This window comes from Atractosteus spatula, chromosome 2 (assembly GCF_055471065.1).
Source record: "Atractosteus spatula isolate fAtrSpa1 chromosome 2, fAtrSpa1.hap1, whole genome shotgun sequence".
Lineage (NCBI taxonomy): Eukaryota > Metazoa > Chordata > Actinopteri > Semionotiformes > Lepisosteidae > Atractosteus > Atractosteus spatula.
Window position 1 is genome coordinate 42,644,512 of NC_142707.1, and position 144,179 is coordinate 42,788,690.

The window sequence follows — 144,179 nt, forward strand, 5'->3', positions numbered from 1 at the left end:
CTCCACAGCTGAAACATTTACCTGAATAACACCTGAAGAAGGCTCCACAGCCCAAACTTTCTCTTTTTAACTTGTTCCAAAATAAATGAATGCCTTGTTGATAATTATCTATTCACACTAATTCTCGATTACCTGTCAGGTCTGTTCTTCATCACTGTCAGTAAACCCTTTATCACATTCATCACTTCAAATTGTATCAGCTTTGTCTCCTTTTTCCATGAAGTGTACCTGTGTAATGGTCTCAGTGCTGGAGTATTAGACAGCATGTAATTATTACAGGTGTAATGCAATGTGTTACACCTGCATCAATTAATATATCCTTGAACGTGACCTTTGTTGAATTTTATGGTAAAAAAATTGGTATCAGAAATAAAATATAGATTTTTTAAATTTTATTCAGTTTGCATTAGACAAGTCTCAGAAAACCATTTTAGGAAGCATTATCTGTAACTCCCCCAGAAAATTCAGATTAAGAAAAGACCGCAAGTATAAAGCCTAAAAACTGATAGAAGCATTTTCTTTTTATTTTTTAATTACTAAAATCAGAAAGATTTCTAAATGACCTGCCCCTCAAACTGCATCTTCTTTTTACTATCATTATGAGCAATGTTTAATGTTGACAGGTATTATAATGGATTATGATGCATACTCTGTACAAGATGTATAAAACATGATTTTTCAGCACAAACCTGTTTGTAAAACAAATACTTGTTTAAATGCAAATATAATTATTTTATAAATGTTTTTGAGGATTGAAGTAGTTGTACAAAATCATACCCATTCACACAATGCATATCCTCATACCACATACTGTAGAACTATAATATTACAAAGTAAAGTTTCTGGAGTGGATCTTTGTAGAAAGCTTAATGAAATTCATGGTTACAATGGCAGTTATTGTGGTTACTATTGAGAATTGTGCTTAAATATAACATAAAAGGGCAGAATTAGGACACATTTCTAAATTTAAGGAATATATATATATAAGAAATGTAACTAATGAAAAGAGCTAAATTCAACACTTTAGCTAAATTTGTTCCTAGCAGCCAAATGAAACACCCTAAGAAACCTATGAATCAGTTTGCAAGGCACTGTAAATCAGGTCCCCTCTTAGTCTTGTCAGTTAAAGTCTAAAAATAGTCCGTTGTCTTTGTCCTGGAAAGTACCTAGTCATTCTATTCTGGACTTCTATCTTGGATCAATTAGTTCTTAACCACCAAGCAGGCTAGATAATGGAACGGTCCCTTCTTCATGTTTTTAATTTCTTAAATGTTTCTACATTTTTTCTTATGGAAAGTAGCACAGCTAGGTTACGTTTAGTTAGCGCAATACAGAATTAAAATGTTAAAGAAGTGCAGTTATTTCAGATAATTCTCTTCATCTATCCATTTGAATCCGTTTTATCCAATACAGGATAGCGGAGGAGTCGGAATCTATCCCGTCAAGCTTGAAATAATTCCTCGTCTACAAATCCCCATAAAACTACAAGACCCAGGTGTCTTTGCGGTTCAAAGCAAACAGGAAGAAAGGAAAACAAATAGAAGGAAATAATGTGCAATGAATCACAGATGGGTGTATCTGCAATTTGAATACTTCTGGTTGTTTTTTTTGTAATTTAGAATGATTGAATATGTCTAGTGATGTTACTTTGAAATAATAAGCTTACAAAGTGCTTATTTTTCCCAACTTACATTTCATACCTATGATGGAACGAGCGATGGAGCAGTTAAATGTACAGCTGAATAGGCTGACACGGTCACTGAGACGAGCAAGGACTGTGGAACTCCCTGAAGGTAACAGAACTGGAAAAAAAGACAGAAAAACATGAAAATCAAATTAGAGTTAGCATGTGTAAATGTGTAAAGAGAATAGTGTAATACACTAATTGTTGTGTTTATAATACAACGTGGCTGTGTGGTCTTTGATAGTTGTACCATACCTAAGTTAGGCTACACGATGAGTAACGAATAAGGCTCTCTTTTTGATCCATTCTTCTTGACAACAGATTAATTACTAATGGAAAAAAATACTATCGTCGTAATATATACAACGTATCCTGATACTGATTAATTTTATAATACTTGTTTTGGCCCTGTGAGGTTTGTAATATGTTCACACTAATTAAAAATCCACACATCCAACTACTGGTCTTGTAGAAGAATTGTTTCCATAGTAAACCTACATAAGTATTGGCACCTTTTGTGTTCGGTTTTTGTTCGGTCAATTCACCCGGATCTCTCCTACTTGCCAGGGTGAATCAGTGTCCGATGGACAGGATACTGATTAATTTCTTGTTTTTAAATAAATGCGAAAGTGACATTAGTATTGTAAAACAATTGTAATTTAATAAGCCAGATTTATCACAGTAAATTAATAAATAAAACCGTTTCAATTTAAAATTGCAAATACAGTAATGAGTTGGGATTTGGTACTACTCCTTTAATGATCCGCCACCTTTGTATTGATATAATGTGTTGTTACAATTGTTTTTATTCTGCTTCAGTGAACATTAAATCGGAAACGTAAAACACAATGGATAGTTTTCAATACAACCAAAAGTAAACAAATACGTCTCTAATAGTGTTGTACAAAAAGATAAAAAAACCTAAAGCAGTGAAGGGTGCTCACTGAAAATCAGCCTCAGATTTCCTTGAATAAAGTGTTTTTGCACTGTATAGGGCTGTTTAGTGCTGTTTGAAGTTAATATCAATTTAAAGACTTGCATTGCCATTATTAAAGATATTAAATTTGTTGAGATGTGATGTATATCGAGTACATCACAACTTTAAAATAGAGTGCGGTGCGGTAGCTCTGTGACTAAGGATCTGCACCTGTGGCTGGAAGGTTGCCAGTTCGTATCCCGCGGCCGGCAGAGGAATCCTACTCCGTTGGGCCCCTGAGCAAGGCCCTTAACCCCAGCTGCTCCATGGGTGCCAGACTGACCCTGCGCTCTGACCCAAAGCTTCTCTCCTTGTCTGTGTGTTTCATGGAGAGCAAGTTGGGGTGAAAGACAAATTCCTAATACAAGAAAATTGTATATGGCCAATAAAGTGACCTTATCTATCTTATACAAGTTTATTGACCAATCTGTGAACAATACTATTGCTGACATCTAGTAATATACTGATTATCAGCATTTGAAATTAATTTGCATATAGTTCATTTTCAAAAGCTGCTTTATGATTTTGACAGAAAAAAAATGAAGACCTGTTAATGTTAAGATTGCATTTTACTGTTTGGGAAATTATTTCCATAACAAAACAGAAATGGATGCTTTGGGTGTAATATGACAGTTCTTTGCTTTATAATAATGAATTGCCATTGTCATTCTTTCCTCAGTTTAAGTTTTGGCGATCCTCTAAGGACCAGTATTTTCTGATCTTTTACTGACTTGAGCTTCCTGGTAATATTCTGTTACAGTGAAGAATACTCTACAGTATGGAATATTACAGCGTGTTTGTGATTAGGGAACTGTTCAACTAGCTAGGACAAAGCGATGGATATGAAAGCTAATGTACCGCAATGACAGTGTCTCATCCCCCTTTTTCATTGTGGTTGAAACTTATTATTCAGAGTTGTGAGCATCAGCTTGAACCTCACATGTAGCACAAAGTCATGCCAGCTTTAAATTAATAATAATTCTAATTTTACTTTAAATTGTGGTTATTTATACCTTGTGTGTGTGACAGTCATGCTATGGGCTGATAAAGGAGATGTATATATTTCTAATCAGCTTCATGTACCCAATTTGATTGTTATCTGAGATCATTGCTTTTAAGCAGTATCCTTCAGCAAGGCAGTCAAGTAGACCTGTGTAGCAGGATAGACAAACTTATTGAAGTTCAAGTAGGTAGCTGCATCAGCACACGTAGGCTCCAAAGGAACAAGTGTAAGTTTATTCCATGCTGAAAAGAAACACAGAAGGGTCCACAGCCTAAACACTCACCTGAATAACACCTGAAGAAGGCTCCACAGCCCAAACTTTCTCTTTTTTTCAGGATGGAATAAACCTTTACTTCTTCCTTTGTAGACAAAGTTATAACAGGTATTTATATAACAGTACCTGTTATTCAGCCACAGCTAAGGGCGTGTGTACACAAGTGTTGTAGCTTTCCTCAAACCAGATTTAAACACTTTTCTTCGTGGAATGCAGCTAATGCAGTTTATCCACCTACAGTATATATGAGTGATGTTCTGCTGCTTATATTGAATCTTTGTGCAACAGTAGTTTTTGTATCCAAACAAAACAGGTAGAAAAGGTTTTGGCTATGAAGCTGAAAGAAATACTTAGGAAAAAAAACAAAATCTCTAGCATCTGGGTTGAAAGAAAGTGAAGGATTTAACTCGTGGATCAGCTGTCAGGACTGTAAATAGCATGGTTTTGTAAATGTGATTAGAATCCCCCCCTTATCTAAAGCTGGGATAAGGGCATCCCACAGATGTTAAATCAACAATTGGAATAAAGTCTTAGTAAGGAATCTTAAGGTGTGAGGTATAACATTGCCACATTCATATCTTTCATGAAAGCTGTTTTTACAGGAGAAGTATGATGATGTTCATTTAAAAAAACCTTGCTGCAAGAACAGGAGATTGTACATTAATACTGAGTTATCCATGACAGCTTTTTTGAAGGCACTGTGGAATTACTTCAGCATAAGTGTATAATTCCTGCTTCCAAATTTGTCTATGTACAGTAGTTCTGGCTCTTGATATATCAGACATTTATACTATGGTAGTGAAATTTCTGGCATGAAGTTCCTTTGCATTTTAAAAGTGAACTTGGTCAAGAAGTACTGTAATACCTTTTATTGTACCCTCAGAATATACCATTCTTCTGGAATGCATAAAACTATATATTTTTTTTGCAAACATGGCATTTACCATCATTGTTTCATTTCTCTCTGTTAAATGCCTGAAATACAGATCCACATTTTATATGTCATGTCTTAGTATTTTTGTTATATTGGCAACGTGGAATAGTACCGTTGAAACAAGTGAAGTGATAAAAATTCAGGATACTTTTAAATACAAGGACAAGGATATATCTTTTTCATGTTTTCAAACAAGCTTAATAAAAGTCAAATGTGTTCTTAACATGCACAATAGTAATTTATTTCTCATGTGGTATCAGCGTTTTCTAGTTTCCTATGTGCATTACTTTTATGTTCAATTTTTCTTTTTTAATAACAATAATAATTTTTTGCATTTATATAGTGCTTTATATATAGGCAGCCATTATGCTGCACTATCCATACTATGTAGGAAATTAGGTAAATAAGTGAGCAAAAAAAAGAAGGGTGAAGTTTAGATAGGCCAGATTGTGTAAACCGAGACTGAAATTTGGTCACCATATTGGTGACATAAGTTTGGAAATTTTGGTCGAAGAGGAAAACTGCCACCTACTGGTATACCATCAAAATACAGTGGCTACCAGGCTTGCTAGCATAATACTGAACTGGCCCTGACCATCTGATACCTATGGAAGCCCGTTTCCGCCAGGGAGTAAAAACGTGCTATGGTATCTCAGAATTGCGACTTTGTATCTCAGAATTGCGACTTTATTTCTCGCAATTGCGACTTTATTTCTCACAATTGCGACTTTATATCTCAGAATTGTGACTTCGTATCTCTCAGTTGCAACTTTTTATCTCACATTTGCGACTTCGAAATAGCCCACATTTCATTGTCTGTCCTTTTGTTATTGTAACAGATTCGGGTTCTAGGGCTTGTGCCCTCGCCACTCCCACCTTAGTTCGTGCCTCACTACATGGGCTCGAACCCAGGTCTTGCCAGCTGAGCTAAAGAAGACTTTCTTTTTTAAGTAAAAAAGGAATTGTACCAAAATTGTTTTGGATAGATTTCCAAAATGTTATTATTTAACATTTAAAGGTAAATGTTAAATTTAAAGATTATGATATTTTATATTTTTATATTATTAATTTGTTAATTATGTTGGCAAAATACTTCATCCAAAAAAGTAAATGGTCTAATACTGCTCCCTTTTTACTTTTAAAGTACAATTTTACTTAAATTCTATGAGACATTTAAAGAATCAAACGGCAAGACATACAATGGAAATATGTAAAAAGTATAAGTTTCAGCTTTTATAATTGTGAATTCCTCTGGATGTGAAGTGTCCATTTCTGTATATTTTTTCATATTCTGTCTCCGTTTTTGTATTTCTGGTGTTTAAATAAAAACTTTTTTAAAAAGCCCACCATCCACTATTCCATCCGGGTACTATGGAAGCCTCACTGGCGGAAATGGAATTCCATAAAAGCTAGTGTAATTAATTTGATTTTTATCAGGGCACAGTACAAGACAAGTCTTCAGGCCTATAGATCCTATGATCCTGTACGATTTATGAATATAGTGTAACGGAGCGGCCGACATAAAGGTTGTACGATCTGGTTGCAGTGTGGTGACAGCACCACCCTCCCCTGCGCATAACAGGGATGCTGGCCACCAGTCTTCTTTAGCTCAGCTGGCAAGACCTGGGTTTGAGCCAATGCAGTGAGACACGAAGTAGGGTGGCACAAGCCCTAGAACCCGAATCCATTACAATAACAAAAGGACAGACGATGAAATGTGGGCATTTCGAAGTCGTAAATGTGAGATAAAAAGTCGCAATTGAGGATATAAAGTCATAATTCTGAGTTTTTAAGTCGCAATTCTGAGATATTGAGTCGGAATTCTGAGTCAGAATATTAAGTCACAATTCTGAGATACAAAGTCGCATTTACGAGATACCATAGCGCGGTTTTTTTTACTCTCTGGCGGAAACGGGCTTCCATAGATCAGGCTACATAATCATTTACTACTGCAGACACATGCCTATCCAGAAAATATACGTCCATGTATTTTCTACCTGCTTCTTACAATTCAGGGTTGTGGGAGAGCTGAAGCCTATCCAGACAAGCAATGGACACAATGGTACACTCTCGACAGGGTGCCAGTCCATCTCAGGGCAAGAGACTCAGACACACTTAGGGTCAAGCAATGGACACATGCTCTGGTTTTTCCAGAACCAGTTATGTTTTTGAGAAGAAACCAGAAGAAACCTTGGGAAGAAACCAGAGTACCTAGACATGAAGGGGAGAATTGTGAAACTCCAGATAGAACCCCAGCTCGGGAATTTAATTCAAGGTCCCAGTGGTTTGAGGCAACAATGATAACCATTGTGCCACCGTGCCACCCTAGAAAGGATACATGTAAATTGAAAACAGATAATGTTGTTGTAACATTCCTATTATTAATTTCTAATCTGGTTTAGTGAGACAAACAACTTATTTTTTAAATATCCGAATAATGGAAGACTAAATAATTGAAAGATTTATTTTTCCTTCCCACTTCTGAAACTACTCATATCCGAAGGCAGGGTGGCTGAGTGATATAGTTGGATAGATAAGCCATTACTTTTTTAGCAGATGTAATCTTAGTAACAAATCTTATGATCTGAATTGAAACTTACAATTTGAATTGAAACTTGACAGATTGAATCAAAAACTAAAGCTTTTTCAGCTTTGCCACATGATTATTATTATTATACCTGCAAACTGTCACATACTCTGTTCCCTGTAAACTGCACAGGAGCACGGCCAAACACAAAACATTCTAGGCCGCTCAGAACTTTAGGAAATGAAAGGTTAATTTAACCAAAGATCATGCTGGTAAATTGTGTTGTGCAGTTTGCCAATGATTTGTTCTTTTTTAGAGAATTATTTCAACATTGATTCATAAGTCTATGGATGATTCATTCACTAAGTTTTTTGCCCCAGAGAGACAAATCCCACTCTAGTAAGTCAGCACAGGAAGTGGTTTCAAAACTCAGATTGTTAAAAAAAAGTTCAAAGTTCAAAGAACCAAGGGATGAACTTGGAAACTCAAGACAAAAGTTATACAGTAAATATTAAGCAATTGAATATAAACAAACTAAAAAAAACACCCATATTACAGACAGCTCTCACATTAATGGAGTTTATGGGTTTGAGGGCTGTGCATGAAGAATGTATTTTGCTATTTCAGATGGCTGTATTGATTCAGCTTTCCAAAAACTCACAAATCACATCAAGACTATTCATCCATTCCTTAACCAGTACAAAGTCTCAGGCATGCTGGAGCCTAACCTGACAAACAGCTGGGGAAAAGCAGGAAGTGACCTTTATTGCTAAGTGTTGTTTTCCAAAAACAAGTCTAACCAGTCAACACCATTCTTCTAGTTCACTCACATTTTTAAAGTGCTAAGGACCTTGCTTGGAATCCCATGGAACTGTTTCCTGTTTTCTGTTATTTTATTTCTGTTCCAAACTATTTTAAAACCTCTAAATCTCACATAATATGTGCAAAGTATTTGGACAACAGTTAGTTAACTTGATGTGATTTACTTGCTTGTCACTGAGCGGCACACATTCAGTTTATTACTGAGGATAATGTATTGTATGAAGTGATCTTTGTGACCTATGAATGTATAGATGTATCTGCACATGTTCAGTGTTGTAATTGATTTTTCTTTTTATCTGTGAATTAAGAGTTTTAGACCAGTGCACTTGGGCCTTTTATATTGCAGAGTTATAAATCAATACATTTTCCTGTTGTAGTTTCATTTCTGTGACTGCCACTGGCTCTTTATCTTACACTTTATCAAATGGAAGTTATTTTTAAACGGCACATGCTGATTTTTCAAAGGTCATCCAGCCTTGTTTTTCATCTTTTATTTGTTGTGTTCATTGTTGCAAGGGAGATAAGAAAAAAACCTTGAGAGGGATTCACAAAGAATCAGTTTGAAAGCTGCAATAAAGCAAAAACAAAATGGTGAAAAGCGAACAGAATTTACATGTCATTTGTTTAGAGTAGATGGAGTGCAAACTGCAGTCATCTTAGTAACCTTGATATTTGGAAGAAAACTGTATTATTTGTATTGGTAGATAGTTTCTGATTTGTGCATTTAAAGAATTATTTTGTCCTTTAAGCCATTAGTTACACAGCTAGAAGAGACCCTTGGGTCAATTAGCTGTTAAAAATGAATGAGTTACATGAGCTGAAAGACTTCTTTAGTTTGTAACTGTTATTTTATTCTGTTTTTATTATTGTTAGGCTTTTTAGGCTTTCAAGTAGTGGAAACTTATATTTATTCAAAAACTATCCTCCCCTGTTCAGGGTTATTGTCTTTCATGAACCTGAAGGCACCTGACATGAGAAATACAAGAACCACATGCTCTGGCAAACTGAGCAATCTATTGAATGTGGAGATATCTCATCACGTATTGTGCAATCTGGTCATGTGAACTCTTTTTAATGCTCTTGCTCCGACACCTTTGGGTCTTATCTTGCTGGGGTCCTTTCTAGATATTCTTCTTTCAGCTAGATCGATTAAATGTCATATTCTTGCAGGAGGTGATATAAATATTACTTTTAGGTATATTTGAAACACTTCTCTGTCCTCCCCTGGTATAATTGTTTTGGCAAATTTGGCGAAAGAACAGAACCTTTTTTGGGAGCCTGGAGACTGACATCAGGATGACGTGACCAACAACTGGAAATGATGGTGGGTGATTATAGCTCCCGTGCTTGTCGTCCCACTTCATACATAAAACCATGATTGGTGATACGACTCCAGTCCTTTAAAGCATCTGCTGTGTGTTGTCCATGTTTCAACCCTGTATGATAAGGTAGAACAGATGATTTCAGTGTCACAATCCTCAAACCACTGCAAGGCTAAAGGCTGCACATCTAATATTAAGGCACATACTGCAGCATCATCAGCATGCTAGAGTCAGGGTGGTTTCAGTTATATTAGGAAGTCTATAGTGATTGGATGAATAACTATACAAATACAATCCAGTAAAATACAGTGAATGCATGCATAATTACATATTTTCCACTATTTTGTCTGGTGTGTTTGAACTTTGTAGTTAAATCTTTTGTGATGATGCAATGTCAATATTGTGATGGACTTCCTCTGTAAACAAAGATAGCTTCTTACTGCCTTCATCTTGAATACTATTGCACTGAATAAAAACTGCACTAGACCTTGCTTCAGACTTTCACCTCATGCACTTTAGCAATATCTTTTATGTCCACAGTGGATCATCAACTGCTTGGTGAAACAGCTTATAATGCAAACTTGTATGACGGGTTCTGACACAATTTTTTTACACATGGGTTTTTTTGCTCCAATGCATCAGAGTCTTGCTTAGAGGCTTGTAAAGGTGCAGTTTTCTAGGTTCTAATTATGCTGCATGATAAAGCACAGAGCTAGCTAGATAGCAGACATGTGGTTGTTGGTTAAAATGTTAACAACAGAAATGGGAGCGAGAATGAAAATCCATCAGGATAAATTGTTAATGACCTTCACTAGGCTGCAGCTATATTCAGTGGAAAATGTAACAGGCATTTTCTGTTATTCACAGCTGTGTCAACTCAGTGAAGACATACTGTCACAGCAGACAGGGTTGTCCATAAGCTCAATCACCAGCTATCCCTGTCAACCACAAGTACAGTTTATTCATGTAAAAATGAGTGGTAACATTTTCACTGTTTCTTTAATGCATTGCTAATTTGAAAAGCAAGTTATGAATCAAAAAGTGGTTTAATCTCTATCAGAAGACAGAGAAAAGACAGGAGGTGAAGAGGCCTTGGGAGATTTCAGATGATAAAAGCACACTGTTTACAGATTGAGACTGTTTTAATTCTATGATCATGATGGAAGCCTGACTGATTTTCTTTATGTGTTCATAATTGCCCAGAATAGTTTCTTTACCTAGCAAGTTTGGAATTGCTGGTTGTTAATCTTAGAAGTTGGTAACCTATGGATTCACTCCTCTGACATGTCTGCATTTCAAAGCCATTAATCATTGGATACCCTGTGAACTCTATACAGTGTCTTAAAGGAGAGTTGTCACTGATCAGTGGAGTGTTTCACATTTTGATTGAAGTTTGCAAATGTCCAACAGGTCCCAGGACACATTGTTTAATGGCAAGCCAGGCAAAATCTGTTCCACTAAAGATAACCTAACTGTGCAAACTGCAAACTGTGCACTGCAAACTGTGCTCTGCTCCTTGGGGGATCCACAATCTTAGTTACTGTAATGACATAACCAAGGCTTGTACAAATTATGTCTGGGTTATAGGGCTCCGCTGTGCTCCAGTCAAAGACCTTTACTTGGTGGACTCCAACTGATTTTTTTTTTTCATATGGTAGAATGTTTATTTTGCAACAGGTATCACTCCTTGTTTTTTAAATTGATAATGAGGAGGGGGAATTTAGCATTTAAGAGGCTGGTTGTATCAAAATAGAAGGGCCCGGAAGTTGATAAACCCTGAACTAATCCATAACAATTATCATTCACATCTGATTGTGTGCCAAGTGTTCCTCTTTATTAACATAATGTGTTCCTTTCTTCACATCCACAAAGCTACAGTTGTACTTTTTAGATTACAAAATTAAAATCTTAATAATAACTGTTATCTTAAAACAAAGGCTAAATGTTCAGTAGAAGATCACCAAAATATTGTGTTTCTGCATGAAGTTTGAAAAGTCTTGGGAAATAAGTAGATCCATTAAGACTGTGAAATTTCTTCATAGCAGTGTGTATATGTAATTTTAATTATTCAATTATTTATTTGTAATATCTTTTCTCTGAACAGATAATGAAACAGCAGTGTACACTTTAATGCCAATGGTAATGGCAGACCAGCATAGGTGAGTATAAATTTATTATTGGTACTAGTAGGTGAAAAGAGAGGTGGTAAATTACCCTCATCATGTCAAAATAATTTAAAAACACTAATATACTTAAGAAGCCTCAAGGTATAAAAGTTAAATTATACATTCATTTCAGGTTAGAATCCCTTTTCGGATATGTATGAAAGGGCTGAAATACATGTCTTTTGTGGAAGAGGTATTTCATAATTGTTCTTTTCTTTGTTCCCTAGGTCTGTTGCAGAACTACTTTTAAACTCCAAGTTTGATGTCAATTATGCTTTTGGACGTGTAAAGAGAAGCTTGCTACATATTGCAGCAAAGTAAGAAGTGATATTATTCACAACAGGAAAAAATAAGACTGCTTCACTTTTCAACATAATCCCAAAACCTATAGGCCTGACAAAGTTACAGGACAAAAATTCAGATTTACAAATTTAAATTCAAATTTATAAATGTTTGACACAAAGGACTGCCTGTTCACATCTTGAGTAGCACATAGCTGTATTTGCACGTTTCAGCGAAATAACGATGTGCCAATAGAATGAAATGTATTATAGGTCAATTTTCATGATGACAGTTTTGCATTAAAAAATAGGTTGTGTTCTTCTTTAAAATTATAAATCCATGCAATAAAATATAGGAAAAATTTTAAGTCTGTATGTTTGTTAGTGTGTGTCATTTTCTATAATTTCATACAATTTGTAAGGAGCAGGGATTGTTTGAAGAGCATATTGAGCTGCAAGCTTATTCTTTAGTTTTAAATAAAACTATTTTATTTATCCCTCATAGTTGTGGCTCCGTGGAATGCCTTATTTTACTCTTGAAGAAAGGAGCCAATCCCAACTACCAAGACATTTCAGGCTGTACACCACTTCATCTGGCAGCTAGAAATGGGTATGAACTGTAAAACAGTTTTTTTCAAATTCTTCCGAAAATACCGAAAAAAGATTTGTTCATTCAGTCTTAAGGTGCTTTGGGTCTTCCATTTGTTGTCTCCATTGTTTGTGTTGGCAAATTGTTACTTCGAGAAAATATAATAGATCCACTCAGATGCTTCAAAATGGATTTTAAAAAGCGAAGTGCATTGTATAAAAAAAAATTCACAGCATCTTAAAAGCAGTATGCTTGTGATCTCATATGGAAATTAAATGTGCTTGGGCTCTTTCAAATTACATGTAAATATTTCCAGAACATTTATTCCACTTAAATGTAATCAAATGATTAGTTTAGGTCAGTGACAAAATATCCCATATGTATATATTTCTAATTGAATTTGCAACATAACTGAAAAAATCCAAGTGTGTGAGTATACTGTATACTGAAGGTACTATATGTGGTTTCAAATAGCAGATGTCTGGAAGGCTATATTACTAGTTTGATATTTCCCTGTGATGATAGCTGCTTTATTATCAAGAAGGAAATGCTGTCTTAGCCATTTCTAGTCTGTTAGCGGGAGATAAAGAGGAAATATTTTTGAAAAATAAATAATAGGTGGGGAGAGAGTAAAAAAATAGGAACAGTACTATGCTGATTTGATAGGGACGTGTAGTCAGAAGAGGGTCAGGTGTGTGAGATTTGTAACGAATCATTGAAATGTACATAAATATGAATAATACCGACACTGTATCTTTATCTAAGATACTGACAATGTATCTTAGAAAGCATAAGCCTTTTTTGTAGCACAATTTCTGGGCTGAAGGATCTTGTGAGTCTGTGACATTGTTTTCTTTTTCCAATGGTGCTACAATTAAATAAGTATTTTTAATGTTTACATTATTGATATTCTTCAATTAGTATATTACATGCTGCACTTGCATTGGAACTCATATAGCGATCAGCTAGTACATTTGTGATGAATTAGTGCAACAAAGTCATTGCTTTGATTTTTTTTGTCATTTTTTACAGGCAAAAGAAGTGCATGGGAAAGTTATTGGAATATAATGCAGATGTTAACATTTGCAATAATGAAGGATTAACTGCAGTAAGTTTATTTTTAACATTCAGTAAGAGAAGTTATGCCTACTGTATGTTTATGAGGTTGTTCGTTATTTTTTAAAGAGCTTATAATTTACACAAAGCAGTGTATACAGTTAATAAAATGCATCAGAACAAGCTGAGCACAAGAAAAGCTGGAGCAGCTGGAGCTGGTGCTGATCAAGCTGGCATTAGGAAATGGTGTTGTTCCTCTCCATACGTATGAACAGCAAAGAATGGATCCAGATATAAATTAAGGGTACATCAGTCTGAATGCATTCCTGTAGGATTGCTTGTCAACTTATTGTATCTTGTAAAACCTCGTGATAGTTAGGAGAAAATCAAGCTGGGACAGGTCACAAAGTCATAGTTGTCATGGGTTTTGAGGAACATCAGTGATAATTGTACCTGGCAGAACATTTATTGAATGTCTCTAGATATATTTGGCTATTACACATTACACATTCCCAAAACATATGGAAATATGTGCTAGTTGGTCCCAGAGAGCATCAGTGGTAAAGAGGATCGTGTAAAATCATTACATCTTAAATTAAAATAATATAAAAGAAATGAGACATTTCTGTGAGATAAGAAACACATTTTACAGTGTTTGGGGTATTCTGTGTTCCCCAAAACTGGACCTATAAATGCCTATAATAATAATAATAATAATAATAATAATAATAAATGTAAAGTTGTGATGGGAAGGTGTTAAATCTCAGTTTTCTATTTCAGATTTTTTTTAGCCTTGGAGTGACTGGACTTTGTAATTTAAAATTTATTGTCACAGATGTTGGAGGTGATTGTGTGTTCACAGTTTTGTGTCCTTATTCCTGTCATTCTCCAGATCCATTGGTTGGCTGTCAATGGACGAACTGAACTTCTTCATGATCTGGTGCAACATGTTTCTAATGTAGATGTGGAGGATGCAATGGGACAAACTGCGCTGCACGTGGCCTGTCAAAATGGGCATAAAACAGTACAGTTTCTGTTTTTTTATGACTGTAGAGTCTGTTTGCCCTAATTTTGCCTCTGTTCCTGAGAATTATTTAAATTCTTCAAAAGTACGGTCTTTTTAATAAATTATGTATTATATAGTTTTATATGGGCCAGCAGCCATATCACCCTGCAGTTCTCAACTGGCAGCCCACTGAAGCTAAGCAGGGTTGAGCCTGGTCAGTACCTGGATTAGAGACCTCCTGGGAAGCTATGGTTGCTGCTGGAAGAGGTGTTTGTGGGACCAGCAGAGGACGCCCACCCTATGGTCTTTGTGGGTCCTAATGCCCCGGTCTAGTGGCGGGGTCACTATACTGTAGTGGGCGCCGTCTTTCGGATGAGACGTTAAACTGAGGTCCTGACTCTCAGAAGTCATTAAAGATCCCCAGGCATTTCTCACTATGAGTAGTGAGTTATCCAAGTGTCTGGGCCAAATTTCCCCCCTCAGCCTTTACCGTGGCCTCCAAATTGTCCCCATGTATGATTGGCTTGCACTTGCCCTGCGATGGACTGGTGCCCAGTCCAAGGTGTACCCTGCTTTGCGCTCGTTGCTTGCCGGGTAGGCTCTGGCTTCCCACGACACCGTATAGTATAAAGCGATTTGGCAAATGACATGACATGATGACAATTTTAAATATAATATAGAAAATATAAACTATTAAAAATAATTATTCCAAAATAAAATCTGATTGTGATTAATATGTATTAGAATCATGAGGAGATGGAAAATTTTATACTTGGACTGCATTCCACATTTTATATATCACTTTCATCTGCACGTTTAAAGAATGGAACAAATTTCTATTGATATTTAAATAGTCTGAGGGCATTTTGAGTGCAATATGTAGACAATGTTTCTATGTCTCTGTGATGTTATGAAGTGACACAAAAGCACAACGCTGTATCATCTCCCTGTGTTGGGGTAGGTCAGCTTCTCAAGCTAAAATAAGTGTAGTTGTAACTTTAATTATGGCTATCAGTTTTTCTTTGTTTTGTTTTAAAACTGTTTAAATACCTGCCTTATTGTTAAAAAAATCACATTTTTCAGGGTGTGTGCCTGAAAATGATCTCCTGAATTAAATAGAAGTAATGAAAATAAAAATAAACACCCAGTGAATTCACAAATCATATTGGCAGAATTTCATAATTAAAATGCATAATTACCAACTGGAAATACCAAAATAAGCAATTATTTGTTAATTAGCACTGGCTTTATCATTTTAAAAACCTTCCCAACTTTTTGTTGAGAGTATTTTTAAAATAAAATACAATTAGTGCATCTTGTCTTTGATCAAAATTGTGGAGTCACTAATCACTTTTTCCTATAGAGCGTCAAGTAAATTCCTGTCCTTTCTTGGTTTCTGCACCATGTTTTGGCTAGCTCCTTTAACAAGTTCTTTTAACAAGGTTCTGCAGACTGTTAGATGTAGCTGGTATTAGATGCATGAAAACCAATTAGCAGTAATGAAATCAGTGGTGACTGTTTTTCATGGATAATGAGAAAAGTTTAAGGTAAGATTATTTCAGATGCTAGATTTATCACAAAATTTATTGAATGCTGTTGGATTTAGTTTCCTCTAATGAAACGATAGCTTCCTAAAAGATAGGAAGAATTCACCCATGGATCATTAGAGGCACCTCTTTAATCTTTCTGGACTAACCATATGCTTATCTTCTGTTTAGTTTTTCCTCAAGGAAGAATTAATTTGCATTTGTTAAAAGGAGAAAACAGGAGTCTGTATTTGTTTGATTACTTTTTTGTCTTTTTGTTGTTGTTGCAGACAGTGCTTTGTCTATTGGACAGTGGTGCAGACATCAACAGACCCAATGTTTCAGGAGCTACCCCTCTGTACTTTGCATGCAGGTATATAAAATAAAAAGATCCTGAATTCTAATATGTACATGACTTTGTTAGAGAACATAGTAGATCCATGAACATATACAACATTGAATTTTGATTGCTAATTAGCACAGAAATCACTGACACAACTTGCACTCCTCTGACATGGAGTTTGTCACTTTTTTAAGGGAAGGAAGTACGTGAAGTTATCTTTCCATTTACCATAACTTCCAGAATTTTTAATTTCCATTTCCAGAAATGCTATATTTGCAATTTAATAACACTAGACCCTTAAATACATACATTATTTAAAATGAGTCATGTTGTATCTCAGGATCAGACAATTGGCACTGGTCAGTTCATTATTATTGGATGTGGGAGAGTATTGGGCACTGTCATAATTTGACTTTAGTTGGCAACACCACTTCAGAAGTGGAAGAGGTGTATTCATAATCATTTTTCAGCTCTTACATTTTCTGTTACAGTGTGTTTTCTTTTAGCTAAATGGATGCTAGATGTTAGTACATTTTAACACTAGAGCTATTATAGACTGCTCAGAATCATTATATTTCTGTTGAGTGCTTTAAAAAGATATATTGTACTAAATAACTTATTTACTGTTGAAAGTAAATAGTTCTAATCTTCTCGAAATCACTCAAATTAGTAACAGAACATTAAGTGTGCTTTTGGTTCCTCTATAAAGTAGCTTAAAACATGTTGAATTGGCTTCCGTGTTTCATGGTTAGGGCTCAGATTTGACACTGTCTCTATGGAGTTTGCATGCTCTCATTGCGTTTATAGGGGGTTTGTCTGAGTTTTCTTTCATAGTTTCAAAAGGTCTCATTATTACGCCCCCATGCATGTGGGACTGATATATGTCTGCGGGTTCCGGGTGTCTCATCGAGGATGTAGTCTTGCTTTTCATCTTGTGCCTGATGGGTATGCCAAAGTAGATCAGTTTTGAAATAGGGAGGTGAAGTGTGATTATCATAAAGTGTCATCCGTCAGCTGAGTATAATTTTGCAACCATTAGCACAGGGGAAGTTGTTTTTGTTTTAAAGACCCCTTTCATTACTTGTCAGGAATGTAGCCTCCCAGGTTGAAACGCAGATTCAAGGACAAACAAATTGGTGCTGTTGTTCACAGTGTCACTAGTCAAATCTGCCCGTCTTGACACTGCCATAGCCCTTGACAGATGGCATTGTTCTTTCAAGTATGATTCTGGTTTTTGGCCACAAATAACAATGCCGTTATGCAAATCGTCTTTATTGTCTCTCAGGACTTACCCCTAAATCATAGGTACAGATGGATCATTTCATCCAAGTGGTGGCACTGAAATACATTGCCACAGGGAGGCCTATTGTTTTTATTGTTTATACCAGCATAATTTCAGGTTTAAACAGCCCCTCTGGGAAGGTGGCACATGTTAGGTTGCCAGGGAAGAATATTTGTTTTCTGTTTCCAGGACGAATTCTTTTAATGAAAGACTATGAATTCTGTGAACCACCTGATCAAAAAGCAAAACTGAGAAGATGGGAAACACTTCATTTGGGATTTTGAGATTATTACTTTCGTTTCATTCAAACTCGTAAAGGCAGACTTCTCAATCCCTGGTAAAAAAAAATGTTGCCGAGATGCCACTGGTGTAACACTTGGGAATTTGTCAGTGGTGTTGGGTTAAGCAGACTTTTGGCTACGGAGACAAAAGTTTACACTGTTCCACCATAGCATAGTAAAACGAGCAACTATGAAGCTTTGTTTTCCTAAGGTTGCTTTCTGTTTTGTGCAGCCATGGCCAGAGAGACACAGCTCAGATTCTGCTGTCAAGGGGAGCCAAGTACCTGCCAGATAAAAATGGGATCACTCCACTGGACCTCTGTGTGCAGGTGTGAACAGGCTGCAGAGTTCAGAGTGTCTTTTCAGCTACAGGATTCTGTACTGTTCAATTAATTTCTTTAGTGTTGAAGACTCCAGTGAATGGCCTTTTCAAGGAAGGCCAGTTATTCTTATTTAGTCTGAGTGTGCCAGTATTATTGATGTATATATGTAGAGTTAAAACTAAACAAGAGAATATTAATTTGCTGCAGGTTTGCATGCATGTGTTTACAGTGTATGTATGTTTTTTAGTGTTTTTGTGTTGTTTTCAGGGTGGTTATGGGGAAACCTGTGAAATCTTAATACAGCATCATGGAAGATTATTCCAGACCCTCATCCAGATGACACAAAATGATGATATAAAGGAGAACATGGTATAGTGCTTTAATTGATTGAATCTGTTTATTTCCATCAGACAAATACTGAGCTTACTGTATACACGGTATCTGTATTTTATTTCCAGCTTCGTCAAGTCCTAGAGCATGTTTCTCAACAGAGTGAAAGCCATTATCAGAAGATTCTCACAGGCCTCGCTGAAGTTGCCACAACAAATGGACATAAACTTTTAAGGTAAAAAAACCCAGTAGTCACACCCAGTATGCATAAGAATTTATCTGTTGTAATTTTGATTTTGGTATTGAATATTAAAATCAAATGTGTCCTGCCATAGCAAAAGTAGTCCTCATCTAGAACAAATTCTTAGTTCTAGACGAGTTCGTCAGAAAGATCTTGACAAGTCATGATGCATAATAAATGTTTACTGATATTTATGTAGTGTCTTGTTAAAGTATTCACACATTTCCTGTGGTGTCCCAAATTGTGAAATTATAAAACGATGCATACAATTTTTTAACTTAACAGATTTTTAAAAACCTGGATACTCAAACTGAAGACTAAGGGTAAGATAACATGCAGTAAATGTCAGCAACAGCTAAAAAGAAAATTCTGAAATATAACTTTTCATATCTTCAACTTTTCCATTTTTCTTTCAATTTAATTAGCTTTTTACTTATTTTTTTTGCGTTGAATGTGACTAGTAAGTTGTGTATATAACATTAATTACTACTTTAAAATTCAATGACTGCAAACTTTAAAGCAACAAAATGGAAAACTGTGTGAGGATATGAATACTTTTGCAAGACACTGTACGTGCAATTGTAGCTTTATACAGATTTTAGCTATTGGCACTACATAGATGAGTTTTTGGCCTTTGCCTGTATCTCCTGGTTATTTTTAATGGTTTTTATTGGTTTATTGATAATTATTCAAATAACCCAACAACCACTAGAAAGAAAGGCTTAATGACCCTTATGTATGTGTGGTCTGGAAGTTTGGTTATTAACATGAATTTAGATTCCATTTATTGCTAAGCAACAGCACTTGAGAAATGAATTCAGAGACTGTAAACAAACTTGTCACAATAAACTCAAGATAGTGACTGCTTTCCACATTACATGTCCTGTACTTCTTTGCTAAATATAAAAGAACATTCTGCATGTCCTCTAGGAATTAATATTTTTTTGTAAATGTCAGTAAGAAAAAGTACAAGTTATACTTTTCATTTGCTTTCTCATGTTGTCCTTTCTGTAGCTTATCAAGTAATTATGAAGCTCAGATGAAGAGTCTCTTGAGAATTGTGCGGATATTCTGCCACGTCTTCCGTCTTGGCCCTTCCTCGCCTAGTAATGGAAATGACATGGGTTACAATGGCAATAAAACACCACGAAGTCAAGTGTTCAAGGTCAGAAAAGTATATGACGTTAGGAAGAATGACGTTATTGGAGTTAAAGAGACGTGTTTCAAAGAGCATGCAAACATATATCAGACTTCTCCTGAACAGGAAGTAAGTTTTGGACCACGTCCCCATGACTATCTTAGTAATTGGCAATCATTTCAACCAGCGATCTTTAATCAATAGTTTTCCCTTCTGTCTTTCATATTTTCAAATTGCCTTTTCTGATTTTCTTAAATTTTAATATACTATGTTTGAAACACATGTAGTACTCCAGTTACTTGATTTATTTATCAGCTAGAACGCTGGAACTCATAGTGGGTATTTAGTTGCAATTCCTAACATTTCTATATTGCCTTCTTGTAAAATTTCTTCCAGTTCTGTATCATATAAATACTTATCATATACATGTTTAATTGTGATATTAGCAGTAAAACGTTACAACTTTTATTTAATTGACTGTTGTTATTTAAGCCTTCCCCCTACTATTTTGTAGAATACTGCATAATCTATCAGCTGTAAAAATAGTTATATCTTTCCTCAGCATATATGATTTTGTCTCCTAGTTTAGAGGACAAATGTTTGTGTGTGTGTAACACATTTCAAAGCTTGAAATATGCAAGGAATGAAATGATTACTGAATCACATATCCTGAATAAGTTTCATCCTATGATTTTGAACAGTAAAGAGAATCTGAATTTTTAAAACTAGAAACCAACAGATCTTCAACTGTTTTTTATAGTTTTCTGTTCCTGTTTTTTTCATTTATTTTCTAGACCGTAGACCTAGTTTAAACGATTCTGTATTAAGTGCAGTGAGACATATCTTCCTGAAGAGGGCACCAATTCCTAAGCTTTAAGGCTTTTCTGTTCTGCAGGTCCTGTGCTTTGCATCTGATACTTCCCCTGTGTTATTCCTTGTGTATGAAAACCATGAAATTTTCAATTTTCACAATTAAAGTCTTAAAAGGATATTTTGAAATGCAAATGGGAGGCAAATACCCTAGTGTACAGCTAAACCTTATCTGTATAAATGGGCATTAAAGATTGAAAGCATACTCCCATGTTTTTGTTTTGGGAATAGAAGAGCATATGTGGCAGTCAGATCAAAATTGTCTCAGAAAGCAAATTTTCTTATTATCTAGTTTTGAGGGGTTTGTGACATGTCTTTTTTTTTTCCCTTAAAGCCTTTGGAGTTACTCTGGCACTCCCTTGATGAGTGGCTGGTTTTAATTGCTACAGAGCTGGAGAAAAACAAAAGGGATCCAGCTTCAGGTGCCAACATCACCTCCATTTTACTAAAGCAAAGAGAAGTTGATTCCTCTGCTGCGTCAGTGGTGGGTGACAATAAGGCACGTCCTCAAGCCATCACACCTGCAAGCCAGGCCCAGCTGGATGCAGAGGTGATCATTGAGGCTCCGGAGGCCTATGCTGACGGCGAGGATGTCATATCCATGACAGCCAATCGACTTAGTGCTGTCATCCAAGCCTTCTACTTGTGCTGCTCTTGTCAGATGCCTCAGGGGTAAGAGCGTTCGTGAACTGTGGAAGGAATCCACTTGCCTGTTGAATGTTCTTTGTTCCCTGAAATAGTACTTCTAAAAAATCTTGCTGTTGTGGTGTCCAGACTTTGTGTCATGTAACACTTCAGTCATAAGCTAGGATACAAATACAAGTGTCCGACACCAAACCAAAAGCAAAATGCAGCAGAAAGGTTGGAATCTGGTGCGTCATGCAGGGACTGACGCTGGTGCAAAAAAAAAAGCAAGATATTTTAAAGATGTTGTAAAAGTGGATAGTTTGGCTCTGTTTTGGGGTTTTCATTTCAGCATGACAGGGCTTTGCAAGTGTGCATTCGGAGAAATGATAACACCAAAACCTGTGATGTTACAAATCTCTTAAAGTTTCAGACCCTCTGTCAAATGCATTGAAAAGTAGTAGAAACTTAGAAAACAATGCCTGAAGAGAGTCAAATATAATCTGACTTATATTCATTTACAATACAAGGAAAGCTCTTTCTGGGGATTAGTCCTTTAAGATCTATCCCCTAGTTCCATGGAGCTCAAGCCGCTACACCATTCTTTCTTTAGGAAATCTCCCAGCCATCTGGTCAATAAGACAAGTAACTCCGTACAAACCTGTCAATATCTTTCACTTACACCTTATGACACCATAGCATATTAGGAACTGTGTCAGAAGAAATTCATTAAGGAGTGAAGTTGAAATAAGGCAAGGTCGTAGTGTGCTAAGAGTAGCTATATAAATATATAAATATGCTTTTATAACAGACTGCACAATATTGTATTAGTTGTTTTGGTTTCACAAACCTGAGCGTACAAGTTTGAAAAACAGTTAATTAAAATTTTATATAATAAACTTTTTTAGAAACATATTTTATGCTTGCATTTAAAAAGAAGATCATGCTAAAGTCTTTGCTGTTAACTTGAAACTTAAGATAACTGCCATATGGACTGTTTGACTGCCAGGTAATTAAGACTGAGATTCTGGCACCACATTTAGTACACAAGTGAATTCTCTAATTCTCTAAGTTAAATTTGTATGTTTATTCACATTAAAATTCAACATATTTGGTCCAACTGTTTGATAAACAATCTATTGCTACATTGACAATACAGGGCATCTTGGAGGTGATTGAATGTAGACCAGTCCTTTTTTGAATACACTTTCTTCAAAAAGGACTACCATTTCTAATACTCAAACATAATTTTCGATATCTGTAAAAGCAATCTTCACATGCGTATAAAGTCATAAGAAAGGTTACAAACAACAGGAAGCTGTTTGGCACCCGAGTTTTTCTTAATACCTAGCAGCATGCTGATTGAAGAATCCAATCAAGCCATTACCTGATGCATCCCAGAGAATTATCTTTAACACCATGGTTGTACAGTTTTGCTCCATTCAGTCTTGATTATCTGTGTAAAAAAGTAAATCTACTATCTCTGGTCTTTGGTCTTTGTTTCAATGATGAGTTTTAATTAGTAGTTGCAGGACTTTGAAATCTTTAAACTAATCTATTCATAATTTTATAGGTAAAAGACACAACATTTAATTTTATCCAGTGTTATTTTTTTAACAAATTGAAAGATCCTGCCTTATCCTATTGTTTGTTGGGTTCTGCTCGATCTTATATTGGACTTAGTGGTTATTGAATAATGTTTTTTTGAAGCATCTTTCAATGATTACACTGAATACTCTACATCTCTGAAAACAAATTCTATTGTATTTGAATTCCAGGTGTGTAGTTGTACAATACTTTTATTTCCAATTGGTCTCAATGCAATAAATAAAATATTTAAGTGTGCTGAAATATATTTTGTAGAATGTGTTGCGAAGAGTATCAGACTTTGATGCATCAGGAAAATAATTTATTTAACCTTCTAAAGGTAGTATATTTCTTTTATTTTATAATATGATCAAAAATGAATAGAATTTATTTTGCTTAATATTCAAGTATTGAAAACAATATTGCTGGTAATCAGGATGATTTTTTATTTTGATATATTAAGAGTTACAGTATACAACTTTTCTTTAAGCATACTGCATCCTTCCTGAGTTTTGCATGGGTTGCATTTGTGAAAGCTCTAGATTTTTGCATACATGCATTATTGCTAAATTGCTTTTAGCATTAGTACGTCTTGATTTTTTCAATGTAAGTGCAGTTTTTCCATGTTATTTCCATGTTTTCGCTTCCTTATACAGAATGACATCGCCTCGGTTCATAGAGTTTGTCTGCAAGCATGATGAAGTGCTGAAATGCTTTGTTACCAGGTGGGTGTGCAATGCCTCTCCAGCTAACGGTGTAGAAAAATAAAAAATGTAACCGTTTCAGAAGTCAGAAACATAATATGTGTTTTGTTTTTCAGAAACCCCAAAATAATTTTCAACCATTTTCACTTCCTCCTCGAGTGCCCTGAATTGATGTCGAGGTTCATGCATATCATAAAAGCCCAGGTAAAGCACCCTTATTTGAATTCAGTATCTGTTGTGCTGAATAAGTCATTTTTTCTCCAAGATTAAACTCCTGTAATCTAAAACATTCAATGCTTATCCTTTGAGGGTCAAAAGACAAATCTATAGACAATGTTTATCAAATTTAAAGCTTAATGTCGGCTTTTTTCCTGCAACTCAGCTCTATTTAAAGTCAGTTATAATTGAAAAAAAAACCCAATGTTTTATGGGCCAGCTAATGCTGAACAAACAGATCCCACTTTTCGCTGTAACACCTCACAGACTTGCAGGTGTAAAGTTATTAAGCTGTCATCTTGCCACCAAAAGGCTATCTATTTAAATCTCAAAAGGGCAGCTAATGCAGTTCACTTTCTGCAGGTGCTGCTGAGTTTCACCACACATTATACAGCCCTTTTACAAAGCTAGAGATAAAAACAGATGTGTTAACAGTAGTGTGTGGGCTACCCCAGTTATTTCAATTACAGAAAAAAGGGGAGTTGTTTGATGATTTTTTTAATGAAAAGCGAATGATATGAGATTATATAGTTGCAGCCAAAATGTCAGGTACTAACACTGTGTATGAGTTAATGATTGGCTCCCATGCCAGATTGTTTCAGTTTGTGCTACTGAAAAGGTACTGTAGCACATACCCTCTACAAAGTTATGAGGCTTTTCTCATAGAATTTAAACTGGAGTAATAGTATTTTAAAATGATATTGCCACATCCATAGACTTTGATTTAAAGATATAGGTGCTATATATTTTTTGTAGATGTCATGTCATGTCGACTGACTAAATGTGTCTCATTCCAAACAAATTTAAGTGAACACACCCTTAATAATAATAATAATTGCTTACACTTATTTAGGGCTTTTCTGTTCATACCACTCAATGCGCTTTACAGGTAATGGGGACCCCTCCACCACCACCAATGTGCAGCATCCACCTGGATGATATGACGGCAGCCATAGTGCGCCAGAACGCTCCCCACACATCAGCTATCAGTGGGGAGGAGAAACAGAGTGATTAACCCAATTCATAGATGGGTTTTATTAGGAGGCCATGATTGGTAAAGGTCAATGGGAAATTTGGCCAAGACGCCAGGGTAACACCACTGCTCTTTTCGAGAAACACACTGGGATTTTTAATGACCACAGAGAGTCAGGACCTCGGTTTTACGTCTCATCCGGAGGACAGCACCTGTTTACAGTATAGTGGCCCCATCACTATACTGTGGCTTAGGACCCACATGGACTGCAGGGTGAGCGCCCCCCACTGGTCCCATTAACACCACTTCCAGCAGCAACCTTAGTTTTTCCCAGGTCTCCCATCCTGGTAATGACCAGGCTCACACCTGCTTAGCTTCAGTGGGCTGCCAGGGTGATATGGCTGCTGGCAAAATTCAGATCCTTTAAATAACAAATCTTAACCTGGTGTTGCAAATTTTTGCCTCTGGTTAAAATTCTTCTGATTTTCCTAGTAGAAATGGTAATCTTGTAACTGTATGTTTTTCATTGTATTCTACTGAGGGGTAATATTTTGCCAATTTTCTTGTTCTCTCTAACCAAGTTAAAGAAATACCTTTGAAGAAACATTTTGAAGAATCACTCAACATGCAAGTTTTGTTTTGCATTATTATTCTGTACTTTTTAAATGTATTAATTACCACATTGGGTATCTCCAGAGCTCATTATTTAAAAGTGCCAGAACAGAGGCTAATTGTTTGAAATTGAAATGGTTTGCTCCCTTCGCCGAAGTTGTGGATGGGTAATTAACATTTGCTAATGAGCTGTCATTTTTCATGTCCTTGTTTCCTACAGCCATTCAAAGACAGATGCGAGTGGTTCTATGAGCATCTCCACGCCGGTCAGCCTGACTCTGATATGGTGCACAGACCCGTCAATGAGAACGACATTCTCCTTGTTCACAGAGGTACTTTAATGATATGCATCTTTATTAGCATTTTTATTGTGCTGAACCCAGGACTCAACACAACTAGGATTTCAAATCCTGTGCTGGATCATTTAAGACATGGTTCATTAGCTTATTAATCAGGGTTCATTAGCTTTTAATTTTTGTCCCCTAAAATCTTTCTTTGTCTTTTTAAATTATAGAACACATATGTGTCTTGCAGATCCCCCCTTTAGCATGATGGTATTGTTGACTTGGCCCATTATTATGTTAAAATATTACAAGCATTTAAATATATATTTACATGATGCATAAATGTGTTGCACACAATGTGTTCTGCAACTTCTTAATTGTAATTTCAATTTTTCATTTTTTTCTTTAAAATTGCAGAACTCCAATTCTAAAAAATATTCCTATATTATTGAGCATTCTTTTAAAAGTTAATCATTTCATTTGAAGGAAGGCATGTTTAATAATAGATTTTAATGTTTTTATATATTTGGTGTTTTTGTGGCCAAAACACTTTTCCCAGCACTGGTTTCATAAGAATGTTCTGAGAGCCCCTGTTGAAGTGAACAAAATGCCAGTTATACCAGAAAACTGTCCTTTCATCAACATACTGAACTGCCCTGAAAGCACAGTAAAAACATTTTTATTCCTTGATCACATGCCCCATCTATATTGAGAACCAATTGCTTGAATTTTAATGAAATATAAAGGAGAGGACAAATTAATTTGTTCTCTTATAGAAGAGACAACATTTACAGCACAATAAAAAATTAACAATTCCAACATAGATCTCAAAATTTACTCTGTATACATTGAATGCATAATGAAGACATTAAGTTTCCAAAATTTTTAAAACCGGTAGAGAATTGATTTTGATTTTTACTTAGATTGCTCCGCCAGCATCGTTGCAAAACGGGGTTGGGAAATTTTTGCTATTGACCTGTCATAGTTTAAAATTCTGCCATATTTTAGCTCCAATTATAAAATTCTGAAAATGTTCATCTTGCTGATATTTGGAAATCTGATAGATTCAGAATTATTGATCTTCAGTGGTTCTGACATTCGGTTTATGATGGATCTGAGGTCATTGCGGCCAATAAAAACACACGGTGTCCTCTTCCCTTTTCCGTGAAAACAAACGCACATATTTGGTGTGCCTGTCTGCAAACACAAATACGCGGAGAAATGGAGAAAGGCAGCTTTTGCGAGACGGGAACAAGCGAGAAAATTGTTGAAAAGAATGGTGCATCTTCGGTTGATTGGAAATGGTTCAGATTTTAAAAGTTGGACCACAATCAGAAAAAGAAGAGTCTGAGCAGCTACTTCTCAAAACGAAATGTCCCAGCGTCAGTTCTGCAAAATAAAAATGTTCTTAAAATGTTCGACTTCTACTTCAGTTCAATGTGAAATTTAAATTTTAAAATTAAAGAGACAACACGGTAGCTAACCAACAGTTAATAATAACCTAATAGTTAACTCCAGGCAATAAAAACTTACTCTCCAAGTCTTGTACTATCATTACCGTCCAAAATTAAAATTATACCGTGATAAAAATTTTAGGCCATATCGCCTAGCCCTAGAATGAACTATATGAGAAACTGTAGGAAACTTTTAAAACTGTAGCAAGATAAATTTTCAATTTGCAGTTATACATGATTCATTGAATATGAAACAGTTTTTATGCTCAAAATTGATTGAAGATATGTGGAATACCTCTTTTAGCAAACATTCATTCAGTTGTTACTCTTTGACACTTGATTGATAAACCAATTGTTGTGTCTTTAGGTTAGGGCAAAATATTCATGGTAACTTTACAGATCAGTAATTAAGTATTGGCTGGTAATTGCCTTGGATCCTTTATATCATATGATACCATTTTGAATGTGTATTAAATGAAAGCATTTGATTTTTTTTTCTTTATTAGAATTTGGTTCAAGGTATAAATTTGGTATTCCAAGATATTCAATGGCAGTAAATGTAGCTTAGCAGTGATGGTTCCAGTACAGCTTGTCTTGTTTGTTGGGGAGAATTTCAGGAAGAGCTTTGTAATATTTTCCCTCTGCTTTCAGACCATTTACCAAATAGATAGCGTTAGATTGGTAAAATAAGTATAAGTTGTAGGTGAGCACAATAGGCATTCTTTCTTGCCTTATTTTGTGTATGCCTTTTAACATAGTTTAGAGTTCCAAAGTCTGCTCCCTTACCTTGTGTAAAACCTGGACAATAAGTAACATAGACTGCCAGGTAGTGGTAGGGCTGTGGGGTCATAATTGGAAGGTTGGAGGTTCACCTTTCAGGTGCAGCACTGCTGTTGTACCCCTGACCAAGATACTCCATTTACTTTGCTTCGGTAAATTGCCCAGTCTAAATAGTCACAATTCTTAGTGGCTTTGGACAATATCATCACCAATTAAATAATACAGCATAGTAAGCAAGTGTACCTCTAGTAACCCAGTACTCAATGGCATAACAGGGAATAGAAGCTCCTAGTCATGAACTGGCACAGAGGCACTCTTGGGTTGAAGAAGAAGTGCATATCAGCAGTTGTAACTGCGACTGGGATCAGCCCGGCTCACCCTTTTTGGGGAGGGGGATAGGAAACATGCCCTAAACATAGTCTCCCTCATCACTCCCTATTGGGTAGCCTTGTGGATATCACCTTTCTGCAAGATATGGTAAGAGAAAACATGAAGAAAGGCAACATCAGTATAAACTCCAGGAAAATTATGGTTCTTAATTGAACTGGATGCAGAAGAATATCTGGAATGGAGCATAGCACTTTTAGACCCAAAAATATCAGCATGTGGAAGTACAGTGAGAATGATACTCTTATGAAAGGCTCACCATTGCTATATTGTGCTGTACGTGACCAGATATCTTCCAAGACAACACCTCAGACACTACGGATTGCATGCATAGGCTGCTGTGCCTATGATCTGGATATTCCCCAACACAGTGATGGAGTTCTGAGGGGTTCCAAAGCTTCATGTCCTACTACTGTAGGTCCTTCTAGGGGCTTGCAGTCTGACGCACTGTCTGATGGATAAGTGGGGTCCCTTTGCCTTGATAGAAGACTACAAGGAAGTTTTCTGTGCTCTCAAGGAGGTTCTCTCCCTGCCCCTAGTTCTGGCTGACAGCACCCTCACCAGACCCTGCTTGTGAGGAGCCCCTACTTCTAGACACCAGTTTCAGTGTTTTGGGCACTGGGGCAGTGCTTGGTGCAAGGGCAGTCTGATGGACAACAGGTGATAGTCTACTTCAACCAGAGTTTGAATTATCCCGAATGGAACTACTCCATCTCACACCCAGGAAACTAGATGTCTCTTCAGCAGCCTAAGGGTGTTGCTGTAGGCTGTGAGTGGAGAAGCTTTCACAACAGAATTCCTCTGGACTAAATAATTCAAACCTGCACTTGGGCTCTCGGTTTGTTGGACTTAGCCCCCAATGTAAATAGTTAAGATCATTAAGCTTTGGTTGCCCATGTTTGTGGTTATGGTTGATCAATTCACTCTACAATACTTTTTGTTTGTCCTGCAGTGCCATGTGCTTGCCTATTGATGAAGTCATGGCAAATAAAAATGTTTTGACAGGATGCATACTCCCAGCAGTAAAAAAACACAGTATTTAGATTTATTAGTAGAGATTGAGATGTTGTTTAAAAAAATACTTCTACTAATTGTCTTCCTCACAAGTATTATAAAACACTAAAGAATCTAAAGAATATCAGTTTTGCACAAAATATATATTTTGCAACTACCATAGGGGACATTGTTCAATTATTTTAATTGTGATTTAAGAAAATAATATCAAAGTCATTGCCATTCCAAATACAAATGGCCTTGGAGATTGTTTCGCAGAAGCATATTCAGAATTTCTTAAATTCTTTTCAGCTGTGCTTGACTAACTGGATTATGGAAATGAAATATGTTTAATTGGCAACAGGAGGTTCTCTCAGTGATTCTTAGGGCATCACACATGCATTCTGTAGAACTATTTTATCTTTGTGGTTCACTAAGCTAAATTACCATAATGTCAGGTTGCCCTCTGTACCATAAACACACTTAGACAAGACATAAAGCCCCTTGGAAGTAAACAAGAATGTCCTTTTCTAGGTGAGGTATTGATAGATATCCTTGTGAAGTGAGTCATTCTTTACTTACCTAAGGCACTCAATAATCTGAAAACATCACACTTACATTGTAAACCCCATGGTTGCTGTGCATGGCTGGTGCCATGGTTTTGTTTACATAGGCCTGAAGCCAAATTAGCAGAGTCGATAAACTTTTCTTAAACAATATTTCAAACCAAATCTTATATCTGACAGGGACTGAATTGGAGAAAACAGCAATGTGCTGGTTAGGGCAAGGCTCTTAATTGTATCCAGCCTTTTTCAAAAGAGTAAAATCAAACATTTTTCCCTAAATGTTTTTTTCTAACAAAATGCCTACACCCCAAAAACAGGCCCCCAAAATTCTCAGACTTACACATTCTTACACCAGTACTCATAGGGGCATATCTAAATTCTTCCTGATACTTTATGATTTTCAGTGGGACAAGATCAGGGCTTGTGTTACAGGTCCCAGCAATACAAGCATGGGATCGCTGTAACTATAAATATGGAGTATTGAGAGGGCATTAGCTTCAGTGTTTTCATTGTCACTCATTTATTCTAAACTAACAAAGTGACGTACGCAACAAAGAATAGTTATCAGCTCCACTGCTACGTAAAGAGAAACTTTGCATATATTCAGAGATAACAAACTCGAACATCACATGTAACATAAATATATTGTAACGCTTCGGGGTTCACGTGGGCGTCCTAGCCGCTGCCGCATCAGGTCAGCCCCCCACTGTCGGGGACTCGAACCCGGGCCTCAGGCGTCACTCAACAGGGGCCCGTCCTCTTGAGCAAAAGGGAAATCTCCCTTCATCCCAGTGGCTGCGGCCCCTGCTATTCACAGGGAAGGGCGGTGACGTCACCACTCTGGTAAGCTGGCTCAGCTCTCGCAAGCAATGGAGGCCGTATGCGTTACAATATTATTACTAACCTGTGAATAAGAAGTATTGAGAGGAGACAGTTAGCTTCAGTGTTGTCATCACCCCTCATTTATTTAAACTAAGAGCATGACTTAGTAACCCTTCCTATGTCTGCTCTCCTGAAGGAAAGTTTCCAGTCTCAAGATGCACTATAGTGAATTGAAGGAAGGACTGAACACATCCAGTATTACCGTACCATGAATCAAATCTTATCTACCCCTTTCACTTGCATGCAATCTCTTGTTATATGTTCAAGCATAACTTTTGTTATCTGCTTCTTAGAAATGTTCTTTGTTCTGAATGTTTCAGTTCCTGCAGTTGGTACCCTTTATTTTACAGTCTGCTGCTGTGGATTTGCTTTGCAGCTCATTTTTCCTTTTGCAAAATTTTAATGAGTGCATGCTGTTCTTGCAAGCTTTGAAAAGTCCGGTGTCACCAAAGTTTCAGTGTCACCAGAGAGAACAAACTGATATGAATTTGGTGTATATTAGCAGCTTTCAGTAGCATATATGAACCACAGTTGTTGCAAATTAAGTATGAATAGCGCATTGTTTCAGACACTTCTTATGCAGTATTATATGATATTAAAAATACGTTTCTCAAAATTGAATGTCAAGTTGAGAATATGTTTTAATTGACTTGGTTCAGGCTGCTATTACAGTACTAAATCCACTCTTCTTACTGCTTTCAGATTGTTGTTTTTCTTCAAAACATAATCACTGCACATGCAGCAGTCAGTGAAGTGATCTCATCCACTTTGTTTCTTTCTGTGCTATGGCTAATTGCTGGCAAGTTCATGGTTTTCTAAAGGGAGATATACGATTTCATGCTGACACTGTATGCATATTAAAAATGGAAAATTCAAAATCTCTAATCTCTTCAATATAATACATTTTCTTCATATATAATAATAAATGAAAATTATTAGAATACCTATTTTCCTCTGTGGTTTGATTTGTTGTGAACGATACTATTTAATAAAATATTAGTTTTCCAGATAGGCACAAAGTGTTCAGTTTGTACAATATTACTTGTGACTGTAATATGCAAATAATTTCAAATATCATAAGAAATTGTATCACTGTAAACTGGGTGAGAATTTTTTGTTTGTTTTTGGTAGCTCTTTGCATGATTTATGGAGTTATGATTCATTTGTAAATATTTCAAAATTGTTATTGTGCTATTTAACATAGAAAGATGCTATCTTGGCAGATAATTCATAATTCCAAGAAGGCAATCCAAAGACTAAAAACATTTCCAAGAACTGTTGAAATGTGGTTACATTTGACTTCAATTCATATACTGTGTATTTGGTTAAAACGGTAACTGCAGTGGGTTAATATATTTTGCATGGAAAGCTTCATAAATGACAAGTGAACGTGTTCTAATAAGTCTGAATTTTGCCATAAGCAATACTGTGGTCCTGGCATATGTTATTACAGATGACTAAAATGTTATGGATGAGGGTAGGCGTGCAAAGTATTTACATACTGTTTAGCAGCAAAATATGCTGTCTATGTTTCTGACCCTCAAGCTGAGATATAGAACCCTTGGTACTCAGGCAAGAAAAACCAGCAGACACAAATGCACAAAGAATAAAACAGAAAAAAATCTATTCATCCATTTTCTAGCAACTTCATCCAGTACAGGATCCAGGTTTTTGCCGGAGCCTATCCTGGCAAGCAATGGTTGCAAGGCAGGATACACCCTGGGTGGGACACCATTCCATCACAGGACATGCACAGACACAAACAGACACACACACTCACACCAGGTCAGTTTTCCCAGAAGCTTATTAACCTACCAGTATGTCTTTGGACTGCGGATGGAAACCGGAGTACCCAGAGGAAACCCACACAGATCTCCACACAGATAGTGCCCCAAGAATTGAACCCAGAACCCAAGTGTTGTGAGGTGGCAATGCTAACCACTGTGCCACCCCAAAGGGTTCTTTAATAAATTAGTACCTTATTTAAAGAATTGAAGATGAAATTATTGACTAAATTTATTACATTATTACATTGTTCTTTAAGTGGATTTCTTCCTGGACAGACCTTTATAGAAAAGATAGAGATTTTTTTTATTTAAAAGCACTGAATTTTGCTGGTCTAATTGCTTAGCAAAAAAGAAAAAGTTCCTTTTTGTATTACTGCTGGAAATATTTTAGAAGTACTCTTGTGTTGGAGATGCATATTTGACTGCCAGGGTTTAGATCAAATTTAGTAGATTGTTAAAATATTTAAGAAAAGAAAACTTCCATGGTTACCACAACCACTTTTTATTTAATTAGGCTAATACTTTAAGAACATTGTGCCCGATTCCCAAATCAGATATTTGCGTGAGTTTTTTTTCTTAAATATCCTTCTGAAAAACAGTGTTACAGCAAAACTTAACATTTTAAGCATTTGACTAAATGTATCCCCAGGTGGTCCGGCAGCATGTAGAAAGACCCCTAATTGGGATGATTAAAATTAAACTTTAACAGGAGCAATAATTTTTTATTGACAGTGCACTGGGAATAGAGAAGCCTGTATTGTTTCATTTTATCTTCAAAGTGTATCAATGAACAATTCATATGTAAAAGATTAGCTTCTTATTGCTACATTGTTATAAACATTACAGCAATGTACTTAAATAGTATTGTTTCATTTGAATAGTTTTCGTTTTGATCACCAGAGAACCCTCATTTAAATAAAAACAAAGTTAGCTGTTTTATTTTGCAGAATCTATTTTCCGGAGCAGCTGTGAAGTTGTGTCTAAATCAAGTAATGAGAAGTTGAAGCAAGGGATTGCAGTGCGTTTCCATGGAGAAGAAGGGATGGTGGGTAAACACACAGAAAATATTCTGAGATAAAAGACAATTAAATGAGATGACATGCAGGGAGTTTGCAAGGCTGAGTCAAGCCGGCAGAAGCAAATTTAGGAAATGACAAAAAAAAAATCAAACAAATTAGCCCATTTTCTCTGCCCTATGATTCTATTTTTTTCCTGTCACAACACCTCAAGGTTTGTTTGGAAATAAAGGCACCACAGCTAAACCTTGACTTTTTAACACTTTAATCTCTAGTCTCAGGAGCAGTTGGCCATATTGCGTTGTGCTATGTTTGTACTTCAGTGAAATTAAAAGGTTGTATAAGAAAACACATTGGTAATTAAAGTAAAGCAGTAATGCTTAAAGAGCTGATTTGAAAAAAGGATAAGATACATGAATACATACATAGTTGATTTTATTGAGGACAGCATGCTATAGTTTTCATTCAGTATTCAGATGCAGTAGAATAATGAGGAACTCGAAGTATACTGAAAGCAAGAGCTTCCATACAGGTGAGGCTCATATGTGACTTAAGCAAATGATATCCTATGCTGAGGGCCATCTATAAAAAATATTGTTTGCATATGGAGAGTTTAATGAAATCTGGGGGGCATTTGGCATATATTGTCCAATACAGCTTAACAAAACACATACTCCAGGATTGTGATATCTGTACAAGGTACAAGGCAAAACAGGCAAGCAGCTGCAAATTAAGTAACTGCAATGTCTGTTGAGAACACCATAGAGTGGGATACCATAGTGGGGCTCATTTTCTGGAACAATGCCGGAGACTGCTATTTCCAGCTCCAACAGCCGGGCATGTGTTTATTGACTTTTCAGTAAACAGAAGAATGGTGCTGCATCCCTCCTACTGAATTCCAGATGCTGGTAGCCTCTATTTCACAATGCATACAGGTTGTAGTGGATGTACGTGGTGGCCCATCACCCTAATCATTGAGTTTACCTTGCTGATTCAATTTTGTGCCCACTGCCTGAATATGCGTGCATATAAATTATGGATTTGTAAAAAATTGTTAATGTAGTACAAAGCTGGTGAGTATAGGAGCAGAAACTACATCAGAAAGTGCAAGTGACATACAATTCACATTTAAATTTTAATGTTTGAATTCTTAGCTTTTGTTGAATTTATTCAAATATGTAAAGATTCACAATGGCCTTCACCCAATTTACTTCAATTTAAATCGTCAAAGCCCAAATTCAGAGAATCCTTCAACTTTGTAATGCGTTATATTGTTGTTGAGATAAGTAATCTAGGTCACAAGCTGACTTGGAGGTCATCAAACGAAAGTATTTTCAAATCCATAATTGCAAAGCTAGTTCCTTTCATGACACAGCATTAATGAAGGTTATGTGGCCAGTGTATGTAATAACTCACTAGTGTAGAAGTAAAGAATGCTATGTACTGTGCAGAATCCAATTCAAAATGTAGGAGCATTACTTATAGAGGGGCTAAAAAACCCAGCTGGCTCAGGGATCCCAGATAATACCTTATGTTATCATGTAACTTTTCAGAAGGGTGTAGCCAAAAGAAGCAAAACTCTTTCAACTGCAAAGCTCAACAGAAAAATACAAAGCAACCCAAACCCCCTCTGAAGTACATGGGATATGTTAGATTTCCTAAGCAGCAGTCGGCTGGAATGGATAACAAAGGAGAGTCTTTTTTCCTTATTGCTTTGGGGCTCTGTCTTCAGGATCCACATGCCTTTCAGATGTCTCTTACTTTCTGAGGGTCTGCAGGGGGTATGAATGGTGAATGATGGACACACTGTTTGCGCCCTGTCTTTGATGGTCTTTGTTCTTATAACATTTTGATATCCTCTGTTGCCAGGGCCAGGGTGTTGTACGTGAATGGTTTGATATCCTGTCCAATGAGATCATTAACCCAGATTATGCCTTGTTTACACAGTCTGCTGATGGTAAGTGAGTTTGACTAAACTGCTAAAGTTTTATTTTTTAAATATGTTTTTTTTTACAAATACCACTGTAGCTGCTCAGGAACCATATTTTTTATTCAGTGCCTGGAGTAATATCTGACCTTGAATTTGGTAGGTCTAATGCTAGGCTTCTGTTTATAATATAGTAACTTTAACATGTAACTTTTAGTGAGTACTGTCTCTTTGGATGACTGCAGTAAAGCATTAGAAATTCTTTCCATCTTGTTCGTTAATATGAAGGGAAAATGGCTGACAATGATTGAACACCACAGATGTTTGTATCCTGAACCATAATCTTTAGCAGCGAAATATGAAATGGTTCCCTGGTGGGATGTGTCAGTTTATGGTTATCTACCAGAGGATGTTACATAGTGCCCTTAGCAGTCTTTTATTATGTTTGAATAGAAATATAATTAAGACTTGTCAGCCATTTAGAAATTTGCATCTAGAACTTCTTCCAATCTTTCACAGTGCCAGGATTGTTCTCTGTACTTTTCTCTAATTTTGGGTTTATGTGAGAGATTCTAGCAACATATACATAAGGTCAGAAAAAAGGTTTTTGTTCATGTTGTTTAAAATGTGTTATATAGAATTATGTATGGTAAGATATAAAATTCTTAATGTAATATGAGATCCATATCTGCATCGTAACTGTCACAATTTATTCTCAGTATTCTTACACTGATGCCTATCTTTAATTTTAGTCAACTTAGTTGACTAAAATTACCTTATTCTTAGTTATCTTATTTCTTTCCTTTCATGTAGTTTGTGTTTTCACTTTCTATTGAATATTTTTATGAATTGTTCTCAGTGATGTAATTTTCTCCGGAATATGAAAGTATTTTTCATTTGTATTTGAAATTAAAATGTTCTAAAATGCCTTAGGCATTGAAAAGTACAAGAATTAAGAAAAATATATTAGAAATACAAGCTACTGCATGAGCATGAAATTATTTAATGGAAGTGCTTGAAACTTGGCTAAATGAAAATGATAGAAATGGTACTCTGTTAAATGAATAGGTACTTATATATTTAGAAAGATAGTCTCAACAGAAGAGGTAGCAGGAAAGTATTAAATGTCTGAAATATTCTGAAAGCATTGGAATGTAATGTAAAAGAAAGAAATGTCTCATTTATTTTTATGAGAATCATTAACATAAAACTAAAAAAAACTTTATTATACTGTACAATGAACCCCAAAATACATGTACTTAGAGGAACACTAAATAATGAGGTATATCCCCTATCCTAAATAGTTTGGGAAAGCCTGCTAAATATACAAAAGGTTGGATTTTAAAGACAAGTGTAGTTAAATTATCAGCTATCGTCATTTTTGTTGTAGCCAATAACATGCTGTGTCGTTTTGCTGCATAGAAATTGTGATGTGTAAACAGTGAGACAAGTGTGTATGTGCTGTAGAGTGAAGATTGTGATCAATATCTACTGTACATATCAATATCTTAACAAAAGAGTGAAGTTTATAATTACGGTGTCTGATAATAACAAGACTGCAAACAACACTGAGGATGAAAAAGCAAAAGAAGACAATTCTGTGGCAATGCTACTGATATTTTAACCATTTTAAAGATATTAATCCAATATATCTGTATTTTGCAGCAGAAACAGTAGGAATAAAATGTAATTTGATTGAATTAGATTTTAATTAGTGATTGACATGGCTTAGCTACTACAGCTGTTCATATTGGCTGCTAACATCTAGTTTACCTTGAATAGCTGTGATCAGGTTTTTTCGAAGAGTTTAATCAATTATAATAAAATATTCCCAAATAACAAGCTCGATACTAATAAGAGTCCAAGTTGTTATAGTAGTAAAAATTAATAATGGAGGTTTTGAAATTGTTGGTGCTTAGAACATTTATAAATGCTCTACAAAGTTTACACAGCAATGCACTCCAATTATGCAGTGTGGAGGTAACACTGGTGACTATTTCAGTACAACAAATTTGATCGACATAATCATGGTACATTACTTATGACTCATGATTTTCTGAAGATGTGAATGTCAAACACATGTCAAAGCAGTTATATTTGCTTTAAACACTACAACATTCAGAGGACTTTCTTTGTGAAAACCCTGGGGAAATACAAATGAGCATGTATTATTTTAATGAAAATGAGAACAACTACTAAAATGAACTGCCACACTTTCTTTTTTAGGTTCTTTTTTGACTTGATCTGGAATGTTTGCCTGTGTAATTTGCATTTTGTTTTGAAGCTAGCTGAAAACCTATTCATAAATAGCAAAATTATTAGGCTAAGGTTAGAAAAAGAACTTGCATTTTAAAAAGTAGACTATGCTGGTTTATGGTAAAGGTAGTAATAATGTTTGCATGTACAATATATAGTGTCAGTTATCAGTTAGTAAGATGTGCCTCCTCACATTTGAGACTGTTCTTGCTAGTTGTATTGTTTCGATAGTTTGAAATCAAATCCCTGTTAAGGAATTTAATGCGTAATTACCAGAAGAGAAAAACTATTGCTACTTTTATATGCTATAGGCTTTATTGTTACAGGTATTTGGTTAGCGTGTGGCTAGCATAAACTGAGACAACAATGCAAGTGTTATGCAAAAAAAATCGTAATAACTGTAATTGTGTACAGGTAGTATAGATACAGAACATTAAAGGAAAACCACTGATTTATCTTCAATATTTACTTTTTCACTGTCCTGCTCTTGCCACCACTTACTTGGTTGACAAACAATGTCCTAGGGATAAAATGTGTTGCGTGTTTTTTGTGGAAAAACCATTGCACTCCAGCTTCCCCACACATCTTGAAGGAATGCAAACATGTTGACCAAGGATGTCTCATTGTGTTGCAGTCTTCATCTGCCAGAACTGCTGTTGAGATACTTCTTATGGTTCATCATTTTCATCCTTTTCTGCCGTTGAGCACTTGGTTACCGGAGCGCTGTTTGCTAAGTATGTAGGATGCAGAAATCTTTGACAGTAACCAAAAAAGCCCCAGGGTTTCATCATATCAATAATAACTTACTGTGATTCTGTTAAATAACTTTGCCAGTGATTGGCAAAGATAAAGGGTTGGGCTTAGGATTCCTGTAGACCTATTCCATAGAATAGCCTGTGAGGAATGTTGCTCAAGAAGTAGCAACATGATAAAGAAGAGATGTGATGGTTGTAAGAGACACAGGAGTCTAGAGTGACATTGAGGTTGTTGATAGAGGAGGGTGATAGGGTGGCGATGGAAACTGCTGGACAAGTCAGAGTTTGTGAAGTTGAGTTTAAGATAATGATAGTGATTCCAGGATGAGCTGCCTGTGAAACATGCAGAAATACAGGACGATACATGATTAACAGTGGGTGGAAAAGAGAACAATTTGAGCATCACCAGATTAAAAATGCTATGAAAAGAGTGTGGGAGGAGATGATAGGACCTAGAGAGTTGTTGCAAAGGAAATGCAATTAATTTAAAATGCTGAGAGGAAAGGAGCTAATGGTAAAATATGTTTAAGCTTGTTGAGATTTTCTTTGGTAATCTTCACAAAACAGGTTAAATAATAGATCATTATGAGTACTATAATATTTTATTCCTTCAGATTGCTGCATTTGGGAGAAAGACGATTAAGCAGAGTTTAATATTCTAAGAAGATAATAACCCCAAATAACTCTTGCTGGCTTGTTTGCTTTTGAGCTCTTTTGTGTGAGATTTTTACAATAATAGATAGTAAAGTTAGTTATACTGCAAATCGAGTTATATCCCAGAAATAAAGGAATACAGAAAAATAGCTATGGCCTCACTACAAACTGGAGATTGATAAGAAAATAAATGGGCTTTGAAAACAGTTACATAGATGTGTAGACTTTTGTTGGTATAACCCAGCAGCAAATTTGTTTAGACATTAGATATTCTGCTGCTGACTGTAAACAGGGTGATCATGAAGTTCAATAGGAGTGAATAGGTAAGTATTTATGTGTCCTAGACACCCAAATCCAGAAGACAAGACACTTTGTGCTGTGAAAAGGAGTGTGGAAAACAAAAATTGACAATTAACTGCTAAAGTGGTAGAACATATGCAAGGCAGTCTCCAGACATTAGTTCCACAGCATGAGGTAAAATGGGAGAGCAGCAAGACATAAACTATACTTCATGTCAACTATTTACTGTGGTTTGCAAAAAAGATGGCACATTCTTCCCTGACGTTTTGGAAATCTTACATCTAGGTATATATAGCGCTCAAATAGCCTTCGTGTATTTGAGTAATACAATCATATTAACATACTTGAGCTGAACCATCTGCAAACAAAAAGGGGAATTTGTAAAACTGTGTTTTATAATTTGAGCTACTGGATGATCTTAAAAAAGGCAATAGTATTTTTGAAGAAGTGATACTGTCTAACCAATATATCAGTTCTCAAGAAGGGACTTATGAATATTAATTCCCATAAATCACATTATGTTTTAATTCACTCCAAAATCACATTATTTTAGGGAAGCCGTTTACACTGCTTTTAGATTACTAAACTGGTAAGGAAGCCTGTGCATCACAGTTCTGCCCCGACCTGGCCATTCACGAGATGTGATGAATAAATCCACTCCCTGGTCTTCATGATAGTGAAAGTATTTCAGGAATTGACTACAGCCCTGCAGATCAGGTTTGTTAAGCTCATTCATATACGTGATGCATAACTGAGTAAGACATTGGATGGCACCATGAAGTATTGATCACATTTGTACTTTTTCAGTGCTATGAATGGTCCTTTTTTAATCGTTCAACTGGTTTTTAATTATAAATTTGCATACATATACAGTATACTGTATATTAAGCTAGCTTTAAAGGATCTTTAGGTTTTCTTTGGCCTTATAATACATTTTATAAACAGAGATTTTGTACCATTTATACAAAAAAAATATTTGCACAGTCCCAAAAAATTTTTTCAAGCAACTGAATGGACATTGTTAATGATTTATCTATTAATTAACAGCTGTTCCCTTCTCTCTGTGCCTATATGCCATCCTACAGATAGTCACAGGGCATTCTACAATCCACCTTCACATATGTGATGGCAATCTCCTTCTGTTTTCTCTGTTTAGACTATTTGTTTTTCCGATGCCCTGTATCAGCACAAATTCACTAACACCTCAAGTTACTTCACACTCTCCTAAATCGTGTTTCCCTCTTTATTACATGGTATGTTGCTCCTGTGTGAGGAAAAAGTGGTCTCGTATAACCAAGCACTTTTCTTAAAAAAAGCTACTAGCTGCTGATGTTTTTCTTTTGCAAAAATTAATTTGTTTTTTTGAATGTACGGGTGACTGGCTTCTCTCTAGTAATCAAATTGTGTACTGGATATACACAGTTGTTAGCATGAATGCGAAATAACTTACATTACAGCGGTTTTTCTCTACACATCTGATTCCATCAGTTGTCAATGTTACTCAATGTGGTGATGACATTGGGAGGGTATCAGGAATTTGATTTCTGTGGACAATTTTGTAGGTTTAATCCATTTTTAACATCTTTATCTCCTAGCATTTATGTTCAGAATTACTGGTTTGTTTTCATACCTATATTATTTATAAAACCAGGAAGAGTGGTGTATTATTCTTCAGTATTATACTTCTATATTATGAGGCAGATGTTAGTGAATTATTTCAAATATGATAGATGCTAAGCAATGATTGTTTTTTAGATCAAAGCCTTACCTCCTAAACGTGATACAACTGATTTTAAATTAACAAATGAAAAAAGGATTATAACAAAGTGAAAATTCCAACCCTATCCACACATTGAATTTACTTTTCTGTTCATTCTGTACAAATGATCAGTGATTTACTTTTTTTTTAAATTGAGGATGATTGATTTGGCATTTAATCTCTGTAATTGTGATAGACTGCAGGATGCAGACCCAGAGCTGGAATATAATTGGTTTGTTTTTTATGTGTACAGAAAACGGAACTGAGGAGACAGATCAGTATTGATTTTTTTGCCTTTTTTTGCATTTCAGGAACTACATTTCAGCCAAATAGTAATTCATCTGTCAATCCTGACCACCTAAACTACTTCCGCTTTGCTGGACAGATTCTGGGATTAGCTTTGTACCACCGACAGCTGGTCAATATTTATTTCACCCGATCATTCTACAAACATATCCTTGGTAAGATATTTTTATATGATCTGTTAAACTGTGCTGGAGTATCATATTATTGTTTTAAATGTATCATAAAGGAATCAACTGTGGCAAAAGAAATTGAAGCACCCTGTATATATGTACTGGTCTACTCTTCATTATAGAGGAATATTGTGACAACTGATAACTGCCAAAGATTCTTTGTCAGATTATAATACTGTGATTTTTATAGAAAAAAGAAGTGCTGAAGTAGAGTGGAGAGAATTAAAAAATGCATTAACATGGTGATTTCTTTTTTGTTCTCTATTCAAAATAGAAGCAGTAATATAAAAAAAACAAATTGAAGATATAAAACTGAAAAAGATCAGACAGTCAAGTTCAAACAAACGTCTAAATTGCGTTTGTACACAATGTTTTTTCCCCCTTTTATGTTTATATAGACTGCTATACATAGCACACTTAAATGGATAATACCAGAGTGACATTAAAAATTAGATAAGAATAATGCAAGTGCACACTTTCAGTCATTTTCTGATGCACTGCCAGCAGCTTGAGATAACATTAGAAAATCCTTATCCAGTATCACTGGATTACCTTCAAAGACACCAAAATACTTTCTGATATTTCCCATCAGGTATTTTTAAGATTTTAAAAATTATTATTAATCATTTTAAAAAAGACACTATTAGAAGCAATATATACAAATTAAAATGTAATTCAATATGTAAAACTATGTACAGTGGAATATCCAGTAAAAACAATCAAATAAAGCAGTACACATTTGTTATGTACTTATATGTCATATTCTAATATGTTACAAATGACTGATGTAAAGTAAATTAGGAAGCAATTTCCAGTCTCTTTTGAATAACGATAATAAAAATATGGTCTGAATTTAAAGTTGATTAAGTTCAGCACATAAGATGCATTATATATATATATCAGTAAATGAAGTAGAGTGTGAATGTGCACCGTAAGTGAACAGGAGAAAACTATTTATTTTGGTGATAAGGGGCTCACTAATTGAACCTTGGAAACAAACAGCAGTTTCAAGGGTATCTTAAGGCACTGCAGCAGAAGCAATCATGATCTGAGAAATGTGTTAAATCTGCATTCATGGCAGCAATGTCCAAACCACACTCAGAGCACCACATTTAGGTGAGAGAAATGAAAATGTGTTTCATAGGTGTTGTTTGGGCCACTCAGTTTTCTTCACAGTGTTGTTTGCAAAATGAACGGCTTTTCATAACTTAAGTACGTATGTTCTGTGTTTCCAGCAGAGGTCTCTCTTCCCTTTACTATAAAATACAATACTTGATTTAAGTCTCCTGGGGTGTGTACTTCATTAAAGTACAGACTTATTACATGTACCAGTGATACTGTATAATTCAGTGTAAAATTAAATTATGACAATATTGATTGATACACAGCTCAATTGAACATATTAATATTATTATTGTCATTGTTTTCAGTCTTATGTGTCCCACACGTCTAGTTGCATTGTCTTTTTGATTCACAGGCTTGCAGTAATATACAGACTGCTAGAGAAAGAATGGGAAAATATGCAGTAACATCACTAAGAATCGAAAGAACTGTTGCAAATTATTTGACAGAACAACCATTATCTTCAACTGCATAGATTGGTAGTGTGTTCCAGACACCAAAAACCTCTGGGAAGAAGTACCTTATATTTTCAGTTCTGAAAGCACCTGAACTTAATTTCTGCTTATGGCCTTTGGTTTCATTGCCGATATTTAATTTTTCCTTTAGATTGTCTTTGTCAGTATCTTTCAATTGTCTTCTCTGTTAAAGCAGGACTTATCCCGGTCAGTACTTCCTGTTTTGAGTCCATGGGATCTTTAGATCTCTAGAAATAGTCAGGACCTTGGTCTAATGCAATATCTAAAAGATGATCTCTAATCCCATTTCACTGAATCATTTAATTCAGGTCCAGAGACACGTATATTGTGTTCTGGTCCACTAATGACACCTCCATCAACAGAATAGGTTTCCTTAGATGTCTTCCTCCTAAATTGTAGTTTGGAGAGCCGTGATTAACTTCTGAGAACAGACAAACATATTTTGCCTTATGTTAAACTTGGAAGACAAATCCTGATGACGATATTGTATTGCATGAAAGCAAATATTGAAATTGCATTTTAAAGTATTTCTGAGCATTTTATGAGTAGAAAGTGTACTTTAACTTGTATCCAAATTTTATTAAATTAGTTCCTCCAAAATGCATGTCATTCTGCTTATCTTTTTAATATATTGTGAAGCAGTTCCATGTGAATATATGAGCACATTCCATTATTCCTTCTAGTCAGCATGCTAAACAATGTTCACTGAATGCTGAATTCACTGCTGTTATTAGGAAGCAGATACCATTTTATTTTAGAAGGAAGATACTGTATGATGGATTGGGCTGTTCTCAGCATGCAAATAGAGGCAGTAGCATACTGAGAAAGAGCATGTTAATGGCAAAAGCAGATAACTACATTTTTCACTCCACTCATTTTTACATTACTGCATTTTCCATCCTCTATTTTATTTTTACATGGCTGTGTGTTGTAGTGCTCCATTTTCTTAGTACTGTTTTATTCATTATAGCAGTCCAACCCTGGATAGTTTATTTTTGCACCTTTACACCATCATTAGGTTTGCCTAGTCTACACCCTTCTGCAACATTCTGTTCATCTTCTCTAAAGCTACATTTCCCATTGTCAGCCTGTTCATTTCTAGAGCTTCATATGTGAGAGCCAGTCTGTTCATTTGTTTGGTGTTGGAATGCCTTCAGCTGTCATGCTTTAAGACTTAACAGTTTTAATCAACCAGATGGCAAGATCTTTTGTATCGACAGAAAGCCATTGCCATTTTCTGTAAAATTATAGATGAGGTACAGTAAAGTAACACATTTCTCTTGACTGTATCTTAATGATTTTTTGTTTTATGCTAGCTATTCAAATTTGGATTTATGATATTCTGATTTTAATTAAGTGATGAGGAGCAAATTGATGCTACTTTCTGAAATTTTTTATTTAATAACTAGTACTCATTAATTTTTTCGGATGGGGTATCTTGTATTGGTATTGCTAACGTATGTCACTTCACAGCCAGATAAATCACATTATTTCTCTTATAGTACAATAAAACAAAAGCACTACATAGCGAGTAATTGCATATTGAAAATCTAGTAGTTACTGTGCTGTGCAGTAATACAGTACGTTTCTAATACAAATACAGAAATATGAATACTTTTTGGTCTTGATTTTAGTCAAATGAAACTTTAATATTGTACAATAAGCTTCTTACATGTTTGTTGTAATCTGTATAAAAGATCGTTTTTACTTTAAAATCTATAAGATTTTACTAGCCTACATTGTTAGAAGTTTTCTGTTTCTTATTTCTTGAAGTGAATATAAACAACAAATTCCAGTTTGCCACTTATACTTTCACAGGGAGGAAAAATTGTCACTTATCGGGAGAAGATGACACCGAGAAGAATAAATCTAAACTGAATCTAAATTGATTCTGACTTCAGATATTATCCTTGAATTTCCAGAGTTTTGAGCAGATAATGTAGATGGCCAAGTGGGTGATCCCAGCCTTGCAGTCTTTTTATTATGGTGGTTTACATGCTATATGGCACATTTGAAAATATGGTACAAATGACAGTTAATGCAATAAATGGTAATAATGTATAAGATTTAATAATGCAGAAGTAAAAAAGTAAAAATTCAAGGGAAAGGCAGTGTGACTTTTTCATTATTTTTGGCTGTGTGCTTAGGAATTCCTGTGAACTACCAGGATGTGGCCTCCATTGACCCTGAATATGCTAAAAACCTGCAGTGGATTCTGGATAATGACATCAGTGATTTGGGCCTGGAGCTAACATTTTCAGTGGAAACCGATGTGTTTGGTGCCATGGAAGAAGTACCATTGAAGCCAGGTGGTGTCAGTATCCTGGTTACCCAGGACAATAAGGTGATCATTGCAGTGGTTCTGTGATTTCTATATTCATTTCATCTGTCATGTCATTACAAAATATTTGAAGCTGCAGTTTTTAAAGTTGTAACTTTACATTTACCCTGTGAGTTATAAATATTTAATCTGGTTGCAGTATGCAGTTGTCTGATTCATTTTTGTTACTGTATTTTGTTTTGTTATTTTCTTCTTTTAGAGAAATTGATTTGTGGTATTTTTGTGGTGGGTACGCGGACAGAAATGCTCACAGTGCTCCTTTTTAAGAGATTCGGGTTTTGTTTCACACTTTAAGTGAGATAATCATAGAGATATAAAACCCTTTAAATAGTAAAGGAACAAGTAATAGGTTTATTCCATGCTGAAAAAAAGAAGAAAGAAAACACAATGTTTCGGCCGTGGAGCCTTCTTCAGGTGTGAGGGCTGACACCTCACACCTGAAGAAGGCTCCACGGCCGAAACGTTGTGTTTTCTTTCTTCTTTTTTTTTCCAGCATGGAATAAACCTTTTACTTGTTCCTTTGCAGCGTACGCATGCTGACGCAGCTACCCACCTTTAAATAGTATGTAGATTGCACTTATTTGCAGTGTCTTTCATTTCGGCATTAACAAAACGCAATCCTGGCCCTCTTCTATATAAAACAACATTGACCAAACATCTGTTCTATATATGAAATTTTGAAAAAGGCCTGTAGAGGTCAGTGTTTGATAAGCAAGGGAGTAAAGGTTTTTTTTTTAAATGTGTGTGTGTGATGATGATGGTTAGTTTGAGTGTTCCTGGATGTCTGCCAGAGCTGGTAAAACTTTCCTAAATGATGTACACATACATTCTGCATTCAAAGGAATACCTAAGTATGAAGCAACTCACATGTGAACCAAAAGGTCACAGATCCAAAATCTGCCTAAAATCTCATACATTTAGCTCCTACTCTTTCATCAGTGTTGCACAGAATGTATAAAGTGAGTTGTAAGGGGGTAGACTTGGCTTCATCTATGATAAAGCTGCTATTATTTTACCGTGTGCCAAGGCCACTTTTGCTGGAAGGCACATGTGTTCCCTCAAAAGAGTAGGGAGTACGTTTTTCAGATTGGTTCAGAAGTCTCTTGGTGTTCTGAACTTGTTACAAGCCAGGAAACCGAAAAGTTATCATTGTATCTCATAGAACAGGTGAGTTTGTAATGCCCTGACTACATGATATTTATCTTTGCACAGTGCACTTTTAAAGGGAAGCAGTGCCATTTAAGTACTGATAAATATTTTGTTAGTTACCTTTTAAAATATAATTTGATCTATATTTTGTATGATTCATGATTTTTATATGATTGTTTTTACAGATTCATATAAATAACATATATACGTTTACTGTACACCCAATGTGTCTGTAATATACTGTAATTGAGATTATTTAAATGAGAATAGAAGAACCTTAAATTGGCTAGAATTATATGCAACAGGCATGTTTGAATGTTTTGAAATGTATCTTTATGTATTATATTGTCTGGTCTCCATGTATCCAAAGTCTTGGTTTAATATATGGCTGCAAAACATCCAGCTGGTAAACACAATTAAATCCATGACTTCCATTTACAAGTATTTATCTTAATTGCCAAAAACAACCACACACACACACAAATGATTACCTGATGTGTTTCTGATGCTTTTCTTATGTTTGTCTCCCTTTTAAGCAAATAGGTACTTTAATGTACCTTTACACATTAATTGTTCAGGGGAAAAATACATAGGGATAGGATCCATGTACAAGGAAGATTGTATTTTGTGAGTTCTATAATGATTTCACATACATGTACAATTCATTATATTCAGCCTTCATATGGGGTAATACTCAAGGATGAAACCTATTCATCTGGTAGGATTTTGTATGCAGTTGTATTACTGCTGTTCAGATTTTTCTCTTGTAAAGGTATGCTTTTCACACTGTGGTAGAAATATTGAATTTCCATTGTGCTGCAGCACAGAGACTTGAGGCATGCATCGTGCAATTTCAATTCAGCCAAGGGGAGGCGGGGGCTGTGTGATTGCTGACTTGGTAGACTCGCTCCATGAAGCATATCTGCTCTCAGAAATGGGAAAAGGCTCTGTAATGTGAAGAATGTACAAAAAAAAGCAGTTTCTTTTGATTTTTCTTAAAGAAATGCTTTCATTTGGTAAACTTTGCATGTTTCCTTTTATCAGGCCGAGTATGTCCAGCTTGTGACTGAACTGCGTATGACCCGAGCCATTCAGCCGCAGATTAATGCGTTTCTACAAGGCTTTCATACATTCATCCCCCCTTCTCTGATACAGCTGTTCGATGAATATGAATTGGTAAGTCAACGAGACATGCTGCAGCAGCTCTCTCTGTTCTCTTTACAGCAATCCATTCAGCACTGTCCTGGGCAGTCCAGTACAAGATCTGGTATTAATGACTTTTAAAGGAATAAGTCCAGAATTCCTTAATATTGCTGGAAATGCTGTTGGAATTTTGGACCCGCATATGGGGCGGCACAGAACTCAATCTGAAGTTATAGCATAATGAAACTTCAAACCTTTCCCTCAGCAGGGGGTTTGAATTGTATGACAAGACTGTATCAACTTCTGGATTTTGATTGCGTTCACTAGGGGGTTGTATTCCTCCGTGATAGACGAGCTCACTTAGCTAGAACCTGTGATGTATCCACAGTTAGCTAGCGCAGCCTCCTGGTCCAGTCTTTGACAGGCATTGTAGGTCACCTTGTTTTCACTTCTAATTCAAACACCCCCTGTTCTGCACTGACAGGCAATATTAAGGCATCTGTCCTTAAGTAAGGAATCAATTATTTTGGAGCTGATGTTGAGCGTATGAAGAAGATATATATATATAAAGATATGCTACATCATTTGCAAGACATGTAACATTATGTGTGAATGTAGAGAATCGCATTACATTTGAAGGACTGATAATGCCATTAAAATTAAAAACTCACCATGAGACACTCACATGAGAACAGAGTGAGTGTGTCTTTCACATAGTAACTCTAACATACAAGCATTATTACAGGAATGCTTTTTTCTTCACAGGAATAATTATAAATAGGTGAAAGCTGCACTAAGTAAAAAAAAAAACAATGACCTTTTCTGTATTTTTTGCACAGTACTGTTACCCTAACCCTTGTAAAGTACATTCCATAGAACATCCAAGCAGAAATAAAGAAATATAGTATTGCATTAAAATGTATGTACTGTATGCAGTGTATGAATATGCAGCTAGGTTTGTGAATTCTGCCTGGTTTCAGCATTTTTCTTTTGGCTGCTGGTGACTTTCTTATCTGTTCAAAGCTTTTGTACTATGTTTGATAAAACAGATTTTACACACACACATATATATATAACAATTCTATTGACACCTTGACACCTGAAGAAGGCTCCACGGCCGAAACGTTGTGTTCTCTTTCTTCTTTTTTTCAGCATGGAATAAACCTATTACTTGTTCCTTAACAATTCTATTGTTATGTACATGTAATGTTATCTGCAAAGGACCATCAAAATTATGTGGACATCTCAAAATATTTTTGACATGCACCTGAGAAAGGAATGATCAAACTATTGATTTATGTGAAAACATATGGACACAAAATGCAGCAGGGCATGTTTGATAATTTTAGTCTTTGAGAAAACTCCTTCCTGTTATTCTGCTAATATACTCTTTCCTCTTGGAGCTAAAAAAGTTAAACATTTTTCAATACTTCTCTCCATTTGCAGTTGTGTCCAGTCTTTACAGCTTTATGCCCATTATAGGTGTTTGTTGCGATTTCCTTAAACAAATAAAGTTTTTCAGGATGCATCTCTCACTATCCAACTCTTGTCAGAAATGTCTGTTAATTGTTTAATTTGATGATGATACTGAAATAATCATGAGAGAACTGACAATGAAGAATTGAACCATAGTCATTTAAGCAATCTGTCATTTATCTCTTGTAGTTATTTTAGTCTTTGTGTCCTGGGATTGTTATATTTGCCATCAGTTATCAGTTACTGCCTCAGCTCCATTCTGCTAATTATGTTTTCTTGCAGTTTTCACTTTTGGAATAATAATGGAAATAACAGATCAATTGAATTTTATCTCCTTTCCTGGGGCCATGGTTGCTCACTTACCTTATATACATACTTAGAAAGGCTTTATGTTTGAAAGAAATTGACAGTTACTGAGGTTTTCATACACTATTCTTTGTGTTAGTTTCTAAAAACTGCCTGCAGCCTACTGATTAAAAGGGGCATGTGCTCTCTCTTACAAGGGTAAAATGTCGATGGAAATAACTGAGGTCAAATAGCAGCAAAACGTGTTCACTTAACAGTTTATTTTTCTATACTTACCTTTAGTATTATATGAGTATATATGTATGCAGGCCTCCTCATAATGTTGCATACTTTGAATTTCATTTTACCTTTAAATTAGACGGCAGTGTTTTAGGGGAAGGAAGGTCATGTTGCTATTTTGAGTGTCACAAGTCAAAATGAGTTCTATTTCAAGCTAGTTTTCGTACTATTTGTGAAATTGATTTTTTTACAGCTATTTTGGAAATTGAACAGGTTATTCATGTAAAGGTAGGATGAGATTGTTTTTCTTGGGGGGGAAAGTCATGTTTCACTTTTTGAAACATTTTTCACTCTATTACCAATCTTTTTTTTCAATTTGAATTGACCCCTCTTTTACCTAATCTCTCAGCACACCTTTTCTCTGGTACACTTTGTTGTGTTTTACTGAATTTCTCCAGAATCTCCTTCTCACTCAAAACACCTCCACTGTGCTCCTGGTTCAAACCCTAGTTCTATGTACACTGGGTTAGCTTGAGGTCATGTTTGTCTTTCTTTTGCCTACCTCACACTCTCATTCTACAATATTGCTTTCTATTGTCTGCTATTTTCCCATTCCTGTCTGTCTGTCCCTCACATTCCTTGTCCTTGCTTACCTACAACTCTTTTCATTTTCTGTTTTTTTACCTCACATTTCCTATCTTTCCCTATAATCCTTCTCTTTTACTGTGAGTTTAGTCAACCCACACAACCCCCAACTTCAGTCTACATTTCCATATCCTGTATAGTATCTTATCTTCATCCTTGGCTGTCCAGTGCCAGCTCCTGCCTTTTGGAATTCTTCAAAACTTACCAGTTCAAGCTGCACTTATAAATCCTACAACCTGCTGCTGTCTTGCACTCATTGACTGTTGTACTGCCCTGCTGTTCCCCAATATGTTCCACATATACATTTGTTGTTTTATTTTGCACTTCATTTACTGTATTTGAGTATTGTTACATCTATTCTGCAAACCACTACCCTGTGATTTATTACATTTTGTTTATTAAATTGTTTTAAATATTTTTTTCCTAAATAGGAAATGTACTGTATATCACATATTGTGAACCATGTAAGTTGCCTTGGCTACAAGCATCAGCTAAAAGAAGAAAATAATGGTCAGGCTCTCATTTTGCTACAGGAATTGCTGCTTTCAGGAATGCCAGAGATTGACGTAAATGACTGGAAGAAGAACACAGAGTACACAAGTGGATATGATTTGGAAGAGCCAGTTATTAAGGTATATTAATTGAGTGTCCATTTACAAGAGAAAGCATTTGAAATTACGTTGAATAATGTTTTCTTTTTGCAAATGGCAAAGTTCATTGCTTCAGCCAACAATGAAAATTCTCTGCTTTCTTCTGGTCTGTAAAATTAATGCTCTATTATACATTTATTAAATTAACATTTTATATTTAAAAAATGTTGGTATAATACTACTTGAAATCGCTTTCTGAAGTCTTCTAATTGGCTAGAATGAACTGCTGTGACAAAACCCAATATTAAGAATTAGTTTGGAGCATGACTGTTAAATTGATATCTTATATGCACATTCAAAGCAGTAAAATAAAGAAATAAATTATGCATCTCAGAACATGGTCACTGGCATCCTTTAATCCTTCAAAGTTTTGCAAATGATCTTTCAGGTGTACAAGAGGAGAATGGGATAAAGTAGTTCTTATCAGGGTCTCCCACTGAGCAGTCATGGTTGCAAACATTTACTGTCCTAAGAGCTCAGCAGATTTACTATACTCCCATAATGTTGATGAATTGAAACCACTTTCTTTTGCTGTGTCAGTCAGTGCATCACAGTCTAATTTTAGTCAATCTGTATCAAAGTCTGGTTCTAGAATTCTGCAGAGGATTTGCTGTCTCAGCTTCCAGTAGCAAACATTTTAATGCTTTTCATGTGCTCCCAAACAGTTGAACTGAATTTGTTGCTCATTACCATTGTGATAGAGTCTTCAATGTTGTGGTAATTGTGCTGGTAGAGTTATTCAGGAGACATAATGAATTTGATACAGCACCTTCTCCCAACTGTTGTATCCTTTCTTGGTTGTGGAGGGGTTGGGCAATCCAAATGTAACAATTCAGCATCTTGGTTTTCTTTTAAACTTGATTGAAACTTGCTCTAGTAATAATTATTAGCTGAATCAGTAGTTATGATTTTCCTTGATAAAGCTGCATGGTACTGCTCTTTTGCTCCATATTTGCCATTTTCAGAAACATACAAAACTAACTGGACAGTAAAGATATAGCAAATCCACCTGCTTTAACTCCACCATCATTAGTCATTAACTGAAAGATTATTGGAGATAAGTGACTGTTCTTGGTCAGAAAGTACATTGTGTACCAAGCAATCCAAGCAAGTCACTTTGGTAAATTCTTCACAAAGCTCATCATTTTACAAGTAACTGCAATCAAATGCCTTATAGTACCTCCTGCTCCACTAGATTAAGACTATGTGAATATACAGTGCCTTGCGAAAGTATTCGGCCCCCTTGAACTTTTCAACCTTTTGCCACATTTCAGGCTTCAAACATAAAGATATAAATTTTTTATTTTATGTGAAGAATCACCAACAAGTGGGACACAATTGTGAAGTGGAACGAAATCTATTGGATTTTTGAAACTTTTTTAACTAATAAAAAAATGAAAAGTGGGGCGTGCAAAATTATTCGGCCCCCTTGCGTTAATACTTTGTAGAGCCACCTTTTGCTGCGATTACAGCTGCAAGTCGCTTGGGGTATGTCTCTATCAGTTTTGCACATCGAGAGACTGAAATTCTTGCCCATTCTTCCTTGCAAAACAGCTCGAGCTCAGTGAGGTTGGATGGAGAGCGTTTGTGAACAGCAGTTTTCAGCTCTTTCCACAGATTCTCGATTGGATTCAGGTCTGGACTTTGACTTGGCCATTCAAACACCTGGATACGTTTATTTGTGAACCATTCCTTTGTAGATTTTGCTGTATGTTTGGGATCATTGTCTTGTTGGAAGATAAATCTCCGTCCCAGTTTCAGGTCTTTTGCAGACTCCAACAGGTTTTCATCCAGAATGGTCCTGTATTTGGCTGCATCCATCTTCCCCTCAATTTTAACCATCTTCCCTGTCCCTGCTGAAGAAAAGCAGGCCCAAACCATGATGCTGCCACCACCATGTTTGACAGTGGGGATGGTGTGTTGAGGGTGATGAGCTGTGTTGCTTTTACGCCAAACATATCGTTTTGCATTGTGGCCAAAAAGTTCGATTTTGGTTTCATCTGACCAGAGCACCTTCTTCCACATGTTTGGGGTGTCTCCCAGGTGGCTTGTGGCAAACTTTAGACGAGACTTTTTATGGATATCTTTGAGAAATGGCTTTCTTCTTGCCACTCTTCCATAAAGGCCAGATTTGTGCAGTGTAAGACTGATTGTTGTCCTATGGACAGACTCTCCCACCTCAGCTGTAGTTCTCTGCAGTTCATCCAGAGTGATCATGGGCCTCTTGGCTGCATCTCTGATCAGTCTTCTCCTTGTCTGAGCTGAAAGTTTAGAGGGACGGCCAGGTCTTGGTAGATTTGCAGTGGTCTGATACTCCTTCCATTTCAAGATGATCGCTTGCACAGTGCTCCTTGGGATGTTTGAAGCTTGGGAAATCTTTTTGTATCCAAATCCGGCTTTAAACTTCTCCACAACAGTATTACGGACCTGCCTGGTGTGTTCCTTGGTCTTCATGATGCTCTCTGCGCTTTCAACAGAACCTTGAGACTATCACAGAGCAGGTGCATTTATACAGAGACTTGATTACACACAGGTGGATTCTATTTATCACCATCAGTCATTTAGGACAACATTGGATCATTCAGAGATCCTCGCTGAACTTCTGGAGTGAGTTTGCTGCACTGAAAGTAAAGGGGCCGAATAATTTTGCACGCCCCACTTTTCATTTTTTTATTAGTTAAAAAAGTTTCAAAAATCCAATAGATTTCGTTCCACTTCACAATTGTGTCCCACTTGTTGGTGATTCTTCACATAAAATAAAAAATTTATATCTTTATGTTTGAAGCCTGAAATGTGGCAAAAGGTTGAAAAGTTCAAGGGGGCCGAATACTTTCACAAGGCACTGTATAAGGTCAGTGGCTGCTCCTCTGCATGAACACTTAACACTATCCTTTTTTTAATAGAAAATTGTAATGGGATAGCACATCTTTGAGCATAATAAACAGAGCCTCAGTCAGATAAGATCTAAATAAAAATGCTTCCAAATCACGATTTTCCTTAATTATTCTAAAGCAAAATGACACATGCTTTTTGACCAAAATGTCTGCCATGTCACAATCACAGCCAAAATTAAGCTTTATTTACATTTGTTGTTAATTCTCAAAGTTCATTCTTTGCAACATGGAAAATCTGCATGTAATCAGATTGCCTAACCAAGTTTTTGATGCAAGGCTCAAAGAATTTAAATATTAAATCACATTTAACTGTCTGTTTTGTCTCATGTCCTCTGGCATGCTGGGTACCTTACAGAAAACAGTTTTCATTATAGTGTGTCTGGCTACTGTCATTTGCTTTAGGTTACCTTGAGAGCAGGCAACTGTTACTGTACATTAACCCCTACTTTAATGGCTAAAATGGCACAGATTCTACTTAGTGCAGTTGGAATTGCTTGTGACTTGCAAACCTTTTTAAATCCTTTTTTTGATTGTTAATCACTTCCTGAACAAAATCCATGTGTGAACCTTTATTTCTGGAAGTGGGATGGACCTGGAACTAGTTTAGTTGCTGAGCAGCAAACCTCACAAAAATAAAATGGTCAGCTCTGGACTCTGGAGGTTCACCTCCAACCTGCCGGATAAGATATTTTGCCTTTTTTTTTAATGGTTATGTAGAAAAGCTTGTGTTCAAGTCATTTGTGCTTGTGCCCGATTTGATCCTAGCTGTCCTCAGCTCAACATTTTCTGCCTTGCTATGTTTTTTTGCTGATGACACTGTGCTGTTGTTCCTACTGTAGGTGTTTCAGCAGTGGCTTGACAAATTTCTTAATGACCTTGATTGAAAATGTTAATGATTGACATTAGGAAATGGTGTATTCCGTTATGTCTTCTCACAATATTTCATTGTGCAGTTTTCTAAACCCAAAGTATTTTGTTACGTGACATGATTTAACCAATAGGTTCATTAATCTAAATTATACAGAGGCATACTTGTTTTTGTTGGATTTCAGATAATATAGTTTCTGAATATGAGGAGATGTTGGTGATTGCCTCCTCTAGGTTTGCTACTATAATTTTATTTACATAATAGATTGTATTTTACCGGCATTTATAATGACAACACTCATGGTTCAGAATTCAGAATACAAGCATGATTATCTTATGTTGCTTTAAAACTCATGAAAGAATTAGAACATTTAGTGTTGGCATTTTCTACTTACACTGGCATAATTTAATAAAAGTTACATATTCACAAACAGAATGAAAGTAGCAGCTGTTTATCCAGATGATAAAACACTCTTTTTTTGTCTTTCAGTGGTTTTGGGAGGTTGTTGAGAGCCTCACCCAGGAGGAGCGAGTGCTGCTGTTGCAGTTTGTCACAGGCAGGTGAGCAGCCTATACACAGTAACCTGGTACTCCTCAAAAGAAGCTGAAACCCAGGAATGATTGTACATGCTGTATTTATGTAAACAGCTTGAAATATTTCTGTTTGCTTAAAATACAAACACCAAGTGCTAGGTAGCTATGAAACCCGAATGTGCATAGGAGTAGAAACATCTTAATATTTCTAGATTCAGATGTGCTCTAATAACATCTTTATTGAAGAAACTGGTGATCTGGGAATATAAATTTTGCACTGTTAAAGGTGGTTGCAATTGTACTGATATCAAGCAAGAAAGATTTTAATGTTTGCATTTCTCAGACATTTATAACAAAAATTGCATCTATATTAATAATACTTACATACAGTATGTAATGTAGAAGGGAATAGCGATGTAAGCTGTTTTATTTGTCTTTTTAAAACAGAATGTACCAGAGAATGATTTTCTTTAAGATTCCTGAATTTAAAAATTATATCAATTTTACACTTACCCCCTCTAGCCACAGCCCTTAAAAAGGTTTTGGAATGTATTGCATACCTGTTGTTACCATTCAGTCCTCATTCTCTCCCAGAACGTATTTATTCTAGTTGAAATATTTTTTTGGTTTCTCAGAGCTCGTTCTATATTTCAGTGGGTCTACAATCAGGTGACTGGCACGACTTGTGAATCATTTTCAAAATCTGTTGTTTCCTCACTTAATTTAGACTTATTCTGTGTATAGGCTAATTATAGTTAGCCTATACACACTCAAAAGCACTCAAAAATAGTGCTTAACTCTTGGTTATATTCTTAACTCTGGTTATATTCTGGTTATATTCCTTTGGAAACTGCGTAAAGTTGAACAACAGAATTATATTGTTCATTTTTCTCCTCAGCTTTTTACTGTATTCACCACTGACAGGCACTCAAAAGATTATTATTACTTCTACTGTTACTCTTAGTACTCTTGGAGTAATATTGTTTGTTATATACTGTTTACTTTTAGAGGTGACAAGTCAAATATTTTGATAACATGTCTATAACTGTCATTTTAATCCTGTATTGAGCACTCCTAATCTGGATGTAAAATCAGCAGCAAGATGACTGGCTTTTTAACCAGTCTTTGTTTCTAACGTATGTCTTATTTTTTCCTCAGCTACTTGTTTGCTAGATACCATGTTGTTATGTCTTGCCTGAGAGTGAAAAATGTGTGCTCTGTTAGTGTGTATGGTACAGCTTGATTTAGAGATTTAACCTTGTGTAATGCTGAGCATACCAAAACAGTACAGTATAAAAATTACATCCAGCATTAATAGGAGACAATTAGGACTGGACAGATGCACAAGATGCTCAAACAATGCTACACGTTTCGGAACAGAATTTCTGAGAGTGTCATAGATAAGAAGAGTGTCTCATTAATTGTGTTTTCTTTAGAAAAGTGTCTTTTGTAATACTGTTTTTGTTTTTATAAAAGGCAAATGGCATCTAATTGAAAATCTAAAAGTGCTACAACTATTTATTTTGAGTCTACTTTCACCCCATGTTGAGTTTCCTTTTAGCAGAGCTGAGAATGGTAAAAAAGAAAGAGTCAGTGGGACTTGACAGGTCATCACAAGTGTAGAAATATAAATGTCAGTGGGCATGTACCTGCATTTGTGTGTTTTATCCTGTTCATTTATTAAAGGAAAAAAAAGAATGTAATGTCAGTGCATTAAACATTAGGTTGTTAAGGTTGTGCCACATTTCTTGTAAATAGGAACAAATAAGATAACAGTTGTCTGTTTTTTAGCCTCAGAGCTGATGTTATAGAGAAAGAATTTGAAAGCAATGAGGAGCATGCTCTTTTTCATCTAGCAAATACTGAAAATGTAAATGGTGACGATATTTCCTGGTGTATTTTAGGCTGCTTTCAAACTGAGCTAATATGAACCTGTGTGCTATGATATATTATTGGAAAATAATAAAAAATGTCAGCGTAAAATTGCCTCAGGGCTTTTATAAGCTACTGTAAGTTAATTGGCGTGACAGTGAATTTTAACTTCTAATTTAAATTCTGCTTTTAATCCCAACCCACAGGCAAATGACCCAGTATTAGCATATTTGCAATTTCTAATTTTGTTTCCACACAATGTGTTTTACAAAAGCAACAGAAATTTCCAATAATCTCATGTGTTTAAGTGACAAGTTGTGAGGTATTTTTGAAAAGCATTTCTTTTTCATCCAACACTTGAAGCTGACCCTGTTTTTTCTTTACAACATGGATTGTTTGACTGCCAGTATTTTTATTTTCAGTTCAAGGGTACCTCATGGAGGCTTTGCATATCTCATGGGAGGCAGTGGATTGCAAAAGTTTACAATAGCTGCAGTGCCATACACTTCAAACCTTCTCCCAACATCCAGCACATGGTATGTTCATTTTGATAGATCAGACACCTCAGAAGAGGGCACTATGGTATAATCAAAATGCTGACCATGTAAGGAGTGGTGTGGCTTTAACTACAGTACTTGCCATAGCAACAAGAAAGAAAAAAATAATATGAAAGAGCAACAATGCTGTTTCAAGGAAGTGCAGTTTAAAGTCTGTGAATTAGTTTTTTAACAGATGGACTAAAAACATGATTAATTTCAGTCATTTGACTGATGGATAGTATCTGTTATTACAGTGTATTAATGTTAGGCTGTATAAAATTTCAGATGGAGCTTGAGTAATTGTGATAATGATTTTTAAGGATCAATTTTTTAATTGCATGAAAGGGATTATGCCTTTCATTTTGGAATAAGAAGTGCCCTATTTAAGAAAACTTAAACACAGTAAGATGATGTATCTGTTTAGCATCCAGGAACCATTGTGGTAACTGACATATGTATTTAAAAAAAAAAAATAAAGATTAGTGTGGTAATTAAATAGAGCTATGACCCATCTTTCAATCATATTTTGAAGGAGTGTGGTATAACATTTTTTCCTATTAATCATTTTAATATGTATTCTCTTCATTTTGATTTATCAGACCAGTGTGTAACAGTTTTGGTTCATCAATCTATGTAGAAAAAATGTAGACAAAGCTCCCCACAATTTGCTGACATTTTCAAAAGAACATCTCATTTTTCATTTACATGAATCTATTCCTTTTCCCATCCCAAGCAACAGACGTCAGAGCCCAAAGTGTCTGAAAAGATACACATTTTAAGAAGAATCAGTCTGCTTCTTAAGAAAACAAATTTTCTTCAGATGACTTTGAGTGTAATCAACAATTTCTAGGTCTTTGTATACATGTAGTCATTTTTATCTGAAATAAAATCCATTTATGTTTTTTCTCCTTAGCATCAACATGCTGAAGCTACCAGAATACCCAAAACAAGAGATCCTCAGAGACAGGCTTCTAGTGGCACTGCATTGTGGGAGTTATGGTTACACCATGGCTTAAGTAACTGACCTACATTTGCCATAAGACTCTTTCAGCCATACTGTATTTATCATTGATATGTTGATATATGAGGACAGGGATGACATTTTATATATAGATGGCACTGATTTTCCTTTACTCTCAGAACAAGATTAATGTAACAATAAGGTTTGACTGTTGAACTCAAAAAGTTATTTTCTTAAAATGTCTAAGAACTATTGGTATTTCAGAATTAGATGGTTTTACACTAATGCATGAACAGTGGAAGTTCCAGTACAGTTGTTCATCCTGTTTTGTTTTAGTGGAGCGATCCTTTAGTGGTGTGGCCAACACTGTATTGATCTAATGTAGTATTTGACTGTAAGTACATTTGACATTGTAGATTTTGAGCCCCGTCGTTTGTTAGCACAGTATTTGTGTTAGTTCTGTTTCATTTTTTTCAATAATGAACATATCAACAAATAAAAAAGAAGGGCAATGGCATATATGACAATTATATTTTGGTAGCCTGCCAAAAATAAACAATATATTGTAATAACCCCATTTTTATTTTTGAGAATATTTTATTTTTTTCTGAAAACAAAAATATTGTGGTACAGTGTGCAAGAAACAGTTGCCAGAGAGAGAGAGAAACACATACATTGAAGACAATTAAGTCTGCGTAAAACATTTCTGTTTTAATATTATGTACATATCGATATTTGCTGAAATTTAGAATCTACCTATATTGTTCTAAATGTATATTTGTTTTGCATTTGTACATTGATGGTAATGTTTCTTGTATAACTTTATAGATCTTTCTGTATATGAGATTAAAATACATTAAATTGTATTTTACCATAAAATATTTGGACTGTTTTTATATATACGAATTTGAGAAGAAATACTTTTTTAAATGATTAATGAATGAAAGAGAATACACAGCATCTTTCAATGTTGCTCTCAAAAAGATCCCCTTTTGTGATCCATGAATGCATGAATGTGTGTGGTCATTCAACTGTTGCTCAGATTGTTATTAATTATCTTTTTTTAAGATAGAAGCTAAAATGTGTTGTGCTGAAAGTGTTGCTGAACAGACCACTGTCACAGCTGTCAGTTTTCATATTCTGCCTGTCAACTGTTTTAATGGAAGAGTAAGTTGTATTACCATGACATTTCTAAACTTTTTTTAGGTTGTTATTCTTTAATTCCCTGTTGCAAAAAGTATTTGCTAAAACAGTAATGCTTCATATTTTCACAACAACTCTTGTCATTGTGCTTTGCATCTATTCCGCAATGTGGAATGTCTTTTCCATTTGGAAGCCGTTCATGATTTTATTACAGAATCAACTAAAAACAATATAGAATGGAATAATTTATTCTATGGAGAATATCATATAGTTAAAATAGTACCAATTTATTTTTTAAATATAGTTTGACATTTTTGTCACAGAGCACTAAAACACTAGGCTTTCTTAATTGTATTACTCTTCACTGTAGTCTTTCTAAATTCAAGTAGTAACATATACGGCCACCATTGCAGGTTGTGAGAGCTGGCTTACCAGCGCGGTGACGTCACCGCCCTTCCCTGTGAATAGCAGGGACCGCAGCCGTCAGGCTGACGGGAGATTTCCCTTTAGCTCAAGTGGCTGGGTCCCTGTTGAGTGACGCCGGAGGCCCGGGTTCGAGTCCCCGGCAGTGGGGGTCCGACCTGAGGCGGCAGAGGCGAGGGCACATACCCATGTGAACACGAGAGTGCTACAATATACTAATAAGCACAAATATAGACTATTCAGGCCATTGTAGCCAGCTAGTGAGTGTTTTCAGGTTTAGGAGATTCCTCTAAATTTATCTCAAATGGTTGAAAATTTAGATTTTGAAATGTGTAGAAAGTATTTCTGAACTGCTTGGGATTTTGATTCATTTTATTTCTTAAAACCTTTTTTTTTGTCTTATCAAAATTTTTCTTGTGTGCAGCAGCTTTCCTTTAGTACAGTGGAGCTAAATTGATCCAACATATACATTGCAGGGTTTATGTACAGTAGGCATAAAACATCAAAGCACAAGCAACAGATTTGCCAGAATGATACGGATGCTAGGAATACAGCTGTGACCTCCTCTGTTTTAGTGACTTGTTTGTGTCTGGCTTCTGGGCCTCCATTTAAGAAAGAACACAGAACAAACATATGTGCTCGCAATATGAGCCTGACCAGCTTTTTGGCCCAGAGCTAATTGTACCATGGTACTAAATGACACTAAACAAGCAGTATCTCGGCCAGTACACAAACTGTTCACTGCGGTTGGTGCTCAGAGCTCTGAGGCACATTTGTTCTTCACATATGGTAGAGTAGCAGAGAATGCTGGGATGCAAATGCAAGAGATACAAAAAAAAAGGATTTCCAAGGGCCTTTTCAAGTTCTGTTTGGTTCCAGTTATGCTTTTTAGAAACACTGTTTTACACTAAATTTGAAACAGGTAAGAATACATACACAAATGAATGTATGCATAGGCTATGATCATTTTATGAAAGTGTTTTGGATATCCTTAAGCTTATTCAATAATATAACATTCTCTTGTAGAATTGGTTTTAGCTCTTATACTATCAAAAAAGAACCATGAAAAAAGCTATCTTAGAGCTCTTTTAGGCAGCTCTATTAATTTTTAATTGTGGAATACTGCTACATGCTGATATATGCTATTAGGTTACATCTGTACAGTAACTGGCTTGACTTCCTTAGTGTATGTATTTATAGATGATTGTATTTAAATGTGCAATCCTTATAAAACATTTAAGATAAAAAGACCTCTTATTACAGGAGATCTGCTAAAGCAGTTTCATGTTCTTGTTTTAATATTAATATGATCAATACAAGAGCTTTTTAAAGGTTGCCCAGAAATGTTTGAAGTACACCTTCTGGCACTTAAACCTTGTCATTAGAGCTTTCACTAGTCTGTTAGGAAGAGGAAAAACACCAGACTGTTTACTGTTGCTCCAGCAAAATTAGAAAATATTATCCTGTAAATTTGAATGGTGAGATGCCACTAGCCTGAACACCTATGTATTTGCTTTCCACCTTCAAGTGTAGTCATAACTGCTTGCAGCTGAGACAGTCCTTCAAAAAATGAGCAGCACAGAGACTGCACACTTGATCATGGCCTAATGGCTTTTGTTGGGTTAAGTATCGTTCCAAGAGACCAATTTTCAAGAACAGGGGACTTTGATTGTGTTCTGATGATTACATTAAAAGCCTTTTCCTGCTGCACCCTGCTATAGATCCCATTTTTGTTATTTAAGTCTTCTTTTCAGATGCATTAAGAATGATGAAATATCTGAGATGATATGAAAGGGTTATTACAAGCTTTTATTAAGCATTCCCCTGAAGGAACAGCAATATAGATTTCTTTTACTTCTGTATACAGTACTGGAAATATGTCCACCGTTGCTGAGTGTTTGTACTACCTGTAAATACTGCAAATAAAATACACACCCTTGGGAGCTTAGTTCAGTGACCTTTATCTCAACTTTCTGTCTTATGTGAATCTTTGTTATTGGTTGGTACTGCATCACAAAGGCTTTTTATTCTGTGTTTAATTAGTTACTACTCATCAGGGATGGCACAGTGAGTTGATTTTAGTGAAACATTTTTAAACTTGCTCTTCATCTTTAAAGAAAATATGTTTTTTGTTAATTCCCAGTGCTATGTTTAACATCCATGTGCAATCATACTTATGCATTTAAATTAGCTTCCCAACTCTCAGAGAATCTCAGGGTTCAGTTTTAAGTAGTGTTCTTGGGTCATGTCTTTACAGCCTTCCTGTTCTTTTTGAGTCGAGTTGTGCATGGACTATGGTTTTTGACTTGCTTGATTTGGTGTTGACAGTGTAATCTGATTGTTGAGTGTTTATTAGGGTCTTATTAAAATGTCTCTCTTAAAGACTGTTTGAATCCAATGCCACAATTTGTAGAACCTGAATGGATGGGGCAGTGAAGATTTTGGATCTAAGCATCAGTGTCTGGTCAGGGACTAGACATGAAGGAGACAGGAATTGGGAAACACCTCAAATATGGTGCGACTATTCAGTAAAACAAAACAGAAAAGGCCACCCCCAAAAATTGTATTTTTAATTTAGTAATAAATTTAGTATTTTAGTCATAAAACCAACTCCATGGTTGGCTGATATCTGACTTTTTTGTTGTTACTGGTTACATTTAAAATGCCTAGATAGAACTAGATAGACAAAAGAACTTTAGAGTTTGATCAATACACAGAATACTGTATCATGGGCCAGTCAGTCAGTATCCACATGGAACTGAGGCTATTATGGAACATCTAATCAATATCAAAATAAGAATGTCTTCAGAAATTAAAGAAAGAGCTCAAGATATGCATGCATTACTCCTGTAATATCCTGTTTTATCCTCACTTAATACATTTGACTTCCTGTTCTGAAACAGCCATCTGATAATATAGTATATGCCAAATATATTGTTTTTAAACTTCTCTTTTTTACACATCATCAAAGTGTACTGAACATCAAGTTAGTAAATATGTAATAGTGAACCAACTTTTAAGATACAGGCTAGCAAAACTTTTATCTACAGAGATGGATATTGTAACTCATAACTACACAGTGTGGCAGGAAAGGAGAAACCAAGGTTATTTCTAACAAAACATAGCTTTATTTTAATAGACAGCCAGCATGATTCTGAAAGATTTGAATTCTTTTAGAAAAGGCAAAAAATAAAATTGGTTTGCAGGCTTACTTTTATAGAATATTGGCATCACTTACACAGAGTCAGAAAGTTATTGCAGGTAATAAAAAAATATCTTAAAACCATGGACTTACCTATTCATTTAGACTTGTCTCTACATATCTTGCCAAGCAAAGTCATCTTTGCCAGGAAACTGGTACCAGTAGCTTGATTCACAGAAGATAGAAGATTGACTTCCTTAAATCATATGTGTGTATACGTTGAAAGCTGAAATAAGTCAGTGCACCTTTGCTCATCATGCACAGCATCTTGCCAAGATCGATGGGAGGGCTTAAGTGTTATGACGTGGGAAGGAGTGTCTCATCACATAAAGACACTTGTAGTGATTATAGTATGGAACTACATCGATGAAGTGCTCAGAGTTCTCTCGCTTTCCTTTATGTGAGCTTATCCTGACATGACAACATTCCAGAAGGACTATGCACATCATGCTTCTTGTGTGACAGTGGCTTTCTTGCAAAGTAAGAATGTGACAGTTATGCCTTGGATGACCTACTTGCGAGAATTCAACCCAATTGCGAGCCCAATTGAACATTTGTAAGGACAAACCGGGATAATATGTGATATCTAGGTTTCAGAGTCTAAGGAACAGACATGCTTGTTCTGTTTCTTCAAAAGGAAGGGAACGGGATCCCACAGCACATACACATAGCTGCTTTTGCAGCAGATCCCCTGCTGATGACAAATATTCTACAGCATAAATGTATGTCAAGTCTTTTGAATAAAACATCACTGTACCTGTTACATAAAAGATTGTAATTTTTCCTGTAATAACTTTGTCAACTTGTTACAGTTAGAAGTAATAAGTTTGTCCTGATGCTTAGTACGCAATCAAAATATTTAAATAAAATTTAACTTTATTAGCTTTCTCATTGTAGGTTAACTCATATTTGATGTATTTATCAATGAATCAATCAAAGTTTATTTATCAAATACACAACAATACAGCATGCAGCAGTAATTGCTGGCAATGAAATGTCTTTGCTACGAGCTCATGAGGAGGGATAAAAATCACAAAATAAAGTTACAAAATAAGGTTACATAATAATAATGCAATAGAAATTGAATAAGATAAACTCAGACAGAGCTCAATATAAATAGAGCTGTGATGTGTCCAGGGTGTATGCAATGCATTATGTCCAAGTAGTGCAGTATATATACAATGAAAACTGTATGTCCATTTAGTCATTATGGTAATTTTCTGAAGGAACCACAGCTTGCCTATTTAGCAGTCTTATTGCCTGGAGGTAGAAATGGTTACGTAATCTGCTGGACTTTGACTGAATGCTTTGATACCGTCTACTGGACGGTAGAAGAGAAAACAGTTTATGACTGGGATGACTGGGGTCCTTGAGGATGGACCTGGCCTTCCTAAGACATCTAGCTGAGTAGATATCCTGAATGTTTGGTACATTACAGCTGGTAATGAGCTGCACTGACTTCACCACCCTCTGCAGTACTTTACGATTCTGGGCGGAGCACTTCCCATACCAGGCAGTGATGCAACCAGTCAGGATGCTTTCTATAGTGCATCTGTAGAAGCTGGCCTGGATATGTGATGGCATGCCAAACGTCTTTAGCCTGTGGAGAATGAATAGGTGCTGCCGTGCTGTTTTGACCACGGTGTTGGTGTGGTGGGTCCAGGTTATGTCCTCTGTGATGTTAACTTCCAAGAACTTAAAACTGCTGACCCTCTCCACTGCAGTCCCATTGATATAAATAGGTATGTGATCTCCTCCCTGGTGTTTCCTATAATCAGCGATCATCTACTTAGTCTTGCTAATGTTCAGAGAGAGGTTATTCTGCTGGCACCATGCTGCCAGGGTTTCAACCACCTCCCTGTACGCAGACTTTTCATAATCTGTGATCAGGCTGATGACTGTTGTATTGTCCACAAACTTAATGATGGAGTTTGAGTTATGCCTGGTGAGACAATCATGGGTAAATAAGGAGTAGAGGACAGGGCTAAGCACACAGCCTTGGGGGGCTCCAGTATTTAGAGTCAGAGTAGAGGATAAGTTGGTGCCCATCCTCACCACCTGCAGATGTTCCATCAAGAAGTCCAAGATCCAATTACAAAGGGAGTGTGCAGTCCCAGGTCCTGGAGCCTGATGACAAACTTTGAGGGCACTGTGGTATTGAATTCTGAGCTGTAATCAACAAACAGCATTTCTCACATATGTTCCTTTCTTATCCAGGTTTGAGAGGGCTGTATGGTGGGCAGTGGCAATAGCATCTTCTGTTGACCTGTTCTGGCGATACGCAACTTGCAGTGGGTCTAGGGTGTCAGGCAGTGAGGAGGTGATGTATGCTTTGACCAACCACTCAAACCACTTCATGATAACTGATGTGAGTGCAATAGGGAGGTAGTCATTCAGGCAGCTGACTTTGGGTTTCTTAGGAACAGGGACAATGGTGGTTTTCTTATAGTAGGAAGGAACTATAGACTGAGCTAGAGAAAGACTGAATATGTCCGAGAAGACATCTGCCAGCTGGTCTGCACATGCCTTCAGAACACGGCCAGGGATAGCATCATGGCCAGGAGCCATGTGTGGATTGGTCTTTATAAAATTTTACACACATCCATTCTGGGTATGATCAGTGGGTGTTGGCCCTGGATTTCTGGAATCCTCCTGGCTGGACCTGTGTTACTGATCTCAATTATAAAAAAAACTCCTATCAAGCATAAGTATTTAGGAGAAAAAACAATCAATTTTTCACTTCATTTGATATTTATTGCTCCAATAAATGTATATTGAATACCTTGTCTGATTTTATCATTGTCAGAGCCGTCCAACAGTTTAATTTTCACTTTGTAGAATGTGCAGGGCCTCACAGTGCCTGCAGCATCATTCCATTTGCTTGGTGAAGTGATGCTGCTCTTGCTGACAACTTTGTCACAGAGGTTGGTTACTGATTGAAACCTGCCTTAATCTGTTGGTAGCTGCCCAGTTAAGTGTCTCTGCTTGTGAAAAATCCCCTTACTAATGACAGAGGCAAAATGTCTAGACTATAGGCTTCAACTTGCATTCTGAATGAGCAACTTTGCTCTAGTTAAAAGCCGTCATCACTATCCCTGATGCTGCCAGTTGAGTATGCTTTATAAGTGCAAAAAAAGCAATATTTAATCATTTCCCACACATCAAAAAAGTGATTAGAAATCATGCAAAATCTCTTTCATTATTTTTATTTGATATTGCTGACTGCACCTTATTTGTTATTCAATCTTGTAGATACAATAAAAAATGAAAACGTTCTTTATATCCATCCATGTTTGTGGGATATGAAAGCCTGGAGTTTCTTTATTTTGTTTTCTCAGGATAATATGTTTTTGCATGTGGGTTTAGGAATGGAGGGAGGGGGAAGTTGTTCGATATACTTTGGCATACTCAGCACCTCCTCATTTTGATGGCCAGTTACATTTGCCATTATAGGACAGCATATTTCATTTGCACAGGCTGCAGAATTCACAATATGTTATTCTGATTCTATGCCATCACTAATGTGCTGTGGCACCCTCATTATAAGCACAGTCCCTGAAGTCTTTGAGAAGTGGTTGCTAATTCACTCAGTAGGCCTTCTCCGGGGGAGTCAACAGATTGTATTGTCTCTAGCTACATTAAAAATTCAATAATTCCCAGGTTACTTTGATTGCTTTTGACACTACTTATGGATAATCAGTGTATACATTTTCTCAGCTTCTTTTGTTGCTATCCCATTTTCTGCTCTTTTCCAGTGCAGGTTTCTTTTCAGTTATTGAATATGTTAGAGAATGGGACAGTACTTCTTTTTGAAGTCGCTTTCAGTAATCCTACTGATTATTTTCATTTATGTGAAATTTCTGTCTGTCTAGATAAATTTGTAGAAATCTTATCTTTATATATCATTTTTGATTTTTGAACATTTAATTTCTATGTAACTGTGTTTCACTTTGACATTTAATCTCTTATTACAGTCTTGGTAATTAAAAGCTTATGGTATTATGATATCAAAGTTGCTACTTGCTGGAAGTCTGTACACTTTTCTAGTTTCAATTGTGATTAAAATTACTAATGAATGTGGGATTAATGGGATTAATAAGCGAGCAAAACCAAAGTATGTACACAAAGCAAGTATTGTTGGTCTAGAACTATTTATCCTATATATATATACCCCCTAATTAAACACCTGTGACCTCAAGGAATAGCTTTGCTCAATAAGAAAATGTAAGAAAGTTCATTGAGGAGTTATGCATTACAAGCATTGTCTTAACATGCTTGACTAAGGGCCAACCATGTCACAGTAGAACAAGAAAGTAAGAATCCCCCAAAAGTGCAAAGTGGGACCCAAGACCACCATTGCAGAATTAAGGATTAAAATGTAAGAAAAAAATGAAATAGTGCAGACATTGCTTAAACAATTGTTAGGTGTTATTCTGGAAATGAGAGTGAATGTGCAAAGTGGGTAAATGTGAGCAGCATGAATTAAGATTTGGTTGCAAACCTAGATGAGGAGTCTAAAAAGATTTCTAGTGTATGGGTATTTGGAGTGTATTTATGATGTGAAAGAGGAGAGCTGTTGAGGACTTTAAGTGAAAAAGAGTGACTTTGAGTGTAACTCTCAGAAAACAATGATGAAAATGTGTGTAGTTCATATATTCAATGGAGGAGTCTGAAAGTGAGAATCTATGTGGCCACAGGTGTTTTTCACTGTAGGACACAAACCTATAGACCAGGGGTCTCAAACTCAAACGGATATGGGGGCTGCATTAGATACAGTAAAATGCGCTAGTCGGTGGGCCGCATTCATACTTATTAGAACTGTTGGGAGAATTAGGTGGCATTGACCTCTTGTTAAGATGTGACTTTGATATAAACAAGCTCCCATTAAGACCTTCCACTTTACATCAACAAGTACTGTTATCTTGGAAACTAGTATATAACCATAACTTCATCCCTCATAATTCTATTATATGGAACAACAGATACATCCTGCAAAAAAGAAAGAGCATATTTTATGATTCCTGATAAAGGTATTTGGTCAATTGTGCATCTTTTAGAAGCTAACAGAGAACTATTGTGATTTTGTTAAGAAATACGACATCGAGTGAAACCCAAAGCAATTTAAAGCAATTCCACCTGCTCTACTGGCTTTGGTAAAAAATTCCATAATCCAGAGTAATATACTTCCCCTCAAAATTGGTCCTTAAAATATTTTACATAAGAAGTGCAATAATAAATACATCCATACAATTATGGCTGAGAGATTCTTCCCAGCCATCAAGGAGAAAATAATTTTTAATGTAGGATTCTCTCATCTCTGCTAGAATGGAATATATAACTCTCCCCATGCCACCAAAAACCAAAGACGTTCATTTAAAAATACTACATATCATATACCCCTCCAAAGTATTTCTGAGAAAAAAGTTCAACTATGATTGTAACACCCGTATCTTCTGCAAATCAGATATTGAAACAATGGAATACATTTTCTTCTCATCATTATTCAACAGCCTTCTGGAATAATAGTAATATTCGTGTACATGTAACTTTCAAGGATATTGTTCTGGGTGTTCCTAATCCAGACAAAGACGTTTGTATAATGGTAAATGTCATTCTAATGTTAGCAAAAGTTTACAAACATTCGTGTAGAATTAAAAAAAACTACTATGTGCTTTAAAGAATTCTCGAACTCACGTAACCTCTGTACTGTGGACAAAGTTTTTTTTTGGTTTCTTTCATTGACTTGATGTTATCTTTGTTCTATCATGCTGTGACATTTGTATATTTGTATGTACCCCTATTTGCTGTGTAACGAATACGCCCCTGTGCATAACAGGGATCTTGGATCTGTGGGGCTGAGAATACCTTATATGAAAAAATGCCTAAATTAATGCCTAAGAGGAGTCTGTGAGTAGGAGGAGCAAACATAAAAAAATAGAGAAAAATCCAGAGTGAATAATGCAACAGGGAAAAATTCCCTGCTTGTTCAGGGCTTTCGCACTGAAGGCATGAAAAATGGGTGAAAACTCCCATGAGCAGGAAAAAAAAGTCCCTGGTCATTCAGGGCTCAGGGACAAAAGGCTAAAGGTGCAGTTGCCTGTAGCTGTGTAGGACTCTTCATTCACTCAGTGTCAGAGCAGGGAGGTGAGGAGAGAGAAAGCCTTAAACAGTCTGCTTCTGAAGCATTTAACTGAATTATTGCCTGCCCGATTGAAGAAAGGACTCCTGTCTGGAAACACATTGGGTTCTGACTGGGATTGAGACCTTGTACAAATGTGCTGGTTGTCAGTGGCACCACCAAGACCCAAACCACAAAAATAGCCTATTGTAGCTCAGTTTCCCGTTTTGCATAGTTTTTGATTATTTTCTACATGCTTGTACACCCTGCACTTGTCTAAATTTAACATCATCTGCCAGGTGTTTGAATTGTATTTCAATCTTGAAATTAATTTGTGCCTCTACAGTGTTAGCTAGGACTCCTAGTTTGGCATCATCTGCAAATTTGATTAATTTACTAACCATACTGGAGTCTTGATCAGTGGTATAAAAAATTAAGAGAAATAGTCCTAGTACAGATCCCCATGCTACTCCACTAATTACATCATCTCAATATGTCTGTTTTCTATTGAATTACCAATTCTCAGTCCAAATACTTGTGTTTTCTTGAATGCCAACTTCCTGCAATGTGAAAATTAATCATTTGTGAAAGCTTTTATCAAAAGCCTACTGAAAATGTAAATACACAATATTTATATGTCCTGTGTGTAACCACTGCTGCTGTTGCATTTCAAATGACTCTTATCAAGATGGTTAGGTAAGACATACTTTTTCTAAATCTATGTTGACACTTTATTAGGATTTTATTTCTTATAGGTGATCCTTTGGTTCTTATAATTGTTTACATAACCTTACATGTCATGGGATTTCTGTCATTCCGATAACATCATAATTGCTTGCTGGCTAATCACTTAGAGTAAATACCTTATTAATTATTACCTTGTTCTTTATTTCCCATATAACTTACTTCTTTTTTATTTTTTCCACTATCCATTATAGTTTAAATGTTTCTGAATTTCTGTTTCTTTCCTCAGGATGACTGGTCCCCTCTCACTCTGTTCAAATTTCCTTTGCAATGAAAAGGTTTCCAGTGCCCCAGAAAGCTGAAGCCTTCTTCTACACACAATGTTTTCATGGATGGATGTATTACCAATTACACATTTGTAATTGTTCCTTTTTGCCCAGTACTGGGAATAATTACTCATTTAGTCATTTTCTACTGTTTCCTTCCGAACTTTTTAAATTTGTTCTAGATATGGTGTTAATCCAATGACACGTGTGTTCTCTTGGACAACAGCTGGGTGGTTGCCTGCCCTAGCCAGGAGCCTGGATTCTATGTATACTCTATGGATGATTTCATTCACCATGCCTCTAGAGAAACAGCCATCTGTGTTGTGTCTTGGCCTCTGGGGCAATTCTCAGTTGTGATGTTCTGGCGAATGGAACAACCACTATTCCAATCCAGTCCAATCCAAAGCCAATCCAATGAACACCACTTCTCTTTTTGGATACCCTCTCTTGAGACTACTAACTGAGTTTTCCTCTGGCCATGATGTCCCACATTTGATCCTGGAATTGATCAATTTGATTGGTGATGTGATGCTAGGAGATTATTTTGGAAAAACAGTACTGGAAAAAACTGAATGTAAGGGTAGAAAATCACTGAAACAAAGTATAATTAATTCTACCTGTTGCAAAGCAACAGGGATGTTCACTTACAAAGACATAGTGGATTGCCAAACGTAGTTCACAATGGTTGAGCAATGACAATGTATCAGAGGTCCTATTGAACTTGTGAAAAGTACTCTGGTGTGTTCAGCAAAGACAAGGAGTCAGTAAAATGGTTTGCTAAATGTTATCAATGTTATGCCAGTATTTTATCTACTGAAGGACGCAGTGAAGATGCTGAATTGTATTTAACAATGCTGTGTTTCAGATTTTTCATTTAGTTTATTTTTCTTTAAACTGATTTTTATCAGAATTGTGATTACAAGAAGAAGATAATGTGTATATTAGCACTAAATACTGATTCTAATGTTAATGTTAATCACCGTAACATTAAACAGTCACATCAAGTTGATTCATTAGTTGGTGGTCCTTGTCTTTGCTCCTTTCTATAAGCCCATGAAATTAAAATGCCTACAATTTCAGTAGAAGATCACCATGAACTACTTTTGCATAAAGGAAAAAGAGTAGAACAATTCAAAATGTCAGACATTTGCACAAAAGTGTGCATTAATGTTTTAAGCACTCAAAACACTTGACTCTAAAAAAAACTTGATGATGTCTCTTTAGAGAAATGCTGCACACCATACACTTAGTTACAGCCATTGAATTATTAATATTTTTTCAAAAAGGAAGTTTACAAAAGTTTTTATTAACTTTGACATTTCATTCTGTATTTTTGCTACCTTTATGTAATTCTCAAGCACTTTCCATTCTACTGTAACACATTATTTATGTATTGCCTTGAAGAAAACATCCATTGTGTGCAAGACAAAAAAGGCTTTTAAACTAATAAAGTGCTACTTTTTAGTGTAATACCCTTGAGAATAACACTATATACACCAATATATATGTAGGCTTAATCCAAAGAATAAACATTAATTGCACCGAACTAAATAAAACAATGTGGAAATAGTATTTTGGTAATACACCCTAGAATAGTAGGTAAGTTAATGACCTGTAAAGAAATTTTATGCTTGGAAATCAGCTGGAAAGAATGGATATGAATTGGTAGGTCACTATGATTTACAATCAGAGTCAGCAACATTTAAAGTTTTATTTTCTAACTCTGTTCTGTTAAGAACTGCCCTTATCCAGGTGAGGTGTGTATGATAAAACTAACTTAAAGTGTTAGCAAAGATCAATTCAAACCTCCTGCAAGGAATGCAAATGTACTGCATAAATAAATAAAAATACTCAGTTTTTTAAATGTAAAAAACAATGTTCTCACTGAACTAGGTGACATTAAAACTAGTTCACAAACTGAACTGGGTTTATTGGCAGGTTCTTTTTTTTTTTTATTTACGCAATAGCACATCTTTAAATGCATCCATCTAGGACTCCCAAATGGGGAGGTATGGAGACGCAGTAAATAGCATCTTCTCAGAGTGTTTATTTAAATTTAATTCATAATCTTTCACCTTTCTGCTTGTAAACTACATGAACCTCTAGATAAGCATTTTTGATAAAGAAGGGAACTGAAAAGCAATTATTTAAACAAACAAAACACAGTGGTAATCATTATGTTCTGAAAAAGAAATGTTTTCAGTATAGTTTACTTCCACCCAAAGAGTACATACTCTTTAATACTAATTTAAAATATTGAGTCCCAAAGTGTGAAAAAAAATAAATAAATTTGGCTCTTATTCCAGCAATTGGGTCATTTTTTGTGGAATACAGTGGATACTGTAAAAAAGGCTATAGTATCAATGTTTTATAATGAGTTGATCATGCAAAAGTAGAAAATAAGAAAATAATACAATATACTGTAGTTTATTATTATTATGTTCCACATTTAAATCCACATCCATGTATATGTGTCAGTAGTTAACAGAATTAGAATTAATTTTACTTTATGTCTTCATTTTTAATAAGATTTTAACATTTTAAAAGTCGAAAAATTAAACAAACATTTTAATCAAGATGGCCATCTTGAGCATTTCATACATTGCACAATTTCCGTGATGATTAAAGTCTTAAATTATCAAGGCTCCTTCTGATTCATACCAGTGATCTAGATACTGGTATAATTAGCTAACTTGTCATATCTGTGAATAGCACAAGTGTGGGGTAGGACAACAGGCAGACAACTAGTATAGAGGCAGTAAATGAATTATAAATATATGTTTAAGACAATCTATGGAGAAATTAATTGAAAAATGAAAAGTGCATTCAGGTAGCAAGAATCAGAACAATTGTAAAAAAGATGGCAGGCACTAACCTTAAGAAGCAACAAAAAGTATGTAGGTGTCCCCATAGACAATTCAAAGAAGCAATAAAAAAGCCTCATAAATTGGCTAGATATTGAGTCTAATTTCATTAAAATTAGTCTTTAATTGAAAAATTAATTTATGTTGAGATTATTCAGTGCATTAGTTAGATCATAATTGCACTTTATATACAATTTTGATTACCATGTGATAAAAAAGCACATTGGTGCTCTGGAATTAGTGTTGAAAAGAGTTTTTAAAATCCTGGGTTGTACTGACAACATCAGCTTCAAGTACATAAGAAAAAGTAGGAAAATAAGGTTTTATGGATACAAGTGCAACTCAAAATAATGCAAGTTTTAAAATAAGAAAATAACAGCTATTTGTTTATGAAAAGTGGCTCAGGTGTCTGGACAACAAATCCAGTCATGCTGGTGAAGCCATGGGATCTTTCAAGTACAACCTAAATGAGACTGTAGAACAAGAAAACAGTTAACAAGAAAATGAGATTGGTTGAATGACCAGTTATTATTTATACAGTATTTTATTTTATGTCCTTAAGATCCTGAAATGTTTAAAGGGCTTATTTCCTGAGTAACCTATGAAATTCATATTGAAATAACGAATTTCAATTCAAACATGTTACTGTTTTATTGTTTCTAAATTATTTTCTCCAGAATTGTTTCTCCTAATGTCATTTTCTGTCTTAATGTCTCTAGATATAGACAGTTAAATGAAAGTTTCTTGTATTTCTTCCAAAATGTTTCAACACTGACAACAAAGAGCATTCAAAGACTACAGCAAGGGGAGGAAAAACTACAAAGGAAAACTTTGTTCGACACAATGATACACAGTGTGCGTAAGAACATCTCCTGTGTTTTTAAATGGAAAATGGTCAAATACGGCATTTTAGTAAAATAAAATGTTTATTTTATTTGTTTTGGTTAAATGATGGAAGAGATAAAATATCTTCTTGGTTCTAGAAGTTAAACTTAAGTATTGCAGCACACAAGTACTTGTTTTTCCATCTTATTTTAATTATATTATGCTCAGTGATGCAAAAGCCCCTTATTCTCAAGTAATCAGTAAAGATGACAGACATTCAATATGTTCCTGCACATTATGTATGAAAAACAGTTTTCTATTACTTTTATTTTTGTTCATTAGTTTTATCGATTTTTAAAGTGTTTTTTTTTAAGAAATACATCTTTGAAGCATCTTGATTTTGATTAAAGAGCCATGTATTTTAAGTACTTTTATTTTTAAAAGCAAAAATCAGTGGACACAGAAGAATATAATAAAGGATTGTATCTGTTTATGAGTCTTAAACTTGTGGCTGCTGAGTCAGAGTGTATGCTAAACATGCACAATGGTACTTTTAAGAAATGTTTTGCACAAGTAAATTATCCTATTATTTCCTATTAAAAGAGGGGTGCCCACTTCTAGGCCCTGGTGGCTGGAATATGTCTGTTATTGTTATAGCTGAACTATTATTTACTCCACTGAATTATTTGCTTAACTAGATAAGTTAAAGCCCTTTTTTTCTTTCAAGCATCTAGAGAGATAAGAAAAGCAGGACTGTGGCACTCAAAGACTGGACTGGGGTTGAGCACCCATGCATTTATGACCTTAGTGATTATTTAAGTCTGTGTTCCTTTAAGAAGTCACAGAAAATGGGGGCAGAGTTTGTATGGATAAGGTATCTCAGATACTGATAATGAAATGTTCTAAAGCTGGCAACATTTTTTAAAGAACTTCGGAAAGCATATCTGGAATATGCAAAGCTTTAGGAGGCAATATGGGAAAAATAATATTCCTTAAACTTGGATTTTGTAACTGTAGCAAGAAATGGAGACAATGTCTTCAGAACAGAAATAGATAACTGTTGTAAAGGAAAGAAGTATAAAATATTGATACGAGAAAGATATATATATGAATATCAAATAAGGAACCGGTATTGGATCATCTAAAAAATGACCTGATACCTCTTACATATGCTGTCCTGGAGGTGGTGAAGCTATTGTTCTTTCTTTATGTTCTTCTTTTCAGATGACTAGTAGTAGTTACTGACATCTCTGTTTGCATTTTCTTATGCATTTAAGAGGTGTGCTTAATGCTTCATCGAGATGAAATTAGATTACGTTTTTCTCTAAAAGCAGATCTGACCTATAAGTACTAAATAGAGCTTTCTTGTTTTCCTAAAGTACTAGTAGCAATAGATTGTACACGAGTACATTAAAATTCAATTTAATTTGGACCATTTGTTTAGACATAGGAAATACAACTTTTTTGTGAAGGAACATTTTTATTACAGGTACATGTAATATCTGAATCACACCAAATAATTAGGAATGTTGCAGTCATGTATCCTTAGTCAATTCATATCTTTATTTTTATTAAAAGCAGCAATATTATTTCACTAGTACAGGGAAGTGAAATATGGAATTTCCAACACCAGATTACATTTTCTTGTGTTTCCTTACCCTGCCAGTGTTAGGCCATTGTCCTGTTGAGAAAAGTTGCTCCAAACTACTTTTGTTTCTGCTCTATAATACACAGGTTGCAGTGAAGTTGTAGGTTATACATGTCATGGCTAAACACAAGTTACTGTATGTACCAATATGTATTTAGAACGTTATCTCAAAGCTCATGCAATGCTTCACTCGCAAAAGTGTTGCAACAGATATTTTAATTATAATACTGTGTCTTTTCTCTTTAAAATATTTTTTCTGTGTCACACAGTTATAGTATATGCGATATTATAGTATAACCTAAATATTAATGCTCATTGATTTGGCTTATTCCAAGTTCTATAAAGCATTTACACCTAGGCCATCAAGAGCATAATAATTTCTGTCGGATACTAAAGCCCTGTAGCACTTCTGCATTATCTGATGATTAACACGGGTTGAATCTGGATTAAATGAAGAACACTGGTTAATTTGCAATAAAAGCGTCCAACAGCTCATTACAGCGGTAATGCACAAAAAGTAACAAAACTTAAAAGTTCAGGTGTATAGTTCTTCAATTAAAAAAGTTTCAATTAAACAATGGTAGTGTTGTCACTGCATATAGAAATATAGTGCAGGTGGGTAGCTGCGTCAGCAAAGGAACACGTAATAGGTTTATTCCATGCTGAAAAGAGAAGAGAGAAAACACAACTTTTCAGCTGTGAAGCCTTCTTCAGGTGTCAAGGAAGTGTTCAGGTGCTTTTTCCTATATAGAAATGTATATCAGCATCTCTGAAGTCAATAATCTAATCATGTTGTTTCAGTCCAGGTTCCCCAAGCATTTCTTTTACTTCACTATTCTGCATGTTGTCTGTTTAGTTACTAACTGCATCTCTCAAAAAGAAATATGACAAAATACAACAAACAGTACATATAAGTATTACCCCAATAGACAAACCCATTGGCCAAAAAAAATAGCCTCTGAAGTCTTCAGTAAAGTTGTTGTGCTAACGTTTTAGGATTCTTTATCATGACATTCTTTATAAATCACAAGTAAATCTTATACAAATATGTTTTTATAACGCTGAACAAAAGAACATAATCTGGAAACCTAACTGCATTGCTTTCTCAAAAAGAAAAACTCTACATAAACAATTGCCTAAGACTGATTTTGTAATATACAGACTAGGTACTACATAGCTCACAGTTAAGTAGAGGTGTACTGATTTACGTATCATTACACATACTGTATGGGAAATAGCATTTTTTATCTGTACAGTGCATTGAAAGATTTCAACAGCAAAACACAGTGTACATCAACAACACTTTTTTTGTCTGAGCTACATACAGTACATACGTATGTAAACATATGTAAGGGAAATACAGGTTTACGTATGTATAGACAAAGCTAGCCAGAACGTTAACCTTGTGGGTATGAGTAGATACTCCTTAGGACTCCAACGATACACTTGTTTGGCTTAGATACATTAACAAAGATGGAGAATGCCCTTTAACCTTTAAACATGCGATGTCTTTAAGCCAACATAAATGAAGACTTAACTGCGAATGTACATCTAACTTACAAAAAAAGACCACATGATGGCAGTGCAAAACAGAACACGCAAAAAAAGGTGAAGACAGAACAAGTTTTTTAATAAGATTTGCCTGTATTTTGCTACATCCATTTTTCCCTCAATCCTGGCACACTTCCTGGTCTCTGCAGGTGAGAACATCACTCATATCATGATGCTGCCACCACCATGAATTACACATCATGACAATTACACAAATTGTGTTTTTTCAATACATTCTTTTGAATCCTGAACTGATTTTGGGTTACACTACAAAAGAGTTTGTATACTTATGCAATTACGATTCTTCTAATTTTCTTTAAAAATATACTGAACTGACTATCAGTATTTTGTGGCTTTGTTATTTAAGAGTAGATTGTGTAGATTCTAACTATAAAGTCCTATTTGAAAATGTCACCATTGCAATCTCAGATTGGAGACTTTGCTTGAGGGTTGGGGCCCTATATATATTTATTATATCATTTAGGGAGAGGATGACATAGATTAGAAATGTTTACTTCAACACAAATTGTGTTGGCATGCATTTAGAAAGATGCTCAATTTGTAAATAAACTCAACAAGCTCTCCATAATTGTGATTTTTTACATGCATTTATATTTTTTAATATCAGTTATTAATGAGGATGTGGGTTTACAACAATAGGTTTGCAGAAAAAATACTTCAGAATCACTGCAATTTGGCATATGCATTGAAAGAATCACAGGATGTTTGTTTTACAAGGATTGTCCTTATTTTTATGGCTTTGAACGTGATTTGCAGATTTGTGTAAAAATGTCTAAAAAGTTGTTTCCTTGTTTTTTGGGTTTTGAACACCATGCCTACAGCATTCAATAGTCTCATCCATTTCAGGAGCTCACATGGCAACAACACAGAATTGCATACTGTCTGCTTCCTTTCATCTTCCTCTGTATAGGTTCACATCAACTCATTGAACTCTGATTCTGCTGTAACTTTTCCTAATCTCTCCTTTCTTGTCATTTCCTTTTTATTCCCTTGGTCTTCCCAGTGAACCTGTCCAAATATGGATGTGGCAATACTCCATGATTCCCCTTGTGCTCATAACATTCCTGTACAGTGCTTTGTAAACTTTCTTGAAAGGGGGGAAAGAAAATGGGTCAATATTGCTCTACCTCTATGTGCAAACCTGGTAGAAACTTATTTGAAAAAATTGTTTGGCTAACACCAGCATTACTACTTTGTTACGTAATCTTATCAGAACTCAGAGGCTAAGCAAGATTGGTTCTGGTTAGTATTGGGGTAGGCGTGCTCCAAAGAAAACTAGATTGTTGGTGTAAGTGATGTTGATGGATCTAGAACTGACTACTTCATTATTAAAGTTCCCAAGGCATTATTTGTATGATTTAGGTTAATAACCCTGGTGTCTTGAGTAAATATTACTTTTGACTTGCACAGTCTTTCCTTTCTAACCTTTCCTCTTAATTGTGAGTAGTAATTTCTGACTTCTCCTCATGAAGTGTTGTGTAATGGAGATGCTAACACTCATTACCAGAGAATTATTGTGGGGTCTCTTCAATATGTGAAATGCCTTATGAAACTGTCAACAAAAATTCCACTTGATTATGGGTTATAGGTACTTTTTTTATTTCATTGCTGGCATGTAACTGGACAGAAAATCTACTCTAAATTTTAATACCCCGTGTACTTAGATAATTTGGATCGTACTGCCTTGTAGCCGTTTTCCGCTTGCTAACACTAGCAGTGCTGTCTGTGTCAGGTTCAGCAGGAGAGCTAGTGTCGGTGGTCAGGTGTGCGTGATCAAGCGTAAGTACTCTTGTTGTCTATTCCTTTCAAAATGACATAATACTTTTGCAAGGTATTCATTTTTAATCATTTGTTCTGTTGGCAAACGTGGCACTAAGCTGTGTCTTTGAAAGCTCAGAAGGAGTTTGAACACTCAAGTATTAGTGTGCACTGTATCAACGTAGCTAAGTACATAGGCTGCATATTTGACACATAATTTTATTTAAATAGAAAATATGAAAACCCATCATGAGCTTTCTGAAACCGATTAAGTAAATTACAGATGAAAAATCTACATAATTTTTATTCAATTTTTAATTGCCTATTTTTAAGTGCTCACAACAAATTTCTGTGGTCATCTTGTGCACAACCTGGGGGCATACCACAGTTTGAGAACCACTGTTCTAAGTCATTTTGTAAGGCTTTGCCAGGCTATGATTTTTTATTTAAATGATTTAAAGTATTATTGCTAGATTTCTAGTAAGTAGAATCTTATCCTTTAAAAATTCACAGGCCATACTGCGTTCACAAAGTCTTTGTAGAATTCGAAAAAGGAAATACTTATCTTTAGAAAAGAAATAAGTGTATTTAATAAATACCCTAAGAGGATTTGCTATACAACTCCTTTATTTACAAAACAACACAATTGTACGTATACATCTGTTAACATACAGTATGTTCATAATAATTTCTCACTCACCATTATTAAGAAGTAATGTCAGCAGCTGCAGGTGTGACAAAGGCAAGGTCTAGCAACTTTGAGTGCAAGAGATGTCTGTCTCTGTCTCAACCACAACACATTATGCAAGAAAGTATACTGTACATAAAACAGGGTGCTCAAGAGGTGAAATGTTTATGTGTAAGAAAGCAATAGTGCAAGATTACAGTTTGACCGCCTCCAGAACTTCTGTTTAACAACACCTTAAGAGGATGGATTGAATTATTTTCTGTTTCTTTCTAACTGTTTTATGGTCTTAGCTTTACATGATATGAGAGGTTGCCCATGCAATTATATGAAATGACTTGTCTAAGATTCAGTAAAAATATTTTCTTCTTTCTCCACGAAAGTGCATCCTCATAGATGTAAAAAACCCAGAAAAGGGGAAATATTCTCTGAAGTAACTTTGAATGCTAGTAGTGTACCAGCATTGTCTCCTTCTGAACAGATCTACATTCTGTAGGATTTGATTTGTGTACTGTATTCATACAGAGGAAGACAGACAGACAGACAGACAGACAGACAGACAGAGTTGTTTTGGGGAATGTTTACAGAGAGTATGTGACATTTCAGAGCAACTGGAAGGCAGAAATAACAATTGTCAAAAATACTATTGTGTTATGTATGGCAATCTTTGTGTGTATTTTAAATACATATGCAAGATTCTCTCTCTCTCCTAAACATGCCATTTATGGCAGCACAAGAGAGAGTGGCTGTACTCAGTTAATAATAAACCCTTCAAGAAAGACTGCAGAGTGTAAAAGGAAGAAAGTGTACTTTTACAAGTTCTTGTTTTCTGAAAATGGCCTTTTTGTTACAGATTAACACTCCTTTCAAGCCTTCACTGAACTGCACTGTGACTTCTTGCAAGCCTAAACTTCTGAAATAAGTTACCTGTATTATAAAAAGTTGTCTACATTCATGTTGAATTACTTCTGAATAAATTAATCAGATTTGGAAGTAGAAGGCATCATGAAAATATTTATGTCTAGATCTTTTGCATTTGAAAAGACAGCATTTGAAATTGTACCTTTACCTTTAGTAATGATTGGGTATTGTGAAGTTCAGTTTCTTCATTGCACCTTTTAATTTTTTAAGTAAAACTAAATGTAACAGAGTTTTTTATGATTACGTTCAATTTCTTTTTTTGGGGGGAATTGCTCCCAGAAATGAAACTAAAGTGATAGATTTTCTAGGGTGTAATGTGCCCTTCATTTTTAAAATCTGCTGTGTAATGCCGGACAGTGTGAAGTTACCAATGATAAAACAGTCAGGTCACTTCCCTTTCTCTGCCTCAGATGAATCGATGTTATTAATCATTATAATTAAAATGGTTTGTGGAGACAACTTGCACAGTGTGGATTTTTTATGTTGTATTTATTTAATTTACTCTTCATACAAACAGATGAAACTAAGTGGAAAAAAAAACTTACATAAAATGCTGAAAAAGAAGGTGTTTGTTAAAATTATTTTTTGATTAATTCTCATAAATAGAAGACATGTCTCCCAGGAGTTGGTAGGAATCTGGAATAAAAAAGATAAGGACTGCATCTTTTTTGCATTTAATGAAATGCTGTAGTTGTGGTAAATAAACCACTATATAGCCCTCTGTAATGTTAGGCATATCTGTGATATAACTGTGATATAACATAACTTTTTAACTTTTTAACACATTTATAACATTAAATTGTGTTCTTAATCAATAATAAAAATCAAACACTCTGTTTATCCGAACAACTAAATGGTACAGTATACATTTTGACATGTATAATGTTAGATATTAAAGCAGAGACCTTTGACATAACCTTTTACTCTCCCACAGCATATAAAAAAGATTACATGTACTTTGAAGATGTCTTGTTTTACACAAAGAGGTCTCTTTTGGAATAGAAAAGTATATTAATGAATGAATTGATTTTCAAAACTTATTTTTTTGTATTATACAACCTTCCTTTACTATTTCATTGTATCATCTTATCATTTAAATTTACTGAAATGTACTGCTTAAGTCATTCACTACTTCATAAAGATAAAAAATGACTACTCACTTTCCAGCTAATGCATTTGAAGACTAGAAGAGCAGAGTAGATCATCCCAGAATAAAAGAATAGAATCCTCTGTATGGGATGTATTGAAGCAAAGCATGCTTCCCCCTGGCTTTGTATCCCCAGTTCCCAGGAAAATAGTATTAGTGAAAGAGATGCATTGAAAGATCTTTTTTAGTTTCCTTTTGATGTTGTGTGAAATACATTAAAGCAGGTTGTACTTTAGAAGAGCAAAGCCCAGAATAAGAATGACTCTGCAAAATGTATTCTGACCTTGAACTATTTATAACATTTTTTTCATTAAAAAAAAAATGCAATACCATTGTAGCATAAATGCCACCCCTCATCTCCCTGCCTCCTAAACTCATTTTGCTCTCATTTATGTATTTTATTCTAGACAGTCATGCATTAGGGCAAACTAGCAGTCTCAGTGATATAATCTCATTGTTAGAATAGGCTGATGGAAATGAATTAACATATCAAAAGAAACAAATTGAACCATGCTGTACAGTGAGAAATAATAGGGGGAATCTGTGCTACTTGTTTCTAAACAATGTCGATTTTTTTTCTTTTGGAGAAAAATGTGCTTACTCTCAGTAACTACAAGAGACACATTGTGTCATCACATGAACTCTGGTGTTATATGGAACAAACTGATTCATCTAGAGTATTAAGTATCATCATCTTGTAAAGTGATTCTTTGGCAGTAATGTTTATTTAGATGAAAATGTCATGGTTATGTCTTGTTAGATTTAAAAAGATACATGGAAGGAGTCCTTAGACTATTTTACTTTGTATTTCAAATGCAAAATTATTTTGTCTGTGTTCATTTTAACTACCATTAAAGTTAGGTACACAATGTTTTCAGTAACATTATAACCTGGCTCTTTTTTTAAATTAACCTCTCTATGTTTTCTAGCACACGAAAGGAGTTTTTGTCCAGTCTTTCATTTTTAACCTTATGTGCATGAAACTATAATCTGCATGAATGCATAAAAATATAATAAACAAAAGAAAAAGAAAAACACATACAAAAAAAACTATATATAGAAAATGTTGACAATACTAGAATGAAACAAGGCTTTTAACCCTGTAATATTTTTTCTTGCATTTTTTAATTGGGCAAGATATTTAGATTTGTTTTAAATGTGATCATTTTCTTTCCTTAACAAGTGCATAGTAAACAGAAACATAGATAACCTTGACAACATAGTCAGCAGAACACTGGCTAATGAATTTCAGTCATGGATGCACCACAAACACGTTTTTTATGTTGGCATGACCTTAGCATTCTGTGTGGTTTCAAGGTGAGATGCATCATTAATAAGTGAGCAATCTGAGATTTACAGATTTTGCTCAGGGAGCAATGACTTGGCCATGAGGACCAGGCTATCTGAACAACCCAATTGGGTGTGGTGAGCCAGGAAGCTACTGGCACTATTGGAATGAGTGAAGAGATACAAGAGGCTAAATGCTGGAAAGGAGTGATCATGAGTTTGTTTTTAGCTGGGTGTGGTGGAAATCTAGCATTGTGTTCTTGAAAATTCAGTTAGAAACTGTAATAGAGAAATAAAGAATAGAATACTTATAAAATATATATTTTTTAAAATATATTTTTTATATTGTTCTAGTTACCTGAAGAGGTAATATGAAAATGCAGGTCTATATTTTTCTTTTACTCACACTATATAAAGCTAAAATAATAGTTTTTAATTAAATTTTAGTATAGTTTTTAAAGCTCAGTACTTCATACCTTTAAATATGTATTAAATATGCATTTTTATTACGTATTAAAATGTTTTAGTCTCTATTTTATTTTCATATAGTCAATTTGTATTTAATGTTAGATACTGTAGTTAAGGATGAAAATATAAAGATGAAATACATTGAGAAAAATTATATTGCAGAGTTCCATGCACAGAATTTAATTATGTTTCCCAAAATGTTGAATTAAAACACATTTTTATACAGTTTTATATACAAACATATTAAATATTCAAGATTGTTTTTTTTTCACATCATCAGTGTTATGTTCCAGATATTTACATGTAAATGAGACCTTTAATCCTACTAAACATTTAAATAAACAAAAAAGTAATAAAAACACATTATCACATTTTTAGTACATGTTCCCAAACACAAAAGAGTGGAAACTGGTTATTAGGTTTACTTTAGGGCAGACTTCAAAGACCTCTTAAAACCAAACCCAGGGAAGTTTAAAATCACCTTCTGGTTCTATGTTAATAAAGATGTTCAACAGACTCAATTTATTGGTTCATTCAGTTAAAAAAAAAGAAATTCACTTTGTCCTCAGAACACCTTACTTACAGTCAATCAGACTCAATGACAATACCAGGTGACTGCAGAGGGCTGCTTAAGGACTGTAACATCGCTTTTCAAAATTCTAACACAGCAGTGGAGGAGACATGGGAAAGTCGATTGCTAGAAAGTCATCTTGCAAATGCAATAGAAAGGGCAATTTACATGGTAATTGTTTAAAGGAGACCAACACAGAGCTTCTGTGTCAAATACAGTTGGGCTCCATCTTCATTCCATTTTAATGCAGATTTATTTTTTCTATGTGACCTTATCCAATGGGCTGAAACAGCTATACATTGGGTAAACACATTGTGTTGTTTCAGAGAACTGACCTTCATCAAGTTCAGTTTTGATGCAGTCGATGACTGAAAGTGACATAAACCTTTTAGACTGAGTTTTCATTTTCAGATAAAACTAGACCACCCAGGTAAGAAACACTTCAAGCAATTAATTCTTGAACCTTTAATCTCCATTAAACGGTATAATACATTCCTTCAGTAGTGATTTAATTTGATATGCTTAATGACTCACTGCACTTGCACTCTGAATCTGTCCCTTATGTCATGAAATGACACTTTTTATGCCTTCACAAAAACAGGATAAGGATTAAGTCTGAAATCTAATGTGTTTTATGAGGTTTTTGATAGTGTCCTGAAGTAAAATAAAATCTCTCAACCAATCCTATTTTTCATTTAATATAGTGTGAGTCTCTGCAACAACAATTATATCTGCAGAAATAACATCTGTTTCCTTGTTCTATCAAGAAACAGAGAGCATCATGATAGCTGTAACACTTAACCATTTTATTTTTAAAAATGTATCAGTGAAATCATCAAAACATTTTTTAAAAGCAAAACATAACACTTTAGCACTACTAAGCACCAACAAAACTCCTTGGAACAGCCAGACATTGAAAATAGATTTATGCACTTTATTAGGCATGTTAACTGCACACATATCAAGAACAGCTAAACACAGCACACAGCAAACTGTATGGAGAAAAAAGGCAAACAGCACATCACTGATTATGAGTAACAGGGTCTGTGTGGCAAACATGATACAGCAAAAATATATCACTGCTATAATGTACAAAAGTTCACAGACTGGGTTTCCATCATCCACCAAAAACTCATACTCAGTGTCCTTAACAACCGGACAGTCAGTTGCTTCCAGGAAATTGTACTGGCAGATACTTTGTCCACAGTCTCAGCAGTTAGTCATAAGATCTGTAGGATGAGAAAAAATTAAAGTGGAGTGCACAAAAAATTACTGTTCAGGTCTTCACAACGTCAGTGTTTTGTAAAAACAGCAAAACACTTATTAATTTCCAAAAGCTGAGTAAACAACTTAGAAATGATTTTCAGAACTAATTAATAAATGTTTGCAGTAGTCATTTTTCTATGTAAACTAAACCATTTATATTGCAGAAAAACTACCACAAATTAAAAGTAACAGTCAAAACATAATTAACTCTATATTTGTAAGCTCCATTTAGTTTTAAATGTTACCTATTACCCTAAATCTAATGTGCTTAATATTTAATGCTTCAAAGATACAAAACAAGAAGTATACATTGATTTTAAAAAATTCAAAATTATAACCACTTGAAAAACTAAAGATTTAGACAATGTAATGGTGTCTCAATGTCTTTAAGGGGCGGAGCCCTCATTGAGAGAGGTATGCATTACCTACGTAACCACAGCTGAGCTGAGTCAGACTAATAATGAGATGCTGCTGTCAGAGTGCTTCAAGAGAAGGCGGAGTACTTCCCTCAGGAGAGATCAAGCTAGTGCATCTGTTGTGTTTTAGCTGTGGTAGAGAGAAGACCTACGTTCAGTTCTTCCGTATACTGAGGCTCGATTATGAAAGTGCTGGGCTGAAGCAAACTTAGCAGCAGGTGTGAGGTGCTGCTGGTATCGGCAACAGTAAAGGGAAAAAGCAGACTAAGCAGCTGTAGCTAAACCCTGATAAGGAGATGAATAGATAGCTACAGTTTCTGGGAGGGGTGTGTATAATTGTCGAGAAAGGCAGCTATTGAGTCCTGAGAGGGACTGTCTTGGAGGTGATAGTACACTTGAAACCTTCAAAGACTGTGTGCAGCAGCGATCTGAGAGTTAAAGGGACAGTATCCTGTTAAGGTGAGAGAGCAAAGTGTGTTCAGAGAGTCCACTGTATGTAAGTTTAGTTGAAGTCAAGTGAGGTAGAGTGTGTGTTTGCAAGAGCATCAGGTGAGGTAGAGGGACCCTTTCCCAGATGGTACAGATAGAGGGGGAAAGACAGAGAGAGTATAGTCTATCTAGCTGCTGACCTCTACAGAGTGTTGCAAGAGAGGAAAGCTCTGTGGGGTGAGCTGGTGTAAGTAGTGGTTGCTGGGCACAGAGAGGACAATCTGGCAGTTGTGTGAATGTGAAAAAGCAGTGGTGGTTGTTCATGAGAGAAAGTGTCCCGGCACATGTGATAAAGCAGTGGAAGCCGGGAACAGGAGTAGGTGCACTGCAGTAGCTGTGAAAGTGTGCACAGGTTGGGGGCGCAAGAGTGAGGTGCCAGAGAGGTTGTGTGAGTATTTTAAATAGGGAAAGTGTGTTGAGTCTTGGCAGGAGAGGGAATGCTAAAAGAGATGCAGGTTGTTAGTGTGAGAAGACTCGGCACAAGAGAGGTGCTGGAGACCCAGCCTGGTAGCATCAGGAGAGGGTGTCAGCGGGCTTGAGACAGGCCTTGTTAGTCTGAGGGCTGACTGGGCAGCTTGGAAGCCTGTTGCCCTGGTGATGCATGTAACAGCAGGAGGCTCCAGGTGAGGAAGGCAGTAGGAGGCTCCCTGAGTGGTGGCTAGGAACAAGGAACAGGGAGGCTCCTAGCAAGATAATGTCTCTTTCAGAGAGATGACATAGCAGAGGGTATTTGAGAGTTAAAGCTTGTCGAGCCTGGAAGCACACAAGTGAAGGGCTTGGTGATAAGAGTGACCTAAAAAAATCTAAGAGAAGATCATATAGGACAGCAGTGTAAGTGAGTTAGAGACTCGGAGCCTGAGAGTCGTGAGCTGAGGGCCCCGAGGTCTTTGATGTGCAACACATGTCCTGGTGCCCTGATGAGGAGATCACGGTCAACTCCACTCGCGGAGATGAATGTGTGTAAGAACTAAAATGAGAGCGAAAAAGTTCCCCAGCAGGGTGAAAGTGGCATGTCCAGAGTGATGGACACACGTGTTTGTGTCCCTGTGGTAGCCACTACCCTTGTAGCGTCACGGCATATTCTGTATATTCAGCATGGGTGAATACTTTGTGTCTGTATTCGAATTAACACAAAGTTGTTGTTTTTTTATCAACAGTATTCCTCTCTTATAAATAAAATACTATATTAAATGTTATTTAATCCACATATATGGAAGTCAAAAAATGTATTTTTCATCTCATGTTAAAGATGTTAATGACAGAAAAAAAGCCTCTTTTACAATTGTTAGCACATAATTGAAGGCTCGGAAGAAATTGCTATTCCACTAAGCCCAATTATAATACATTTTATACTATCCCTAGATTTTAGGGGAGGTTAGTTGAGCTAAAGGTTTGTACTTCCCAGCTTGATTATTCTATTCTTTAGATTCATTGCAATTAATTTTACCTGGTACTAACTGACTAACATTTAACTCAGATTAAACTAAATCATTGTTACGTAATACAGCAAAACAGTAAGAACCAGACAGAGGGGAAAAAAAGAAGACAAAACTAATGCATCATCCATTCTCGTTTTTGAGGGAGTGCTGGGGAACTTTTCTCTTAAAATGAGTTTGTTTAATGCGGTCATGTCTCTTAGTTTCTGATAAAACTCTAGCAGTATTATTTTGTATGTGCTTTTACTGAGATAAAATGGGAGTTTATAATAAATATTCAGGATGGATGACAATGGCCAAGTTCTATTAGCCTTAGCTGTCAGTAATTTGTAATTAGTCCTGATGCCATTTCCTCAGTAAAACAATATAAATACTAAACGTAATCCTCTTCTCTCCCTTGCATACATCGTTTGCATTCCACACCATCTCCTAGCCTGCAGCTTCCCCTTGGTCACTCCTTACTCTGCATGGGAGTTCTGGTCTCTTCATCCTACAGTATATGCCTAATTCATGGCTGTTGTCGTTCCTAGTAAAACATGATTTTGGGAAAAAAATGGCGTCAACATGATCAAAAGGGTAAGGTATGGGGTTAATGGTGGCGAATGGGGTGGAGGAGGGTGTTAGCATAATGAATATTAGAATAGATTGAACTAGAGGCCTGAATACCTTACATCTGGGTGGAGCAGTGGCTCTGTGGCTAAGGATCTGTGCCTGTGGCGGGAAGGTTGCCAGTTCAAGTCCTGTGGTTGGCAGAGGAATCCTATGCTGTTGGGCTCCTGAACAAGGCCCTTAACCCCAGCTGCTTCAGGCGTGTTGAACAATGGCTGACCCTGCGCTCTGACCCCAGGTTTCTCTCTCACTGTCTGTGTGTCTCATGGAGAGCAAGCTGGGGTATGTGAAAAAGACAAATCCCTATTCCTTCAGTTATGTGCAAGAAATTGTATAGGGCTAATCAAGTGATCCTATCTTATCTTTATATCTTGGATTGTCGAAAAAGACAAACTTGTTTTAAGCTTCAATAAGTTGCAAGTCAAAATAACAAAAAAAAGTATAGTGTTAAATAGTATGCTCTATTGGTTGCAATACATTAAAACATGAATGTGTTTAACTTTTCACATTCATTGCTTGATCCACTTCAGAATCAAATAAGTTCTTAAAAAGAACTTGCATGACAGATGAAGCAACCTGAATCACCACTGTGTTTTATGTATGAGTATTATATGAGCTCTCTATTCACATGAATTAGGCAAATGAAAAGGCAATGAAAATGTACTATGAGATTTTGGATCATTTGTTTTGCAATATACATAAATATGAAGCAGACACTGTGCAATCTAGAAAAACAATAGCAAAATAAATAACAATGAAAAAAGACCACAAAGAAAAACACATTAACATCTTGGATGCTAAGATATATATTTTTATTAAATCGTAATAAAATGTCAATTTTTAAGGGTTTTTTCTAGTTGACTCCTTATATTCTGAACACTCCTCTTTCTAATCTTTCTATATCATTAGGCATTTAATACCATGACATGAGGTTGCATTTCTCACTCTTCCAAATGAATACTGTGTTTATTCAATAATAATTTAAACTTTCAAGAAATTCTGTTGACAATATCACCTGGGTCATTACTAATACCAAAGAGCTCAGGCGTCATCATAAAGATGAATAATTGTAGCTTGAATTTTCTTGAAATCTATCCAGTCTTTAGTTACTATAAACATATGTATGTTTCTTCTTAGCATTAGTTCATTTACTTTATATTGTCAAAGCAGCAAGGGTTGCATTACCAAAAGGTGCACAGTTCTTCATTTATCTGTTCTAAATCAAAAAGTTAAAGTAATATTATTTCATTTCCCTTAAGAATTTACTACCAATGGTATGGACCTCAAATCACAAATCTTTCACACCTTCAAAATGAATGAGCTGCCGTAATATTCATTCATTTAATTCAATATATCGATGTACAGTATAAAGGAGTTACGATGTTGAAAAGCTTGTCCTTACTAAGACACAAAGAACCTTATTTGCTTTCAGGAGATGGCAACCATGATTTATAAAGATATGAAATCCAAAGAGGAAAATAGCATGCTCTTTTCTAACTTAGATTCTTGTTCTGATGTGGAATAGATTTGGGTGTTTGACACTTTTTGACCTCTGAACAAAACGCAATGCACTGTTTATAAGGACAGAGGTGCTTTGTGATTAATCATACCATTGTGGTATGATCTTTAAAAGGGAAAGCATTCACAGTTCAAATTATTTCAAAAGATAGAAAGTGAGAATTTATATTAAAATGAGACAACTTTGGTATTTAAAATTGCGCTGGGATTGGAAATGGCATTTATGTAAACTGTAAGGTCTGGTCAAGTTTTAAAGGGGTTTTAATCAAACAGAAATGGCATAAAGAAATGGCAACCCATATAATTCATGCTATAGCAGCAATGCTTAACAATAAGACAGAATTAAGTGTTGCTGTGCTTTCCTAAATGAGGCCCCATCTCTCTACTTCATCTCTGTGGCTAGACCACAGAGAAGCTATTCATGTAGTTTCTGATTTAAAGTGTTTTTTTAATTAAATAGAACCATCGTAGGATGGGGATGTGCCCAGCCATGCCAATTACTCATGATAAATGTATAATCTTGGTACCTCATTGTCTGGTAAACTTTAAGCTCAACTGGGTTATGCTCCTAGGGTTAGAGGTCATGAGGCCTCATAGGGCTCATCCCTCACCTTGGCCAACCAATCAGGAACCTGCAGGGTGTGGTAACCCCACGTGGGTCTCAAATGCCCGCCAAACTCTCAACCAATCATTGCCCATCTTTGTTCTAGTTAAAAGACACTGCAGAGCTCAGAAACTTTGCTTCTCTGGCCATTCTCGTGCACCCTTAGAGACAATCACATGACAGTCAGTGTTGTCTGTATAGGGACTGGAATCTCATTTCAGGAAAGCATCAGCCAGGGGAAAGCCCGGAAGTACAGAATTCTAGTTTGCAGCAGACCTCATGAATCACTAGCAGCCAATGTGGACGCTTCACTTGATCACCGGAGTATAGGTTGGACTCTTGTCGAAAATCTGAATAAGTTCTACGCCAGCAGCAAGCCATGTTTCTCCCACCCATGGTCAACCTCTGTACATAGAGACTTTTTACTAGTCTGCCGGACTACTAGTAGGTCCCTGGGAGGACAAGGACTGTCCTGCGCATCACAGACCGACTCTCTCTCTCCTTCCTTCTTTCCACAACTAGGAACTACACCACAACTGGGTTGGGCACCGTGCCAGCACATCGCACCGTTTGGATGTCGTTGCAACAGAGCCTGCCAGCTGGTCTTTTGTGTCCGTGCCCTTGGAAGTACAAATCCATACCTGGATAACTAAACCCAATATTCTACATTGCCGATTGAGAATTCAATTGTATTTCAACATGGGTTGATATCAATTTAATTCGTTTGAGTAACGCATTTACTTATGAGTATCTAATGTAGAATTCATATTCATGAGACTGATAAATGAAACAGTATAGCTGAAAGGTACAGTATTCTGAATGCATATTATTTGTTTTGTATCTCCACGTGATCATATATACCTTGTATCTTGGTAACCCTCACAATAATTCGTCTGTTTTAAGTAATTCACAAGCCTCACAACCATAAACCAGCCATGAACCTGGGTCATGACTTTCACTTTCAAGAGCACCATAAACATGCAAGAGGCCATAGAGCTGTGTGTAATAAAAGCTGAACAATCTTGGCCAAATATCCTTAGCTGCATTCAGCCAAGTGTGTTCCACTGCTTAGAGAATCCTGGTTATAGTTGGCTAATGACATGAGCTAGGATAACACCTGAATTATATAGCTATTCCTGCACTGAGACGAGTGCCTTTACTCATTGACTCCTTGGAAATCCCCTTATATGAATCTTTTTAGTCTTCAATAGGGAGAGGAATAGAAGGACCAGATTCAAGTACTGAAAATCCTTAATGGCACTGATGAAATTATGGATTTCTTCAGGATCAGAAGTGAAACACCAACCAGAGAATGTAAGTGGAAAACACATGATAGTGTTTTTAATATGAGAACATGAGGCACTTTTTATATAGTGAGTTGTGAGTCTAAACAATTACCCAGTCATCTTATCAAAGCTGTTTCTTTATCAAAGCTTATCAAAGCTGTTTAGATCAGATTCTTAGATCAATTATCTACTAGAAACTAAACCAGCTAAATTGGCGAAATGGCCTTCTCTTGTTTGGTAACCTTTCCTAAATTATTTTAGAATAAAATAAGAGATTGCTAGCCTGTGAACATGTACAGTAGGTGCTCTTTACCGCTGCATTAATACAAGTAAAGCATATGATTCGATAGGTTTGGATTTTCAGAATGATTTTAATAGTTTTATATAAAAGACTTGTTCCGAAACTGAATGCCATTGAATTACAAATGAATGTAAATATTTAGATTGAGAACTGTTTAATGAAAACAAAACACAGAATGACAAATAAAGGAGGAATTTATGATTTGGCATGCGTCAATAGTGGAGTTCCATAGAAATCTGGTTTAGTCCACCGTTCAGATTTAGAGCTTTGAATAATGTATACTTCTCTGATTTCAAAGTTTTCACATCTAACCAGTCTACAAGAAATGTTCACACTCTTGTTTATATCTTTGATCCAGTTGGTTGGTGTTGTGTTGTTCTTCATGACCCTAATGGAAGATTACAGAATGTTTTGTTTGTGTTTGCATGTACGTAAGTTTTTTATGAATGTGGATTCCAAGTGACTTTATTTGCATATGGAATTTTTTGTTTTGTCTTCCTATCTTATTCCTGTCTTCTGTCTTATAATTTACATAAAATATAAAATAAGATTAGAAATGTCAGTGTTGTATCATGTATTAATATAATATTTTCTTCTTTGCCCTTTACATGGCTAGGCCAAAGGAAAATGACCATCAAAATGTATTCACTAAAATTTCAGTACTATCAATTGTCACAGTCGTCATCCCTCCTCTAGAGGGCGCTCCGACCTTTTATTGTTAGTTTCATTATTACATGCACCTGTCTCCTGTTTAACCCATCACTATTGTGTATAGTTATGTGCCTCCTAAGCTCTGGGCTCTGCATTGGAAGACGGACATCCGGAGGCCTGCCTACCATCAAGTCTCCCTACGTCTGTGGCTTGAGGGCTTAGGCTTCCGATCGGCGTCCTGACTCAGCTGAGTCTGGGGCTCGGAGCACCTGGCCACGTCAGTCTGTTTTTACCATCCTGTTCCTGTTCTGGATTCCGCTCCGGATTTTAATAACAAATTTGGAAAACAAAATTGGTAACACTACCATACTGTATCACAAATAAAAACTTCAGTAATACTTGAAAATATTTTTAACTATATAAATTTTGAAGAGAATATCTTTCATATTGTATTTGAATTGGATCATTTTTATAAAATTACAGTTCTTTTGTAATTTTAAATGGCTGAGAAATGTCCTTCACTAAGTTTTAAAAAAATGGTAAAACCATTCACCATTCACCCATTGGGGTGGTGGGGTGGCTCTGTGAGTAAGGATCTGCACCTGTGGCTGGAAGGTTGCTGGTTCGTATCCCATGGTTGTCAGAGGAATCCTACTCCGTTGGGTCCTTGTGCAAAGCCCTTAACCCCAAGAGCTCCAGGGGTGCCTTGTAAATAGCTGACCCTGTGCTCTGACCTCAAGCTTCTCTGTGTGTTTCATGGAGAGTAAGATGGGGTATGTGAAAAGACAAATTCCTAATACAAGAAATTGTATATGGCCAATAAAGTGATCTTATCTTATCTTATTCTTCATTCCTTCCTGTCCGGCAAAAGTCTGACATTTGCTAGCTCTACACAATGAAGATTTGTCCTTGCAGTGTGAGCCCCGCTTTTCACTTTAACAACATAAACATGCTTTTTTATCCTCAGAACCTGTAAGTTTTATTATAAATGACAATGACAATCAGATATCTTATTAAATTAAATGAAATCTTGGTAAATTGTAATTAATTATTCAAACCAATTATAATTTTGACTCCAATGGTGATTTGGTTTATTTTTCTTTTAGTTATTACTACATGTATTATATTAATTTAATATTTAACATTGTGTTATTTAAAATTAACAGACATGTCAATATAATTGACATATTATTTATTATATTTATTTTGCTATTATCTCCAAGGGAAAAGTTATTAAACAAAGTACAGATCGCGAATGGCTGGAAATCAAATCTGGGCCTCTAGCAAGGGGGGCTGAGAATTCTAACACTGAATCAGCAATGTGTCACTCATGAATGACTAATGACTTAATGTGTGGGACAATGGAAAATGTAGTTTCTTATTTAATGTATTTAGCACAATGCGCCAAGTGTTGCGTAGTGCTGGGTTTATTTGATCGGAAGTTTAATTTTCTATTAAACTGCAAATAAACATTTTCAGAGATGCAGGGTTCCAGAAGCAGTCCTAAAGTTCTGGGTGATGGTTAAGTGTCAATCAACAGTCCAGGAACAGAGCATAAAATGGGTAGCTTTAGAAGAACTCTAGGAGGTACAGAGACAGAAAAGGTTAAGAAGGTTAGAAATAAGAGAAAGAAGAGAGGCGAAGAAGCAAGAATTTGAGCGCTCCTTGTCCAGATCATCCATAGAGACCAGATTCAAACTAAGTACTTGAGCCTTGTTAAGAGAGATTGTGATCCTGTTGTTTCCAGGAATCTCTGATTTCCTGTATAGAGAGTCCCTCAGTTAGAAACAACATCTCTTGGTTAGTGGATGCATTTTGTAAAATAGGGATAAAGGTTTCCTGTTCACATTGTAGCATCCATATTTACTGTATATATAGAGAGATTTAATTCTAGATTGTAATGTGTTGATTTAGAAGGGAGCTTTATTTCCTGTGTTGGATTTAAATACTTGGTAGCAGTCTGGGGTTTTTCTGGGTGGTCAGGACACAGGCCTCTGGGACACAGGCCTCTTGTTAGTAAGTTTGTACGTAGTGTAATTTGTGTGTTGTGTGTTTATGTTGTGTATTGTTTAGTATGTTGTTGTCATGTTATATTGATAAATGTTTGTTTAAATAACTAATGTTTGTTCAAGGATATGTTGTTTATTGTTTATAATTTGAATCTTGTAATTTATCAAGGGAAATGTAGTTAAAATGAGCAGCATAAAGAAATGACAGAAATGACAGAAATTGTTCATGGACGATGCAGTTAAAATGAGCACGTCAAAACTTTCCCAAAATAACCACAGTAACTGTGACTGAGTCAATGAATATGATGTGGAAAACGTTTATGAAGAAGTACGAGTTATGTAAATATATTTATATTGATAAATTAATATTGTTAATAATGTTAGGGAATGTATTATTTTTTTGGCTACCAAAATGTCCCTTTAGTTACTTGATTCCATATTAATATTCCATATTACGTGGATTTAATATTTTAGATTAAATTTTAATTAATAATATATATAATATAATCTAAAATTATAATTTTAGATTTTAGATGGCTGCATCTGTAAGTGGGAAGTAAAAGTAGTTACAGACAAGAGTGTTGCGATGTCAGACTGATGGTAAGGTAAAGAAGGTGGTAAAGCAGTATTGGCCAAACAGGAACAACTAAAAGAGGGTTTACACTGCTACTATTAGGCAAGCAAGGCTCTCTTTCATTACTGCCAGCCCGTGAGGGATTGGTTAGTAATTATACAGTAGGTTCTAAATCCTGGAGGGAAATTACTTATCTCAGAAAGGGCAATGTAACCAAGGTTGGTTACCAGGGAAATTCAGTAGATTATAAATCCCAAAGTGGATTTTAAAGGTTCCCAGGAGGGAATGCAATCATCAGGGTTCCCGGGAGGGAATTTAAGGTTCTAGTCCTTTATGTCCCCTGGAAGGGGATGAGCAAAAGGTTGCTTAATGACTTAATGGGTTGCCCTCCTCAAGCTAAGCACAAAGGTTGGAGCTCTGGACAAGCCAAAGGGTAAAGAGTCCACGAGCGAAAGGCTAGGAATGTTGCAGTGTAGAAGTCCATTGTTATTGAGAGGCACTGTATATAGTCTGGTTCTTCAGCAAGTAACTGGGGCATATAGCCCTGGTATCTCAGAAGGTTGCTGAAAGTTTTCCCTGAGGAGGAGAGTTTCCCTGAAAATTATAACTGTTGGAGGAGAGTACAATAGTACATCGGGCTCTTGTTACCTCAAAGGTGTGCTCCATAAGGTTAGAGGAAGTGAGGTATCCACTCCTGAAAGGTGCAGTCTGTGGGTAAGGGCTAGAAAATTGTAGATAAGTTTCCCAGAGCTGCATAACAACAGATCGGTAAGTAAAACTGACCTGTTCACAGGCCACAGAAATTCCACTGTCCTAAAATTTGTATCCTTTAGACTGATGGCATGAAGAACTGTGTCTGGGTCAGAGGCAAGTCCCCATTCTGTTACACTGATTAGACATCAGAATGTACGTTTAAAATATTCCTGTACCGTGTATTCCCTTTTACATTCTGTATTTATGTTCCATCCTTGCCGTTGACATTTATGGTAACAGAAGAGATTGACTGGGGCTTTGCTTGTATCAGAAAATGTCCTTGAAAATGTTTGTATTTTAGAGCAGAGTAGACACTGAGTTTATTCAGCCCTATGGATGGTCAAACTTCAAAACTACGCTGAAAGTGACTGTGACTTCCTGCATCCCTACATTTCCTTGATCAGTTCACTTTCATTGTTTACAAGTTCCCATTGACTGAGATACATACTGTGTCTTGATTTAAAAGAGATTTACTAAACTTTAACTCAAGTATTCATCATGATTCTTGTAAACTTTGTAAATAAAATTCAGCATCTAACAGTCTGTATATCACTAATGGAACACCTAATATTGACCTCAAACTAAACAATGGAAAATTGCTGGAAAACAACACAGTGAATATCTGTCAGCATCATAAAATTTAGTGAAAACTTATTCAGGTAGTATTAACTTAGAGAATAAGATTTGGAAAATAAGAAAATGATAGAATTTGTATTACAGCTGTTGACAAATGTAGTCATTTAATATTTTTAGCTATCAGTGTATTTGGCCAAATATATTTGTTTTTTTGTAATCACTATATTATTACATTGCTTTATTTAATTTTTATTTATCCTTTCTATCCATTTTCAATAACCTCTTAGTCCAGTACAGGGTCACAATGAGCTGTAAGGCACCTACATTAATCACCACACCACCATACCTTCTGTATTACCGTTTATATCATTATATATAGAGAGCGTACAATGCCTTACAAAAGTATCCACATTTTCCTTGATGTCTTCTTTTGTTGAATTACAATTACACATTCTTTAAAATGACTATTTTCAATCAAAACTTTAATGCTCAAAGTTTGCAAAAAATAGATTGAAGATTCAGTACTTTATTGTCATGTCAACAAAGTTGATTGGAATTTGCCCCTGTGCAATCCAAATAAACACTAACACTTTATCCCTAAGTTACTTTGAATGCTCCTTGGTGTTTATGATTGAATCTTTGCTTGGTATTTACTACCTAACTGTAGGATCATAGAGGAACAGGTGTATTTATTTGGTAAACTTATTATTGCACGAAGACTGAGACCATTCAGTGATTTCTGTGACTTATCAAAGTAATATATTGCACCTGAATTAATTAAGGTATCTCATAGCTGTAGTGGAGCTAGTTTGGACACGGTGACGTCATCGCCCTCAGACTCTGAAGAGAAACAGAAGTCCTCCACCCCCACTAATAGTAAAGATGACACCCTACAGCAGTTGCGTGACTTGTTAGGAGAGTAAGGAACCCAGACTAGCGACTCTGTTGCCAGTCGCCTATTGGTTAGTCAAATCTCTACCACTCCAAGAAGTCCCCCGGCCTCAACGTTAGCCAACCAACCTGTGTCACCGCCTATTACGCTAGATTTATCTAGATTGAATGTAGTAGTGAAACCAAATGTTAAGATACCCTCAGTGTTCAGAGAAGATGGAGCAGATAAGCACACCACCCAAGAGTGGATAGAGGTTATGGAGGCATACTTGAAGAAAAAGGGCTGTCTTACCTCAGAACAGGTGGAAGAGGCCATCTCTTGGGCCGGGCCAAGAACATTGTTAAGGTTGGGTTGAAAAGTAGCTCCACGTCTAGTGGCCTTACCCACCCAGAAATGGTTTATGTTATACTGAGGAGGTCTCCTTTAGCTCATGCAGCTGGTTCCCCGTTGCGTTATGCCGGAAACCTGGGTTTGCGCCCCAAGTGCTGCAGGATGAATATGCGGGGTGCAGCAGCGAGGGCACGAGCCCGCACGGAACCGCGACGGTCACATAGCAAAGGTGTTGAATAGCCTTTTTTCATTTTTCTTTGCATTTTTTTTTACAATGACCTTTTAAACCTATAAACATGTTGAATTTGAGCATATACATGATACATATCATTTGTAATTCAAAACTGGTTATCACTGGCAGTGGCATGGTGGTGCAGTTGTTACCACATTGCTGCCTCTCAGCACTGGGAACCTGGGTGTAATTCCGGACCTGGGGTGTTATCTGCATGGAGTTTGTGGAGTTTGTGTTTGTTTCTTCTGGGTGTTTTAGTTTCTTCACAGAGTTCAAAGACATACTGGTAAGTTAATTGTCTTTTGGGAAAATTGACCCGGTGTGAGTGTGTGGATGTCTGTGTTTGTGTGTGCCCTGCAATTATCTGGTATTCTGCCATGTGCCCATTGCTTGCCAAGGTACAGTAGGCTCTGGTTTCCACGTGACACTGACTTGGATGAAGCAGTTAGAAAATGGATGGATGGCATATCATTTGAAGGGGGGTAAATACTTTTTCAAGGTGTCTCATAAGTACCACACAGAAAAAAACCACAAATAGTTAAATTTTTAGGTTGTAAAACTATTAAAATGTGTAAATTTTACATATGGGCATACTGATTTTTGACTGCAATAATATTATAAATAAGAGCTTAAGATGCTAAAGCTGTCATTTCAATACTACATAATTTTATTACATATTATTTGGCTTATTATAAAATGCAGATACATGAAACATCTTGTTAACATGGTTTGTTTCATAAATGAGAACAGAACTTTACAATGCTTGGCTTGTAAAAACTTTACATTACTACAGTATATTGCTAAAACAATGTTACAGCAATTTATATGCAGAAAGTAAATTATCATAACTCATTTAATGTGTTTAGCAATAACACAAGCCATTTTTTTTTGTTTTTGGTCATGGTGAGTGAATGCTAATGGATTACAGCTAATTATTATCCATTGTTCAGTTTTAAGTGGAACTTTTGTTAAGTTGTCCAGACAGATTGCAGATAGAGAACCTGGTCTACATTTTGCTGAGCTTTCACCTTAAGTGAGGCAAAGCCAGAAGATTAATATAATAAAAACAAAGATTTTTGGAAATTAAATGACAAGATGTAATTTTCTGCCTCATTGGGCTGGCACCAATAATATTCAAGGGAAGGCAGCTTAGTGTTAGTAAGCCTGTTGTTTGAATGCAAGACAATTACTCTCTTTGTCCTGGGAGGCTATTTTCTTGAGTCATACAACCATTGACTCTTGCTATTACCAGAACTATGATGCACAGAATGTTATTTGAATCTATTTCCTTGTTACAGGTTTCCATGTTATTATTATGGGCTACATGAATGTTATTCATTTCTGGCAGTACTGAATAATGTTTGCAGCTTTACGGCTGTGCTCTCTTTCTTGCAGCCATTATATCTGAATATTAGCAAAGGGAAATGGAAGAACAAGTTGATTTAATAAAAATACTGTATAATATTTCAATGACAGTGCGGGAATGTGAATAAATCGATACATACTTTTATATAAAATTTTACTTGATTCTTTATCAAGTCTCACACAATCCTTGGATCATTTTATCATCCAAAAGAGGGCAAGAGATGCAAACTGGCCAGTATCAATCTGAATCTGCCAAGAGAAATTTAGTAGCCCCGCTGAGCCCGCACCTGGATAGAGCAACACTAAAGTCGATGATGAATACAGATATAGTACCTCCTGTGAACAGCCTACAGAAATCTTGTCTAAGGTAATACTAGACGTACTTTTGAAGTATGGTTTCCACAACATATCAAGAAGTAAAGCTCATGTGTGCTATACAAGAGAAGACACTTACCAAAAAGTACACTCAAAACAAAATAGGAGCACACACATTTACTTTTCCACATAGACATGCATTGCTTTTCAAAAGATCGGGTGCTTGGTAAAGCATATGAATTGAATAATGAAATACTTTCTTTCCTCCATGAGAAATGGACCCATCTTGACAATTTGTTTAGTTATGAAAAATGGCTTTTAAAGTCAGTCAGTGATTCTGGGTTGTCAAACTCCAAGGGATTTTTCACCCATAGATAGTCTTTCAAAATGTAAAATCTCTCTGGAATAAAGTGACAAAAAATGTCAGTCATTACTGCTAGATGAGACTGAGTAAGACTTGTTAGTTCATTAAATTTCCTTAGCAATATTGTTTTCTTCAGTGTGCCTTAGTAATGTGGGTTAAAAAACTCATCATTTGAATTTTAGGTTCAGTTATTTTAAAATAAAAAATAAAATATAATCAAACGTCAGCAAGGTAAGACAGGGTTAAGCTAGCTCTAAGTGAGAACATTGCACATGACCTGTGACAGCATGCTAAGAGCATGACAGATTCCTAAAGTTCTCTTCATTCTGAATTATTGTCTCATGGAAGTTTCCAGTGCTGAGTTAAAGAAGCATTGGAAACTGTCTGAAATATGCTTCTGATATGCACATTTCATTTTAATTCTGTAACTAGAGTGAGATCATGAAGTCTAAACAGGCTCACTTGTCACATTAAGTAAGCAAAATATTTTCTTATGGCATGCTTGTTATTTTGGTTGTGTGGGTAAACTACTTCACCTGGTGAGTTGACTAAAAAACTGCCATAAACTATACAACCTAATATTATGTTGGCTGCTATAGTTTTAACCCATTGTCTAGAGAAAGGAAATCACAATGAAGAAAAATTGCTTTTTTTTTTTAGCTTCTTCGAGCTCACTGTGAACGGAATCCTCACATGTCCTGCAAATAAATAAAAAAAAACAGAAAATAATATACTCAGCTGTTTCCAAAATCTTGGAAGTCACCAAAATATATATTTTTTTAATTTTAACATTTATACAGTCATGGCAAAAGCTATAGCACAGGAAGCTGTAACTGGCCAGCTGTCAGTCTGTTTTTATAGCCCTCTCCTGTATACTGTAAGGTTGCTAAGCAGCAATGTTGTACATTCCATGAAGAGAGGAACAATGGAACTCTTTAAAATTTCGTCAACATGTTTTAATTTAATCTCCGTTAACTGTGTCCATTTAGTTAATGTCCATTAACTAAATTATATGGTGCTCTTGATTAGAATATTGGATGAAATCTGGAAAGCCTGTTAACTGAGCTATTGTTCATAGATTTAATGAGTTAATTGAGAAATTTTGTTGCAATTCCTCATAAACATTATAGCATACTTTAGAAATTTGAAGATTTGAAGATTCCTTGGGATATAATTTTTCAAGAAGCAGAATCTTACTGATTTGTGCTTTAAAATACTGTATATAATTCGATGCAGAGTAGGGATGTACCTCATTAGGTGTGGCTTTCACTCTGTCTTTCATATCACAGGTGCTTTGACAGGCCTAGCAATGAACGAAGCTGCATATCCTGCATATCCTGTTCCAGACGGTATAAATAGAGTGCCGAGCAGTAAAGAAGGTGGTGTTTTCAAGGAGCTGATTTCAAGAAGGAATGTTGTCAGATCACCTTTAACCAGTGCAGACCTAACCTGTCCCTCCTCAGAAGGTGTTTTAAGAAGGGTTATTTTCCCCAAGCTTTGGTAAGAAGAGCAGCTGAGAATTATTTTTCCCCCTGGTGTGGGCTCTTTTTCTCTTTAAGTCTTGTGGGTGTGGGGTGTGTCTGTGCTAGGGGCCCACCTAGAACCTGTTCTCCTAATTTGGTCCACTCCACATGACATCACAGTAATCATTTTAAATGTTTTTGCATTTACATTACCACTTAAATACTACAAAAAGTAGCAACTCAGACTTGGACCAATGCTTGTGATGTTGTGTACTTTTAAAAATAAGAAGATAATATTACTTCATTGAATGTGTCAGTGTTCTGTTTTGGATTTTAAATGCATGTTATATTGATCATCATAACAGAAACAAATAACATCTGACATTTGTTGGACAGCAAAATACAGGTTTAAAGACTCATCCATCGTTACACATGGTTATGATAGTTTAATTGCTGTAAAACACCAAATTAGTATGCAAATTATCCTTAGACATTCACACACTATTTCAAACATGTTTAGTTCTGCAATCATTCTGTCAAATTAACTTCAGTAAGGCCATAAATGAGGGTCAAGCCATGCAACAGATCAAGTTCTATTTCTGTCATCCCACAGCCAATACTGGTTGTACTGTATGAAAGTATGAAATCTTGGACCCCCTACCACTACTGGAAATGGATAATTTATGAAGCTGATTAAAACTAACCTGCATGTCTTTGGGAGAAGTACCTGGTGAAAACCCATGCAAACAACATGGTTATTCTCTGTAGATATTTTACACAAGGCTAGAGTCAAACCCTGAACCCTGGAGTTAAACATTAGTAGCACTAAACACAATACCACTGTGCAAGCTGAAATAAAATGCTTAGTGCATCAGGTAAAATAAAATACATGTCTTGCTCATTTGCTACCTCTAAATTAGTGTGTGTCCCAGCCTGGAATACCCCTTCCTCAGGTTTCAGCATTTCTTCTGATGAGAAATTACAGTTTAGTACATTTCTATTACTAGAAGATAAATAGGAACCTTGACAAAATTGTGACTACAAAAATAAAGCGACAGACAAAACATTGTTAACTTTTTAAATGACTCTTTGTAGTCAGAACAATGCTGCGCAAGTCATCTTCTGGTAATTACTGAATAAATAGAGAATATTACAAAAAATAAGGTATATGATGATGCACCACAGTATTGACATCAATGTTAGCTTCATGTTAACCACTGTTCACTTCTTCCATATAATTAAAGCAGACTTTTTTGCTCAACAATTAATGTGATATAAGTGGTGAAATGAAGACCTCCTTCATGGTAGCAAGGTGTGGTAAATGTAGCACAACAGTGATGCAAACCTTGTGCTGTGGTAAAGGTTGTGTACAACTGTCAGACAGCTTTAAGGCATAAAACTGATATACTACTCCCTATGTTTTGTGTTTTATGTCGTACAAGTACAGTTATTATACTGTATGAAATGGGTCTTATATTCAGGTTTTCATATAAAAACATTCTTTGCATTAGAATCATCTTTAGGGATTATCAACCTTAAGATGATCTGTAAATATTCAATAATTCCAACTTCTGTTTTCCTCACACCCCTGTTCCTTTGATAGAAATAAAATAAATTGTGTGAAAGTCATAAGCATTGCTGAGAGCAGGAGAAGACTAATAAAATGCTGTAAAAGGCATATGATGCCTTGCATTTTAACGTAGTTCTAAAGAAGCAAACAATGACACTTAATTAGGAGCTAAAATTTTAATTAAGATGATGCTGTACTAATTATCATTCTCGGCGGTATCCCACTGAATTTTAATGAAGGAGATTGATTGGATATATCATCAGGTGTACTGCTCAACTGTTTTGGCCTACCTTTGCTGTAGAGGTGAACATAATGTAATTAGCTGCCCTTTAATAGAAATCATATTTACAAAAAATCATACTCATTTCCATAGTTATATTTTATTACTTAATGCCAGTCAGGGCTTGAAGACAAAAGCTTGTACTAGAAATGGCCTACCGGGTCACAGAACAATGTTAGACATTAAGCATTTGTTTATCAAGAATATTTTGGGTAAAAAGTAGCAGTGCCTATGAAAGTGTTTATTTTTCTTTCTTTAGTGTTTATTGTAAATAATGTTGAAACAACAGTTGAAACCATTGAAACAATTGTAACATATCAAATATTAAATGATTTCATCTGTACATTAATATGCATACTGTACAGTATATACTTAAAAATAATGCTGACAAGTATTTTGTGCTGCACTAGTTCAAGTAGGTAGCTGTGTCAGCATGGAATAAACACGTTTTGTGCTGCACCATTTGTATTTTCAGTTTTTTGGCACAACATGGTTAAAGCATAATAAAAGCTGTGTTTGTTACATTTTTACTGTCTACTGTTTTTAATTGTATTCCTTCTTTACTGGTGTATATAAAAGAAATAGTAACTGTTTCTTTACATGGAAGCATTTTACGTAATGGTTATATATTTTTCTACATCTAAAAAATTGTAAGAAAAGTATAGAACAGTTTTTAGAAGTATGCCTTGTGTCCTTGAAATTGGTGAGCATTTAACTTGATTATTATAGCTGCCTTGCAGTGCTGGGGCCCTGGGTTCAAATTCCTGGGCAGCTGTCTGCATGGGTCTTGTATGGTCTCCCCATGTTTGTGTGTATTAATTCTGGGTGCCCTGGTTTCCTCCCACAGTCCAAAGACATTCTGGTAGATTAATTGGTTTCTGTGAAAACTGGCCCTGGTGTGAGAATGTATGTGTCTGTGTGTGGATGGATGCTGTAGATGGATTAACACTTAGTTGAACAGACATGACATAAGTAAATTCATTATCCTGATTACCGTTGGTCCTGGAGAGGGGTTCTGCAGTGAAAGCAGATAGTTGTGCAGTGTGTTGGGTTACCACTGGAAGCAATGCAAGCTTTACATCTATGATGCATACTTTGCACCAGGTTGTAGTTTTAGTGGAAATTCTCTCACAGATCCTGGACAAGCATGTGCCTGTTCAACGGTTTCTGAGTGCTGGATGCCACATGTTGTTAGAGTTTATGCAACATACTATATATTTAGTGGAGCTCAAGTTGGTCAAAAAGGGCATCCACTGTATAACAGTCACGTTCTTATCTTAAAAAAAGCCTTGGTATTCAAGCAACATGAGGACATTCTTCATCCTGCTAGAATGTTGTCATGTTAGAATGAACCGAAAGCAAATGCAGCATTGGCTTCATAAATGTAGTGCCATGTAGTCATGTTACAGTCTATCATTACAAGTTGAATTCTGTGACTCCTGCCCACAACATCTTACCTGGCTCTCCTGTCAAGGGCGACGTTTAAGAGTATTAGGTTGGACCCTATGCGGCGCTGAGACTGTAGGCAGCTAGTGTTTGGTGTCCAAATCCCAAGGGCGAAAGGCAGAAGTAGTAGTCGAGGTAGGGAAGCTAGGTTGGGCATCAGAAGAGTCGGGTCGAGAGTATCCAAATCCAAAACGCAAGACGAAGTCGAAGCCAGAGCAAAAACAAGGTTGGGTAGCCAGAAATCAGGTCGATAATAGAAAACACTCACAAGAGAAAGCCAAATGTTATTCTCAATAGTGAGCGGGGACTGAGTGGAGTGAGAGGGATTAAATAGGGAAGAGCGTGAGGAGTGACAATTGATTAATTAGTGTGCGGGTGTTGACGGCGAGAGGTGCACATAGGAATGCAGTTCGTGATATCTCCCCATCAACTGGTCTATTGTACACATTAATTTTCATAGAAATATGTCACATTTGCTAATAACCATTAGGCTGGTCTACACCAAGCCTTGATTCATTAAAAAAGAGGACATAGCATTACTGGTGGATCCATCTGATGTGTGGTCACACTACCTCATTCTGCTGAAAGTTGGCAAACACTTGGTGTCTCTTGTTTTGCCTGTAAACTGGCCCGCTACATTTTATTAAATGTTTTATTTCTAATGAGGTGGTTGTTTGCAACTTGATGTGCCTGATGCAGCTGTTAGTACAAAATCTATCACAAAGATGGAGCACAATGACATGTCAATCTTGATGAGGTACCATGACTCATGGTCATTCAGATTATGGACTAACATTGACAGACTATATTTAGCTGTAACGTCTTGAGAGGTTACAAATTATTGTCTGTGAACAGTCCAGACAGAAAGAAACAAAGCACAGACTTAACCCCTTAAAGTACCCCCTACATCCAGAGACAATTTCAGACTGGAATTCTCTCCCCTTAAATATTTTGTTATATCTCTGCATCAGAACATAGCAGAAGCCTTGTTCAGGTCTTAAATTGAAGCTAACCCCTTGGCGTTCAGTGTGAACACTCAGCAGATGAAGAAATGCAAAAAATAACAGCAGGCAAACATTTTTTTGGTCATCAGAGGTCAAATTTGTGCATTTCTAGGCCTGTTAGGGTTCTTCAAAAAGCAGGTTTGTTTTGTCTGAGGTGTCTACTAGCCTGTATAAAAATTTTTTGAAGACTAGACCTGGAATGAAATTTTTCACCACCCCAAAAACATATAATGGTTACTGGAAAGTCAAGAAAAATTGGGAAAACCTATTGCAAGTGCTATAAAAAGCCTCTAGGTACTGCTAGAAAGCCTTTTCTGCTGTTAGACATTGAAAAAATAGACAATAGAAAAGATAGACAGCAGGAATGCAGGCAAAAGAAGGAAGGCCCATCCCCTGAGGAAGGCCCATCCGCTAAGGTCTCTGAATTTTTTCAGGGGGTAAGCAATGCAATGCTGTGCAATGTTTCTGTAGAATGCCGACATGTTCATGTGGAGATGAAAGAAAGCATTACTGTAAGATCCAATTTTAAAGATGCAGAATCAAAAAGCAATTGGAAGTTCACCTACAGTTATTTACTGTCATTATTTTTGTCATATTTGAAATCCCCCTTTTTTGCTTATTCGGAATTATTGTATGCAGAAACCTGTTTATCCTTTTATACACCTGAAACTCTCCAGCCATTCAGAGGCTAGTTCCTCCTTGAAGGATGTGCCCTTAAACATCTTCCAAATTCTTGGAAAGTATAGATGGAACAGGCCTGGTTGAGGGCTTGAATTCTAGATAACCCTTTGGACATCAATTCTGAACTAGCAGATATACAGTAGGAAGCCAAAACATTTTCCATGGCTTCTCCAATGTCTACTACTTTGGATTAAAAGAAGAAAGACGGCCCAAACAATCTGCATGAGGTTTTATGAAGCCGGGCCCTGATGGTTTTTTTTTAGCCTTTCAGAATAAAACAAGAGTTTGTTTGATCTTCATTTTATTGACAGGAGGCAAACAAAGGGAATCTCTGGCATTTACTGTGAACAACTGTAAACCTCCCCTAAATCACTAAATGGTCAGATTACACTGATGGCTATTTTCACCTATCAGAGCATCTTAAAAGAAGCACACCTTTCAAATTTGTGAGGACCCATGCAGTCATTTTTTTCTCTGGTTATTACTGCTACTACACAGTAAGGACATTGGGTTTGTGATATTTTACAATTTGGCAAGGTTTTGCTTTTGCAATCTAATATTTTTACTGTACAAATTGAGAATAAGTGGCTTATGGACTTGAGTTTGAAGTACAATGTTTTGAAGGAGATGTTGTCTTGTTGCGTACCGTATGATGTATAGGTTGTGGTGTTGTGTTTTGCTTTTTTTTTGCAATTTAAAAATTGATTAAATTGACACTTAGGGCTGTATGTGTTTTTATTTCTCTATTCACCACTGGGTCATAAATTTTGCTTTTTTTAAACAATTTGACTGCTGTAAAACCAAATTTAATGGTTGATTTAGATGATATTGGAGATCACTTGCATGTGCAATACTTTGTGAAACATTAAAAAAAATTATGACAATGTAAAGTGTTTTATAATTCACGGGCATAACAAGCTGTGTCCAACATATCCAGAAAAGGTTTTATACTACAGATTTTATTTAATTATATATACTATTATATACTACTTTTGGCTGAAGTTAAGGGCTAGGAGTTTCCATGCAAGAGCTCCCACCTCCATTTCCAATGGAGCATTGACTCCTCGGACAGTTTAACTATTTCCGCAACTAGTGGCATACTTATGGTACACCTATTTTTGCTAAACCCTGATTTAACAGACAAGCTTTGAATTTCATCATTAGCTCACTTCAGTGCCTAATCATTAACCTAACTTAAAGACAAGTCTCACCAAAAGACAATTTTCACCAAGAGATGGGTGTCACTACAAGAGTAGGCACCTTTTCTCTTTATGTTATTTATATTTAAAGAGATACCTAATCAAACTAGTTGCATCAGATTAGAATACCTATACTTATTTTCTCCATAGAATGTCTGTAAGATGCTCTAGTGGCCTAAAATGATATGGATGGCTCAGATGGAAAAACTGCTCCATTGCAGGCTCCTAGCAACAATGAATCCATAGAAATAAGAATAAAAACATATCTGATCAAACAGGAAAAATAAATATTAAACATTAAAATAGACTTAGTTCTGTTTCCTAATATTAGTAAAAATTCTGTCGGTCCCAATACCAAAATCAATCCAGGGTGAAGATGTGCTGAAAAACTACACTCTTTCAACTCTCTGAATTGTCTCTTCTCTTTTTACATACAGCACATGGTCACATAATCTTCTGGAAATTGTAGCTTAATAAAGTATAAGATTAGCAGCCTATATAATTGTAGTTTTCTGGTGTCCTCTAAATTGGGATGTGCTTATATAGCTAGATATCCCTGAGTCTGTAAGCTGCTTATGTAATCAATTCCCCAGTTGTTTCAAAGAAATCCCTAGATGGTTGCACTTCTACTTGCAACATCTCAAAATATACTTTCTTGTTAAGGAACAAGTAATAGGTTTATTCCATGCTGAAAAAAAGAAGAAAGAGAACACAACTTTTCGGCCGTGGAGCCTTCTTCAGGTGTAAGAGAGAAAGGGCAGTAGGCAAAGGTAAAGTAGCGGGAGAACAAAGGTTAGGAGGGAGGAGGAGTGAGAGGCGGGAGCAGGGGACAGAAAGAGAGGCCAATCAAGAGGTGTGAAGTCAGAATGGGTGCAGAGAGGTGTGAAATGAAACTTCCAATGAATGGAGAAAATTTAAAAGAACAGTAGTCTGTCGTTAAGAGAAGGGAGAATGTGTGATCCTAGCTGCAGAATAATTTTGGTTTCGGTGGTCTTTTTGATGTATGAGTTCGGAAAACCGTCTTTGAGAACACAGACGGAGAGATTAGAGTGGTCGTGGCCGTCAGAGGTGAAATGAGAACCAATGGGCTTGGAGAGATCTTTAATCTTCACAGCCCTGACGTGTTCTCTGAAGCGGTCTTCCGAGTCTCCTTCCTGTTTCTCCAATGTAGATGGCTGGGCATTTACTGCAAGAGATACAGTAAATAAGGTTGCTGAAGGTACAAGATGCTGTCTGGGTGATCCGGAATTGTCCTGAGGGGCCTTGAATGAGTGTGGTGGTGGATGTGTACTTCCAGGTGATACAGTGAGCTCTGTTGCAAGGGAAAGTGCCTGGTGTGGATGGTTGTTGAGGGCGGTCAAGGGAGCTGTGAACAAGGAGGTTACGCAGATTAGGTGGTCGGCGATATAAGATGAAAGGGCGATCAGAAAAGAGTGCCCCAATGGAGGGATCATCCTGTAGGATGGAAAAGTTGTGGTTAATGGTCCTGGGGATAGGAAGTGTGTTAGGGTGGTAAGGAAGCACCAAAGGAATGCAGTTGTTATGGCGGGAGTTCCTGATCGGGTTCATGGTCCGGGGGGTGTTTTTGGCTCGGGCAAGGGCCCTGTCAATCACACTGCTGGGGTATCCTCTGTTGATGAAAAAGGAGTACATTTCGAGGGCTTGGTTCTCGAAGTCGATGTCGTCGCTGCATAATCGTCGTAGCCTAAGGAACTGTGATAACCACCTTCTATTCCTTTACAGATGTCGTCAACATAATATCATCCCTAAAGGATTTCCCCTTAGATTTAATACCTTTTCTTTTGACTCTGATACCACCCAGAGTAACACTCAGAGACTTCTAAAACAATTTTCTAGGAAACTAATGCTCTCTACCATTTTCTCCCTCAAAAAACAGATTATCCTTTCGGACAACAACATCAAAGAGGCTAAGGAATTTCTATGGCTGACAGCTCCACATCATCTTCCCTTCATAACTAACCTCATTAGATCTCTCAACTCTAAACTCTACCAGTTTCTCACTCCAGAGAAGGACAAAAAACTCAGTCACCTTCTACAGAAGAAAACCATCAACACCCCAAACACCCTCACCAACCCTAACCTTGTTGTCACCATACCTTCTGACCTTTCCCTTTCACAGGATGAGCGATCCCTCCTCAGCAAAGGGCTCAGTTTTGTACCAGTTCCCAGGAAGCTGGACATCCCCCAGACCAATGTCGACCTTTACCGCAGGATCTGTCTCAGAGCACATTTTGCCGACGATTCCTCTTCACAGGCCGCTGATAACAACCCGGTTATTGATGTCATTAACAACATTAATCCCAAACAGAGCTGTTGGACTCCCCCCTCTGGCTGTTTTCCACCAGTTGATTATTTCATCAACCAATGCACTAATCAAGCTCCCAAGGCACTCTCTATACCCAGTAAACACAGGTCTAACCTCACCCAAGGAGAAAATCAGGCGCTCCAGTCTCTCCGCAACAGGGATGATATCGTCATCAAACCAGCGGACAAAGGAGGCGCTGTTGTGGTGTGGCGTAAGGATCTATATATCTTTGAAGCCTCTAGACAACTAACTGACACTTCTGCCTACCTCCCTCTCCAACAGGACCCTACCACTGACTACCAAAAGGAAGTGGTATCCACCATTTCTCTTCTGATCAGCAGTAATGAGCTCCCCCAGGAGGCGAACCGGCTCATCATGGAACATCCGCAAGTATCTCAATTTTACATCAAAGACACCAACCACACGCTCCAACTTTTTAATGATTTCCAATTTCAGGGTACCGAATGCTACATTTTTACCATGGACATCACATCTCTGTACACCGTCATTCCCCATAATGACGGTCTTACAGCCCTCAAGCACACGCTGGACAAACGCACAGTGCTTGATCCACCCACCCACACCCTGGTACGCCTTGCAGAATTGGTCCTCACACTGAACGCATTCTCTTTCAATAATCTTTTTACCAACAGGTCAGTGGAGTTGCCATGGGCACCAGAATGGGACCCAGCTATGCCAATATTTTTGTCGGCTGGGTAGAAGAAAGCTTCCTCGCTTCCTACACTGGCTATGTCCCTGACCTCTACAAACGATATATTGATGACTGCGTCGGTGCCACCACATGCTCCAACGATCAGCTTGAGTTCTTCCTGCACCATTTCACCAACTTCCACCCGTCCCTCAAACATACGGTTAACATATCTTCCACTACTCTTCCGTTTCTAGACATCAACTTCTCCATCAACTACCCCCGACTGTCCACTTCAGTTTATTACAAACCCACGGATTCACACAGCTACCTCCTGTACAGCTCATTTCACCCCAACCGCACTAAAAACTGTCTTCCTTTTTCACAGTTCCTTAGGCTACGACGATTATGCAGCGACGACATTGACTTCGAGAACCAAGCCCTCGAAATGTACTCCTTTTTCATCAACAGAGGATACCCCAGCAATGTGATTGACAGGGCCCTTGCCCGAGCCAAAAACACCCCCCGGACCATGAACCCGATCAGGAACTCCCGCCATAACAACCGCATTCCTTTGGTGCTTCCTTACCACCCTAACACACTTCCTATCCCCAGGACCATCAGTCTCTCTTAGCTCCTGGTGAGGACCCACTAGTTATGGCTAAGCTTATATGCACTATGTTTTGACAATGTGGTTATGATAGTTGTGTGAAGGGAGACATGTGCTTAGCTCTGCCTAACCTTATGTCTAGCTACCACCTGGAGAAAACTCTTCAAGGAACAATTTTGCTTTCCGTGGGCTAGAAAAAAGGATGATGGGAATGGGAGGAGTACAGGTTCCTCTTCCCAATGTTCTTCCAAATGTTAGGAGTAAAGGTCTTGGCCTAAGTTTAGGAAGGAAGTTAAGCTCTTTTGTGGGAATGGTATCTGCCACTAGGTTTGACAGAATTGTGTCCTATTACATTAAAGTAAACCAAGAAGGCTAGGAAAGGAGTAACAAACCTGACTTGCTGCTCTTCCTGGGGAGCACGTGTGTGTTATGGTAAAGCATCAAGGCAAATGGGTTCAGCCAGATACTGTTAAGATAATGCACATTAAGACTGATAGGTTAAGGTTAAAGGGTGGTTGAAAGGCCAAGTTTATGGTCAAGGAAGAGAAGAGAAAAGGTTAAGGGTTTTCTCTCCCCAAGAAGTTGCTTAACTATAGATCTTGGAGGGGGTTTGGGTTTAGAGACTTCCAGACCCTGTGGATAACTTGGAAGGGAGACTGCATCAGAGCTGAATGAATTATAAAAGGTTCAGCTGCCAGTGATTTGTGAGATGGAAGTGACTCCAGACATGATGAAGAGTCACTTGTTGTTTTGCTGAATGGTTTAATGTTCCTACATGCTGTAAATAAATTGCACTTGGCTTGTCCCTGATAGATACTGTGGATGTTTGTTTTACCATGCCACGCCTTTTGAAAATCCAATTTTAAGACACTCTACACCAGAGAGTGTCACAGAATCCCTTGAGCATATGTCCACTAAAATGTCCACTAATTTTGGATGTTGGAGAACCCTGTGGTTTTTAAGGCATTGTTATAAAGAGAAAGTATTGCTTTAGGATTCCTGGTGATTGGTTGCCCTGGGGGAAACAAAAACATGTCTCAGTGAGGTACTTTGAGTTTTCCTGGGAGGAGAAATATTATCAATAAGTAGAAGTATATGTTGAGAAACTGGTTATGGTTCGATAAATGATGAAATACCTTTAGAACCCAATTAAGCTCAGGGTGTTACTGAATGCTGGGAGTCTGGCTCTGTAGCAGCAAAGCCCTGAGACCATAAAAGAGAAAATACAGCCACAGGTCAGCTAAAGGGCAGCAAATGGCAAATTTTCAAGCTCATGTGGCAGAGAAACCATGAACTCTGTGCAGCGAGTGACCAATAATAGGTTACCGTGGTATTCACACTGGTGATTAGCAGGGACTCTATAACAAGCTGTTGAGGTACTTGACATGATCTTATGTGCCAAAATGTGCCCATGTTGCCTCAAAAGAAGTGTGAAACCAAATACTGACATACATTAAATGCATACTGATGTCTGTTGTCATTTAAAATCACTGGGTTGAATACTTTTGTAACCTTATTTAATGTATGCATGAGATAATAAACTTTATATACAATAGCACCTTCAAAAGTATCCTCTCAAAGCACTTAATTTTGGGAATTAACTAAAGACATATAGAATTCTTCTCATTTGTAGTGATCTCATGACTGCAAATACAACTTGATTGATTGCAAGGCAAAAATAATGGATTTTGTCCCAATTTGTGGAGCACACTGTAATCTAATTTAAAGCAGGACTCCAAACACCTTTGCCTATATCCATAGCTAATGCAAGGAAGAAAGTAGGAAGCATTGAACCTTATGATAGTGAACAGATAGGCTTTAATATCTTTTAAATAATATTTTTGTATTTATCAATATTTCAAAATAAAGTATGTTTTCCTTACTAATTAGCCATATACTTGTAATACTATCAAAACAGCACAGGAATTATCATTATTTTTTGGGATTTATCAGTAGTAAATGACGTTAGAGACAATGTAGCTTTAGTCTTACAAGAAGACTAATGTTCTCTGCATTTTAAGATAATCAGGGTATATTTCAAAAGAAAATGAATTCATATACAAATGTGTGTTTACATTGTTTAACATTTTTTCCAATGTTATTAACAAATACAGCAGAGTACTAACAATTAAACTATTGATCAATACGAAACCGTATTATTAATTAGAGATTTTGATCAATGTTTTGAAAACTTTGAACTACAGTATTTGTACAGTTCAGATATCACTGTTTCAAGCCAGTGGCAATATTGTGTAATCTTTTAATTGATTAATTAATTTGATTAAATATTTGAAGAATCATAAAGACACAGATTGACCTGTTAACTAAGCCTTCTTTGCTATCATCCGGAAGAGTTGTGAAAATAGTTTATACTTTAATAAATTAAATCAGATGGATTACCAGCTTTTATCTATGGTTTCACATGTGCTGTTTTTCCTGGGTTATTGCATTGGAATGAATGAATTAATTAATTAAAAATATGAGGAAACAGTGCTACAATAATCTCTGCAGCAGTTTTTAATAAACAAGGGTCCAGGCCATCTGGATGAACAGGCTTCTTGCAGTCAATTGCTTATAAAGCTTTTAAAATATTGGCATTGTCCAAAATAACAATAGAAAAAAAAACATACAAAAAATCGTAATCAAATTAAAGGCTTTTGAGGTCATTTAAACTTTTGGGGTTCTAATTTATATCAAGCTTGTATCATGCAGTTTCTCCTGTGTGTATGTAGAGTGTTTAAAAACAAACACACCCTTTATATAGCTCTGCTGAGAAATAAAAGAAAATAGAAGCAAATAAGATCATTTACCTGCAATTTATTATTTGGTGCATTAACCATCCATCAAGGATGTTGCCTTCTGGCTGAACCAAAACTGTCAGAAGTATACATTTTAAGAATGTATAAATTTTGTCCTTATCCATATTATGTATTCTTTGTGTGTGCTACATTACTACTTCTTATGTTATGTGTACTAATGCTTTCGGCATGTTGTGAAATTATGACTGTAACAGAAATTGGAAACCAGCTGCGTACCTTAAGTTTTAGACAACAAAAGTAAAGCCTAGCAATATTACTGTGATAAAACATATCTGAATTCTAAATGAATAAGAAGCTGTAACAGAAAGAAAATGATGCCTTGAATTCTAAGGTCTGCATTTAAAGCATGTAATAATAGTCTGGTGTTTTATGAGTATACCCTATTTCAACAGCTTTACCTCTTTAATCTTAACTTTGCCTCCAGCTAAAATAAATCTTGATGTTGTAAACCCTACAGTAATACAGCTGCTTTGCTTAGTATTGATCATTTTTCCAAATGTCACTCATTTTGTTTTCTTTCACATCTTGAACATTACTGCTAGAGCCATGCAGTACAAGCCTTGCTAGCATTTCATACGCTGTGTACATAATATTTTATAGTTAAGGCAGATATATAATATCATGCTGCAAATACTGTTATATGAGAATTTCTAAAATGTACAGATTCCCTTAATTGAATTATTAGTAATGGAAAAGCAATACACGGAAAACTGCAAAAGTTTTATTGCTCAGTTTTACATTTGTAAATGTCTGATAAATAAGCATAATAAGGTTTATTTTGTGAGATGCATAACATCCTGTTCACCATTTCTATTGCTTCCCTACATAGTCAAGATGTAGATATGTCAGTGTAGCCACCTACAGTTTTTTATACATAGCATCTTCAAGACCATTTTTCCATCTTGTATGTATATTTTGTTTCTTGTACCTGCATATAAGACTCTGTACTGATCTAAATGAAATGTCATCAGCCAGGTCTATGCACAGTCTTGAATTTGATGTAAGTGCTTCTGAATATCCTTCGCATTTACAGCATTTACTAATCCTCCTGTTTTGGTATGATCTTAAATCCTGACTAGTGTACTAACGATACCAGAAATGAAACAGATCAGTGAACTGAAAAAAGATCCAAGTGGTACTTCATCACTTACATCGAACCACTTTTAGCCCTCACCCCTTATGTGTACTTTCTATTTCAAATCTGTTTACCATATCATATGTTATGCTTGTATCCTGCTGTGCTAATGGTTGAGTCTGGTTGGGAGGTGTCTATAAATCAGATTGCTGTTAGTGATTTTTGTAGACCAGTAGGTTATACTCTTCTCCCTGGACTGCAATTTATAATTCAATACCCTTGTATGATGACCAGGGACACTGTGCTGTAGGAGGCCTTATTACTTGAGTGAGACATTAAACTGAAATTCTGACCACTTGGTCAATGAGGTGTCGCCCTTGTGTCCTGACTAATTTTTTTCTGGCCTCTATTAATGTAAGACTTACTACTACTACTGTCATAATAATTTAAATAAAACTATTTGTTACATAACGGTCTTTACTCAGCCTGAGGCATGTTGACAGTTTCTTCTTTTGGTAAACATCTGATTTAATATAAAATTAATTTAACTTGCATAGTGTAAAATATGCCCATTATTATCTCAGAGACACTTTACTTAATTCCTTATTCATTGTTCTGGCTTTTGGAATATGCTGCACAATGTTGGGGATGTCATGAATAACATGCCTCTTCGATAGTGCATGGAAGACAAGTACAATACAACTGGACTGGACAACTGGGGCGGTGGTCCTCATCTTTCACAAAGAGGACCAGAGGTTGTGTTCCAGCTATAGAGGTATCATACTCCTCAAGTTACCTCAGCAAGCCTGTACCAGAGTGTTGGAGAGGTTACTTCATCCACTAATTGAACCTAGGGGTTAGGAGGAACGATGTGGATTCTGACCTGATAATGGGACAGTGGACCTGCTGTTTGCCATCTTTCAGATATTGGAGGGGGTGGTAGAAAATTGCCAGGCTGGTCATTCTCTGTTTTGTACATGTGGAGAAGATGTATACAGTAAATACAATTCTGTTAAATGTCTTGACCGAGGTTACAGCAAGGGTTTGACTGACCATCGTAGCTCCTATGTGCCACTGGGTCTCCTGGTGTTTTGAGTAACCATTTTGGGGCTTTGGAAGTAACAACCCTGCTATTTATAAGTAATGTCATTCTTATTTTTTTGGACTGTGTTCTCAAACAGACATTTTACTACAAAATGTATGTTATGCATTCAAGTGGCTGGGATGAAAATCGGCACCTTCACATCTAATGTGTAATGGAAAGGTAATTGATTCTGCCTGCAAGATACAATAACTATGTCAAAAATGTCTTTTTTGTTTGTGAACAATTTACTAAGTGGTCAAAAACACTGAATGAAGAGAAATAATTAAACTAAACAACACTAAAGTTCTCAGTGGTTTTTGACTATAAATAGCTTATGTTCTTTGAATACATCTCATTCTTTATCAACAAAGGCTTTTATTCTGATCATCCAAAGGTCTATCTGACAACAAGGTCATGTGCTGTCCTAAACATTCTGCTTGTATAAACTATGCTCAATCCCTTATGTCACCTTGCACACTGAGAACCTTTCATTTCAGTGATAACAAAAGCTCAATTGTACATTATCAGAATAGAAGAATGGTTGGTTGGAGATTAAGAGATAGGGGCCTCCCATCCCACTCTGAGCTGGTTCTCTTAAAATATTTGTAACATAAAAACTCTTAGTTAAAGTATTAGTAAAAAGTAGTCTCTGGCACAAAGACATTCTTGAATTTGTCTACATCCCATTTTTTAACACTATTTTACACAAGTGTGGTATCTTTTATTTGAAGTTATTGCAATGTACTATATGTGTTTTATTCTCGGAAGAAAAATGCTATTTAACTTGTACTGAGTTACTATAAGAATGTATTTTTATCTTTATTTTTATTACAATAGGCAGCTTTTAACGTTGCATCTCTTGGGAGTCAAGCCAGAAACATTTACAATTCATGCTATTCCTTGTCAAAATTCAAATATTGAAATCAAAGTTTGACTCCTCAATAAATCTGCACGCTTTGCACACCAGAAACTGCATATTGCAGCCATACACAAACCCTCGCTATTAGAAGCATGAAGTCAATTTTCTATATATTACTTACTCACTTTCTTGCAGATAACAACCCTGAACCACATTAATGGAGGTTTAAAGGGGGTCATCGACTTTTAAATGAGGTATGTGCGAGGGCAGGAACTTGATTAGAAATAAAATACACTGAATTGCACCCTTTAAGTAATTGAATCGCTTTCTAAATTTCATCTTATTTTCTAAACGTCACTACATACTTTAATATGGTTGAGTTTGAATAGTGACATTCTGGGGAAGCAAAAGTGATGTTTAACTGTATATAGTGTTGTGTACTGCATATGCTGTATTTTGGGTTCTTTCAGTTTTATTTCAATCTTGTTTTTCAGATCAAATAACAGCAAATCATATGCCATAGTCATTTCATATTTGTAAAGTGAAATAAACTAGGTTCATCTATTTTCTACAAAGTTTTCAATCTATATAATTTTGTGGATGTAGACATTAAATTGCACGTTTTTGCACTGTCAAATAACTACTCCTGTCATAAACAAAATATTGTAATATTTCTCTTGAGCTAGATACAGTAAGGATATTAAAAATAAAAATTAAATCAACTTACTATTCAATTCAATTAAAAATACTTTATTCATCGCCAAGGAGGGTGATTTTACCAACAGTAAGTAGCAAGACACTGTGTGGCAGAGTGATGCTGTGGTGAGCATTGCTGCCTTACAACACTGGGGACCTACGTTCAGTTCTGTACCTGGAGTAATACCTGTGTGGAGTAGCTCTTGGTGATCTGGTTTTTACAACTATGACTACAAAGTTATAATAGAAATTGCAAAACAATTTTTTATCTTATAATAATGTGTAGTGGCACCTGCATAAAATTGACACTGTAAAGTGTATTCATTAATTAAAACTTCTGAACTCTGAACATTTTCTCCTTATTTTAAGGGAAGATTTGTTTGTTCAAAAAGAGAAGATACATTTGTAAATATGCAGTGTCATTCGGTTCTTTGTTATATTGTACCCTCAAGAAATGAACTTGTAGATGAAGGCTTTAAGTTGATAACTATTAAACCACAGCCAAACGAAGGCCCAGATTAAATCAAAACTGATAGATATTGGTCTTTTCATGTTATATTTTTATTCCTCAGAGGTCTTATACTGTACAACTATCATTATGCTTTATTGTCTAATTTGGTTGCAGTTGCTCTGAAGCAAGAAACATTAAAAAAGGATTTGAAAATATAAGGAAATGTATTTCTATTATCAATTGAATTCAATCTATAATCAATTTTCATACTTGTATAAATTGAAATATAAGAGATTGGATATATGCATCCACGCAATCCAAGAAATATACATATACAGCTCAAGGAAATGGCTCCCTGCTTCCTTTTAACTCATTAATTTGAAAAACATTACATCTCATCTGTTTTTTTTTGCATTTGGGAGCTTAAAAAAAAAACCAAACAGATTTGGAACCTTTCAGTTGACATGTTTTTTTCTTTAAGTTAATTTACAATATTATGCATCTTTAAATATATATTGCTAACCCCTTGACAGTTTAGTGCTTAAGTGTTTTTTCAACTAATTTGAGGTCTCTTTTTCCCTTGGTGTTATAGATTTCTGATAAACAACAATAATGATACAAATATATCTAATTATATTGTTATGATGTTGATAATGCTGATGCCTTCCTTTCGTCCTTCCTGTTCTCTTTATTAATTCACTGTATTTATCTTGCCTCAAGACCTACTCTGTTCTATGATCAATTCCCCTGCAGCCTGGTATAATGACCTCTCCAGGAATGATCTAGTAACTGTTGAATATTGATGTTCTAATATGGCATATTCCCTTGCCTTCATGGTATAAAGCACAACTGCACAAAACAGTTACACTTCCACAGTACTTAAACAATATATTGTACAAGGGTTGAACTACAAGAACTTACTACAGTTTCATTGCAGCATTGCAAGCCAATCTTTTGTGTTTGGCTTGTGGAAAAGAAGGGTGGAGGTTTAAGCAGAGAGTGAAAGAATACTGCCTTGACAAAGACTGAAATTGCCCAAGTAGGTCCTGCAGTAATTCATTATCTCAGTAGTACTGTTTTGTCTGAAGAAATTCCAGAATTCTTTAAATCACTTTACTTATTGGAACTACCCTGTGGTTGTTTCAAATGTCCTGATTTTTAACATTAATAGTCTGCTGAAATAAATTTCATTGAGTGCTTTACTGTGTTGTGTTTCATCTTGATTAGGGTACAGTATGTGACTTTTTTTTATCTGACCTTCAAACTTTCCGATTCTGCCACCATTGTGTGCTTATGTTGGACTGTTAGACTTATAGCAGTCTGCAAAGTCAGTGATAAAATTTGTACAAGTCATTCTGAGGGCTCCTGCAAACCTGTGTTACTTTATAAATCATCTGAATGCATGCTTTGGAATGTGAACAAATTGGATAACATTAAATCTAGCAAGACTATTTTAAAAATTGCTTTATAAAACTCATGGATTTTATCACTGTACCATTACACTACAAAGTTTAGAAGGGTGGAAGGTAAAATACTGTATATCTGCTCTAAAGAGATAAAATGTATTATGCTTTAAGATTATTATGCATATTTTGATCATTCTGCATCCTTTGTTTGGTTCTTTTTCTGTTAGAGTATTTCTCAATCTATTAAGAAAGGAAGTTTTTTTTTTAATTTGGCCAATATGGCAAGTCTTTGTATAATAATTCTACCGATTATACCTGCAGCCATATCACGAGTACTTATACATCTCTTTTAATTGAATTAAAAAAATGTAGAGCCCTGTCTTTTTTCTAAGTATTTTCTCACTAGTGGTAAAATGATAAACCTAGAAATCAACAATAGACTTTAGAAATGTAAGGCAAAGGTTGTTTTCATTGAATATTGCTTGGTTCCACATCCAGCATTTCTAATAAAACTATTATAGGTTTACATAAACAAGCTTTAACAGTTAAATGAAAAAGGGTACAGTTTTTATAGCTCTAGAAGTCAACACTATTGGTGAAACATCCTTGCTTCTTCACTCCAGGATGATCCCCCTATATTTTGGGAAATGGGAGATATTGGATTGGTCGTTGGCCCTGCTGTCCCACAGCTCTTGCATCTTGGGTTTGATCCCAGAATGAAGAACATTCTGTAAGGTGTTTGCATGCTCAGGGTGAGGTCCAGGAGTTTTTTTTTCCCAGACTCCAAATAATTGGTGTCCTGCTTATTTGACATCTGTAAATTCCCACTTTCAGCAATATATCATCATTTTTTATATTTATAAAATTTTATTTTATTTTTCTATTTTCTGTACATTTTTAGATGTCTCATGGCACTGTGCTTAAATTATACTCCTCTGGATTGAAAGGTGCTATTTAAGAATAAAATTGATTGATTGTCCATGTTCACACATGTGTGAAATAACATTATCAGCCTGTTTATAATATTACACTACTTAAAGTTTAAAAGACTGTATAATTATTTTTATGAAGATAAAAAGGACACTAGGAAATAAGGATCATTTGGTGTAACTTGTTTTATCTTAACTGCAGGATAATGCTTTTGCTACTGTAGAGACATTGATGTTTTCATTCATCTGGGGATATTTATTATGGTTGCAAGACATTAAATCTGAAGACAGGTTGACTTCATTGTTACTTCCTTTTTTGTTATTAGGATTTTCACAGTCAATGTCTGTTGGGACCTTGAGTAAAAACATCAATTATCTCAGTGAGCTGGCTAAATTAACATCACTTTAAGAAGTCGTTTTCAAATGAAACAAGGGGGAAAATACCCCCTTTGAAGTGAGTTTCACATTGTTAACAATAAAAGAAAACTACAATATATTTGAACAAAAATCTAGAGCCCATGAGTAGTATAAAGCGACACCTTTCGTCAAACTTTTGACAGGTACCACGCCCCCTTTTCCAGCCAATGGTCGTCCGCGGTGGTTGGCTGTCCCGCCCCCTTGCCAGCCAATGTCGTGTTGTTATTTGTGCATGTCCCGCCCCCTCAGGAGCCAATGGTGTGGGTCGGAACTCCCGCCTCCCCCCGGCTGGTCGGTCCGGCGCCTCAGGGTCCCAAAGCCCCAAGTCGGCGCATCCCTCGCTTTAGGTGTGTGAAAGTGTATATTGGTTTGGAAGGGGACCATGTCTGCCACGGGGTTGAGTGCGCTCTATTATAACCCTCGGAAATTGGGTAGTTACGGCGGCGCGGGGAGTCTTGTGCGGGCCGCGAGATCCCGGGGTGTGAGCGGCGCCAGCCGCGGCCGGGTGGTCGAGTGGTTGTCCGGCCAGGCTGCTTATATGCTGCACAAGCCGTGTCTCAAAAGCAGCAGGGGTGTAAGCACACACACACACACACACACACACACACACACACACACACACACTGACTGCGTAAAGTCTCGCGGAAAGAATTCGCAGGACAAACATCAAGTGAAATGTGAACCGCTTTATTTCAACAGTGGGTTTTTAAACACAGAAACAGCGCAGCAGCACTTTTTACACAAGTTACAGACTCCAGTTTGCAAGTATGTGAAATGTGAACTGCTTTATTTCAACAGGGGTTTTCAAACACTGAAACAACGCAGCACACATGCGTTACCGGCTCCTGTTTGCATTCAACAATTAAATGTTGGTGCGGAAAATTAGTTCGGTACGCGTAACCACCACCCCCACATTGCTGAGAAACTTTGCGGCATCTGAAAAAGCATTCATAACCCCCTTCCGCTCCCCGTGTCTAAAGCCATGCGAACCACACTGGGCGATCCGATCTAGCAGGGCAAAAAAATTTGCCTGCGTAATCAGCGGGATGGTGTTACCACAGGTTCTGTGCAAAACACGCTGTATTTTGGAATACACACTATAGAACCCCCCAGGCTTCCTTTTCTGATCTGAAAACATCAGATCTGCAATAATTTTCTTTAACAAATTTAAGGACATTAGCATTTGACTCTTTGTTTTGCATATCAAGCTTTGTAGAGAGAAGTGTGTAAAGCACTCTTAGTAAGAATTCAGACGTATACATTCGAAATTCTTCATTCTTCGGACGATGGCACACCCGGGTCTGTAAAACAGAGTGAAATCTGTATTCACATTTTACATAGATCTTTTTTTTTGCGTCTGTAAAAATAAGAATAGTGTTTCTTTTGCAACTCATCAAAAGTCACATCTACTAATTTTTCATCCAGCTGTTCAAGGGTGGCGTGTACATGCTCGTATGGGGAGCGGTCCTCAATTATATTTTTTAGCAACTGTTTTATGCACCGCTCAGTGTCATTTGTAATGGTGTACGAACCCAGACACCGGGCGGTGTACAGAACAGCCGATAAAATTCGGGCTAAACTGAGAGACTTATAAATTTCTAAAGCGGCAAATGTCACGTCTTCACACCCATCTGCGTAGCCGCCAGACAGGCATGTGTGACCCCACTGCCCGGGATGGTCAATCAAACAGGCCGGGCAGTCATCAACCAGGACCCCCTTTAAACAGTGTTTGAAGATGCAATAAACTACTGCTTTCACAATCTGGGGCATAACATCGGGCTCATTAGGGACATGGGCATCAGCTTTATTAACATTTGGGCGAACACACAAGCATAGACACGAGACATTCACTTGTGCCGGTAGGCTGAAGATTGACCCGTCCACATCCTCTTTATTCTATTAAAGGAAAAAGAAAAGGAAGGCTTAACAAAATAGACATGCTTTGTACCTAAACTATCGAGCATTTAACGCACTTTTGAGCTAAGGTTTTTCGTTAATATTTACCATTTGTAGCGTGGTATCATCGCTAGCACCCGGCTGTTCTTCAACATCTGGTACCCCAGCTGAACTCACACCCCCGCCGCTGTCACAGGGCGCAGAGGGTGGGGTCGGGTTTTGCTAAAAAGAAGACCAAGTATTAAAATGACATACGCTAAGCACCGATACAACAATTCCACGATCAGAAAAAAATATTTTAGCCGCCTACCTCTTCACTTTGTAGAGTAGCGGACCCCGTTGTTTCTCCACACAAAGAAGCCATCTCAGCAGCTCCGCGGTGTCTGACAGCTCCAAGCACGCACTGCGACCCTGTCAGGCCGGAGCGTTTAAGCGTTTACGCCAATGGTGTAACACGCCTACATAGCACAAGACATTTTTCAATTGGTTGTGATGACCCCCCTGATTTATCGAGAGCGAAAAGTATTCACATATCAGTTTATAAGTTTTAAAGTATTAACACACAACGCAAACACAAATGATGTGTTTCACCAGAAAATAAATTTTAAACACGCGGGGTTGGTCTTAAAGTTTTTAAAATAACGTAATAAGACACAGTTTATTTTTAATAACACATTCGCGACAGCTTTTTCGAAAGTTTGAGATAAATTTCCACACAACGCAAGCATAAAAGTCTTTAAGGTATTAACAGGCAACAAATGATGGGGTGATGGGGCAACAGGCGGTGTGTGTGGGGGATTAGTTAAAGGCTCTGGAATGCAGAGTGGGGGAGGGGGGCTAAAATTGACCCCAGGGAAAGTTTACAAACATTTTAAATTCATGTAAAGTTTTCTAATTTACAAGCACCACATGTATTTCACGCAAAAATGTTCTTAACAGCGCAGCGCGAAAAAATAAAACCTCAAAACGTCAAGCTTGGTTTGTGAACACATCCCTATAAAGAACAGATACATAATAAAAAACATTTTGCTTGATAATATTCTTAGCGGTCTGTTGGTGAATCAAACACAGACACCGCGGCACATTTTCGCCACGTTTTAACAGCTATGAAATTTAGACACCGTTGTATGCCTTAAAATAATATAGATTTTAACATTATAACAGTCTAAAATGTTTTCTAAAATGTTTCTTAAAATAATTTCTACAGACCAGTACGTGCACCCCCAACGATACCTAAGATTAATGGTTTTATGGGGGGCCATGTGTGTTTCTTAGAAGAGAATGTTTATCGGATTGAGTATAAGTACCAGCGGTTTAACAGGCGAAGTTTTGGCTGGATTCCAATTCCTACAGTCTCACGTTATCGCCTAACTCGTCAGAATGGATCACGCCGATCAATTACAACAGTCTGAAGATAGTCTATTTACAGACTTAACACTGTTCGACTTGATAGACAAAGACGAGGATTCCACGAATTTCAGCGGTATGTATATCTGGCTTATTGTGAGACAATTACAACGTCACGGTGCATGTCTCGTGTTAGCTATAGTTACAAAACATTGTATAATATTTGTATACTAGGCAATATTGAATGATTATAATGGAATTACCGGGGAGTTGTTCCGTAATGTGGTCGTGACTGTGTGTATCCATTCATTTCCATTAGCCCCGAAAACCACAGCTGTAAAAAGACCAGTTACAGCGCAGCACAACACTGGTGAGTAATTACGACAATGTTTTGAATAACGCTTTACGACCATGTGAGTCTTAAGGACACAGGGGTATATACTCCACACCAAAACTCGTATGTGTCTATTCCGCAGACGCGGGCGAAGGGACAAGTCGCTACACATTTAAAAAACCTCGTTTGGGGTTTGCATTACCAACCCAAAACCTTGTGGAGACACATGCAGATGTTCACGTTATACCAGACGGTGCGGGGGATATTATCAGATCGCCTGAGAGAAGAGGTCGGTATTATATAAAACGTTCTTTTAGCATGGCCATTTAAACGTGTCTATAATAAAAATCCCCACCGTTTTTCTAATTTTTCACTAATGGTATTTTCCCACTCCGTGCAGACCCCGGACCTTCAAAAAATAAACTGCGACGAGCCAACAAGTTAACTGGGGCAACGAGCTCAAAACGTCTGAAATCAACAAGCAAAGGTTAATATAATTTAAGCGTGGTCAAGATGTGTTATGATTCACTTACGGTAAACGTTACTTCTTTTGTTAGGATGTTAATTCGCTGAAAGATCCTACTTCGCGTAGTTTTCTGTTTCGGAGTGTTAAAAAACCTTATTTTAAAACTGCTTAGCTTTTAAAGTTTAAAGCGACTGGTCTGTGCGAGGGTCTACAGGCCGTTAACCACGCCGCTTGACCCAGTAGCACCACCACAGCCGTCAAGGAAACCGGTGTAACAACATATCCGTGTAACTTGTTCCATTCACCCGCAGCCCTTTGTGTAAGGATGCGCCACATGTGTGGCATTTTTATCATAGTTATCGTAGTTTTCTGACTTTGACAGTTTAGATTTCATTGATTGTTGTGTTGAAAAGTCTTTTATTTTTATCACAGTGTAGTTTTCAGATTTTGAGATGTGGAGCATTGGCGTGGTAATAAAAAGTCTTTTATTTTTTCACACAGCAGCTGTGTCGACGCACGGCGAAACAAATGTGGCGGAAACGTTGGACCCTAAGGTGGTGACTGCATCGGAGACGGCTGTTAAGACGCTGACCAAAGCCAGACGTGTCAAGCCTGCGCAGAGAAATCATAACACGCCTAAAGAGTTGGTGTTGGGTGATGTGCTAGATTCAGTGCGCGGTATTACACAGTCACTATCAACGGCGATCACTAATGAGGTGTCCAAAAAACGAGCTTTAGAGCGTCTAAGAGTGGTTTTAGCCAGTGTACAGACCTTGTTTCCAAAACAGATCCAGGTTTTCACCGCTAACCTCTTAGATATAATTTCTACAGAAGATGCCGCTCTAAGCTCAGGATTTCAGACCATGATGATGATATTTCATGCTTCATTGGTGCAAATCCCCGGTGATAAATGACTAAACATGCGGTCTAAAAAGTGCTTAAAAGACCGACCGCTTGCCACCATCAAGCGTTTGTACATAAATAAAAGAATTAAACTGGCAAAAGCATGTTTGTTGCGTCATCAAAGATTCAGAGAGAGGCATCAGATTTCCCAAGGGTCGCCCGAACCACGCAATGAGAATGCAGTGGTAGAAAATAACTTAAGGCCCGAGGGTGTTGTAGCAGAACAGGATGGCGGTAACCGAGAACCGGTTGTACTGAACGATCTGAATCAGGTTGGTGGCGGTGCAGGGACAAACAGAGACCCCTTAGTTTTCCTGGAGCGTATACGTAGTTATAACAGGTCTTATAATAATTTTAGAGCAACAGAGCACCATGAAGAATTTCGTTTTGTTAATCTCGACAGAATAACCTCGTATGTACAGGCTATAGACGCTGTGCATGGTGCAGTCCAGAGAATATTGGATGAACTTTCTCCAAACATCGGGGCGAATGATTTTGTACAGCTGCGTTTGACTGCGGGTGGTTTTAACAAACCCTTGTTCTCACGCAGGAGACACCCTGGAGAATTAAATGCTGCCGATTTTTTAAGCCACATCTCAGACCTCTTACAGAGCCACACAGAGGTTCTCACCGATGAGAGCCTCCGATTAGTGGTGACGATAGTTAGGAATATGCAGGGGGGTGCCCACCGAAGATTTAAATCCGTTCTGTACAGCCGGGTAATTGCTAAGAAAAAAGCGCACCTTATCGACTTACATTACACGGGCGGTAATCTGTGTTTCGCCGGGAGTGTGTACGGTTTGTTGAATGAAGGTTGTACCGATGGGGAAATGTTACAGGGCGCTAAACGAATGCACAAAGAGTTGGGTTTTCCTGAGAATCGGAAAATTAGTTTGTCAGACATTACCGCTTTTGAAAAACATTTAAAGGTGGTCATTAAAATTTTGTACCACGACCAGGGTGATTGGAAATATTTTACAACGGGGCCCACACCACCAAATTCTAAAATACTTTTTGTTCTACTGCATGAAGAGCATTTTTATGGGGTTTTAAATATTAAAGCTTTTGTGGGGGCGGCGTATTTTTGCACTAACTGCCATGCGGCGTATAGCCACAAGAACGCACACGCCTGTGTTAAAGCTTGTAAAACCTGTTTAGATCCCCAGTGTTGCGAAATTGATGCTGAAATTCAGAATTGCCCGGCCTGTAAGGTCTTTTGTCGTAGCTCTCAGTGTTTGGCAAGACACTTGCGGAATGCGGCGACGGGTGTTAGTAAGTGTGAGCGTAGGGTTTTTTGTGAGAAATGTGGGGTTTATAACCTCGCAAGTCACGAATGTAAAGAGAAACTGTGCTCGCGTTGTAACAACGTGATCGACACCCCTGACACACATTTGTGCTACATACCGCCTTTGGACAACCCCAAAATTTCAAACAAGTACATTTTTTTCGACTTTGAATGCATGCAAGAAACGGGGACACACATACCAAATTACGTCCACGCCCTTCATATTGACAATAAACGAAGCTGGGAATTTTATGGTGAAACTTGTCTAAAGGATTTTGTGTGTAAATTTATCGATAGACGTTACAAAAACCATACGTTCATATCGCACAATGGCAAGGGATATGACAATTACCTAGTGATCAGACAGTTGTTAGCTGAAAAGATGGACGTTGAACTAATTAATCAGGGTGGTAAGATAATGTGTATGACCGTAAAAGCTCTGAACATCAGATTTATCGATTCTTTAAACTTTCTGCCTATGAAATTAAGCAAACTGCCGGCCGCCATGGGGTTCCCCGGGTGTAAGGGTCATTTTCCACACTTGACGAACACTTCAGAAAACCAAAATTATGTCGGACCGATGCCTCCGCCAGAACTTTACGGCGTTAACTACATGCTGCCGAGCGAGAAAGCCGAGTTTTTGGTTTGGTATGAAGAATGCAGGGGAAGTGTGTTTAACTTACAGAGAGAGTTGAAACGTTACTGCCAGTTGGATGTGGCAATTCTAAGAGAAGGCTGTATCAGGTTTCGGGACGAGGTCATGAATATGACCAGACAGACACGCGTGACTGAGTCAGGGGCCGCCTGCGTTGTCTGCATCGACCCCTTTCAGTTTGTGACCATCGCTAGTGTCTGCATGGCCATGTTCAGACTTATGTTTTTACAGGAAGAGACAATTGCGTTGCTACCCAATGACAATTGCCACCGCCAGCAAAAACGATTTTCTACACCCAGCATTCAATGGCTTATGTACATCGAACACACAGAGCCCGTTAAAATCCAACACGCATTAACCACGGCCGGTGAGTTCAAGGTTGGCCCATATTTTCTGGATGGTTATGCTGTAATTGACGGAGTGCTGACAGCCTTTGAGTTCAACGGTTGCTTTTTTCACGGTTGTAGCGTTTGTTATTGTGAAAACGATTTTAATCCGCTGACAAACACTACTTTTGGCTGGTTGTACAGAAAGACGATGGTTAAAATTAATTTTCTCAAAATGAGAGGTTTTAACGTGCGTGTTTTGTGGGAGCACGAGTTCAGAGACATGCTTGTTGAAAATGGGGGCTTGGGTAAATTTCTAACAGCCGCGCAGTTACCAGAGCCTCTGCAACCGCGCGAGTCGCTTTTTGGGGGGAGAACAAATGCGATTTGTTTGCATTACACAGCGCAGCCCGGTGAAAAAATTTATTACTATGATTTCACCAGTCTGTATCCGTTTGTGAACAAAACTAAAAAATGCCCACTGGGGCACCCCCGAATAATATATAACAACTTTGGAGATTTAAAATGGTATTTCGGTTTAGCGAAGGTGAAAGTTTACCCACCCAGACGTTTGTACTTTCCAGTTCTTCCAGCCAAAATTGACAAAAAACTGTTTTTCACACTGTGTCGTACGTGTGCTGAAACGAAACAGACCACCCCCTGTGAGCACGGTGATGAAGATCGCGCCTTGACTGGTGTCTGGTGCACCCCTGAATTACAGATGGCCTTAGATCTGGGGTATAGAGTGTGTAAAATTTATGAAATTTGGCATTTCGAAAAGGCCTCACACGATCTTTTTACCGACTACATCAAACTGCATCTGAAAGGGAAACAGGAAGCTTCGGGGTTTCCAGAGTGGTGTACAGATGTCGCGAAACAACAAAGATATATCAGCGAATATTATGAAAAAGAGGGTGTCCGGCTGGACCCCAGCAACATTAAAAAGAATCCGGCCAAAAGACAGCTTTCAAAAATTGCCTTGAACAGTTTGTGGGGCAAGTATGGACAAAGAGACAATTTACCACAGACCACCATTGTGAGAAACCCCGATGAATTGTTCAGGTACTTATTTACGCCATATCATGAGGTGTCAGCCTGCGAGTTTATCGATGAAAACACAGCCTGTGTTACGTGGAAACACACTAAACACCACTATACGGGCCATTCAAACACTAACATTTTCATCGCTAGCTTTACAACCGCCTATGCCCGCTTGGAGTTATACAATCTGCTAAATGCTTTGCAAGGCCGCTGTCTGTACCATGACACAGATTCCGTTATCTTTGTGAGCCGGGAGGGTGAGTGGAATCCGGAACTGGGTGACTACTTGGGTGAGCTGACCAGCGAAATCGATGCTGGTCAACACATCACCGAGTTTGTATCAACAGGACCCAAGTCGTACGGGTACAAACTGTCTGGAGGGAAAGCCTGTTTAAAGGTAAAAGGCATTACGCTCAATGTGAACAATTGTGAAAAAGTTAACTTTGAGAGTCTGCGGGACTTGGTTTTTGACTATGGCATTAACCCTTATGCAGAGTGCCGGGAATTTAAACACATTTCTATTCAACAGCTGATGATCGTGCGTGTTAAAAAGGATTGGCGCATTGAGACCCGGACCTTAAAGAAAACCCAGAAGGTGGTGTACGACAAGCGGGTGCTGCAAGAAAATTTGACATCGTTGCCCTACGGATATTAACACGATGGATGTCAGGTTAAAACACCCTTTTTCATGCATTTTGTCCGGACCCTCGAATTGCGGTAAAAGTTATTTTATAAAACAGGTCTTGGAGAGCGGTGATACCGTTATGACTCGAGTTGCTTGTGAAATTTCCATACATTCAGTTTATAGAAGGACTACCGACGTCGTTTTCTGACGAGCAGCTACTGCCGCCGGGTAGTGTAAATTTGATTATAGTTGATGATTTGATGGAGTCTGCGTGTGAAAATAATGAGATAGAAAAAGCTTTTACCAAATACGTACACCACCGAAACCTCAGCATCATGTATATCGTCCAAAATGTGTTTTGTCAAGGCCGGAAAAGTAGAACCATAGCGTTAAATACAAAGTACATGGTGCTGTTTAAAAACCCTAGAGATAAACTACAGATTACAACCCTGTCCCGGCAGATGTACCCCGGTAAAGCCAAATTTTTTTTGGAAGCGTTCGATGATGCTACTAAAAAAACTTTCGGTTACTTGTTGGTGGATTTAAATGCAAACACCCCAGATGACTATCGCTTGTGAACACGTCTTTTCCCCCCAGATGTACCCACGGCTTATGTATTTAAAAAATCTAAAAGTCGATGATCTCACAACCACAGACTCAGTCGAAAAAACACATTCGGGGCGTCGTCATGTCTTCACGCGTTCGGAGAAACCTGACTCTCTTACATTTTCTGGTAAAAGCCACCCCCAAGCAGCGGAAAGCTATTCTCTGCGGAGCTACAAATGATCTTGTACAGGCCATAGCTGAAATCGCCTTGAATACCTTGAAAGGGAACATACCGTTATCTGCTAAGCAGTTTGGGACCCTGAAGAGAAAGCGTAAGCTTATAAAGACTTTGAGTCGAAAGGGTCTTTCTCTTAAAAGAAAGAGACTCTTGGTGAACCAGTCTGGTGGTTTTATCGGGACCCTGTTGAGTATTGCAGTACCACTGATTACGGGGCTTCTACAACGTCAATAATGGAGCACGCTGAAAAAATGTACCTGGTACCTCAGAAACAGCTCGATTGACTCCGAGAGCGGTCTGGGTTCGAAAGCGATGTAAGAAAAATAACAGCCCGTCGGTTGGATGATGAAATGCTTGACATTCTGCAGAACTCGCATCTAGCCGAATATGAAAAAGTGAAATTGTACAGCCAGGTGTTACAACGGTATTTGACATTAGTACGCCAGGAGACTTCCGAAAAGGGGACTTTAACCGTTGTACTACCGGAAAATGCACCCACCGAACTATCACGCATGTTAGCACAACCGCCGTCATCGAGCGAGGCTGACTTTGGGTATATTTTGGACAGCGTGTCTCAGCGGTTCCGGAGAAATGCCGAGATATTGTTAAAGACCATGGCCCGCAATGAACCATTAATAGCCTGGAATGAAAAAGGGGAATTTGTGTACAAGGGGGCACCCGTTGAGGGCTCTCACATGATTGATCTTGTCAGGGCTCTCACGCAGCAGCAAGCAGTTGCTGTCAGTAAGAAGCCAAAAGGTTGGGATGTGTTCATGGAGGCTATGGCAGAAATCAACGTGCCGGGCACCCTGCTAGCCAGCGCTGGTAACCGAGAGCTACTTGAAAAACTCAAGGCTGCCCCGTCGGGGTGTGCAGCGTCGGTCAAAACTTTAAAACAACCGGTAGAGTTGTTGACGGTCGACCCGGTCTCTAAGATAACCGCTGAAAGGAGACGATCATTAATACCTAGGCCCACATGGTTATCTTTGTAACATTTTTTCTCTGGGTATGTGTGTTTGTGTTAAATGACTTGAAATGTATATTAAAAAGTGTGCGCAATATTTTTAAAAATGGTTTGTCTGTAACGTATTAAAAAAAAGCTTGAGCGCTATAACAGCGAATGTATAATAAAAATATTGTGTTGATTTTCATTCATGTTTTGTGTTCTTTTTAAATAATAACCACACAGACATCGAAATGGTTCGATTTCATTTTTATTTTAGACGATCGATTAACATTTATGACATGTTTTAAATTGTCGTAAACACCCGCATAATTGAACATTCGTATTTTCAAAGGGCTTGAAAGGGTACAGGGGTCTCCGTCTCACACAACGTCGGTTTTTCAGAAACATTTCCACCATGTGGTCATTCTGGATTGCATTCGTAGAATAAAGTTCTAAAATGTTTCTAAAAGATAAACCTTTACATCTATGGTATAGAAAAAAGATGCAATGTAGACCGCAGGTCACTGCAAAAGAATCTTGCAATTGTCTGTTGTTGTAAAATATGGAGTTAGCATTTCTGTTTAAGAAATCAATAATGTTCTTGGGAAAGAAAAAGGCTTCGGGTGAAAATCCGTAGGAGTTGAAAAATTCTGCGCCCTCGTCGTCGAGTAAGTAAATAGCCAGCCAGTGTTCACCGGGGCGGTCGTGTGGGTGAGTATTAACTATTAAACACAACAGGCGCCGCGCCAGTCTCTCGCATGGTAGGGCATCACTGGGGAACACGCCTAGAAAACTGTCTCGGGTGTAGCGGTCTCGGGTTAGAATGTCTTCCAGCTGTTTGGTGTTCATCTTTATGTGCAGGTTGTGTGGCCTCCCGTGCTTTTTAGCTGAAGTCGTAAATGACTTGACGTCTCATATCCAGCTCTATCACGTTGTCGAACAGCGCGTACACAACCATGTTAACTGTAGTGGGTAGCGGTAGCGCGAAGCGTTTTTCAGCTCTCAGATTACCCGTTTTGATAAGTGAATAATGTCCTGTGCACTCGTCGTCGGGGCTGAGGTTGAAAGCGAACAATGTGTAACTGCGCGCGTACTCCTCGCGGTCCACCAGAAGTGGTTTGTCTTTCAGACGCTTCCCGGCTGTTTCCACCAGATTAAAATATTCACGGACGCAATGTCCATTCTGGAAGTCTGGTTGAAGCGGTTTAGTTGGGGATTTGTTCACCGTCCGCGTAGAGAGCCAGAAAGTTAACGTTGTAGTGTTTAAAATTGAAGGGGTTTTGGGTAAAACTGCCGCTGAATGCCGCGTTGTCCACAAACCCCAAAATTACCACTTTGGGTAACTGTCCGAGAAAGAGGTTTTCTTGGTTACACACACGGCTCCCTGCAGGCAGGCTGAAGACTTTCATCTGTACGCGGTCTATGGGGTATTTAGTGTTGGCCGTCAGGAGTGCTTCGGCGTGTCCCAGTCTGACCTCGGGTGACACTCTGACTCTTTTCACAAACAAAGATGCAGAGAGTACGCTCAGTTTGTGTTCTCCGGCGTTGTTCATTAAGCAGAAAGCATCTCTGTTTCGCATGAGTTTTATTTTCAGGTCTACGCCATTCAGTAGTAGTTTGTCCTGAAAAAACAGGTCGGCGTGAATGTGACCCAGGAGCTCCAGTTTTCGGCTTTGCGTCGTGTATGATGCTCTTTTTCGGAACCCCTGATTGGGACCATCCAAAATTGTGGACTCGTGCTCCCCGGCTGTGTCTTTGTAAAAGAGCCCTGTTGAATACTGCGTCTTCAGCGTCTCTTCACTGTAGTTCAGGACCGACTCTATAAAGGCTCTGTAAGGATAGCAGTTGTTGCTCTGGCTGATCAGTCGGTCTCCTACGGTGATGTCAACCTGGCTGAAGATGGCTGCGATGGGGTAATTCACCAGGCTCACACGGGCTGCCGCATCAATGTCCCGACCGTCTGCTTCCGTTATTTTACAGGTCAAATAGAGCAGGGTGTTGTTTAAATCTAAATAATCTTCTCCGTTGCCTGCGACGTAGGACTCCAGAGGTGCGTTTTCCGTTAGGGCCGTGAGGGGTGGAACTTCTATGTAAAAGCTTTTCTCGACGCTTGTTTGGGTAGGCGCTAATTGAAATATGTCCAGCTCCGACTTGGCGCATTCTGCAGACCCGCCGTGAACAAAAGCCATGTTTAAAATATGTCTCGTTTCGTGTCTCGTTGATTGCGGTGTGTCACGCTCTTTTTGGTCAACCTGAAGCTTTTATGAGTTGCCTGTCTGCGCTTAGCCGTTCTTTTATCAGGTTTCGGCGGCCCCCGACGGTGAGATGATGACGTCTGTCTTTTTCTCTTGACACCCCTGCGGATGTATGCTAGACCCGAACCTTCCTGCTGATGTGCACCCACTTTAGACATGACCACGCTTGTAACGTTGCCGACCATGTCTTTGGCGATGTTTTTAGCTGCCGATGCCATGTGCGGCTTAGCTATTTCAAACCCGCGTTTCAGAAAAGGCACGGCTTTTCTAAATAGCGCTCTGAAAATACCCCCGATACCAGCGCCGTACTGAACCGGTAGCCCTGAAAATCCTGGTAATCCATAACCAGCCTGTTGTTTGTAGTAGTGCGTATACAAAGAAGGATCCCCGTAGCTCTTGATGACCGTCATCCTTTTAGATGTTTGTCGCTTTCACAGGTCTGAAATGCAGCTTGACGATGACCTTTCCAAATGTAAATGACACGTGTTCGTTTTGATCCGTCTTTATTTCAATAGTGATGTTGTTAAAATGGTCGATGCTCACCGGCACGTAATGGGGTTTGTCGTACAATACTGTGACGAATTCACCATCCACGCCTCTGAAGGGCACACAACGCAAAAGCGGTGCGTAGACGTCGCCTATTAACTGGTATTCTATGATATCGGTGTATATATACATGGTGTTAAATCCGCCAGTCATATCGACGGGGTGCGGTGATTTTACACCCGCGACACCCGAATTGAAACCCAACATCCGCGCTAGGCAGTTACGCACCTGCATAACAAACCGTTTATCACTAACAATCCTTACCGACCGGCTAATGGGGTTGTATTTAAGACTTACAGCCGTTAACTTGGATTTTTCAGCAGACCGTTTCATTTCATGCAAGAGCTGCTCGATGTTGCCGTAGTACCCTCTCGGTAAGGTACAGGTCCAGATAGTCTTGAGCTCCTCGCTGACGAACAGAAAAACTTCGTCTTCATCAAAAGTGTTTAGTGTATGCGGATAGTGCAGCTCGACCAGGCCCACTTCCCAGCCCCCGTCCAGGTCAATCGCCTTTGCCAGATGCTCTGTGAAGCACGCGTTAGTGTTCTTTGGAAACATCTTTGAGGATGAATTACTAGCCAGCGTCACATAGAAACCATTGGGGTTCATTTTTCACCACCTCTATATGTCTCGGACCTCAGAAGCCTTCACCCAACTATTGAATTTATCGCTCCAGCCGCGCCACTTTACCAAAAGCTGTTTGTTTTTGCCACGACCCCTGGCTGCTAAAATCGTTTGGATGCGGTAGACGTTCTCAACATCTGGGTTTATCTTCTGTAGCTCTTCGGCATAGAAGGAGCCCTTAATGTCGTCGCCTGCGTAGTCCTGCAGTTTGTAATAGGGTCTCAGAGCCGTGGTCCGCTCTTTGACAATGAAAATTTCATCTGTGAAGGTCTGTTCATATCCCTTCTCAAACACTCCCTTTATTTTGGACACCCGCACGCGATCACCCACATTAAATGAAAACTTTGACGGTTTTCTCTTAAAGTGCTCGTCATAGACCGTTCTCCACACCTCAAGGGAGTTGTCGGACGTAACAGAAGCCGGGGTTCGTTTAATAGTCGTGTGGTAACTATGGTTATAAGCGTAAATAAGATCTGAAAGGACGTCGATATATCGAAAGGTGTTTTTGTGTGTCAGGTACCTCCACATTTTTGTTTTAATAGTTCTGTTAAACCTCTCGACCACGCTAGCCTTCACATCGCTGGCCGTAACGAAATGTTCAATATTCTCACGTTTGAGAAAATTTTGGAAGGTCCTGTTAAGAAATTCTTTACCCTCGTCCGTTTGTAGCTTTTTAGGAGCACGCCCCTCTTGCAGTATATTTCGGAAGACGCCTGTCACGACCCCTCCAGTCTTGGTTTTCAGCGGCACGGCCCAAGCGTATTTAGACAGCATGTCTATACACATTAAGATGTAACAGAAACCGTCGTTGAACTCGCGGTGTTCTCTCATGTCCACCAAGTCGGCCTGCCACTGCCAGTCCATTTCGGACACCAGCGTCCTGTTTCTCTTAAAACGTACGCGCGCCGGCTTGTGCAGCGTATAAGCAGCCTGGCCGGACAACCACTCGACCACCCGGCCGCGGCTGGCACCGCTCACACCCCGGGATCTCGCGGCCCGCACCAGACTCCCCGCGCCGCCGTAACTACCCGATTTCCAAGGGTTATAATAGAGCGCACTCAACCCCGCGGCAGACATGGTCCCCTTCCAAACCAATACACACTTTCACACACCTAAAGCGAGGGATGCGCCGACTTGGGGCTTTGGGACCCTGAGGTGCCGGACCGACCGGCCGGGGGGAGGCGGGAGTTCCGACCCACACCATTGGCTCCTGAGGGGGCGGGACATGCACAAATAACAACACAACATTGGCTGGCAAGGGGGCGGGACAGCCAACCACCGCGGACGACCATTGGCTGGAAAAGGGGGCGTGGTACCTGTCAAAAGTTTGACGAAAAGTGTCGCTTTATACTACTCCCATGGGCTAAATTAAAATGTTTGTAGCTCCAAAAATGCATTCCAATGTTGTTGGAAATTAATCTGTTTCATGTACTGTCACTTTTGGTACACACCGAGATTGTAAAAGAACACTATGTTGATATAATTAATTATAACTGACTTCACACCTCTTGATTGGCCTCTCTTTCTGTCCCCTGCTCCCACCTCTCACTCCTCCTCCCTCCCAACCTTTGTTCTCCCGCTACTTTACCTTTGCCTACTGCCCTGTCTCTCTCACACCTGAAGAAGGCTCCACGGCCGAAACGTTGTGTTCTCTTTCTTCTTTTTTTCAGCATGGAATAAACCTATTACTTGTTCCTAATTAATTATAATACTACCTTTCATATAAATCTTAGTAATACTAACACTCTATTGATGTAAGAGTTCATAGCCATGTGTGTCATGTTGCACTGGAGAGGACTTTCATGTGTGAGGTGCATCAGGGTGATTAGTGCTGCTGTGTAACAACTCCAGGGTTTTTAACTGTGACCTTGGATATCTGCATAGAGCAGAGACATTTAAACCACAGCCTGTGGGCCAAAAACACCCTGCAGACTGGCTCAATCCAGTCCTCAGTTTCAACTGAATTAAGTATTAAAATGTATCTTGCAGCAATACATAACAATCTGTTGCTGATTCTTAGCAAAGTAGCAAAAAGTAACTAGAAAAAAGTTAACATACAGTAATCTGTCCAAATAATAGGAGGGCGATCTGTCCAATCTGAACACCATTTTATCAGCCCTGTCCCTAAAGTGTTTTTGTATTCCAGATAGGAACACATACAACAGTTAAAAGTTACCAAATTGAAGAATATCTGGATGGCAGCCCAGCATTTTGACACTCAAAGATGTCAGAACATGAAAGCAATGTAAGAATTGACAGGTGAGTTGCACAATACATGACCCAGTATCTTCCGAGAAAGCACCTGTTTTATCAGTTCAAGTATCATTTGTGACTGTAAGGGACAGTCAGTTCTGATGAATGCGCATGCAAACTCATGCAAACTCTTGGACACGCATTACACACAGATGTTAGATATTTTGTAACTTCATGCTCAGAGGGTAATGAGAGAGTTGTGAAAGATTTCAATTTCACACACTAACTAGTAGATTAGTTAGTTACAAAATATCCATGCTTAAATATGTCTTGTTTTCAAAAGGTGCATCAGAATACATATTCTGAAATTATTTTGATCCTGTGAAGTTTTGTTGGATAATCAATAAACTGTCTAAAAATGTTTTGATACCTACATAGAGGAGACATTTTTAAATGTAAATGTAATTGGGTATAAATATATAATAATCAATAACTAAATGTACCAAAAACTGACAGGAATAGAACAACATTGGTGTAACAACAAGAAAAAAGTTAATAGGATTATGTTTTGATGTTTGCTCGGCCTGAACTGAAAATAAATATCTAGAGCACACAGAGTACATCATATAAAACATCAGAACAGTGTATTAAACCTTATGTCTAAAACCAGATGTTCAAAGTTGAGAAAGATTCATAAAAGTTAGCTAACTTGTACATTGTTATATTGAGTAGAAAAAAGCTTATTACTGTATTTTTAAATGGACTGTTTAGACAAAGTATTTGGGTTATGATTAAATATTTTGGTGTCATTTCGATCAGATGATCATTCATTGCTGACTGATGTACTTGAATGAGTTTGACTGGTATAAAAGGACAACCAAAATATTTGCTAGTAAGCGAGATTATTGGGCACAGAAGATGAGGTAATTTCAATTCCTGAATGTCAAGCCTCGTGAAAATCGAAAGAAATACGAAAAAGAACCAATATGTCATGCTTAGCAGGGAAACAATACCTGCATGCCATGTGTATATTGGAGACGGGATTAAATCAACACACTCTCACCATCTCGGGTGTTCACAGCCAGCATTTTCTAACCTGGAAAGGCAAACATTTCTGTAAATAGGAAAGTCACAAGATTGATGGCAATCTAATAATACAGAGCTACCTGTACATTGATCAAATACTGGGACCTCAATTGCTGCTCTTCCTGCAGTCATATCCTGATATAACAGTGCTCATTCTCATGTTGCAGGTGGTAAGAAAATGACTGTTTTGCTGTGGATGCTGTACACACCAAACCTGACTCCATTGAACATTTGAGGGATAAACTGATGTTATGCAGCATCTAGGGCTTATACAGTATAGGGCACTTGCCATCTTTACCAGTGAATGGACAAATGCTTTTCAAGGCTCTATGAGAGTTTGCAACTTTTTCTTCAAACTGTGTTTTTTAAGTGTGATTTTTTTGGGGGAAAAAGACTGTTTGTTATATCATTTATTAACACTGTTTTTTATCTTATGGATGCATTTGTGGAAATGTTTTACGGAGACCACCAATTTAAAGATACTCTTCCCCTGGGTGTATCACAAAAAAAAAACTTTTGGACAAGCGTTATCATAATAAATTTACCTATGTTATTTGTGTTTAATGAAATGAATCCCAGTTACATGCTGGGACCACATTAAATTGTTAGTAATGAAGGTACCCTGGAATCTGGAGCTGCTAACCATTTCTATAGCTATTGATGTGTATAGGGGTGTGGTCCTCATCCTGCTTTCTAAAATTGATAATCCAGCTCTCCGGTTTTGCTGATGTTGAGGGAGAGATTGTCAAGGCACCACTCCATCAGGTTCCTGACCTCATCCCTGTAGGCTGTCTCAATGTTACAGGTGATTCAGCCACTGATGGTAGTGTCATCAACATACTTGTTGATGGAGCTGTCTGGTCACACAATTGTTGGTAAACAAGGAAAACAGCAGGGGGCTAAGCACACAGCCTTGAGAGATACCTACTGTATATTGACAGTCAGTGTGGAAGAAAGCTTTCTATCGACCCTCACAGTCTGCCAGTCAATAAATCTAGAATCCGGCTGCAGGGAGAGGTGCTGATACCCAGATCATTAAGCTTACTGAATGCTGAATGATGGAACTGTAGTGTTAAAGGCAGAGCTGTAATCAAGGAATAACATTATAATGTGTGTGTCTTTATCATCCAAATGAGCCAGGGCAGTGTAAAGAGCCAAGGAAATAGGATTATCAATGGACCTATTACACCAGTGCGCAAACTTCAAAGGGTCTAAGCACTCGGGTACCGTTGTGTTAACGTGCCTCATTACCAGCCTTTCAAAGCATTTCATTATGGTAGACATGAGCGCTACCGGTCTGTAATTATTAAAACAGGTTGCAGTATTTTTCCCTGGCATTGGTATAATGGTGGTATTCTTAAAAGACACGGGAAGATTGTAAAAGTGAAAAATTAAAAATATCTGTAAAAGCCATGGCCAATCGGTCTGCACGGGTCTTGAGGACCTGTCCAGGAGCACCATCTGGGCCGGTTACCTTCATGTGTGAAAACTGTCCTGATTCCATATCGTGACATATGTGGCCATACCAACAGCAGCTAGGAACACTGGTGCCACCTGTTCCATGATTTCCTTCTCAAGCTGAGTGTAACAGGCATTAAGCTCATCCGGTAGAGAAAAATCAGTATCAGTGGATGTAACACTGCATATTTGAGCTTCATGATTTGTTATTGTCTGAATGCCCTGTCACATTTTTTGCAAAACGGAAAAGGCAGCTTATATTTTTTAATTTGTTACCAATCACAACAATATTTTGTCTCTATCTCTTGGATGCTCAGATATTTTAACAATATTTTTCAACTGGTATAACCTGCCAAATCCACCAAAAGACTAAGCTTTTCTGGAATATTGTTTTAGCTCCCTTTGTTTTTTCTAGAATTCCCCAGAATCATGCTTTAAGACTTATGGTGAAATGGATGAATGAACCTTTTTGAGTAGCCAAATACAACAGTACAGTATATCATCGAACATACAGTATGGTTTTGCTGCATGGTTTGGGATTAGCAGACTGTTCAACCTGCAAAGTCTGAGAACTAAACATTTCTTGAATCACTGTTCTTCTTTATCATTTTCTCTAAATTAACTCATAGTTCCTTTTAAAAGCCTCCAGACAAAGTTATTAGTTTTTCCAAATGTTCCAAACGGTTGGAGCAGAATTGTTTTAGTAGGCTTGAGCTTATAATACTTCTTTGCAGTAGGTAGTTGCATCAGCATGTGTACTCTGCAAAGGAACAAGTAAAGGTTTATTCCATGCTGAAAAGAGAAAGGAAATGCAATGGGAAGAAGACAGCCGAAATGTTTCCTTTCTTCACTTTTCAGCATGGAATAAACCTTTACTTGTTCCTTTGTGCTTATAATGTCATGTGCTACTTAAAGTGCCATTTCGACTGTTACATCAGTTTTCACTAAATCTTCTACAAGACATTTTAGAAGTCTACAGTACAAAAATTGAAAGCTATTGTTTGAGAAAGGAGGATATCTTTACTCATTTGCTATTTTTGGGGAGGACAACAAAGCCTAGTATGGTTCTAATAATTGGTCTTCTGATCTTTGGGGCTTACATACTGTAGGTGCATGATATTGTTGGTTTTTACAGATCTTGCTGTATTATCTCAGATACTTAGGTAGCTCTCTGTGTTCAAATATTTGAGTTTCTTGCTCTATTCATAAAGACAAGAAAATCAATGTTTTTCTCTTTAGACATTGATGGCATTCTGCTTTACAAAAAAGATTTGTGAGAATGTGAATTGAATAGATTGCTTTTAGATCTATTTTGCCCTCTGCCATTTCAATGCCCTTTTTTGTGAATACAAAGGGCTGAATTAATTAACTCTATAAGCAGACTGAGACCTACAGTAACCCAATAATACAAAGTGTTGCATAATTTGTAAGTGTTCTGAAGTTTTGAAGTGTACAAATTTATTTTAATGCTGTTTATAGGCATTTCATTGTACTGAAATTATGCAGATCACACAAGATTTTTGATTGATAATACTGTGATGAGTGTTCCCGGTTTGGCTGTGGCTGAATGGGGAATGACAGGCGGAAGCAACTTCACAGGCTTTCTGACAGTTTTATTGCCCTTTTCATTACAGTGGGGCATGCAAGTCACAGAGCAGGTGAAATAGCTGGGAAGACTGAGAGAAAGAGAGCAGTCATCCTCTAAACACAGAGGAGGGAAAAAAGAGAGTGCAGGGATTGTTCCCCACTTTTATAAAGGGAAAAGGTAGGAATGGGGTGATCCTGGAGACTTCAAAATCCCAGAGATGAACTGACCGTCTTCTGAACTCCATCCATCTTCTTCTGTAGGGTGAACTGTCTGTTGTGGACATATTGTTGCTCACATGGGGATGCTGGCCTCTCCTTGTCTCTACCTGCTCAGTGACCTTGCACAGGCCCATTCACCTTTCGGCTATTCCAGGCAGTGTCTTGGATCTGCTGTCCTGCAGTCCTCACCTATCATGGACTGTCTTACAAAGCTCTCAGAAGCAAGGTGAAGACATCCAGCTGTCTTGTCCACACCTCGTCTTGTCTCATTGCTGAGTAGCCTGCACTTGCATGCGTATGCCGCATGGCTTTGGTTTCCATACTATCCTCTCTGGTAGGCATAGGCTCTGGCAGCAGGTCCTGTTATCTAAAGGCCAGCATCTGAAGCCCAGCTTTGGGCCCAGCTGTCCTCTTTTCTGGAGGGTACATGTTCTGGGGGCTTGTGGTTGGTGGGGGACCTTGCCACTGCGGGGAGTCATCGAAGCAGTGCTAGATGGTCTGCATTGTCTGTGACATTTGCAGGTGACTAACAATTTGAGGCTTGACCTCTAGGGCGCTGGGCACAAAGCCATCATGTAAGTGATGGGGAGTGATTGACTGGCACACCTTCAGTACTCAGTTCAGTGTTTGAATTTTTAATAACCTAATGCTACTATAATATAATAGTATATAATATATAATATAATTGTGTGTAATTCCTGTATTTGTTCAATTGTGCTAATTGGTATTCTTCTGTTATTCTTAACTGTCGACTATGTAGTTCCTAGTTCTTGTACTGTGAGTATTAGACAGTCATTCTGAAGTCAGACAAATATTCTCCTATTTATCTTTGGATATGTGTATTTATATTGTGTGTAAAATGTGTGTTTGTTCTAATTAAGTATTCTATTTTTTTCTTCTGGTTTCATATTTTTCTTGCTACTACACACAATCTCACTTAACAGACATTCAGAGTTCAGATGTTCACCCTAAGTCCTGTGTGGTAGTAAGGAAGGTGTTTAGCTGTCTGTCACATTGTTCCTCACTATTCACAGAAATATATGGCCTTTTTAATGTTTTCAAACATTTGCACAGTTCAGCAAGTCCCAATTGATTTCATTCTCATATCCACATTGATCTCTTACATGTCCTTGGTCCAATGCTTCTTTTATCTGCTAAGCACAACACTTTTGGCAACAACTTTTCATTTTATGCTTTAGTGACTTGTTACCACTTAGATCCAACAGTTATAGTTTGTTTTGTGGGTCAAAAGCACAGTGGATGTGATCATGTAGTTTTGCTACTGTATTGATACACAAGCAACATGCAATAGTCCAAGTTCTTTATTATTTATATTTGAAAACATGCATAATATACCTTTTACTGTATTTTGGAAAGTAAGAATGGTTGATGGTGGTGTAGTTTTCCTGGCACAAAATACTATGTTAAAGTTTTTCTTGCATAAGCGCATCAACCTAGTGCTTAATATTTATATCTGATATTAATACAATCTTAATATAATAATTTACAGTCTTAATATTTTAAATTAATGATGGGAAAAGCAAAAGATACCATACCACTGTTGTCTGGTTACCATTAGCATGTAGAAAACATCTTTGAGAGGTGTTGCCTGGAGAAAGTAATGGACAGGCAATGTTCTGAAAGGCAGATGGTCAGAACCACAAGACCCATGACCACATCATCTAATCAAGATGTGTAAAGGTTGGGTGGGGGGGGGGGGTGCGTGGTAGGTGAAGAAAATGATAATTGCTAAAAAAGAAAACAACACTATACTGTCAGTATCACGCGGCACGCACTGCTCAGGGTAACACGAGCAAATGATTTTACAAATTACTTCAAAAAACAATAAGAC

The 144,179-nt window shown here is 37.1% G+C and overlaps 1 protein-coding gene across 3 annotated transcripts; it reads left to right on the top strand.

The window, feature by feature from the left end:
• The first annotated feature begins 1,505 nt into the window (after positions 1 to 1,505).
• On the top strand, positions 1,506 to 60,038 carry hace1 (HECT domain and ankyrin repeat containing E3 ubiquitin protein ligase 1). Of its 3 annotated transcripts, none has more exons than XM_088938226.1 (24): positions 1,506 to 1,793; positions 11,647 to 11,701; positions 11,935 to 12,024; positions 12,494 to 12,598; positions 13,610 to 13,685; positions 14,526 to 14,657; positions 16,456 to 16,538; positions 18,304 to 18,400; positions 18,662 to 18,763; positions 18,853 to 18,959; positions 19,980 to 20,232; positions 21,308 to 21,645; positions 23,841 to 23,909; positions 24,005 to 24,092; positions 25,910 to 26,021; positions 33,770 to 33,867; positions 35,708 to 35,795; positions 41,801 to 41,950; positions 45,711 to 45,907; positions 48,098 to 48,229; positions 51,376 to 51,474; positions 55,744 to 55,814; positions 58,082 to 58,195; positions 59,112 to 60,038. In XM_088938226.1, the coding sequence occupies exons 1-24, from the start codon at positions 1,703 to 1,705 to the stop codon at positions 59,212 to 59,214; spliced, it is 2,850 nt and encodes a 949-aa protein (XP_088794352.1). In that variant the 5' UTR covers positions 1,506 to 1,702; the 3' UTR covers positions 59,215 to 60,038. The 3 variants fall into 3 exon arrangements, with proteins under 3 accessions (XP_088794352.1, XP_088794360.1, XP_088794369.1); XM_088938234.1 differs by having other exon boundaries at positions 19,980 to 20,130; XM_088938243.1 differs by lacking the exon at positions 1,506 to 1,793 and adding an exon at positions 9,486 to 9,544.
• Positions 60,039 to 144,179: the final 84,141 nt, after the last annotated feature.

What these genes read in the sequence shown, in the direction of transcription:
- hace1 (XM_088938226.1), top strand. Translation starts at nt 1,703, where the DNA reads ATGATGGAACGAGCGATGGAGCAGTTAAATGTACAGCTGAATAGGCTG. An exon ending in CACTGGACCTCTGTGTGCAG is followed by an intron (nt 18,401 to 18,661) that starts GTGTGAACAGGC and finishes TGTTGTTTTCAG; the next exon opens with GGTGGTTATGGGGAAACCTG. An exon ending in AGACTTCTCCTGAACAGGAA is followed by an intron (nt 20,233 to 21,307) that starts GTAAGTTTTGGA and finishes TTTCCCTTAAAG; the next exon opens with CCTTTGGAGTTACTCTGGCA.